At 61.5% G+C, this 123,359-nt stretch overlaps 2 protein-coding genes and 1 pseudogene across 4 annotated transcripts; 2 read left to right on the forward strand and 1 right to left on the reverse strand.

The window, feature by feature from the left end:
- Window positions 1–25,339: 25,339 nt before the first annotated feature.
- STK32C (serine/threonine kinase 32C) lies at window positions 25,340–95,092 on the forward strand (the record flags this gene model as incomplete). Of its 2 annotated transcripts, XM_080823537.1 has the most annotated exons (13): window positions 25,340–25,601; window positions 65,610–65,665; window positions 84,452–84,603; window positions 85,706–85,879; window positions 86,733–86,770; window positions 86,882–86,971; window positions 87,204–87,307; window positions 87,737–87,853; window positions 88,759–88,884; window positions 88,968–89,099; window positions 93,134–93,409; window positions 93,525–93,592; window positions 94,477–95,092. In XM_080823537.1, the coding sequence occupies 13 exons, from the start codon at window positions 25,340–25,342 to the stop codon at window positions 94,613–94,615; spliced, it is 1,734 nt and encodes a 577-aa protein (XP_080679663.1). In that variant the 3' UTR covers window positions 94,616–95,092. The 2 variants fall into 2 exon arrangements, with proteins under 2 accessions (XP_080679663.1, XP_080679664.1); XM_080823538.1 differs by lacking the exon at window positions 93,134–93,409.
- On the forward strand, window positions 56,343–56,714 carry LOC308355264 (large ribosomal subunit protein eL34-like; annotated as a pseudogene). The gene has a single exon. The product of its transcript is annotated as a large ribosomal subunit protein eL34-like (transcript).
- A 2,078-nt stretch (window positions 95,093–97,170) lies between the features above and the next one.
- Window positions 97,171–110,978, reverse strand: DPYSL4 (dihydropyrimidinase like 4; the record flags this gene model as incomplete). Its single annotated transcript, XM_080823666.1, has 14 exons — window positions 97,171–97,262; window positions 98,158–98,323; window positions 99,813–99,992; window positions 100,316–100,486; window positions 101,035–101,176; window positions 101,482–101,638; window positions 102,407–102,527; window positions 102,905–102,973; window positions 104,208–104,288; window positions 104,385–104,446; window positions 104,976–105,140; window positions 107,042–107,226; window positions 107,791–107,879; window positions 110,940–110,978. 14 exons carry the CDS (start codon window positions 110,976–110,978, stop codon window positions 97,171–97,173), a joined length of 1,719 nt encoding a protein of 572 aa, XP_080679792.1.
- Between the last annotated feature and the right edge of the window lie 12,381 nt (window positions 110,979–123,359).

A 123,359-nucleotide genomic window follows, 5' to 3' on the forward strand; every position in this document is an offset into this window, starting at 1 on the left:
AAGGTTCTGGCTGAACCTTACGCGTCTCCCTCTACCATGCACCACGGAGCCCCAAGATTGAGCTTCCAGCTCCTGGAAAACACTGGTGCAAAACAGGAAAGGCTCCTTCAGGGGGACGAACGAGCCTGGAGGCTTCCCACGCGGCCCCCGGGGATGCTCCTTCCCCGACACGGAGGGCGCCGCGGGTCCCGGAGCCGCAGCCGCTCCGCCACTCGGTCCGGGAGCGCCACGGGGTCAGGGGGGCACAAGGCCGGGCGCTGGGACAATCTGTCCAGATGGAATCCTGAACCCGGACGGACTCCGGGCGGCCAGCAGCGCTTCGGAAGCGGCTCCGCAGCCGGGGCGCGGGCGCTGGACCGCGGTGCGGGGGTGCAGGGACACCCTCCGCGGCGGGGCTGCCGCGGCCGGGGGCGACCGCGTCCTCGGGGGAGGGCGACGCACGCGGGGACGGGGCTAGGCGAGGGCCGGCCGGACAGCCAGGCCCGGCCCCCAGGGGCGACCCCAGGACGCGCGCGGGCCCTTCCCGGCGGGCTCCCCCCGGGACCGGCGGCCGCGGACGGCGCGAGGGTGCAGCGACCCCCGGCAGGCTCCCCGCGGCGGGGCGGGTCCCGAGACCCCGTGGGACCCGCGGCCCCCGACGTCGGGCGGAGCCGGCTCCTCGCGGGGGGCCGCGCCGGGGTCCCCATCGCCCCCGCGCCGGGCGGCTCGGACCCGGGCCTCGTTCCGGACTCAGATGCCTTCGCCAGGGCAGCGGGACAAGGCGGCGACCCCGCGGGGCGCGTCCTTCCTTCGGCCCGCGGCGCCCCCCGCCCGGCCCCGCCCGGCCCCGCCCGCGCCCCGCCCGCGCCCCGCCTCACCCGTGGCGCCGGCCCGGCTCCCGGCACAGCCCGCCCCGGAGAGCCGCAGCCCAATGGCCCGACGGTGCCGGCCGCCGGCCCACGCGGTCGCCATGGAGACGCCCCTACGGAGTCCCGCAGGCGCCAAGCCCCGCGGTGCGCGCGCAGCCGCGGACAGAGCGTGGCGCGCATGCGTACGCGGCCGCTGGGCCGGCCGGGGACTCCCTTCTCCGCCAGCCTTGGCGTCCTCTCCGGCCGCCTGGGCGAGCCAGGGCGTGACCCTCGCAGCGGACACGTGCGCCTTAGTCCGCAGCCACGAGGAGGGCGCTTTCGGGCCGCCCGAGCGAGCGGGGTCTGGGCGGGGCGCCCTCCAGGCTGACCCCGGCCTCGGGGGTCAGCGGGCCTGGGAGCTCGGAGGGGCCCCGGGATCGCTGCCATCCCACGGACACCCGTCCACCTCCACCCACCCCCCCCACCCACCCCCCCCACCCACCCCCACCCACCCCCACCCCCCCCACCCACCCCCACCTCCACCCACCCCCCCCACCCACCCCCACCTCCACCCACCCCCCCCACCCCCACCTCCACCCACCCCCCCCACCCCCACCTCCACCCACCCCCCCCACCCACCCCCACTCCCCCCACCCACCCCCACCCCCACCCCCACCCACCCCCACCGCACCCCCGGAGAGCAGGGGACCCGCCCCTCGCCCGAGGCGGCGTCCTCCCCAGGAGCCCGCCAGGCCCCCTTGGGGCTCTCCTCGGCCGGAGCTTCCGGTCACCAGCGGGGAGACGGCAGCCGCTCGGCGGGCCCAGGCCAAGCAGGACTCCCTCTGCGGCCGGCGCCTTGGCCGAGCGCGCCGGTGGCCGAAGGTGGACCCCAGGCAGAGGTCCGCCTCTGGGGAGGGCGTCCTTCAGGAGCTGGCGCGGGGAAGGAGGCGGCCGGCGGACTTCGGAAGGCTGTCCCTCGGGGCCCGCGCGGCCGCCGCCAGGAAGGGGGCCGGAGGGGAAGCGGGGAGGGAGGCAGTGGGCCCGGCGAGCACGGCCTGGGCCGCGGCCCTCCTGCGGGAGAAGTTGGCCGCGGCCGTCGGAGAGCCACATGCACGCCTGCCGGCGGCTGGAGAAGCTACCGGCCTCGGGGACGCGGAGCAGCTGCCCACCTGCCTCCCGCCACGAGCCGCCGCGGCAGCTGGGGCTCCGTGCTGACCTTCCAGGTGTGAGAGCGCCGCTCCGGCCATTTCACCCCGCACCCCCCAGCCCGTCCCACCCAGAACGCCTCTAGTGGCCCAGTCAGGGAGCCCGGTGGGAAGGGGAGATGGGGGGCGGCAGGCGGTCGCTGAGGCCAGCCAAGCTGGCGCGCACAAAACCACCAGGGCACCGGGAACTGGCCCCACGGCCAGGCGTCCCGGTCACTGGGCAGGCGGCCGAAAGGGGCCGCTACGAGGGCCACTGAAGAGCTTTGCACGGGTTCTAGGGTTAGGTCCGCCTTGTGAACGGTCACTCTCGGCTTCTGCTAGCGCGGTGGCTCGCTGGGTCATGAGGACCAGTGCTTCCACACACAAGGGACTGGAGAGTTCCTGAAGGCTGGACTCTTCCCCGAAGAGCTCCTTTCTGGGCGGGAGCTGAGAGCTCAGCCGCTGGGCAAAGCTCCCGGCGGACCGAAGACGAGGGGACGAGTCGTTCTTCTGAGATCACTACAGAGAGGGAGGGTCTAGTCAGCACCAAGACTTTGGGCGGGGAAGAGGGAACCCGAAAACACCAGGCCCCAGGGAGCCGGACCGCATTAGGGAGACCTGGGGTGCTTGGTGTGCCTGGCTCCTTGCCAGGAGCAGACGTCCGTCCTTTCGAGAGGGGAAGGAAACTCCACCCTCGGTCCCGAGTTACCAGCGTGTAACGCGCATCGCACAGAAGGCAACACGTACACAGAAGCAGATCCCAGGAGGAACGGGGGACGACAGAAGCCGGCCTGCGGGTGGGCCAGATAACGAGGTCGGCAAGCCTGCACCTTTGAAATAAAAATGGAGCTGGCGGGTCCCAGGTCTGTCCTCTCGGTCCTCCTCGGGTGTGGCTGTGGAAGGCGATCTTCCTTCTCACCTTCCTGCCGTCGCAGTGGGTGCCTTGTCCCGGCTCCGAGGCCAGCGGGTGCTCCGGGCCGTCCTGCCCCACTTCCTGTGGGCAACTGTAGACCCTTCACTCCTCGGAGACGACACGCACAGCCACTCGCCCCTTTCTGGGCGCGGACCCCGCAGGCCCGACGGCTCCGTCGCACACCCTGTCTCGCATCTCCCTCCCCTTTTGGTGTAGGGGATCGTTGCCGTTCTTAATAGTTTTCCTTTAAAAATGATCTGTTGTGGCTGTGGGTGGAGGGACTCAGGGAAGGGGCTCTGCGTGTGAACAACGGTGCCTTCTTATCCGGAGGACGTAAGTGTTTTTCGGACGAAGGACGTAAGCGAGTTCTGCCGTTTCATTTCCTCCCACTTAGTTCCTCCGTGTGAAACTGCTGTGATTACGTCTGGTAGGTTCCCAGGGACTGACGTGCTTCCTCATCAAAAGAAGAGAAAAAAATCGGTCTTTTTTTAAAAACTTGAAATCTGCTCTGCAGAAGGTCAGAAACGAAACCGGCGTTTCTGGGTAAGCCTCACAGGTGCCGCCGCGGCTGGCGTGACTCGGTGGACGACCTCCAGGGCCCTGCCGGCCGCTGTCTGCGTCTCTGCTCTGCCTACTGTGCCGTCATTCTGAAATGCAGCGGGTGAGACTCATCCTTCTTCCTTGGAAAGAAATAGGGTCGCAAAGGGAAGGTGACCTTGGTTTTCGGGTGCTGCCCGCCCCCTGAGAGCGCACGCGGTACGGGCCATGGGATTTTCTCAGGAAGGCAAGAGGACCGCGGTGGAAAGGCTGGTTCTCTGGCACCTCAGGAGGGACGTGAGACGACCCCTTGGTGAGGATTCCAGGTCAGCCTGGGTGGTAAGCTCGACCTTGAGATTTGGGTACAAGCTGTCTAGCTCCATAGAGCGGCTGTGCCAGCCCCATGGCCTGGGGCTACCGTCACCTTCCGTGGACCCCTGTGAGTTCAGGCTGTCGGGCTTGGGGGGAAGCATGGCAGGGAGAGAGGGCCGGCTCCGCACGGCCTCTGGCGTTCTGCGTCAACCCACCCTTGAAATCCAGGCGTCTGCAAGGTCCTCAAAGATCCCGTTCACCCAAAGCCCTGGAGAGAGCAGCAGGACTTTCTGCGTGGTTGGGGACAAGAGTTCAAAACCCGGCAAAGCAGCCGCTCCCCACCCCCAACCCGCTGTGGTGCGGGGGCAGTCCCGCCCTTCACCCCCCCCCCCCCCGCCGACAGAGAGGGTCCCTGCCCCTCGCACCCTCCCAGGTCCCAACCCTCCCTCCTGCCCTGTTCCTCTCTGGGGACAAAGCCGCCACCTCCAGACACACTGGGCTTTGAGTCACTTTCTTGTCCCCTGGTGACATCCTTCACTCCCTGCGAGCCCCTCAGTGCGTGAAGATGCGGGTCCGTGGGACCATGATGTTCTGTGGTTTGGGGCCCCCTTGGAGCACCCGCACGGAGGCCAGGCCCGGCAGTGCAGGAGCCCGGTCAGATTTGAGCAAACGAAGGTGTGTTCCTGTGTTTCCCCTCAGCGTGTTGTTCCCCTCCAGGCGCATGGTGTGCAGTCCCATTTCAGGGGTTCTGGTGAGCAGGGACAGCAGCAGCGGGACAGATGACGCGGTCCTGATGGAGGGGAGAGCACGGGCACAGAAGGGAAGCTTTGCTGTCGGCATTGGGCTGAAGGCTGTCGTCTGCACAGTGACATGAGTGACATGAGTATTCCTGGGTCCGCGTCTGCCGGGCTCTCAGCATTGGCTGTTCATACCCAAGAGGGGGAACGGGTGGTCTTAAACCTATTTCCTGCTGCTGCCCTGGCAAACGCCCGGAGCCTTCGTGTCCCGGAGCACGCCCACTGACTCTCTGCGGCTCCGGAGATCGGAGCTGTGGACGCGTTTCCCTGGGTGACGGTCAGGGTCTGCAGGGCTCTGGGAGGATCTGTTGCCCTCTCTTTCCAGCTTCTAGAGGTGCCCGCATCCCTCGGCGCACGCCCGGCCCCCATCAGAGTCCTCACTCCATGTTCGTCCCACCCCTACTCCCCCCGGACAGACCCTGGGACGATGTTGGTTGTCCAATGACTCAGAATGGCCTCCCCCTCTTGATATCTTTAGCTCATGCACGTGGACAACATCCCTTCTGTCCTGTGTGTACCGTGTTCACAGGTTTTAGGGGTTAGGATGTGGACATCTTTGGGGCCATCGTGCCGTCTGCACAGCGGGCACACTTCTTGGGAAGGAACGGTCCTCCCTGGAGGGAATGCAGTGACAAGCTGACATGGTGGCCCACAGCCTGTGGCCATGAGTACTGGCGGCGCTGAGGATGAAGCCCCGGGCTGGGCACACGGTGCACACAGTCAGGAGAAGTCTGGGACGGAGAAAGCAAGCAGCCACGACACTTGGCCCGTCCGCAGACCCGAGCCTGGTGTGGATGCACGACGTGTGGATTCATGAAGAAACCAGGCTCCGAGGAAGAGGGCTGCTCCTCCCCTCACCGACAGTGGCCCCCAGTGCTTCCCTAGGACACTGTGACCATGAGCACTGGGCCGTTGCGAGGACCGCTGGACACAGGCAGGGCCGGTAGTCCGACCTGAAGGTCTGAGGTGTCACCAGGGCCACCCGATTGAGCGAAGTATGTGGACATCCGGTAGTAAGTATGTCCTGGTCCAGGCGTGGCTTGTGGTGGGCATATGGGGTGCCCGGACCCCCGAGCCGGGGCTGCTCTCCCAGCTCCTGAGGAGGTCACTGGAGTGGACATGGGGCAGTCAGACTCACCCTCGTACTAACGACACCGTTTTCGTATCTTCACGCTGGGACCTCTGGGGTCTCGCGGACTGGGTGGCAAGAGCCAGTTCTCGGAGGCGGCAGAACACTAGCCTGGGAGTTGCTTTCCAAATGGCACTAAGCAATCTGGAGTCCTCCTCTGACCCCTCCTCCATCTGGCATGGACCCCCCAGCAGGCAGTGACCGGGCCCTGGATGACCAGGAGCCACCACCACTCTAGCCACCAAAATTGTTCCGTCCCCTCTGTCCTAAGCCCGTTCAGCGGCTTACCTGTTCCTTCCCCAGCAACCACAACACACATGCTTGTCCACCTGTCCCTCTGCCTCCTGACCGACCCTGATGCTCCTTGCATGGCCTGCGGGGTGTGCCCTGCCCCCCGCTTCTCCGGAACCCTGCCGCCACAGATAGTGTCCCCTCACAACGGCCATTTCCATGCCGGCACGTCTTACCGTGCCTTATCAAAACAAGTCCCGGCTACATTTTGGAATAACCCCCTTAGCTTCTTGGCCTGTGGGTTAAGGATGGTCACAGCGAGAACGTCCAGGGGGGTCTCTGAGGCTGCCCCCCACCAGCCAGGACCCCGTCCCAAGGGCATGGCAGAGACAGCCTGCCCTTAGACCTAAACAATGCAACAGTGGCCTCTGACCTCCCCTTCAGGGGACTCTCAGCGACAACAGGAGATGTTTTTGGTCATCAGAGCTTGCGGTGGGCAGATGAGGGAGGAGCCCCTATCTCTAGCGAGTGGAGGCTAGGGACCCTGCCAAACCCTTCTGATGCCCAGGTTGGCCCTTCTAAACAGAGGATTGTCTGGCACCAGAGGGTCAACCGTGGTGAGCTAGAGAAACTCTGGATTAGATGATGCATTTCAGGTAATCTCCCAGAAACCAGGGCAAACCAAATGATGGAAAATCAGAGAGAACACGTATGAAAACTACAGGGTCAGTGCAAGGGTTTCACAGTTCAAACTGGAAAGAGGAGAGAGAAATCAGAAGGGAAGGGATAAGCTATGCAGTAATTTTTAAATGTTTCCAGGAGTTGAAGGACATGTTTCTGGAGCAGGAGGCTCCTCGGGGATCTAGTGCCGAGAACGAAAAGGGACCCTCGGCACGGCTCACGTTGTGGTGTTTGAAAGCACTGCTTTCAAAGAGAAAAGCCTACAAGACCCCAGAGAGTCAAAGCAGGCCACACCAGCTCAGCTGCGAAGGATCCGGAGTCTTTGTTTTTCTCAACGGCAGGCAGGCCCTGGGGACGGCAGTGAAAGCAGTCGATGGGATCCCTGCTGTGCGCCCAGAATACGGGCCAGCGGTGTAGACACAGAGCGTAGTCCACCAAACTCGGGGGAGTCGCCAAGACAATCAGGGGGACACGGGGAAGTGTCTGAGATGGCAACAAAGGCGGCCTGGCCCAGCAGGAGAAAGTGTGGAGAAGGATGTCTCTGCCATGACCAGTTGGGGCTGAGAGATGCTTCTGGTGGCCCCGGTGGTTGAAATGACACCTCGGGAATGTCTCGAGGGGCTGGAAAATTCCCACAACGCTCAAAGAAAACCAAGCATCTGAAGAAATCGTGATTTACTTCGGGAAGGACAAAAGGTGGGGGAGGAAACAGGGCACATAGGGTGAGGGGGTGGTCAGCCTTGCTTGGGGCAACCCTTGGGTGTGACAAGAGGGTCCTGTCTTGTCCTGGGTGCTAGGCTGGGGAGGCTCTCAGTTCCAGAGACACAGACCCACACCAGGGGCCCGTGGGGTTCAGAGAAGGCTCTTTGAAAGCTAGTAACTGATGGAGTGTGTTCAGGAGAGGGACGCACTAGCTGGCCAGTCCCCAGGCCGAGGAGAGCAGGGCTGCAAGGCATGTGTGTTTGAGGGGAGAGGAGAGACCCCCGTCTCTCCCTGGGAGACTGCAGAAAGGCCAGAGCTGGCCGCCACGGGTAGCTCCAGTTCGTAAGCCGGGGCTTCCCCGGTCACTCCCTCCCCTGCTGGGGTGTCAGGATCCGTGGATGCTGGACTATTCTGTTTCCCAGGCTGACGGGTGGTTACGCAGGTGCCCACGCTTTGTGAAAGTCTGAGCTGCGCCCGGGCCCTGCTCCGGATTCTGGACGCCCGCTGCCTGTGGGTAGACGAGTTTGTCCTGCAGGCATTCTTAGAGGAAAATATGGATGAATTTTCTTTTTTTTTAGGCAAAGAAAGGGTTTCTTAAATGAAATATAGAAGCACTAACCACAAAAGTAAATGTTGGTAAACATACTACGTTGGAAGTACTTTTGCTTATCAAGAAGCCGCCACTAAGGAAAATTCAAAGCTGAACCGAAAGCAAGAGAAGATGCCGTAGTTCTCGTTTTCAGTAGATTCGTATGCAGAATACGCAAAGAACTGCTATAATTCAATTTGAAAAGATAAAACAATAGTTTATTGGGCTTAATAGGCAAAAGAGAGGCTCCCAGAGCTCACCGTGGAGGGAAAGCAGACGCCCCCGCTCGCCCCGACCAGCTTGCCGGGCAACAACCGTATCCTGAACGAGGTCGCGTTCAGGTGGTGGGAAGGAAGTCGGGAGCACCTGCGCTGGAAGGTCTCCCTGCTGTGGGCTGTGCGTCCGTCCGTCCGTTGGGAGCGTCGGGGAGAGCATTTGCACCCCAGGGGAGCTGAGCCCACCGGTGGCGGCCCCGCGGCTCCCCCGGAGGCTTCAGGGAAGCAAACGGAGAGGCAGCGGGACACCCGGGCAGAGTTGCTCATGACACCCCCTTCCTCCACACCCCTTCGCTTTCAGCAAAGCCTGGGAAGGACCCCGAGCCCGGGACAAGGCAAAGCCGTGGAAAGCAGGGACAGTCACTTCCTGCGACAACGCCGGGGATGAGTCCGCCCAGTAGCTTTTGACGGAAGAAAGCAAATGGCGGGAGGCCTCACGCCGCAGGAGCGTTTCTCTACGAGCAGCACTGGGCGGTGAGGTGCGGAGTGGGAATGAGGAGGTTCTGAGAAGGGGAGGTCAAGAGGTGGGCCGGCCCCCAGTCCAGGCTGGGGGCAGGCAGGACACGGGGGTGCACGCTGGGAGGTGTCACGGGCAGAGTCGTGGTGTCCCGAAATTCATACGTGGTCGCCCTCTCCCCAGTGCCTCAGGGGGTGATGGTACTTGGAGATGGAGCTTTGAAGAGGTGACGAAGGCCTCATGAGGTCACAGGGTGGGCCCTAATCCATTCTGACGGGTGTCCCGACGAGAAGGGGAGGTGAGGACACAGCCCCAGAGGCACGGCCCTGTGTGGACGCGGGGACGGGATGGCCGTCCGCACTCTGACGGCTGGGAGGGCAGCCCCCCCCCGAGGCGTCTGTTGCCGCAGCTCCAGGAAGCTGGTGGGGGCAGGTGCTGGGGCGTCGAGGGGTGGGGGGGGCGCTCACGGGACCTCGCGGTGGCCCTTCGGAGCGCTGGGATTTCCACACGTCACTCTGTGGCACAGCAAGGAAGAAGGGCAAGCACTTGTCCAGCCGCTGGGGGCGTGGGAGGCCCCATCCCCGCTCACGCCCGGGCCCGGCAGGTCCTTTCAAGTTGTCACTCCCGAGCCCCTGTCACCCACCTGTAAAGCAGGGTGGTCGTGGAAGGTGTTTTGTAGGGTGGCCGCGAGGTCTGCGTGGAGCTTGTAGTGAGACCCCAGCACGGTGCTTGTCTTGATGAAGCTGGGGGCGTCACCCCGATTTTACATGGGAGAAACTGAGGCACAGGGTGGTGCCAGAGGGCTGGAGATGGTCCGCGGAGAAGGGGAGGACCAGGATTCCTACCCAGCTCTGGATCAGCTCCCTCCTTCTGGGTGCATCTAAGGGGGGCATGAAAAGGTGGGACCCCCCCCACAAAGTCTTGCTGTGACTTCACCACGGGGGGCTTTCTGGGGCCCTAGAAGCCACACGCTCCCCCTCTGAGGGAGGCTCCACCAGTAACCATGGCACAGCTGGCCGGGCCTGGCTCTGATCCATGGAGCACGGAGGCGCTCTGCTCCCGCCCGCAGGAGGCTGGGCAATGTCACCGCGACCCTGGCCTCCATCCCCAGCAGGTGCCCAGGGCCTGGGCCAGAGCTGAGCTAAGCATGCACGCTGACCCAGCCTCTCTGCTGCCAGGCCTGGCACCTTCCCAGCAATGCTGGCAGCCCCCACAGAGGCTGACCCCCAACCTCGACCTGGGGAGCGCAGCAGTGTCCCCTCTCCTGGGGAGCTGATCATGGCAGACACCCCGGTGCGTATGAGCTGAGGCTCCTGTGCCGGCTTGTGCAGGGCGCCCCCCAGCCAGGGTACACAGCTGTTCCCGGACCAACCAGACGACATGTTCCCGACACGTGGAGAACTCTGATTTCGGCCCAAAGCTTGCATCAACTCCGTAGCTTCGAAACCAGATGCGGGAGCCACAGCGGTAACAAGGCCGCCTTGACCCAAATGAACAACACGTCTCAAACCTGTGAAGAGAGAGGAGTTTTATCAGAGCCCAGTGAGAACAGCTGCCCGGATGCGCGTCTTCACACGGAGGGCAGGCTCGGGGAAGGGGCCTTTGGGGCAGGGGTGCGTGTGCTTTTACAGGAAGACTTAGAGAGCATCATGATGGAGAACGTTCCAGAAGATTACAGACTTTTTCCTGTTGGTAGCATGTGCAAGGCTGTGTGACTTCAATCTTACGGAAACCAGGGAGGATTTCTGTCTCGTCTGTATGTTTGGAATGTTCCTTTTGGGGTATGTTTTCAACAAAGCAGATGTACACCGTGTCCTGGGGCAGAAATAGAGCCGTGCTTTGAGGTTGGCGAGTCATTCTGACCTCGGTAAACATCAGCCTGTAGCTTCCCTTGGAGCCCGGGACCAGGGCCACAAAAAGTTGAAACTCTCCTTTATTGTATCACCTGTTTTGAAGAGAGGATTGAGGATGGTGCCGAGAAGTGGCGCCTTTCCCTGAAGATTTCGGGAGCATTTGTATAGAACTGCATCGGAAGGTGGGTGAGGGTTGCCCCCCAGTGTGGTCGTCTTCCTCAGTGAGCCCCTGGGCCAGGTCCTAAGGTTGAGTTTTCCTTAGTGCCGGTGGGTACCTCCAAGGGGTCAGTGGCCACGGAGGATGGCATTTGTCATAGCATCTGGGTGGGGACAGACACTGGCCTGGCCCACTGGAGTCCAGCTGGCAGAAGCCACTAGCTCTGGGCTCAGAGGGAAGCACGGCCCGGTGACGGCCGCTCACCCACGTGCCCCGGAGTGACGGAACCCTGGAAAAGGTGAAAACTGGCGACTACAAAGATCGCGGAATCCTGCGCTCACCCCGGAAACAAGCTGCAGACGCGTGCGTTGGGACAGTGTGTGCCTGCGGGGGGCACCCCCCGATGGAGTGACGGGACGGGGGGACTCCTCACCCCCAGACAAGGCCGTGTGACGTTGTGTGGGGCGGGTTTGCGGGAATTCCCTGGAGGACACGGGGTCGGCCCTCCAGGAGACCCGCATTTGCCTGCCTCACTACATGTGTCTGGGACGCACCATGAGCTGGGCCTGGGGCCCGGGATGCTCCCATGGGAGGACCGGTGTGAGCCACGGGCGGACCACAGCAGCCAGGCAGAGGGGGAGCGAGGCCACGGCCGGAAGCTACCTCTGAGCTCTCGTGTTACTAGCAGGGGCTGAGTAGCTCAGAGTAAACGAGACAGATCTAATTTAGGGCGAGAGGAATTTTCAAAGGGGATTTTTAAAAAGCAGAAACAGAAAATATCAGACAAATAGGGTGCCCACTGGCCTCATAATGAGGCAGTTTGAAGCCATTTCTGCCACGTGGGGCTGCTGCCCTGCTGCACGCCCTGCTTGTTACAGGCGAGGAACCTCGAGGTCCGGGAGGGTAAGCCTAAGGGCCTGGTGAGCCAGAGGAACTTAGCTGCAAACCCCGTAGAGGGGCGGGCCAGGCCGGATGGAGACAGCCAATCAGTGGGGCGTGCATATATTACTGTGGTGAGCTGAAATCCCATTGGCCACCTGTGTGTGGGCGGGGCTCAACCACCTCTGTAAAGGTTAGTCTGTGAGGCTGGTGGGGGGAGTAGGGGGAGGAGTTAGAACAGCCGTTAGAGTAGCTGTCGGGAGCCGTTAGGGTAGTGGTCTGAGCGTCGTGGTCGTCATGGTCGGGGGGAGCGTCCTGGTCCTCCTGGTGGTCATAGTCGTCGGCAGCGGCGCTGCGGAGAACGGCCTCGCCGCCAGCAGCCTCACTTCTGCCTCGAGCGGCCTCACCGCCCCAAGCCGCGGCCCTGCTGCGAGCGGCCTCTCGGAGCGGCCTCATTCCGGGGAGTGGCCCTGTCCGGGGAGCCGCCTCGTCCACGAGCGGCCTCGTCCCAGGAGGGGCCTCGTTGGAGTGGCATCATGGGGAGCAGAGTCTGCATCGTTGGGGTCGTCCTCGTGGCCTCTTCGTCGTTGAGAGCGGGCTCGTCCGGCGCGGCCTTGTCTGGTGAGCGGCCTCTTCGGGGTCATGGTCGTCGCCTCTTCGTAAGAGATGACCCCTACTGGTCGGTTTGGTTTTTGATGCTTGGCGCGAAATAAAGCTTTGCTTGACTTTGGCTTTGCATCAGTCTCGTTCCTTTGATCACGGACCCTTTGTCGGGGTCCGTTCCTTTGATCACGGACCCTTTGTCGGGGTCCGTTCCTTTGATCACGGACCCTTTGTCGGGGTCCGTTCCTTTGATCAAGGACCCTTTGTCGGGGTCCGTGATCAAAGGAACGAGACTGATGCAAAGCCAAAGTCAAGCAAAGCTTTATTTCGCGCCAAGCATCAAAAACCAAACCGACCGGTAGGGGCCGTCTCTTACGAGGATTCGACGACGACGACCCCGACGAGGCCGCTCCCCAGACAAGGCCGCGCCAGACAAGGCCGCTCTCGACAACGAAGAGGCGACGACGACGAGGACGACAACCCCGACGACACAGACTCTGCTCCCCATGATGCCACTCCGACGAGGCCGCTCCCCGGACGAGGCCGCTCCCCGGAATGAGGCCGCTCGAGGCAGAAGTGAGGCTGCTGGCGGCGAGGCCGTTCTCCGCAGCGCCGCTGCCGACGACTATGACCACCAGGAGGACCAGGACGCTCCCCCCGACCATGACGCTCAGACCACTACCCTAACGGCTCCCGACAGCTACCCTAACGCTACCCTAACGGCTGTTCTAACTCCTCCCCCTACTCCCCCCACCAGCCTCACAGACTAACCTTTATAGAGGTGGTTGAGCCCCGCCCACACACAGGTGGCCAATGAGAATTCAACTAATCACAGTAATACATGCGCGCCCCACCGATTGGCTGTCTCCATCCGGCCTGGCCCGCCCCTCTACCGGGGTTTGCAGCTAAGTTCCTCCGGCTCACCAGGCCCTCACAGTAAGGACTTGCCGGGCCGTGGAGCTCCCAGTGAGGGAGCTGGGCTGTCTCTCGATCGTCAGCCACCAAGGTACTGAGGTCCTGACAATGCAGGCGATTTTTCAAGTATGGAAAAGAAAAGAAGAAAGGACGAGAAATTCACCCAGTCACGGAGGACGAGAGCAGGAATTCAACAGCAAGTGAGATGGCCCATGGCCACTGGCCACGGACCACGGCCACAGGGAGCCTGTGTGGTGTGCAGTTGGAGAGTGTCATGTTGTGGCTCTGACTCGGGCAGCCCAGCCAACCCTCAGCAGCTGTGACACAAGCTTGAGAGTGTGTGGCTCTGAGACGGCCGTGGACCAGGGCTGTCATGTGCTGTGGTGATCCGCTGCCCCCAACCTGCCCTGTGGGGCCGCAGCTGCCTGTGACGATCGAGCCCTCCTCTCGTGCCCCACGTTTCCAGCTGGCCAGCACCCCCAGGCCTTCCGGCCTGACACTGTGCCTCTGCTGTTCCTTGTCGGGGACGCCGCTGTTCCCGACCTCCCCCACTACGAGCAGAGGGGTCTGGGCAGAATCCCAAAGGCCCTTGCAGAGTTGGCCTCTTGCTCCCTCGTGTTCGTGTGGGGAACACACGAGGGGCCTGCTGGTCCCAGAAGAACAGAGGCCTGCAGGTCAGACCTGCCTGAATCCGTGGCCCAGAGCCAAGCCCGGTGAGAGCTGCCAAACTGCGGCCAGCCAGAGACGCCGGGTCAGATGCACATTCCCGTGGCGAAGCGAAGTTTGGGGGGTTCTGATGCAGAATTATCACGGGACTAGCCAGCTGGTCTAGGGTCATTTCATCCCTCTATGTAGCCCTCAGGGACGATGTCCAAGATGGCCCTAGGCCAGCTCTGTCTGGGGGGCAGGTCCGTCCAGCGTGGACCTCTGTCCTTCCCAAGGAGCCATGTCCCCCACCCCCTTTCTGCAGTCTCTTAACACAGGCCTGCCGAGGTGCTGTGGGCTCGTTTGGGCACGTGTTATTATACGTTCATAAAAACGGCAAGATAACACACGGAAGGACCCCGACCACAGCCCACTGCGGACACAACTCAGTGATTTCTAGAAGGTGTGTGGGGTCGCGGGGCCTGCGCCACAATCTGGTTTCGGAACACATCCGTGCAGGCTTCCGAAAGCCCTGCTGGGCCTCCGGCTGCATAACCGGTCTCTTCCGGTCGGTCCGCAGAATCGGAGCCGCACCCCGAGCAGTCGTCCCTCCGGCCTCCCAGCCGCCCCTGCCGCAGGATCGCGCGCCAGTGTGTGACCCTTCCCGCGGCTGAGCGGTCTCCTGCCGCGGGGACAGCCTGCTGTGGGGACATTGGGAACAACACTGTCACGGAACGGGAGCGCGCTGGAGCCGCCGCAGGTTGCGTGTCCCCGGGCGGGAGCGGCTCGCTGGGTCGTCGGTGCGCGACCCGTCACGGAATTGCAGCTCCAAGGCGGCAGTGCCACTGTGGCTTGTGCCAGCACAGCGCGGGGGCCCGCCGCACCCTTGAAAACACAAGGAATCCGAAGGGGATAAGAGCCCCGCGGAGCGGGAAGCCCTGGCGTGAGCTCTGTCTTTGGGGAGCACTGCTGAGACACGGTGCGAACCCCGAGTCAGGGCGCCGAGTCCCTCCCCAAGGGCGCGCTCCGCTTCCCCGTGGGCTCTCGGCTCTGCGCTTTCTGGCCTCCGTGAAAACGGTGCCTAAATCCCCGGCCGGACGGCTCTCGGGGTTTCTCGACCTCTCTTCGGTGACGCCTCCTTTGTGCACAGGAAATAAACACCTCGGGCGGTCACTGCGCCTCCTGCGGTCACTCCATCCAATGTCTGAGAACAGGAAAATGTGGACAGCCTAGCTCCAGAAGAGAGAGAATTCAGGTCCCCAACAGATCAGGTGATGCCCGCCCACTTTGGGGAAGGTAGTCTGCTTCATTCGGTCTCCCAATTCAAATATTAATCTCTTCCAGAGACGTCCACACAGACACACCAAGAAATAATGTTTTGCCAGCTGTCTGGGCTTCCCATAGCCCAGTCAGGTGGACACATAGAACAGGCCATCACACGAGTCTACGCCCGGTCCACTTGACACCATACACACCTCCTTAAACTCTACTTAACCTGCAAACAAAGACATAACGAGGTCATAATTGCACCTAACATGGCTATCTCACATGCACCCCAAAATGCGCTGAGCCCTTCCCCCGTGGGCAATAACAGCGGTGCACGCAGCCCCCATGAGCAAGGTGGCTGTGCTGACCAGGATGGAGGACAGAGGCAAAGCAGCCCTCAGAGTCGTCTGACCTGAGAAGCCCTGTGGCGCTGGCTGGCTGACAGCGTCCTCAGTGGAACAGGTAGGAGTCAACCGAGTTCTTCCTTGATCTGTGCTAGCAGAGAAGCTCCAGGCCAAGTGACACAGGTCTAGCCTGAGTCACAATAAGAGCCATGGGTGCTCAACAGTTGACAGAGTAGAGCCAGTGTAGATGCCCAGAGCCCCTTGAGTGGAGAGGCCCCTCGAGGAAGGGCTCCAGGACATTCCAGGTCACTCCAAGATGTGTATGTTACTCTGTCTCCCAGATTTCCCCCAAAGGACTGGTGGCCTTTGACCAGGGGAACTGAGCGCTGGGGGGAAGGAAGTCATCAGACATTTTGGGACTCTTGGACACCTGCTCTGAATGGACATCAATCCTAGGAGACCCAGAACCTCAACTGGACGCCCCTCTCCAGCCAGTTGTCATCACTCTGCCGAGATTTTGAGCACCTTTCCCTTCCACACGATCCCACACTGACCCATTACACTGCTGAGGTGATGCTGCTTGGACCCAGGGAACAGGAAGCACAAATACTCTACACTTGTTGATAGTCACATGTCACAGGGTGGGAAGTAAATCTGACCAAAATTCAAGGGCCTTCTGGGGAATTTCTAGGGGCAGTGGTATGGGGCATGCCAAGATATCCCATCTAAGGTGAAGGTGCATTGCTCCATCTGCCCCCCCCCAAAAGAGGCATGGCACCTAGTTTTGCTTAATTTTGCTTTATGAACTTTGACATTTTCTTACTAGATGCATACACAGGATTGTGATGTCTTCTTAAGAATTGGTCCTTTTATTGTTATGAAATGTTTCTCTGTATTTCTGGTAATATTTTTGTCTTGAGGTCTACTTTGCCAACTATGAATAAAGTTGCATCACCTTTCTTTTTTTTTTAATATTTTTATTTATTTATTTGACTGACAAAGATCAAAAGTAGGCAGAGAGGCAGACAGAAACAGAGGGGGAAGCAGGCTCCCTGCCGAGCAGAGAGCCCGATGCTGGGCCCGATCCCAGGACCCTGGGATCATGACCTGAGCCAAAGGCAGAAGCTTAACCCACTGAGCCACCCAGGCGCCCCTGCATCACCTTTCTTATGATTGTATTCTTACAATGTATTTTTTCCATCTTTTTAGTCTCTTCTTCTGTAAACTTGATACCATTTTTATATTTAAGATACATCTTTTAAAAATATTTTATTTATGTGAAAGAGAGAGAGAACGTGCGTGTGAGCAGGAGGAGGGGCAGAGGGCGAAACAGACTCCCCACTGAGCAGCAAGCCCTCTGTGTGGTTCAATCCCAGGACCCTGAGATCATGACCTGAGCTGAAAGCTGACTGAGCCCCCCAGGCACCCGAAGATGCATCTTTTAAAAACTATAAATTTGGGTCTTGCTTTGGTTTCAGTCTGACACTCTCCACCTGTTAATTGAAGTTATTAGTCCATTTACATTTGTTGTAATTGTTGAAATGGTTAGGTGTTAGTACACCACCTTTGTTATCAGTTCCTTTTTATCTCCTCTGTTATTCTTTCGGATTAATTGAGTATTTTTATTTATTTATTTATTTTTAAAGATTTTATTTATTTATTTGACAGACAGAGATCACAAGTAGGCAGAGAGGCAGCAGAGAGAGAGGAGGAAGCAGGCTCCCTGCCGAGCAGAGAGCCCGATATGGGGCTCGATCCCAGGACCCTGAGATCATGACCTGAGCCGAAGGCAGAGGCTTAACCCTCTGAGCCACCCAGGCGCCCCTAATTGAGTATTTTTAGTATCCAATTCTCTCTCTCTCTCTCTCTCTCTAGCTACACTACTTTTAAAAGTGATTGCTCTGGATTATAACATACATCCTTAATTTATCAGTAGTCCTTCAATTGTTATAATTATACAACTTCCAATACATAAGAAACTTTCAGGGGTATAATCACTTTGCCTTCCCTTATTTGTGCTATTGTCATATATTTTACTTCTATACATTACAGGCTCTGTCTATAGTGATGATGGTTTTTGGTTCGATTAATCTGTTTTCTCATTTTATTGAAGTGTAACTGACAGACAATATCTTAGTTAGTTCCCGGAGTGCGTCACAGTGATCTGATACTTTTAAACATGCCGAAATGATCCCCATGATGGGTCTAGTTACTCTCTGTCCTCTCATGAAGTTATCACAGTATTACTGACTGCATTTGCTATGTTGTATGTTACATCCCATGACCAATTTGTTCTATAACTGGGAATTTGTACTTCTTAATCCCCCTCTGCCTTCTGGTAACCAAGTCTGTTTCCTGTATCTGTGTGCTTCTGTTTTGTTTGTTCACTTGTTTTGTTTTTTAGATTCCACATGTGAGTGACATCATAATCTTTCTCGTACTGACTTGCTTCTCTTAATGCTATACTCTCTAGGTCAACCCACGTTGTTGCAAATGGCCTGTTTTCTTTTTTTCTTTTTCGATGGCTGAATAATATTCCGTTGTATGTATATACCCACACCTTTATCCATTCATCCGTCGATGGCCACTTGGGCGGCCTCCACGTCTTGGCTGCTGCAGATCATGCTGCAGTGAACACGGGGGCGCACGTATCTCTTCGAACTGGTGTTTTCCTTTTCTGCCAATACCCGAAGCAGAATGGATGGAAGGCGCGCTGGCTCTACTTTTCGTTTTGTGAGGAACCTCTGTAGTGTTTTCACTGTGGCTGCACCAATCAATTTTAAAGAAAAAGTTTCCAAGTAGCAGGATTTTTGTTTGTCTTGAACACTTCCTTTTTCATTTCTCACAGTGCTCTCCTGCTGGTGACAAATTCTTTCTGTTGTTTCTTTCTCTCAAAATGTCTTTTTTAGCCTTTATTTTTGAAGAATATCCTCCTTTGATGCAGAATTCTATGTTGGAGTTTCCTCCTCTCCGCACAGTTAAGGCGCGGCCCCGTCGTCTCCGGCTGGGGCGCTGGCTGCCGTTTTCCACTTTACAAGGACCATCTCATGCCAGTTTTTCCACATGCATCATCGATAATTTCTATCGATGTGTCTACGTATTACATGTTTACTGCTTCTTTTAATTTTTCCAGTAGAATATTATGGCTGTTGAAAACAATTTAAATCTCAGATACGGCACCTTTTAGTTCTAGACTTTCCCTTTCCCAGCTGCCCATGAGACTACCCGCGTCCTCACCCATCATGTCCTTCTTTCGCTGTGAATTCTCCTAACATCCTTTTCCTCCAGCAGACGACAATGTCCAGCTGCGGTGTCAAGCCCAGTTCTAGGGACACTGTGGTCAACCAAGAGTGTCGCCGTCGATCCGTGTGGGTCAGATATCTGATTGCATCTCTGTCCTGGGGTGATCATGGTGGTCTCACCGCTGGAGCTAGCAGCTGACCCCACCCCTGTCCTCACTGTTACTGCTGACACCCGGGAGCCCCAGTCCACTGCGGCACCACCACAGCCATCTCCAGTCCCCAGAGGACAGACACATGGAGCTCCCTGGGGTCTGGGGAACATCTCACCACAACATTAGGGAAGGCAGGGAGTGGGCAGGAGTCCTTATGGCGGGGCGGGGCGATTTGGGGTCAGTCCACTGTACCTGCCCGTCTTCCCGAGCTGTCAGCCTCCTCCTTTAGGCCATGCTTCTCAAACTTTAATGTGAAGACATTCACACTTAAAATGCAGATTTTTAAAGTGTATACTCTGACTCAGCAGGCTTGGGGTGGGGCCTGAGAGTCTCCACTTTTGGAACCCTCCAGGGGCCACTGCTGTTGTCCTCGCTGCACCCTGAGGGCGGAGGACCTGCAGAAGGCCTGCCGCGCGGGGACCAGCCCTGCCTCACCCAGCCTTGGCGGTGATCAAAGCTGCCTCCAGGTGCCCAGATCAACACGTTAAACCCCGGCGGGTGCAGCCGGGTCAGTGGGTTTGGCCCTCCTGAGCCTTACTTCCTCCTCCCTGGGCCCACGCCTCTAGACTCCGCTCTGACGGCTGCTCCTGGCTGCAGAGAGGGGAGCTTTTCTCTCTCTCTCTGCATGAAGGGTCTGTCTCCCAGGAGCAGTCTCTGTACTTGTCTGTCGGTGCTCTGGGGTCTCCTGACTATCTGACCGTCTGACTCTTAGGGGCCTTTGGGCAATGGGCGGTGTGAAGGGGGGTACCTGAGAACCATTGGTGTCAGCTTGAAACACACCTGTCTCAGCTGCAACCGCCCAGTAGCCTCTGTGCACGGGGGAGGGAAGGGTTGCTCCTGACAGTAAGGGAGGCTCCGGGACATTTCAGGGTTCAGCGTTCTCCACCTCAGCTATGTCTGCCCAGATGTCCCCATCTGACTCTCACGGTCCCTCTTCCTCCCACCGCACTCTGACACAGCTGTCATGGTTCATTTTAGGTGTCAACTAGGCTTGGAGCTATTTAACCGGGTGCTAAGCCAGGTGCTACTGTGAAGATGCGCGGCGACCTGTGCTACGGAGAGGTGGCCGGCATCTGCCATCAGTTGAGTTTAAACCAAGCGGGTCCCCCTGCGTGATCTGGTGGGTCTCAGCAACCAGCCGGAATGCGTGGACAGACAGTGGAAACATGGCTCCTTGAGGTCGGCTGGGGGGAGCTCAGAAGGAAGTAAGGGCTGTTATCTTAGGGGACACACACTTCACCACGACCACGGTGTGGGCGGACGTGTGCGTGTTAAAGGGAGTGAGGTGGCGAGGTCTTGGATGAAAACCAGGAACATGCTATGGAAACCAGAGGAAAAGCGAACCTGGTTATAAAGTGGAAGAAATCTTGACTGAACCGCGTCCTGACGTTGGGCGATGATGAACTTGGATGCCGGCTGAGGACACCGACAAGCAAATTGTTAGAGATGCAGGCTGCTTTCCTCTTGCTGCCCAGAGTAAAATGTGAGAGAAACGAGGTAAATTGAGGACGTTCTCTCTCTTTTTCCTTAAAGATTTGATTTATTTATTTGAGAGAGAGAATGAGCACGAGTAGGGGGAGGGGCAGAGAGAGAAGCAGGCTCCCCACTGAGCAAGGAACCGGATGTGGGGCTCGATCCCAGGACCCCGGGATCATGACAGGATCAAGGCAGGTGCTTGACCCACTGAGCCACCCAGGTGTCCCTGAGGAATGTCTCTTAAGCAAAAATGAACCAGCCCCTAATGATCTGGGAGGTTCTTGGCCTATCCAGATTGCAAAGAATACTAGAATTGGGAAATGGACTGTCAGAAAAGTGTATTCTGAAAAGAGTCTCAGTGGAACCCAGGGGTACAGGTGGGGTCGTGGAGGAGAAGGTCCACGGAGGGCCCTCCTGTGCGGTGGGACACACACCAGGCCCTTGAGAACACTGGGTCAGCAGAAGCCCGCCAGCTGGGGCTGGGAGGAAGAGATCCAGGACGCGGGAGGATTGCTACAGGACACGCACAGCTCTAGAGCCGGACAGGGGCTGGTGGCGCCCCGGAGTGGCAAGGACGTGTGTGCGGCCTGTCAGGAGGAAGGAAGATGGCCCCAGGGGTGGTGTGTCTGGTGACAGAGGATTCTCCTTGGGCCTTGGAACTTAACTGAAGCTTCCCTGCAGGATCTTGAATGCGGGGTGGGACGCGATGGGTTGTTCTGCCCACGGCATGGACATAGATGTTGGGGGACCAAAGGGTGGGCTCTGGCAGGCTTAACGGTGGGCCCCCAAAAGGTCCACCCAGAACCTATGAACGGGACCTTGTTTGGAAAGAGGGCTTTTGCAGTGAAGAACTGTAATCAAGGTTAGGATCTCTCGCTGCTATCATTGTGCATCAAGGTGGGCCCTGAATCCTACGGCAAATGTCCTTTTAAGGGAAGAAAGGACAAGGACACACCGATGTGATGCGGCGTCTCGAGGGAGGCGAGACTGGAGGGACACCTCTGCACGCCGAGGGACACCAGGATCGCCAGGAGCTCCGAGAAGCCCGGATGTGGGACGGACTGGCCCTCAGGACGTCCAGAAGGAAGCGGCCGGGTTACGACCTCCATCTCCGACTTCCCGCCTCCAGAGCCGCGGGGGAATCCATCTCCGGCCCCACTTTGTGCTGCTCTGGTCAGGCAGCCCTGGGAATTGATGTGCAGACCGACGCCTTACACTCGGAGTCTCTGCTTCGGACCTAGGACCGCAGTGGAGGGGCCCGTCTGGGACGTGGTGCGGCTCCTCCTCCGTCTCATTATTCTCCGGAGTCTTCAGGAGCCGGGCGGCCCCAGGACCTCCAGAACCAGCCCTGTCACCAGCAGCCCGTGGTCCCAGCACGCGAATTCCCAAGGCCTTGCCCTCCTCCCCAGGCAGCCCCAGGGCTGATGGCCCCTGGTTTCCACTTCCTGCCAGGGGGGCGGCCAGCTGCGGCCCCGCACACCGGTGAGCGCCAGGACCGGAATCCCATCGAGCTTCTGCCACCTGTTTCCCGGGGCCGCTCCGGTATCGCCCCCCAGCCGGAAACCGCATACGCGAGTCAGGCAGTCTGAGCGGAGTTTGATCAAGGGGCTGTTCCCGAAGATGCGGCCAAGTGTCAACGTCACAACGGTGACCTCAGACGAAACCTACCTGAGAACCGGAGGCAGTGCTGGGTCCCAGCTATGTGACCGCTCTAGACTCAGTGCTTTTTTGGACAAATTAGAGACCAAGGCACGTGTGTGCTTGGGCTTCAGGGACTGAGCCTCGAATACAAAATCGAGCCCCAGCTGTTCTGCGTCCCCTGTCTCAGGGGCACTCACTGTCCCCCAGCGACCCAGGCCCTTCCTTTGCTTGCACGCCGGCTTGTTCCCGCCTCGGGGCCAGCGTCCTCGGCTCCGGGCCACAGGCCTTCAGAGGGCTGCTGGTGTGTGCTGGAGTCGCAGAACCCTGCCCAGCCACCCCACGAAGTGGCCCCGTTATCGTTTGCCACCCACGATCCTGGATGCGCTCCCGCATGCTTGATGTGGTAGGCATGTTTATCTGGTACGGAGTCCTTGGCGGCACCCCGTCGCTGGGATGGGACATCTAGCCCTGAGCTAGCTTCTGTTCTTGACCAGTGTAAGCAGCGATGGTGCCCAGGGACACACTGTCGGCCTCACCGCCCCCTTCCCACTCACGAGTAGGCCCCGTGCCAGCCTCCCCTGAACTCCACGGTCACCTTTGCGGCTGCAGTGACCTGGTCTGCCCGCAGGTGAGGCGGCGCCTAAGCTTTCTGTCTCCTGTCCCCTCTGTGCACCTGCTCCGGCTTGCATATCCAATCCTTGGGCTTCCTGGGACCCTGTGCATGGCCAGGCACAGGGGATCTCCCGAACAGAGCCGTGGCCTGAGCCCCAAGGCCAGCTACAGGCCCCTGGTAAGAGCTGGTTCCTGCTCGTTTCTGCTGGGGCCGATGAGGGACGCACCACCCTGGGGCACAGGGGTCTCCTGAGAGGCGCTCAGTGTCTCTGAGGGGATTCTTCCCGTGTCCTGACCCTAGAGCGAGGGCCTGGTTGGGCATTTGGGGCTCCTAGTTCCGTGTGCAGATGTCCCCACTCATCTCTGCTGGTCCCCTCACTGTCTTGTGTTGAGCCTGGTGCCTGTGAGACAAGAGTCCCGGTCACTTCCTGAGAAGGACTATCCATGCCCAACTGCCCGATGCTGGAGGTCGCCCTGTGGCTCCACTGCTCCTCTGCCCGCCCCCCCGCCCCTCAGTGGCCCTGCCCCTTGTGCTCCCTGTTACCTACAAGCCCTCAGGCTCTCCAATGGCCCCTGTAAATTTTCCAGCCGCTATCTGAACCCATAAATATTTTTTTTCTTTCTAAAGTCTTGTCTTAGAGCGCCTGGGTGGTGAGGTTGGTTGGGCATCTGACTTAGGCTCAGGTCATGGTCTCTAAGTCCTGCTCAGCAGGGAATGTGCTTCTCTCTCTCCCCCTTGCCACCCCCTACGGCTCGCTCGCGCTCTCTCTCTCAAATAACATCTTTTTAAAAAATAAAATCATGCCTTTTGTTTCCTCTAGGGGGCCAGAGGGCTGGTTATGCCTTTTTATTTTGTTTCTGCCCATCTAGACGGTCTGGGAAGGAGAGGACATGAAGCGTGGTCAGTCCGCACTGGACAAGCCGAGGCTGCTGTGGGTTTGGGGGAATTTTGATGTGCAGCCCTGGGTGACAGCGGCTCCAAGCATAGCCCCCGCCTCACAGCCCGCACCCCCGCAAACACATTTCTGCTTTTGCTCCCGCAGGATGAATTCCTGCACGGCACCTGCTCCGTCAGCAGCCTCGACTGGCAAATCGCAACCGTGCGGGGAAGCCCTGGACCAGAGCTGCTGGCTGGAGCTCCCGGGAGGGAGGCTGAGCTCAATCTGGGAGGCCTTCGTGTCCAGACAGGGTATGCGTAGGTGTCGGGCCGGGCAGTGGGTAGATGGTCAGTGGCACTAACCTAGGTTCTGCTCCCATCAAAGTCACTGCTCCCCTCGGGATGGCTCACCTCGCATGTCTGAGGCTGGTCTGCAGGTGGTCCCAAGCGATGCGGGCTCCCTCTTAGCCAGGCCAACACTGGCCCAGAAATAACAGATCACCTCTGCTCACATCTCATAGGTCAAGCAGGTCAAGGAGCCTCACGGAATTTCGAAGGTGGGGTGAGCATAGCTTTCCATGAAAAGAGACCATCGTGGGGACCAGCGGGCCTGAGTACCCTGAGCCGGGGTGAGGGCTCGAGCCAGGAGAGGGACTGTGAGGTCAGGGCAGAGCCCAGGGTGGCTGAAGGGTGTGCACGGAAGGGGGGGTCCGCGGCGTGGGAGATCCGCAGGGACGGGGAGCCACTGTCGCCGTGGGGAAGCAGGAGGCCCTTCCAGGATTTCAGCGGGCGGGGGCGGGGGCGGGCGGAATTTAAGGCGTCCACAAGTGAACCCACCACAGAGGAGATTCGTCAGTGACGAGGTCTAGTACGCAGGGAGCCAGGCCACGCGGAAGGCGTCTCCTGGGGCCTCGGCTGTGCTGCGCGCTTTGCTCCCGCGGTTTTCGTGGCCTTGCGAGCAGGGTTGGGGGAGGCTCGCAGAGGTCAGACCGCACCTCGCGGCCCCCCAAACACGCCGCGAAGGCCGTGCAGGACCCAGCGGTCCGCGCCGAGGCCCCTGTCGGACCCGGGCCTGGCCAGCGGACTCTGGTCAACGCGGACGCACGGCTCCTGGGAGGGCCGGCGGCGTGTACCGGGACCGGGGGCTCCTGTTCCGGCTCGGTGGGTGTCCGGCGCCCTCACTGGCAGGACCCGGGGGACCCGGCCAAGGAGACCCCGGGAGCGCGGGTGCACGAGAGCGTGAGTGTGCGCGCGCCCGCAGCCGGGCTCCCCGCGGAGGGCCCGCCCCGCCCGGTCCCTCCCCCGGCGCAGCCGCAGGGCGCGCTGGGCATCCGGCCGGGACTACCCGCCCGCACGCGCCGACCCCGGCCCAGCCTGGGCCTCCGCGCGGCCGTTTCCCCGCGCCCCTTCCCCGGCCCGGCGCGCGGCCTCGCGAAGCGCAGAGCCGCAGGATAAAGTTGAAGGCCGCCCCGCATCCGGCTTTGCTCGCGAAGGCCGCGGGCGCGGGGAGACCCAAGGGGGGGCCCTGAGTCTCCAACGCCCGTCCCATCCCTTGGGGTCCCCAGGACGCCCGGAGGGAATCGCGCCCTCCCCTCGCTCGCTCTTGTCTCCGCCTCCGAGTCGGTGTTGCGGCCCCAGTGTCGGTGCGGACCAGCCCCCTCCAGGTGGGCGGTGGGACCCCCGCGCGGCGCGCCACCCCCCGCGCCTTCCCGCCGGGTCTGCCCCGCCCCGCCCCGCCCCCGGCGCTCGGCCCCGCCCCGACTCCGCCCGCGGCCCCGCCCCGGCCCCACCCCCGCGCGCCGGCGGTCGGCGGCACCGGCCCCGCAGCCAGGACCGGCCAGCGCCGAGGCCGGGGCGCACGGCGAGCGCTGCCCGCCGCTCCCGCTCCCGCTCCCGCTCCCGCTCCCGCTCCCGCTCCCGCTCCGCGCACGGCGGGCGGGCCATGTCCCCGGCTCCGGCCGCGGCGCGCACCCAGGCCCGGCCATGAGGAGCGGCGCGGAGCGCAGAGGCAGCAGCGCGGCGGCGTCCCCCGGCTCGCCGCCCCCCAGCCGCGCGCGCCCCTCCGGCCCCGACGCGACCCCCGCCCCGCCGCCGCCCGCCGCCGGCCAGCCCCGGGCCCGGGACGCGGGCGATGCCCGCGCGCAGCCGCGCCCCCTGTTCCCGTGGAGCAAGTGGAGGAAGCGGATGGGCGCGTCCATGTCGGCGGCCGCGGCGCGGAGGCCGGTGTTTGACGACAAGGAGGACGGTGAGTGCGGCCGCACGCGGGGGCCCGGGCCGCTCCGGGGACAGCGCGGGGCCCGCGGCGCTCTCGCAGGGGCGCCGCGGCCGCGGGATTTCCTCGCGTCCGGACACCGCGACCCGCCGGGGTGGGGGTGGGGGGGGCGTCCCGGGGCGTCTCGGTTTCCGAGGAAACTCGCGGGCGGTGCGTGCGGTGCCCACGCGCGCCGGGGCTCCCGCCTGCGTCCTCCGTGTCCGGCGGCGGCGCAGCGTGCGGGAGTAGGCGGCGGCCCGCCCTGCGGGGTGAGGGTCCGTGGCCGCCGCGGTCCGGCCTTAGCTGCCCACCGCGGCCACGGCCGCCTGCGTTCGGGCTCCTGTCGGGGCGCGCGCGGCGGGTCTGCTCTGCTCCGCAGCGCGCCCGCTTCGGAAGAGAGATGCGTGCCCACAGGTGGCCCGGCCCCCGCCCTGGGAGCTCTGGGTCTGCGGAACGGTGTGTCGTGGTCCCCGCACGGGCTCCGATGTGCGGTGTGCGGTGTGCGGTGTGCGGTGGAGATGGCTTTGCTTTGGTGCGGAGACCTGCCCTTTGGGAACTCCCTTTGAGAACTTCCTCTCGGGTCCTCTGGCAGGGAGAGCACCTGACCCAGACCACCCACCCGCACCTCTGGAGTGGCCTGGAGGAGGCAGGCGCCTGCAGAAGACAGTGACAGGCCACCTTCGACGTGGCAACGACCGGCAGGGAGGGTCCGCCTCTGGGGCCCTGGCGTATATCCACACGCAAACATACAGCTCTTTTCTACAGATGTCGTGGGGATAATTTAAATGGTACAAGGATGACACATTTGATGTTTTTTGGCATTTTCTTAAAATAGTTGAAATATGCATTTTTCATCTGCAGGCAGCCTGCAAAGGTATGATGGGTCCTTTATAATTTTAGAGCACAGCTCCACACAGGGGGCCAAGTTATTTATTCTGATAAATAATTTAAACCTGATAGGAAATCACAGTCGTACGACCGCAGGCCAGTGGTGGTGAATGTGCAGGCCGTGCCCGGGTGGTCACTGGAGCGACGGAGAGGCTGCCTTGGGCTGCCCAGGGGGTGCCGGGCTGCTGAGCCTGGCCACGGTCAGTGGGGAGGGGCATCTGCGACCCACCACATCAGTCCAGGGTGTCCTGGCTCTGCCTGTCATTGTGTTCTGAGCTCTGGGGCAGCAGAACTCAGCGCTGTGACTGTTTCCTATGTCATGCATTTTTGTTTGAACATAAATATTCCGAGTGAAGAAAGCCCAGGGTGCATTAGGAACTGGTCGGAAAGCAGACTGATGTCTAGCTTCTCTGGTGGCGCGATGGGAAAATGTCCGAGAGACGCCTCTGAGTTCAGCGCTTGCTGGCGTCAGCCAAGAGCTGGCCAGTCTTTCCATGTCTTAGCCTTGTGCTCTCCGAGGCGGAGAACGTGGAGATAGAGAAATCGATGTCACACGCGGCTGCCTTCAGCTTTTTAATGTGGGATTTTTCTATTTGCTCACGGCGTGTTATGGCTCAGGTTTCAATGATGATTAAAAAGGCAAAAAGAGCACAGACTCTGTTGATACTGCTCACAGTCTGATTTGGGGATTCTTCAGCACATCCCCCCGCCCCTGTATGGGCCTGGAGTAGGACGGCCGAGGCAGCTGCCGCTCCGGGCGTGGGGAAGTGGGGGCTGACTCTGGCTACAGGTGCTCGCTGTCTGGCACACGTGACCATCCGTTACTTGCTCATCCCTTGGCACGGCGGCCACATCCCCAAACTGAACGCCCCGTTGGGACTCCTCCAGGCTTTGCGTGGTGAGATTGGGCTCGGCAGCCGTGGGCGTTGTCGGTCTAGACGGCGCTTTGTCCCACGTGTGCATGTCATGTTGGGGCGCTATGGCTCAAGCATCCCGGCACAGGCTTGCGGAGGGCCGTGGGTTTATTCAGAGGAAAGGAATGAGGTTTGGGGCGGAGGAGGGAGAGTCAGGGAGGCAGCGGCGTTCCCTGAGCCCCAGGTCCCTTCCAGGCCGGGTGTGAAGTCCCCTGCCCAGCCCCTCCAGGCAGGGGTCGCATTTCTCCTGCCACTGTCACTGTCAAGCCGGCTTGAAGAGGCCGCAGCGCGGTGCCTGTGCCGGAGAGGAGCATTTACTGGGACTGCACAGTTGCTATGGCGACGGAAGACCTTCTGATGAATTTTTTGGATTGAAACTCCCAATTAATATATCAAGTTTGGTCTACAGAGAAAAGGGTCGAAGAGGGGCAGTTTCTCAGAGCACCAGGTAAATCCCAGCCGAAAAGTGTGGTTGTGATAGACAAGTGACGTCATCCCTGTCAGTCCCGTGGGGTCTAGAGCCCCGTGCTTGCTTGGCGGGGCCCGGGCGTGGTGGGGTCTCTGCGTCTCTGTCTCACGCTGGAACCAGGGGCACCCTTCCCCGCTCCCCCTGACGCCATGCCTCCTCCGCTCCCGTCCCTCGCCGAGTTCTGGGAGCTGTGGATCCGAGCCTGCCTGGGGACCTGCCCTGCCTCGGCGGCCCTGCCCTGGAGCCGCCCCTTCGTGTCTCACGGTCTCGGCGTCCCCGTGTGGCATGAGGCTGGGGCGCCCGCCCTTCTCCGTAGTCATGATCAGCACTCAAACCCAAGTGATGTTAGCTTCCTAGTTGGGGGGCGACTAATCTCCACGAGGTTTGCTCCCCGAGAAAGGACTGGGAATAAGGGAGCCCTTGAAGGCCACATACGCCTGGTCTGGGTCTGTCCGGTGGGTGGACAGCACGCCAGGATGGGAGGCCATCAGATTCTCAAGTCCCCTTTCTTAAAATGTAAAAATCAATCAATCAGTCAATCATTTGTTTATTCCTAATTGCAGAAGCATGGAGATGTGTACATGTGTATGCTTACCTGTTTTTCCTAAAATTGTCCTAAATAGGAAAGTCCAGACGCATAGGGTTAGCACTGAGACTCTCTGCAGTGAACGTATCAGTGAGCGTCTTCTGCGGCTTTGCTCTAGGAATGTTCTCACACTTCCAGCCGTGGAGAAACACACTTTTTTCCTTTGATGCAGAAATGGATCGCGTTCCGTTCGTGGTTTGGTCGTAACCTGCTTTCTTACTTCGTGGGATGCTACCGGCATCTGCTGCATCCGTAGCATTTGCTGCATCCGTAGCATTTGCTGGCTGGGTTCACACGAGAAGCCCTCAGACCTGGCTGGGAGCTCCACTCCATGGCGCCCCTAAAACTGTGGCTGCCTGGTCCCCGCCCCCCCAGGAATTCCCGCTAGGGGTGGAGCTCCGCACCCCTCTCTTGTCAGGCTGGTGGTTCTGACCGGTGGCCAGGGCTGAGTCCCTGCCCCTCAGCCTTCCTTGGTGTAGACATGACATTCTCTGCTTCCTTCCTTTGCTGCCGTGGGGTACTGGGGTGTTTCTACTTTCCTGAATATCACAACCAAGCAATAAGCATCTCTGGGCGTTCGGGGTCCTACAGGCGTGGATGACCTTGCCACCCCCGAGCTGTGTCCACGGAAGGCATCTTGACACAGCGGACCTGCTGGCGTCCTTAGGAACGGCCCCTCTGTGCGCCGGGGGCCGTCCTGGGCGTGCCTTCCATGACGGCCCCCGAGGATGTGGCTGCTGCGTGCAGGGTCCCCAGACCCAGGGGGATGTGGGGGGACTGGCAGCAGAAAGGGAGGGCCCAGGTGAGGGGCACAGAGGGCAGAGCGCGGAGTGGTGGGGACGCAGAGCCAGCCATCGCTCGTTCCGGGCATGTTCAGGCTTCCCTGAACCCCCACCAGCTCTGGCTGCTAGTGATATTTTAAATTTCGAATGGTCTGGAAGGTAAAAGGATTATACGAATACTTTGAGTTTCTTTGGCTACTGGGGGGACCTAGGGTCTCTTGCTTCTCACGTTGGGCGTCTGTCTCTGTGGATTACTGGCACCCACCCGAGCCCCTGATTCCTGTGGGGACCGTGGTGCCCCGTGTCTTTGCCCTGTTCTGGGTCTACAAAGCCGTACCCCGGATGGCCCTCCCCACCCCCGTGCACGTGTGCCGTCTGTCTTGCAGTGCTGCTAGGGTTTTGGGTACGGATGTGTTTAATTTTCGCGTGGTCAGATTCATCAATAGCTTCCTTTCCGGCAGTTTCCGGCCGTGGTGTCCTGTTACTACTGTGCCGTTCCCCGTTGACAAGCCTGGGCGTGCCCCTCCTGCTGCTGCGTACGTGGAAACTTCCAGTGCATCTGCAATGCCGTCTGGCCCGGCGGCCGGGGGTCTTCTTGCCGGGGCTCCGCTTTCCGAGGTTGAGCACATTAGGCTGTTTCCACGTTGGAAATGCCCTGTGCTGCGCGTCGGTTGCTGGTTCTGTTGGACCATGAGCAGGATCTCCTCGTGCACCGCACGTCACGCCGGCCAGTGCTGGGATGAAGGCGCACCTTCTTTCTGAAACTCCCGTCCGGGAAAGGCCACCGTGCTGTGACCCTTGCTGGTTCCCCGGGGGTCTCGAGCAGCTTCACTCGACCTTGCTCGGCACTCGGTTGTCGACCCGCAAGGAGGGATGGCCGGTGCCTGCGTGGTGACATGCCCCCCTCTTGGCGTTCCCGAGAGCTCGCAGGCCCGAGCAGAGCGTCTGGGCGCACGTGTGGCCGGCCCCACAGTGCTGCCAGGGCCCTCGTTTCTGGGCCAGTCTGGCCCCTGGTTATTAGGAGGCTGTTTCCTTCCCTCCCGACGCGGTGGCTGTTTTCTGTGGGGCCCAGACTCGGGCTAACGGTGGTTCCCACCCCCTCCCCACACCGCAGGTCTCCCTCGTTGGTCAGAAGCCTGGTGGCTGCAGACTGTGGGGTCCGTTACCAGCCGGCAGGAATGGTGCCGAGGCCCTTGGTGTGGTGGTGGGGATTCGGGCTCTGGCTGGGTAGGAGGGCACGCGGTCCCTTAGGAAAGCCCCCTTGCGTGTCTGTCCCTGGGTTTCTGGGTCCCGGAGGCACTCAAGGTGTTCCTCTCCCCACAGCTGACGAGGCTCGTCCTAGAACGGACTTGGGACCTACTGTCATGTCAGCTCTGCACGCATGTCCATCTGGTCGTGTGTTTTAAAGTGCTAAAAATAAGCTGGTTTTCTTTCAAAAATTTAACCACCCAGCTTTCCAGTCGAGAAGTAATGTCAGAATGCAATGGGGGTCATTTTTGCTCAGGGCTTCTCTCCGGGGCTGCTGGTCTGAGGGAAGCAAAGCCGCGGAGAAGCGCTTGTTCTGCACAGGGTCAGGGCCGCCCAAGCAGGGTCTCTGGCCATCACGGGTCCCCAGGGAACCGGGAGATTCTGATTCAGCAGTCCGGGTGCGGTCTGGGAGTCTGCACGTCCCACCAGCCCCTGGCCGGTGTCCCTACTGCCCGTCCTCCGAGTCGGGAGGGCTGAGCAGATGCGCAGCGGCTGCGGCTGTGGAGGGCGGGACCCCTGGGGCTTGGCGTGCCGGGCGACGGGCGTTGGATGGGAGACCCCACGCGCCCTGGGGGTCCTCTGCGGACGTGCTGGCTCTCGGTGTGAAGCCGCCGGGCAGGGCACGGCGCCCTGTCTCTGGTTTGTACACAAAACCACCGCACGTTCCATGGTCTCCCTTCATTGCCAGTGAGGACCTGGCATCTGTCCTCCGACCCCCTGCCCCGGGGCTGCGGGTGTGAGTGCGGCCAGCGGCGGGTTGCTGAGGGCTGTGCGGACGCTTGTCCCAGAGCTGGCCGCTTGGAGGGCGCTCAGGCACGGTGGGTCCGGCCCCAGCCCCAGCCCCAGCCCAGGGGCCTCCTGAGGGGCTGATGGGGACAGTCTGTCCTCCTGGGGGGCCCCGGCAGCCGCTCGGGCCCTCCTGAGAACACGTCGGTTCTTATTTCAAGGGCCTGTGCTCCGTTCCCTGACCATAGGAAGCTCAGTCCAGTTCGACACTTACCTTCGTGAAAGACCGGACCGCCCGCCTGGTGTCGTTCCTCCTTCCTGTCCATGCTGCCCTGCCCCCCTTGGAGCTACGTCCCACCATGTGTCTCTCCATGCCTGCCCCGCCACCGTCCGTGTGTGACCACAGATAAATGTAAGGCTTTTGTGGCCGCGCTCGCTCCTGGCCGGTGCGCCAAGCAATGTCTAGACCTTGCTGTCCTCAGCAGGCAGGTCTTCTCCATCCCGCTCCCCATCCGTTAGGGGGGATCGAATGTCTTCCCCCGAAGGCATTGCCGTGCCGAGCTCATCTTGGGGTGTGCGCTCCCCCCGGCGGCGAGCTGGCCGGGCGCCCCGCAGGACGTGCTGGGCTCCCTCCCCTTCCCCAGACACCGGCTGGATCCAAATGCTGAATGATTTTAATGACCAGAGTTTGAGATGATTTGGGAGAAGCTGTAATTAATAAAATTATTGTTATTTTTAAAATCTGGGATGCCTGCTTCACTAAAAAATGTTCCATCATTGACCTAAAATCTATTATTTTAAAAAACGAGGCGGCCGGCCGCTGTCGGTGTGGCCGAGGGCAGAGGGCAGCCGGGGCGCTTGCCCGACTCGTCCCACTCAGCTGAGAGAAGGGCCGCCCCTGCCGGCCCACGTTTCCCCCGAGGTGACACGGAGCCCACGGACGGCCCCCAGCGCGGCAGCTCAGGCGCAGGCCCGTGTCGCTCCTGTGAAAACCCTGGGGATGTTATTTAGGTTCCAAAGCCAGGAGAGGGTGTGGGTAGGAGTCACTGTCGCCCCCCATTTATTAAAAATAGGAGCTGAGTACATTCACTTTCTCACAGTGATTTAGAAAGTTGACTTTAGAAAGGTCTCTGCTTTCAGAATTCACATCATGACTCCTCATGCTTTGTATGCACAAGGCAGAACTTGTGGCAAAAGCAAGAAATAGACGAGTTTGTCATTTCTTTCTGTCAGTGCAGCAGGCTCGGCACGGACGCTCGTGCCCGTCCCAGCGTGGGTTTCCCTTGTCCTCGCCGGTGACCCTGTGCAGGCCAGGAGGGGTCTGCTGTGCGCTCGGGGCTCCGCGTCCAGGCCCCTCGCCTCCCCCGGCACCCGGCTGGCCCGTGTCCTTCCCTCCAGCTTCCCTCGGGGGGTTGGGGGGGCAGGGTCTCCGCACCCTTAGATTTTCCTGGTGATGAACCGCCCTGAAACCTAGTGACACAGCAACCCCTGTTCTTGTCTCTCAGGACGGGTGGGGGCGCGGGGTGGGTCTCCCTGCTGCTTGTGATGCCTGCAGAGCCAGGACCCCGTGCGGCATCCTCGGTCCCCAACGTGGGTCCTCACTCCCGGCGCCCCCGGGTCACATCCCTGGGGCTCTCGTTCTCGCTGTCCGTTCTGTCGTCTCTTCTTGTTCTCTGTCACTTACACCTCGTGGCTCCCGTCCCGTCCCCTCCGTCTCTGTGAGCCGTTAGGCCGGGAGCGGCTCTCCCGGTGCCTGTGGCTCAGGGTCCCCTCGCGGCCCCCGTGCGGCTGGCAGCTCTGGCTGCACCGTCTGCAGCTCGGGAGGGGGCCCTGCTCCCACGCCGGGTCCCCGCCACGGGGACCCGCTCGCGTGGAGCTGCTTGCGTGGCCTCACGCCGTGCTGGCCGGCCTCTCCACGCGCCGGGAGACAAAGGAGGAAGCCCGGTGCCTTCTTGGACCCAGACTCCCTGGTCCCGTGCAGTCACCCCCACCCTAGGCCGTGTGTCCCCAGCCAGCCGCCGTGCCCGGCCCACGCTCAAGGGGGTCAGGTTCCACCCTTCGAAGTGAGTGTCAAAGACTGTGTGGGCTTATTTTAAACCAGCAGCTGTCCGTGGTCTTGGGGCTTCTCCGTGTCCACTGGGCTCCTCAGTTGGGCAGTGGGACTTCCTCCCGCCACACCAGGTGTGCCGAGGCCGAGGCACAGGAGAGGCGTGGATGGGCACCGGGTCACTTCCACCACACTCCGCGGGCTGGAGCAGGTTCCTGGCTCAGCTCGGGTTCGGGAGAGGGAACGCACAGCACCAAGACTCTGCCCCTGGGGGTGGCTGGCCGGGGCTGGCTGGCAGACGGAGTGGGACAGGGCAGGGGCGGGCCAGGATGGACTAGAAGCCCCCGGTACCCGGCCGGCCTCTCAGGGCATCAGGACCATTGCCTCACACCTGCCCTCACACTGGTGCGTGAGTTGCCTCTGGGCCACCTCAAACCTGGGGCCACATGGGATGCCAGTGTGGCCAAGAGGAGGACCCAGCAGCACCTGGTGCCGTGGTTGCTGTTTGCGAGTCCCTGAAAACCCTGGGACGCACACAGTTGGGTTCAGGCCTCCGAGGGGAAACAGGGGGCCCAAGAAGCTGGGAGGCTGTGAACCTCTGTCCCCACCTGGTTACGGACACTCTGCCGGCAAGTCACCAGCATCCTGGCTTCCAAGGCCCCTGTGCTGCCGGGGGCCCCACCCGCGGCTGTCCTCGGCCATGTCTGTTTGTGTTGGCCCAATTCCTGTTTTTTTTCTTTTTCTTCAAGAATCAAGGTCATCTTGTGTTTCTGAAGTTGCATTTTAGCTTCTCGAGCAGAAAGGATGATTTGCAAAGTGAGCACATGACTGAGAGAGTGGGGTACAGGGACGTGGGAAGGACAGACATCACGAAGACAGGAAGCCCCGTCCCCGCATGGGACCCGCGCGCTGGCGCTAGGGGGTCCTGTGGTGGTGTCTGGCAGTTGGGAAACCCAGGGCGGGCCTGCCCGTCCTGTAGGTGCTCGGGGCAGCAGGCGGGCGCTGGTACGGGGCGGGCGGGCTGCGGCCGGGAGGCCGGCTGTGGAGCTCACAGGGCGACCGCGGCTGAGAGCGGAGACTCCAGGCCTGGGGGCCGGGGGGCGTCTCTGTGGTTCTTTCCGAGGGTGTGTTGTCGAACTGGGAGTTGGACTGTGGAGTCCCCAGTGATTTGGATCCTGGTGCCCTTTACCCAGAGCCCATGACAATCAGTAAGCGGCTGAAGCCTCCCCGGAGGTCGACGGTACAGACGCCAAGGCAGGGGCCGTGGGGACGGAGCCTGCAGGATGCACTCCGTGGCGGGGCCCCCTCCCGGCCCACGCGGGCCCTCGCTGCCACTCCCGGCCTGCCTCCCTGCTGACCCAGCTCCTCTCCAGGCCCACCCGTGCTTAGGGACTTAGGGAGGGCGTGACCAGCGGTCCTGCCTCCCTGTGCCGACTGCGCGCCCCTGGCCCCCGCGAGCTGAGTGGGACCCTGTGGCCCCCGTGAGCTGACCGCGCCCCCGTGGCTGCCAACTGGGCATGGTGATTAACGACCTCCCTGTTACCCTCAGACGTGTCCCGCTTCAGGTGATGAATTATGCGCGGCTCATCCAGCCACCAGGCACTGTTGCCAGGATGATCCTTTTTTTTCGTTTTTCTTTCTTTCTTTTTTTTTTTTTTTACTTTATACCTTTTTATTATATAATGAAAAGTGACAAGAAAAAATAGGAGGAAATTCTGTGTCTTATGTAATCTCAGCACTGAGACCACAGCCCCATGTGTCTGTCCGCCACCTCCCAGCCACGCTCCCATACCCGGGGCGTGTGCAGCTCTCTGAAAACTTTCTCCTTATGAACTTATTCTAGAATCTCGTAGGCCTAGAGCCAAGTCGGGAAGGCAGAGCAGCGAGTCCCGGTGCTGTTTCCGCGGAGTGCCCGGCGCTCCTGTGCCGCGTCAGGTGGCCCTGCCGGCCGAGCCTGCAGTGACAGGTCGCATCCCAGCCGGGGCTCGCTGGGGGCGCAGACCTGCAGAGCAGGTGCACAGGCGCACGTGTGCGTGTGTGTCGGGCATTTATTGCGAGGAGTCGGCTGCTCCCACAGCCAGGGAGGCCTACAGGCGTCCGGTCAGCTGTCCGCAGGCCTCGGGTCCAGCAAGGCAAGGGCAGCTCTCCATTGGCGGGCTGCACGGAGCCATCCCCAAGGGGAGGTAGGAATGAAGGGAGAAGCCTCTGTCCTCCTCCATCGGGGCCTCGGTGGACGGCCTGATGCCCACCCTCACCGGAACGAAGGGAGAAGCCTCTGATCCTCCTCTGTTGGGGCCTCGGTGGTCGGCCTGATGCCCACCCTCACCGGAACGAAGGGAGAAGCCTCTGATCCTCCTCTGTTGGGGCCTCGGTGGTCGGCCTGATGCCCACCCTCACCGGAACGAAGGGAGAAGCCTCTGATCCTCCTCTGTTGGGGCCTCGGTGGTCGGCCTGATGCCCACCCTCGCCAGGCTGTGGTTTTGCTTGACTGAAACCACGGATTCCAGTGCTCACTTCACCTGGTAACACCCCGGATGCACACAGGATAGTGTGCGATCCAGGCGCCGTGGCCAGTCAAGTTCCCACATAGAATTAACAGCCACAACTGAGTGAAGCTCACAGTTCATTCATAGCGTTTACTTACTGTCCCTCTCCTGTTCCAGGCCCCACGTGACACCCCGTGGTCTCTCCTGACATTCCTTGGGCCACGATGGTGTCTCAGCCTGTCCCTGTTTGTGATGACCTTGACGGTTTTGAGGATGACTGGTCAGGTGCTTTGTAGGGTTTGTCTGCAGTTTTCCCGGTGGTTACGCCGGGGTCTCAGAAAAAGCACCTGGGGTCCCACTGCAGTGGGTCCGTCTGGTCCGTGCATGTGTTGACCTTGACCCCCCCGTGGCTGAGGCTGCTTTTCAGGAGTCTCCCCTGTCGGGGGTCTGTCCTGTCCCCTGCACGCTGACCTTTGGGAAGGACGTCACCGTGCACACCCACCATGGGTGGGTGTCACACTCCACTCTGTGACAGGAGGCCTCTATGTAAGTGATCTGGAATTCGTCTGCAAAGACCTGTCTTCTCCCACTCACACACCGCTGCATTGCCGTTCGGGTCGTCATCCAGTGCGGCTCTGTTCCTTTCTCCTCTCTTGTTCCGGCGTGGGCCCCTGGGAGCTCTTCACTGGGCCCCCGTCCTTGGCACAGCCCCGTGGCTGCAGCCTTCAGAGCACTTCCTTCCTTCTGGCACAATAGGTAGGTCCCCGGCCCAGCCCTTCGCTCGGCTCTCTGGGAGCCCCGGTCCTTCTGTCAGGGAAGGACCTATTGGGATCCAGGGCCTGGGCCCCTGGGAAAGCACAGTCGGAGCCCCTCACGCACCTGTCGGCCCGTCACGAGCTGTGTTCAGAGCGCACCGTTCTGACGGCCGCAGGCAGAGGGAGCGTGAGTTCACACAACTGCTCTGGAAACTGCTCGCAGGCCCTGTGGGAGCCGCACACTCACACGTGCCCCACGGCAGACAGAGGGCAGCCCTCAGTCCAGAGCCAGTGTGGACCTGCTGCCCCAGCCCCTGCGGGTGCCCCCGCCCCCAGCCCAAACCTATGACCTGTTCTTCCAAGCACCCTCGTGCCGAGATGCCCCGGGCCCCCAGCGGTACGAGAAACAGGGACCCCAGCCTGGTCAGCCTTAGACCGTGTCCACCGTCTTTGACTGGGGGGCAGCACTGAACCTACAACCCGGCATTGTATTCCTAGGAACAGACCCAACAGAAGGCGTGCGTCCCTGCCCTCCCCGGGCGGCTCGAGGCGCTGGCAGGAGGAGCTGTCCATGGTGCCGGCGCTGACGGGAGGCCGTGGGGCCTGCGGGTCCGGCTCGGGGGCGCCAGGGCTGAGCCCGAGTGCGTGCTGTGCTCAGTCCATGCTTCATAGCTGTTGGCTGCGTGTGCCACAGGCTCCTGAGGTGGGCCGGGCTGAGCCCTGTGTCCTTATGTCCCTGGGGGTCCCGTGGGGCCAGGCGTCCTGAGGGCTTTCCACATGTGTCTGTGGAGTGAACAAACGGCGTGCAGCCTTTCTCCCGAGCAGAGAATGCTCTGCTTCATGCCGCGTCTCTGTTGCTCTCGTTTCTAGCAAGGCCGCTCAGGCAGGACTGGTTTGTCCTTGCAGCGTCCAGCCCTCCCGCGAGCCCGCAGCCCCACACTCTAGGGAAGGTCCCCTCCACGTGGCTGAGCATAATATCCAGTCTTCAGCCTTCCTCGTCCCTGGCCCATGGCAGCCCCTGGCACGCTGGACCCCTCCTAGGTCCCTCCTAGACCCCTCCCTTCGTGTGGTTTCCCGGACACCATCCTCCAGGCTTCTTCCCGGCCCCTCGGCCGGTCCTTCTTCTCGACTCCGTCTCGCTACACTCACGCATTGGCCGCCTCAAATGTCGTCCATATGCCGACTCCCAAATTTATATCTCCAGCCGGACCTGCCTCCCACGTTCCAGACTTTTCTGTCCAGTCTCTGACTCGACACCACCACTTGTGTTTCTCATACTCTCACTTTCAGCCCCTTGAAACCCAAACTCTGTTGCCCCAAGGGTTTGACCCCTCCCTTGGGCCACGCGTCCTCCCCGGGCTCCCCATGTTCCCAACCCACGAGTCTGACCACAGCCCCTGCTGCGCGGCACCCTGCCCAGGCCCTCCATGCCCACTGCCCCGCCCCTGCTCCCTGTGGCCGCCAGCCCTTCGAACGGCGTTTCTGTCTCTGGCTTGCGTGCATCTGAGCCGGCAGTACGGCTCATCTGTTGCTCCTGGAAAGCCTTCCTCCTTAGCTTTGTGTCCGATGAGAAGGTCCTGGCCCTGGGGGACCAGGCACAGGGTGGCCCTGGTTCCCCAGCCGGCAGCAGCAGGACCCTTGTGGCGGCCAGACCCTGGCTTCTGCTCTTGACCACTGTGTTCCATCTTCTCTGGTGCTGTGCTTTCTGTTCCGGGCTGCCAGAGCCACTAGGTCAAGTCGCCTGGTCCCTCAGAATGGCAGGCCCGGGAAGCCAGGCTTTAGGAGGCATCCCAGCAGGGGCTGCGGTGGGCTGGGAGGGGGCGGCTGCCCCGGCTGCTGGAAGGAGACGTAGGGGACTGACCGCACTTGCCTTTGGGCCACGTGTGATGGATGAATTTCGGCAGAGGCAGGTGCAAGTGTCCCCAGAGCACTTTCCCTGAATTAGGCTGGAAGCACTGCGTGTGGGCGGGTTATGAAACGCCCATCTGACAGGAGCCCGGAACCCGGCTGATGAGCAGGTGTGAGCCTCATGTCCAGGCCCACGGCCGCCGCCCTCCGTGGAGGGTCCTGGCACCTCCTGGGGCCGTCCATGGCACATAGAAGGCTTCAGGGCCTTGGCAAGGCGTGGTTCAGCCCACAGGGTCCCCCGGACGTCCTCAGGCTGAGCCGGGGGGGCTGCCCTGCACTGGGTGGGGCATGGGGGCCTCTTGAAGCCAGGCCGGCTCCGCAGCGTGGACGTCAGGACCCGGACCGTTCTGTGTGGTGGGGGTGGTCCCCTGCCCACAGGGCATTAGTGGCATCTGGGCCTCGACCCATGGGGGGCCAGCAGCAGACCCCCATCCTCCTCTGTGGCTGTCAGTCAGGCATCCAGGCACTGCCGCCTGTGTCCCAGGGTAACACTGCCCCGAGCTGAGAACCACTGCACTCACCGGTGGGTGCACCGAGCCATGATTTTTCTGAGTCCACCGGCTGGGAAGTGTCATCGAGGCACGGCTGAGGGTCTGGTGTTCCTCCCAGAGCATCTCTAGGTGTCCCTGGCGCTGGGGCTGGCAGGACGTACTTTTGCATGTGCGAGCACGTGTGAGCCTCGCAAGTCTGGAAGAGGCCCTGCTTGCCGCGTGAGGTTCAGGGCTGTGCCTGCCCCGGTCGTCCACTCCACGGGGACATCTCCCTGTGGAGGTAGGAGGCGCTGTGCCTAGCGTGCCGGACTTCGCCGTGGCGGCCTTCGGAGGCAGCTGTCCGGGATGTTCTTGCTCCTTATGTCTTTAAGAAGCAGCTGGAGAGGCTGAGGGCCTGGAGGAGTTTCGTCTCCGCAGGATCCCAAGGGCCTCCGCAGAGGGAGCCTTGGAAAGGCCCAGCGCTGAAGGAGCTGGGACTCTGGGGAGGGCGAGACCTGCCTGCCTGCCGCAGCCGGCGTCTATCTGGGGCGGGAGGTTAGGATAGGCTGTCTCGTGCACACAGGTGGACGTGGAGGCCATGCTGACCACGTCCAGCAGCTCCGCTGGCCTGGAGTCTCTGGGGCCGAGCCTGGGGGCTGTGCCAGGGGGCTGGGAGGCAAGGTTTGGGCGGCATGCCTCACTTCATGGGACACAGGGCCCGCAGTCCTTGGGAAGCTGAGCCCCACCCTCTTGCGGTGATGACACACGTCTTCGGGCCTGAGTGTGCAGTCTTCGAGTGAGAACACTGCAGGCCTAGACAGCTGAGGGGACCCCGGAAACCAGGGGCTAGGCGGGGCCACTTGGCTTTGGACCTGCGTGGGCGTGTCAAATGGAATCCAAAAGACCTTTACAAAATGATCTCAAATTCCTTTTAATTAAAGAAATGCAGTACTCCGGAGAGCAAGAGTTGGCTCATCTGCAGACTGAATTAATTGCAAGGTCCCGAGAGGCTCCGTTAATTACATGATCTCGCAGTATCTTCGCTCCTGATGCGGTTGCCACTGCTGTCACCTTAGTGAGCAGATAACGCCCCACAGCAGGCAGAGCCGCCCTCTGTGAAGGAGAGGCGTGGGAGGAGTTAGGTGGGAGCCGGTGGTCCAGCACTCACGGACAGTGGTGCCCCTGTCCCTGGGCACTGGGGGCACTGCCAGCAGCCCGGGCCTCTGACCCTTGGGGCACCGCACGTGGGATGTGGGCATGGTCGTGGGTTCAGGACTCAAGGGGCTCTTGGTTTCCGGGGAGCTCGTGGAAGCCAACCTCCCGGATGGCAGCACCAGCAACCTGGCCAAGAAGACTGGCTTTCTATTTAGAGATGATGCCCTTGCACATGAGTGTGGGTCTGTGTGTGTGCACACGTGTGTGTCTGTGCATGTGCACGAGTGCACACACGAGCACCGCAGACAGAGACTCTCTGTAGGAGTTTCCTGTCATGGGAGTGTGCATCTTTCTCCAGCTCTCAGAATGCCACGAGGGCAGGGCCACGTTGTCTTCACCCTGGACTCCCCAGGACCTTGCACATAGTAGGTGCTCAATAAAGGCTCTTTGCATTTAACTAAGTTGGGTGGAAAGAGGAAATGAGTTGATGTAGAAATGGTTAGACCAGCCCCAGCCAGGATCTTTCTGACCAGACGGGTGTCACACATGCCAGGTCTCCTTTCAGGGAACGTTCTGAAATAGGCAGGGGCAGTCAGGGCCCAGACCCGTTCTCTCTGGCTGGGCCCTGGAGTGCTCGTGAGGTCTGGGCTGAAGGTGTTTGCTGACCCTCAGGGTGGCTGGCCGGTATCTTAAAGGCCCTGCAGGAACTCTCCAGCAGGCACGGCCAGATCTAATTGTCATGGAGAACTGTACAATTATCAAGAAAATTATGCTTCTTACATTGGCAGATGATGGGTGTTCCGAAAGTGATGAACAAAGAGAGATTTTGGTGTGAGGAACATTTGCATCCCTCTGATGACTAATGATATGGATGACTTCTTATTTGCTGATTGGCCACTTGTGAACTTAGTGTGCAAAGTGTCTGTTCGAGCCCTTGCCTTCTCCGGATTGTGTGCGTGTGCATGCGTGTGCACGTGTGTGCACACTACTCACATGGAATTCTGCGTGAACGCTGAGCTCTTTAGAAGGAATTCTGTAGATGTTCTGGGTTCCAGGCCTCTGATGGGCGTGTTGACGTACTTTCTCCCAGTCTGTGCTCAGCCTGTTCTTTCTCTCGGTGTTCTGTTTTGATGAGCAGCCCCTTTCTTGATTGGTGATTTCTACGTCTGCTCTGAAATCTTTGTCTACTTTAAAGTCAAGTGGAGGTCTAGGACCAATTCCACGTTCATTTTTGTGCAGAGCATGAGGTAGGATGTTTGATTTTCCCATGTGGATGCCCAGTTATTCCAGTGCCGTCCCTTGAAAGACTTTATTTTCCTCACTGGGTCACTTTGGTGCCTTGGTCAAAAGTCCGTTGATCTCTGTGTGTGAGTCTGTTTCTAGGGTCTCATTTTGTCTTTCCTTATACCAATGATATGCTGTCTTTATTATGATGATGTTACAGTAAATCTTGCAGAGATAGTGTACGTCTTCCAGTTTTGTTCATTTCCCAAAGTCATTTTGACGATTCTGTGTCCTTTGTGTATCCATATAAATTTTAAATCAGCTTGCCACTTGTTACAAAAAAAGTCTGCTGAGATTTTGTTGGGGTTATGTTAAATCTGTGTACCAATTATAGGGAAAATGGGCATCTTACCAATACCATGTCCCCCGATCCATGAACATGGTATATCTGATCTTGTGTAGTTGCTCTCCGCGATGGGTCACAGTTCGCAGTACACACAGTACACGGTGTGCAGGTCTTGTATATCTTTCATTAATTTTATTTCCAAGCATTTTATGTTTATTTGATGTTATCATAAGTGGCATTATTTTTTATAGTTTTTAGGTTTTCTTTTTATTACTGGCACTTAGAAATACAGTTTATTTTTAAGTTTAGTTTTCTGAATTTACATAAAGGAAAATTTATCTTTTTAAGGATGTTGTTCAATGACTTTTGATAAATACATACAGTCACGTAACCACCACTCAGTCCAGTGGGGGAATATTTCTGTCGTCCCAGAGTTCCTCATTCCTGCGGTTAATCCAGGTATGTGAGCGGCTGGTGTGTGGGAGCCAGGGCTGTGCATCTGATTCCTTTCCAGTTCTTAAAGGACGTTTTGGAAAATAAGAAGTTTTTAATTTTGGTGAAGTCAAAATTTCTTCCTCTATAGTTTGCTCCTCTTTTTTTAAAAATGTATTATCTTGTACTTTCTTTTCTTTTCTTTTCTTTTTTTTTTTTAGATTTTATCCATTTATTTTGACAGAGAGGGACTTAGTGAGAGAGGGAACACAAGGAGGGGGAGTGGGAGAGGGGGAAGCAGGCTCCTCGCTGGGCAGGGAGCCCGACGTGGGTCTCGATCCCAGGACCCTGCGATCATGACCTGAGCCGAAGGCAGATGGTTAATGACTGAGCCACCCAGGCGCCCTAGTTTGTTCTTCTTTTGTCTTTTCTAGGAAATATCTGCCCAATTCCTGGTCATAGAGATTTTTTTCCTTTGTTTTTTTTCTAGAATTTGTACAGCTTTATCTGCTAATTTTCATTCAAGTTCCATTTCATGTTGATTTTTGTATTGATAGGAAGTAAGGGTCGAGGTCCCTCCCCTCCCCTCCCCTCCCTCCACCCCTCCTATTTCCCCCCTTCCTCCTCCTCCCCTGCTCCCTCTGCAGTGGGGATGTGTCTTTGGTCTTCTCACTGATGCCAACCGTACCGGTCACTGCGGCATCTGGGAAGCAGGTGTGTTTGCCCTCCAGCTTTGTTCTTCTTTCTCCAAATTGTTCTGACTATTCTGGATTCTTTGCCTTCCCACATGTACATTAGAATCTGTTTGTCAGTTCCTGAAATGTGCCGGCCGGGACGCTGGCTGGGATTGCACTGAAACCATCCACCGGCTCAGAGGGAATGGACCTCTTAGACTTCTGCATCTTCCAAACCATGAACACGGTGACTCGCACTGCCCGTCCCGGTCCTGGCTCTCTGCTGTGTTTCGTACGTTCCATGCAGAACCTCACACGTTGTGCTGAATGTGTCCCTACACATTCACCATGTAAAACAATGAGGTGTTAGAGGCAGACGCAGCACGGAGGCGTCGGCACTGACCTGGGAGGGCAGCCGCTACCACCGTGAGCCCCCGCAACAAGCCCACGCGTCAGGGGCCCCCGGGGAGCCAGAGAAGTGGGAGGAGGATGCGGGGAGCACAGGTCCACTCTCTGTGCTCACGCAGTCAAGTCAAGAACAACACTGTAGTGCTCATCCACTGCCGCGACGGTAAGAAGCCTCCGGGTCGTGTGCAGGCCTCTGACAGCCCCCGTAGCCTGGTGCTAGGGGATGGGGACCGAGTCCCTGAGAGCAGCAGGCCCCGTCAGCGAGGACCGCCACATCTCCACGGTGTCCTGCGTGGGGACTCGGCTGTCGTGGTCCTGCAGAACTCGCTCACTGCTGAGTAGGACCCTCCTTCTCCCCAGAACCCCCTCCCTCATCCTGCAAAGACCCGCCTTTGTGACGGGAATGGAAAAATCCTGCTTTTTTCTAATAACAACAATAATAATGATGATAAACTTAAAAAATTGTTGAATATCGACTCTACCCTAAAACCTTGTCGACCTCACCATTCTAGTATTTCATCTGTGGATTTCCTCAGATTTTGCGCGTCAGGATCATGTCATCTGTGAACATCTCTTCTATTCCTCCCTTTCTAGAACTTTCTGCCTTAGCGCAGGCTCTGGGATCGCAGGCTCTGGGATCTCAGCGGAGTCGAGCGGAAGTGGGAGAGCAGACGCCCGGCTCCTGGCCTTGGGGAGGGCGCTCCGTACCGTGCCAGCAAGGGCCTGTCTGCTGAGCTTCTAAGATGCCCTTAACAGGCTGAGGAAGTCTCTCTTCCTCGTGTGGTGGGATTTTTGTTTTAAATCATTAATGATGTTGAATTTTGTCAAGTGCTTTCCCTCTACCTGCGCGGGTGACCCCATGATTTTTCTCCTTTATTTGCCGCTGTGCTGACTTACGCTGTGTTTGAACAGAATCCCAGTCTTGGGTCACTAAGTTGGGCTTTAATTATTACCGAATTCAGTTTGCTAATATGTCTTCAATGATCCCTATGTCCATATTGGTCCAGATTTTATTTTCCTGAGATGCCATCGTCTGGTTTTGGGACCGTGTTTACATGGGTTTCAGAAAACGGTGGGAGGGACTCCTTCCTCCTCTTTTTTCCGAGGGAGTTTGCGTGAGTTTCTCCAGTGTTTGCTCAAGTTCACCAGCGAGGCCGTCTGAGCCCAGCACTTTCTTTGTGGGAAGATCCTAATGACAAACTCCGTTTCTTTAATAGACATGGGGTGTGTGGATTTTCCATTTCTTCCCATGTGAGGTTTGGTGATTTTTGTCTTTCAAGGACTGACATTTGCCCACTTGGGCTGAGTTGTTGACTTTATTGGCATAAAGTCGTCGTCTCCTGCAGACGTCTGCAGTGACACCTCCTCTGTTCCTGGTGCTGGAGTTTCATGTTTTCTGTGTGGCCGGGAGAGGAGTGGGAAACCCCCAACCCTGTCCGCCGGCCTCTTCGTGTCGTTCTGTCTGGTTTGGCCTCACGGCTTTCGCTCTGCTGCCGGGCGCGGGTGCGTCTGCCTGCTCGACGGCTGGACCGTGGCCGTTATGAAACGTCTCTCTCCATCCCCGGTGATACTCCGTGGCCTGAAGTCTACTTTGATATTAGCTTTCCTTTGGTTGCTATGTGCAGGAGACGTCCTTTTCTGCCTGTTTACTCTCGCCTCATCTAGGAAGTAGTTCTCTCATAAGTCACATGTCATCCAGTTTTGCTTTTCAAAAATCCAGTCAGAAAATGTCTGCTTTTTTTTTTTTAAAGATTTTATTTATTTGGCACAGAGAGAGCGAGTGAGCACAAGCAGAGGGAGCAACAGGCAGATGGAGAGGGAGAAGCAGGCTCCCCGCTGAGCAAGGATTCCCATGCGGGGCTCGATCCCAGGACGCCGGGATCACCCCTGAGCCCGAGGCAGAGGCTCAACCCACTGAGCCACCCAGGTGCCCCGAATGTCAGCTTTTCAACTGGACTGTTAGTCCATTTACTTTCATGTAAGTGTTGGTATGTTTGGGTTTAAGCCTACAATTGCACTGTGTTTTCTGTTTTTCCTCCCCCCCGCCCCCGTCTGTTAGTTGTTTACACTGCTTCGCAATTCCCACGTGTCAGAGGTAAGGGGGACGTCTTGTTCGCTGCACACCCCAGCACCTCGGGTCTCGGACTGTGCCCTGAAGGCAGCCCCGGTCTCAGGGACGCGGGCCCCGGGCGGCAGCCCTCTAGGACTATTTGTCTGGATGGCAGAGGCCCACGCGGTCAGTGCGGTGTCTGCCGGCGACGGCTCTGAGCCTGCCTCCGCCCGTGCTCTCCGCCGTGAGCTGCCCCGGGCTACCCCTGCAGCCTGCAAACCCCACGTGCGGTCTGGTTGGTCTCGGGCCTTGTTGGATCCTCGTCTCCTCTTGGAGGCTGCGGGCCTCTGTCGGGGGGACGCCTCCCTTCAGCGAGCCTGCGGAGGCCTCGGCAGCACGTCCCAGGATGCAGAGAATCTGTGACCAGAGGGGCACGGTCTGCACCCAGCGGGCCCTGCTGTGTGCCGTGCGCACGTTCACCTGTCCCGGCCCGTTTCCTCTGGCGCTCGGGAGATGGCCATGCCCCTCCTCTCCCTTGGGACCCCTGGATGGGGTGGCGCTGGGCAGAGCCTGCTAGGACAGCCTTGGAGTGTGCAGGGAGCAGTGGGAGCCATCTGGGCCCGTAGGGCGAAGGGGTGGGAGGTGACAGCTGGCGGTTTCCACGCAGCCTACAGGCGTCATGGGCTTTACCCCACTCCCTGTGGCACTGGGTCATCTCCATGGCAGCCTCTGTCTACACCCCGCTCCCTGCTCCAGGCCGCCGGCTCTGCAGCAGATGCTGGGGCCACGAAAGCCAGCCAGATGCTCCCAGCTCCTGCAGCTGCTGGGGAGACTGTCGTCCCCCAGACACCACCCGGATCCGCTCACGTAGCAAACTGCGCCCTTGCCCGCTCCCTCCATGTCCGGCCTCGGCCCCCCGCCAGGACGTGGGTATGTGGGCCTTGCGGCAAGGACGGGCCGCCGGTGCTGCAGGTTCGCATGCGGGGTTGGATTCTCACACCTCTGGGCCCCAGTAACACACTGGTTTCCTGGGAACACGCCCACCAGAGTCTGCCCGGCTCCTGCCTCTCCGCAGGGTCTGCCCCTCGGAGCCCCTGTTGCATTGGTTCCGGGAGCCACCACAGGCCGACAGCCACTCTGTGCTGAGCACAGGGAGGGAAGGCCTTTCCGGGGTGGCCTCAGACGGTTTACAGAGCCCAGCTCCAGCGGGAGGACAGGTGCAGCCCCTGGTCCCGGAGGCCTCAGCTGAGCCCGGGTCCTGCCTGCCCTGCACCTGCCCTGTCGCCACTGTGCCTCCCTGTCCCCTGGGCACCTGCACCTGGGGGCTACACGGCGGGCTCTCTGTGTTGGTGGTGGACCTTTGTGGGGGAGCAGGGGACTCAGGGCAGGGCCTCCCCCTCAGACCCTCAGGCCTCAGCCTCTGAGAGGCTGGGAACAGCCAGCCCTCCTCTCCTGGACCAGCTGAGTTGTCACCTGACCAGTTCCATGTGACCCCCGGGTACCATGCCCTCCCTTCCCTCGGCTGACAAACAGGGTGCACAGAATCGTCTCCGCTGGCTCAGCTCTGTGGAGGGGTCGCAGCTGGTGGCCAAGACATTTAACTGATGGCCCCAGGCTCAGGAGCACAGCTGAGAGATTAGCATGCCCTTTGCTGTGTCTTCCTAACTGTCGCTGATGTCTTTCCTTACGTGGGGGCTTCCCCGATGAAGCCGAGGGCCAGCGTGGCCATGAGAGGAGCAGCCTGGGTTCACGGTCAGGGGGCACCCAGCACCAGAAGGAAACCACAGTGGCCACTGCAGGGAGGACGCTGTGCGGCACCTGGGGCCACTCTTGCTGGTGCTCCGGGAGCCTCCAGGAGTCCCCGGTGCTCGGGCTGTGCCCGGGACGCATGGCCCGGGAGCGGGCAGCGTGAGGCTGCTGCTTTCTTGAGAACGGTGGCGCGTGGTTCTGCCAAGCCTGTGGGTCCGCGGTCATCGGTGGCTCTCCAGCTCCGCACCGTTTTCGGTGCGGCCTGGGCTCTTCCCAGGCACAGTGTGGCTGGCCTGTGGCGCGGTTCAGGGCCCGAGCCTGCTCATGTGGGGCGGGCTGCAGGTGCCGGGGTGCAGAGCCCAGCGCCCCCTTCTCGGTGTGATGCACAGACACACGGACGCAGGACTGTGCTCCTGCTGGCGGCTGCCGTCTCAGCACCAAGGGCCCGACCCGCCGGGCTGCTGACTCGAGTCGGGGGAGCCCCGCCTGACACCTGCTTCCTGCCCTGGGTCTGTGGGCTCCCGAGCCTCCTGCGCCGGGTCTCGGTTCCAGCTGCCCCCGAGCTCGTCCCCGACCTCGACCCGACTCGGGGCCCGTTCAGCTGTGCTCTGCCCTGTGGGGAGGGCCGGCAGCACAGTTGGGAATGGCTGGGCCTATTTTCATGTCACATTTAACAGGTTTTTGGTTTTTTTTTTACATAAACAGAGAAGCACAGAGAAGAAAAGAAACCCATAATCTCAGATAATCCTTATTGGCGCAAAAACGGACTTGGTGAGCAGGGTGTAGACGTGAAAGCCGTGCAGGGAAGTAGGAAGGGCGCGGCCTCCGTCGTGGGCTCTGCGTCTACACCCGCGTGCCTCTGAGGCGAGGGGCGGGGGGGGGCCGTGTTCACACGGCAGGAGCCGCCAACACAGGGCTCTCACACCGTCATAGAAAGCGGGCGCCGTCCTTCGGGCTAGCGCCACCTTGCACGGGGGTCTACCCGGTTTTCACATCCACACGACCGTCCGCTCTGCGGCTTGGGCACCTGGGCTGTTGGGACCGTTGGGTGTTGAACATCTCTGAGACCTCGATGGGCCTCTGTGGGCTTCATGGCCATGGGACCTGACGGCGGTGGCGTCGTCGCCTGGAGGGGTGGGAGCACCCCGGGTCTGGGTCTGTGCTGACGGTCCCCGAAGGTCTGGGCCTCTCCCCTGCCGCCGGGAGCACGAGGGCCCCCAGCCCCGCCGCACCGTCTCCAGCCCATGAGGAACCCAGACCCTCCCTTGGGCGAGTCACGTGCCATCCCCTTGTCTTGTTGACGGACACTTGTACCTGAGAACAGGTGGGCACGGCCTCAGTCGGACCTGCCCGTCCGGCCTCCTCCTGGCCAGCTGGGTTTCTCACTAACCTGTAAAGGAAATTCTCACTAAACTGTAGAGGTTCGTTGTGCTGCAGGGAGATTCGCCCTGATTTGTCATACTCGTTGCAAATGCCCTTTCCCAGCCTGCAGTCGACTTACACGGTACTCACGTGTCGTGCACTGAGCCTTTAACATTCTGCATGTGATTAAACCAACGGTAGACCGTTTCCTGTGTGGTTTCTGAAGTTGGCCTCTTGTGCAGCAGAATTACAGATAAATTCACTGTCACCATCATGGAGTTCTCCTGGGTTCTGTGTGTGCGTGTGTGTGCATACATGCATGTGTGTGTGCGTGTGCGTGTGCCTGTCCGCGTGAGCATGCACATGTGTGCATGCCTGTGTGTGCCTATATGCGTGCATACATGTGTGCATGCGCGTGTGTGCACACGTGTGTGCCTGTCCATGCGAGCACACACGTGTGTGCCTGTATGCACGTGTACGTGTGTGCGTGTGTGCGCGCCTCTCCGTGTGCGTGCATGCACCCACATACATGCACACTGCTGCCCACCATGTTGTGTTTGGATTTCGTTTGGTCAGAAGGTCTGAGGGAGGCTCAGACATGCTGTCTCTCCTCCTCGCGTGCTGACCGGATGGCCTTTGTCCCGCTGGAGCTCCCGATGCTGGTGTCTCTCCACTCGCCATGTGCAGTCGTCTGACTCTGTCTGGTTCTGTTGCAAACCATGCCTCTCACAGGGCCCCTTTTAAAACACAGTAGGAAGTCGTATCAGAGGGTAAGTTACCTGTGGAAGGGGTCTGCCCCCCGGGGACCCTGCCGCCGTCTCTCACTGGAGGGGTCTGGGACGTGACCAAGCACCTGCAGCCTCCCGCCTTCTGCACCATCAACGTGCATGATTCCGTGGTGAGGAGGAGAAGGACACTCATCCCCGCTGGCCCGAGCACGGGTGGCCCCGCTGACAGGGCTGAGGGCAGATGGGGCAGACGGCCAGGCAGGTGTGTGTTGAGGCCCAGGTAAGAAGCCAGCTGAGAGGAGTGTGTGTGTGCGCAAACGTGTGCAAGGGACAGGGAGGAGAAACCTCTTCTGTCTGAAGCGCAGCCCCTCCAGGTCAGGACCGGTGTCTGTGGGGTCATCCCAGGGGTCCCAGGCCAGCAAGGAACTCGGGGTCTCGGGTCCCCATTTGGCGTCTGGCAGAGGCTCTGGGCACAGAGCCGAGGCCAGGTCTCCGACACCTGCTCGCAGGGAGAAGCCCACTCAGCTGGTGGGGAGGCAGGAGGCCGACGTTTCTGATGGACCGGGCACAGCCGCCGGCCACCTCGCTGCTCCAGGAACCGCAGGAGGCTGACACTGCGCCCAGGCCCCCGGACACGGGCAGCCAGGCTCTTTCCCTAGAGGCTCTGGAGAGCGCAGCCCAGGCCCGGCCACCCTCATCCCACCTTCGCACGGTTTCGGATCCCGGCCAAGACTCCCATCCTGGAAACTGCAAGCTGGGGCTCCCACGAGGAGGCAGACTCCCGGCGCCACTCAGTTCTTCTGGGTCTTATTTTTAGAAACGTGAAGGAGAACACAAGTCTTGTGCTGTGTCTCGAAATAATGCCTTTCTTTAATTCTACTCAATCGAGCCAGAAATAGACCCGCCCTTTCCCAGGATGACCGTCCGAGCTCTTGAGCCAGAGTGGGGAGCAGCGTCTCAGGCACGGGGGTGCGGCGTGGCTGGCTGGGTAGATCAGGCCGGTCGTCCAGACCAGCCCAGAGCAGGAGTCGGGGATGCCCCTGCCTGTGGCCGCACTCCAGGATTTCAACACACAGGCCCCAGCTAAGGGCCCCGGGACCAGCCCAGGGTGGCGGCAGTCCTGACCTCGTCCCCAGCCAGGGGTCCACAGACGGCTGTCGTGGGACTGGCCCCAGGCTGCTCGGCCATGTGACTCTCCTCACGGTTCACCATTTTGTGTCTTTCCATGAACGCCTTCCCTGCTGGGACTTGTACTCCGCCCTCTGGTTTCCTTGGACTGAAAGTGGGGGCCCACACTTGGGGCAGGGTAGGGGAGACCCCAGGACAGGGCCTGCTGCCTGCCCAGTGCATGTTGGTTCCCTCCTGGCATCTCCTAGCTTCTTCCCACACTCGTGGGGTCTCTGTCTTCCTGGCTCCCCCCCGTGCAAGGAGGCCCCCAAGAGGGGCTGGGACTTGGATTTTCCAGACAGATGGGACTTCCTGTAACCTCCCCATTCCCCACGAATTAGCGCATCTTTGCTTCTTCCCAGAGGAACTGGGCTGGGGGGAGGCAACGGTGCCTCTAACGGAGACGGGTCGTGTGAGGGGACGTCTGTGCCGGAGGAAGACAAGTTGGGTGAGCTCCAGAGGGCAGGTGTGGTAGTCCAGTGGCCCCGAAACCTCTAGTTGTCCAATTTAAAATCAGGGATGCAGGGGGACGTGTCTCAGTCATTTGAGCATCTGACTCTTGATTTCAGCTCAGGTCATGATCTCAGGGTTGTGAGATCGAGCCCCGCGTTGGGCTCTGCGCTCAGTGCAAAGTCTGTTTGTGATTCCCTCTCCCTCTGCCCCCCCAATTAATAAATACATCTTTAAAATCACGGATGTGGACGATTAGCTCTGGGGTGCAGGCCTGGCCGCACAGGGTCTACTGGAGAGTGCACTCTCATTGCTGGAGGAAGTGTGTTAGGGGAAGCAGGTTGAGCTACAAGGAGGGTCACTGAACTCTGAGGTGGGGCTCACAGGCCACGGCGGGCTCTCCTCGGTGTGCGGGCCAGTGCCCACGGCGCCAGGTTGACTTCTCCAGCAGGGATGGGTCTCCTTCACTGTTGCTCACCTCCCTCTTGGCCGTGGGCAGCGGTGCTGGCTCTGATGCCGGAGAGGACATCACTGTGGGGAGGTCCAAGGGCCCCTCCTGCTCTGGGCCCATGACGCTCTGGCTGGCATGTGCTCAGGTTCCCTCTGTGGACAGGCTGGTGCCTGGGGATTGAAGCGGCCTGAGGACCTGGTGAGCGTTCGCCTGGGCAAAGGGCAGGGGACGGCTCCATGGCCAGGCTCCGTCAGGTTCCCAAGCCCTGGGTAAATGTCAGCCTGGCCTATGAGCACCTAGAGCCTGCTAAAAGGCTTTGTCAACACTCATTTCCTGCACAACAAACAACCATGTGGCTTATTAATCTTTAAATCTCAACTTTCCATCAAAACCATGTGCAAATTTCTTTTCAAAGAAAAGGTCTGACATAAAACTGTGCACTTACCGGGAGATAGAATTTAAAATAGCAGCTTTTCCTCGATGATGTTGCATTGCTTCTGTTTATGTGAACGCAGCGTGGGCTCCGCTTGGCTGAGAGGCCGGGCAGCCCTCTGCTGAGCGCTGGGCCGGGGCTGGCTGTCAGCCACTCCCTGGGCCGGTGGAGCCCCCAGACCGGTCCCTCCGCCTCGGACCCTGGGAGGCGTCCAGGTCCCAGCATGGCCACACTCGGGGGCGGACTGGCTGGTGGTGGCCGGACGGGCCGTGCTGGGGAAGCCGGCCCCGGGACCCCAGGCAGAAACGTGCCTCCCAATACTCACTCACTCCCTGGTTCCTTCAGTCATTCACTCAACAGGCTCTCGGGTGCACCGGGCCGCGCTGGGCCCTGCAGGACAACTTGACAGGCGGCACCAGATTCACCCCCGACTGGATCCATCAGGGTCACGGAGCTGAACCTCAGAGCACCTCATGGGACAAGCAGCTCCTGTCTTGGTTGGCGGCCGCCCTCTGGGTGAGGCAAGGGGCTGGGGACACGGAAGGCGCCATCCGAACCCCATCCGTTTGGGAGCCGTTAGAAGGCTGGGAGGATGGTCATGGATTCTTAGCGACACTTAAGCGACTATGTAGGATATTAACTGACGGTTGATGCTGGGGCCGTGGGAGCTGGAGGGGACCCGGGGCAGCCCCACCTCTGCTTGGGGACGGCTCAGGCACCCTGGGTGGGTGGGGCCCCATGGCAGCCCGGGGCCTGGCAGCTCTTGCTGTGTGAGCCGAGCCGTGGGAGTGCGGCTCTTGTCAGCTCGGCGAGGGGCCGTCTTGCCGGTGGGGATAAACCGGTCCTGCCGCCAGCCCAGCCCGAGGCCCAGCAGCAGCTCTAGCGGGCGGGCGCGGGGGTGATAAACGGCTGTGAGGCCTCACGCTCCCTCAACAGCTTTCCCCGGCTCCCCCGCCCCCAGCGGCTCCCCGGGGGCAGGTCTGGCTCCGCCGGCCTCTGCATCCTGCCTCTCCTTCCCACAGCAGACATGTTGCCGGGACCCCAGAGCAGCTGCCTGTGTCTGAGACCGGGGCCAGCTGCTCAGTGAAGCCACAGTCTGAGAGCTTGTGGGGCCCCCATGCACACACAGCACGCAGACACATGTACCACGCACACCCATGCACGGCGCATGCACGCACAGACACGTACACGTGCACACAGACGCATGCACGTGAACGTGCACGAGCACAAGACACACATGCATAGACACATGCACACACATGCACACACGCTTGCACACCCGGACACAAGCACACACCACACACGTGCATGGAGCCGCACCTGCAGGCACACACAAGCACATGTATGCATGCACACACAGACACCTGTACACATGCACATGCTTGCACAGGCACGGAGCTGCACCCACAGGCACGTGTACACACAGGTGTGATCGGAGGTGTATCACTGCGCTCCAGAATAATAATGGCTCGTGTGCTGGGCAAACTTCTCCCATTCTGGCCGGGTTTCAGAGGACCTCAGGAGACAGCACCCAGCACCCTGCTTCTGCAGAGGGATGGCCCCGGGTGAGGCTGCTGAGTTTTGTCCACGCTGAGCCCGGGGCACACAGCGTGGGCACAGCCCCTGGGGTGGAGTGGGGAAGGCCCAGGGTTCTGTGCGTGCCCAGGCTGGTCCTGAGGTTGAGCGCCGGGCTGTGTGGGTTACCCCAGCCGCGCTGACGGAGCCGTCTCAGAGCGGAGCTGCTCCCACCAGGGGTCTGCCGCCGGCTGGTATAGCGGCAGGGCTTCTCCTGGCCCACCCCTCCGCTCCAGCCCCAGGACTGGCAGCCAGGCCTGCTGGTTCCGCCTCTGAGTGCCCCCCCCACCAGCCCTGCCCCCATGACATGGGCTTCATGTGGGCCCTCTCCTTGGAGCCCCTTCCCCGCAGCTGAGCCCAAATACCCGTGTCCTCCAAGAAAGCCTTTCTGACCAACTCCCCACCCCCACCGTGAATGAGCCGCTCTGTACACCACCCTGCCCCCCAGTTCCATGCCCTGGGTTTGGCCCGTCCCGTAGGCCCCTGGGCACAGGTGCGCATGGATCCTGGGACTGGATTCTGACCCACTGCTCTGTCTGCGCGTGGCCGTGGCCAGTCACTGAGCGGCTCTGAACCCCCATTTCCTGCACTCATGCGGGGAGTAGCTCTGTCCTCCAGTGTCACTGTCTGGATACGTAAAACACCCCCTCTGCACACCAGCCGTCATCTCTTTTCGATGTATTTGTACGGGGGGGGGGGGGTGATTACGGTAAGATCCAGAGACCCGAAGTCTGGAGACGCATGGGTGCCCCTGGGACCAGGACCGCACAGAACAGGCCCCGCTGCGCTTTCCCGGGAAGCTGCCTCTGGCTCTGCTCTGGGCAGCCCCTCGGCCCGGGGGGCTGAGCTGCCTCCGTCGGCCTGGACTAGTTTTGCCCGTCCTCGGACCTGTGTGGTGCAGCCGTACGGTGCGTGCGCCTTTAAAGCCGGCTTTTGTTGAACGCCGTGTTCTGGGGTTCGTCTGCGTCCGTATGGGTCAGTAGTTGACTCTGTACAAGAACACTGCTGGGGAGCCTCGGGTGGTGATGTCACAGAGTCCCCATCCGCTCTCCTGTGGGGGACTTCGGTTGGCTCCGGTATGTGGCAGTTATGGATAAGGCTGCTGAGAATGGCGCTGAGGACACGTCTGTTTGGTTTCTCCTGGGCAATGGCCGGGAAGGCAGCGTCCAGCGGTGCGTGGGAGGTGCACCTGCGCGTCTGTGGGAGGCGGCCGACAGGACCGGCGGGTTCCGTCCGCACCAGCAGCAGGGGGCTGAGCTGCTCACGTGCGTGCCAACACTTGGGGTTGTCAGTCTAGTGCACGGGCTGTGCTTTGGGCTGTGATGGACCCTGTCGGGTTGGAGGTGCAGACCCCGGTGAATGCTGACGCTGGGCTCTCCTGTGCTCGCTGGCCTCTCCTCCCTCCCCCCTCTGAACATCCGTCCAAGGCTTCTCATTTTCGCACTGGCAGTCATTCTCCTGTTGGTTGGCAGGAGTTGTTTACACAACCTGGCTGCAAGCCCTTGCTTGGACGTGTGTATCTGCACACATGGCTCCTGTGTTCCTGTGTTTGACTTATGCCTTCGCAGTATCTTTTGAGGAGCAGACATTTTTAATTTGGATGAAGCACAGTTTATTCATTTCTTTGCAGTCAGTGTTTCTGGTGTCACATCTGAGGAATCTTTGCCTTCCTTCAGGTTGCAAAAATGTTTTCTCTTCCAGGACCCGTTTTATGTGTATGTTTGCAGTCCGCCTACAATGGGTTGCTAGGCACGGCATGGGGGGCGCAGTTCGGAGCTGTCCTCACGGACACTCACGGTGGAAACCCCCGTCGCTGCACAGACTTCGTCGGCGCCTTTGGGAAAACCAGTGTGTGGCGACCTGTCTCTCGCATTGCCCTGCACCTGTCCCCATACTGCACCCCACTGTCCTGATTACTGTTCCTTTACATTAAGACTTAAAACCAGGGGTGTCTGGGTGGCTCAGTGGGTTAAAGCCTCTGCCTTTAGCTCAGGTCGCGATCTCAGGGTCCTGGGATTGAGCCCCGCATTGGGCTCTTTGCTTAGCAGGGACCCTGCTTCCCCCTCTCTCTCTGCCTGCCTCTCTGCCTACTAGTGATCTCTGTCTGTCAAATAGATAAATAGGATCTTCAAAAAAAAAAAAAAAAGAAAGAAAGAAAAAAAGACTTAAAATCAGGTAGTGCAAATCCTCCAACTTTGCTCTTTTTTTTTTTTTTTAAGGATTTTTTTAAACTATTCTAGGTCATTTCCGTTTCCATCTAAATTTTCGTGTCTGCCCACCCACTTCTAACAAAGAAAACCTAACTAGGGCTTTGACTGGAATCCCACTGACTCTATAGATACCTTTGGAAAGAAGGAGCCACCTCCTGTCCACTGTTCCAACCCGGGACCTGGGGTGCCTCTCCTCTTACTTGGGTCCTCCGTAATCCCTGTGTTTCAGGGTTTCATGTGTGAGTCTTGTACATCCTTCTTAGTCATATTCCTGCATATGTGATGACTTTGGTACAAGTGCAATTTGGAAAATCTAATTTTCAGTAGTTTGTTGATATATTAGAAATTCAAAAAACCTTAGGTATAGACCATGTATTGGACGCGGCCCGTACAGTCCTCAGGACCTTCTCCATGGACCGCTACGCAGTCTTTTCCATTCTTTATTTTTAGCTGCTTCTCCTGTGTCTTTGGCCAGGGCAGCCCAGCACTAGACAAGATGATGGGTATGGACAGCCTCACCCTGTTCCCCGCTTGGAGGAAGTGTTCTCTTGCCACAGTTAAACGTGGTCTCAGCTGCGGACAGTCGGGTGTCCCGTCTGACCATTGGAAGGTTCTGTTCTTGTTTGCAGAGAGCCCTTATCACAAACACACGTGTGTTTTGTCAAATGCCTCTCCCACATCTACTGAGGGGTTCCTGGGTTCCTTCTTCATCCTCTTAGTGCAAGGACTGTGAGCCACTGGTTTCTAGAGTTGAACCAACCTTGCATTCCTGGCACGGACCTCATCAGTCGCAATGTGTTATATTTTGCATACTGCTGCTAATTTGCTAATATTTTGCTAAGGGATTTTGCATGCATGCTCTGAGGAAATATTGGTCTGTAACTTTCTTCTGTAATAGCCTTATCAGGCCTTGCTGTCAGAAAAACATTGATCTCATAAAACAAGTCAGAAGGTGCTTAATTTCTCTGTTTTCTAAATGAGTTTGTGTGAGATCGGTATTGTTTCTTCCTTAAAAAGTTGATAGAATTGCTTCCGGGGACGGCTTCCATAGGCATTCAGAATGGTCCAGTGTTTGACCCACCATCGTAGGCTGTCCTACAATACAGCCTCTAATAAAACTAGGCTGTCCCGAACCCCAGGTAATAGAATCGTTTACCTTTATACCAAGAAGGTTGGGAAAGCACCAAAATCTGCATGCGGCGTGTGTCCAGGCCAACTTTGAGGAGTTCATGCCGTGAGACCTAAAGTGCTTATGAGGTTGTCTAAAACGAAAAAACATGTCAGCAGCGCCTGCGGTGGTTCCGTGTGTGCCAAGTGTGTTCGTGACAGGATCAAGCATGCTTTCCTTATCGAGGAGCAGAAAATCGTTGTGAAGGTATTGAAGGCATAAGCACAGAGTCAGAAAGCTAAATAAAAAAAATGAAGCTGTTTTGAGTAATAAAAAAATCAAAAGGCTTGATCTGTTAAAAGAAAAAAAAGTTGAAGCCATCTGGGCTGGAGATCTTTTCTGGAGGGTGGATTTTGATTATGAATACATTATTTCAGAAAAAACAGACCTGAGACTGTTCAGGTGGTGTGTTCTGTCTGTATCAGTTTCATAAATTGTGTATTTTAAGGAATCTCTCCATTTTGTCCACATAATCTGTTGACATAAAGTTAATTGTTCATGATCTTTCTAAATTATCCTTTAGATGCACGTGGGATCCATAATGACATGATCTTTGTAAAATTCTTAATGTTTGTGTTTTCTCTCTTTTTAAAAAAAAAAACTGGTCTTGGGGCAGCTGGGTGCTGCAGTTGGTTAAGCAACTGACTATTGGTTTTGGGTCAGGTCATGATGTCAGGGTCGTGGGCTCGAGCCCCACATCGGGCTTGCAGCTTAGTGTGGGGTCTGCTTGTGGTTCTGTCTCTCCCTGTGCCTCTCCCCACTTTGCTTTCTCTCTCTCTCTTTTTTAAAATAATAGATAAACGAATCTTAAAAAAATCAGTCTTCCAAAGGTTTGTCAATGTTATAAATCACAAAAATAACTTTCAGTTTTGTTGATATTCCTATTGTCTGTCTCTATAATTTCCTTTTCCTACTCTAGATACACTTTGTTCTCTTCCACCGTCGTCTCTTGACACAGGCACGTCGAGCTGAAAACTGTTGTGACGCTGTGGCTTCTTCACCCTTGGTATGTCTTGTTTTCAGATGTGAATGTGCACACCAGCATGGCCCTGGGGCCATGGAGGACCGCAGAGAGCAGTAGGTAAACCCAGCACTGTAACAGATTTCAGTCTGTCTGTCCCTGTTGGGCCAGGTGGGCCCAGCCCCACCAGGGAAGAGAACAAATGGACGTGACAATGAGCAGTGGACATGTACTCAGTTCTGCTGCCAGTAACTGGGAAATGCATGTTTTTCTACAACAAGGAATGTTTATTAGAATTGAGCTTTCCAAAGGGAAATCAGAGAGCCTCCGTGGTTGGTCTGTGTGGTGGGAACCCTCTCATCATCTTCGTGCCTGGGGTTCTTTTGTGGACAGATCACCCTGTTACCCATTCTGCAGGGTCGAGCATATAGGGAATTTCCTGTTCGTGACTGTTTCGCATTTCCTGAGCATGCTGGCTGGTGGGCGTGTGTCTGGATTTGTGGGTGTGTCCCAGCCGGGCCCTGGGGTGCCCAGAGCTCGGCTTTACTCCCTTAGCAGCGTAGCTGAACTCCGGCGGCTCACGTCTTGCCAGCTTGCATGGCCGGCTTCCCTGGCTTAGGTTGGTCTCTTGGACGTGGGGCGGTCCCGCTCTCTGAGCCTCTTCTGGTCCCCGAGACGTTGCGCTTGCATCCGTGTTGAGCCGGTACGTGGGCATCTTTTGCGAGGTGCCTGTTCGTGAACGTGACTGTTTTCTGTTGTTTTGTGTCTTTTTCTTCCCGCCCTGTGGAGTCGTTAAGATGATCTGGGGTTTGGTCGGAGACCTGCTGGCTCTTGGGCTTTTCCACCTCTGGCTGCCTCGTGGGTCACCTTGACCGTGGTGCATCTCTCACGGTGGACGCCTCCCCGGGCCGCCTCCTCCTTTCTCTCCCTCCTTCTTAGCTTGCTCCCTCGGGCCCTGCCCAATGCCACCCTGTCCAGTAGGGTCCTGGCCCGCATGCATTTCCTCGGGCGAGGCCAACGTCCTGAACCGCATCTCCTGATTCTCCCACATGCAGTTCTCATCCGCGCCACGGACCCAGCCCCCGCCCGAGCTGCAACGCTGCCGATAGCCTCATCCTCCTGCTCCCTGCAGGGCCTCCGCCAGCTGCATTTTGGGGCCATCCGTCCCCTCCCTTTTGAACACCCTTCTCCATAAGCAAGCCAGAACAGAGTAATACTTGGCCTCGCTGTGCTTAAACTTCATAGCAAGACCACGGGCACTGCCTCCTGGGGCTTGCTGCGGGGTTCTGCGTGTCCTCCGACTCGTCCGGTGTGTCTGGCCATCTGGCCCACGGCTCAGGGAGTGTGAGCGGGGCCGGGTCCGACCGGCCTCCTGGTGCTCCCCTCCAGGGCCCACACGCGAGCCCTTCCTCCTGTAGGCCCAGCGGCCGGCCTCAGGGTCACGGGCTGTGGGGCAGGGAGGGATGCGCCAGGCCAGAGATTTCTGGGGGGCAAACGGGGCTTCGCAGCTCAGGCCTCTGTGGCCGGGAGTTCCACGTGGGCTTCTCAGGCAAGGCTGGGGCCGCGTGGCCAGGTTTGCGTGGCAGGTGTTTGACTTGGCAGCTCCGCGTGCCGTCGGATGCCACAGGGTCAGCAGCAGCGAGCGGCAGAGCTCCCACCCTATGCCGGCAACCTGGGCTCCCAGATCCTCAGGGCAGCTGACAGATACCCCAGGGCCTGGGAGCCTTGACTCTGGGGCCTCTCCCGGAGCCAGGAGAGAGGCTGGGTTGGTGACAGGGTGGGTCTCCCTTCGGGGCACCGCTGCTTGGCGGCCTGGCGACCCTGGCGTTCACTCGCTCCAGTCTCTGAGGGCCCCCTCTTCCCGCGAGTCCCCTCTCTGTGGGGAAGGTGGCGGGGAGCACGACAGGGCCGTTATCCAAGCCCAGAGGCACAGACGGGCAGATGGAAAGACAAACAGAGGGCCTGGGCTTTCTTCGGCCCTTGGCCTAGCCAAGCATCTCCCACCAAGTGTTGGTCTCTAACTTCTCTCCATGAAATTCCTCTGCTCCCCTGGGGACTTGGGACCCCCGATTCCTCCACGGGCAGCCAGCCTCCTGGTGGGCTCCCAGTATGTGGCCGGAGGCCCTCTGGAGGGTAGCTGCGGCCACCGTCGTGGGGCCAGCTCTGACTGTCTGCCCCCGGGTCAGACCTCCCTGGGACTGTCTGCACTCTGCTCCCTGGGTGGGCTGAGATGCTGCTGACACAGGCCCGGGGGCTGCTGGTCCTGGCTTCACTCTGCCCCTTCCTTGGCCCGAGTCTCTGTCGGAGCCCCCGGGAGGCACGTGCGTGTCAACCCCGGGCACACACAGGCTGGGGTCTCCTGGCAGTGCCGCAGAGTGAGAGGACAGGGCTGGGTCCAGTGAGCAGCTGGGCCAGGGGCCGGTTTGCTTGGCTGGGTAGACCTGCCTCAGGGTTCAGGGCCCAGGTACCTGTTTGCCCCCTTCCTTGCCCACCCCCACCCTGAACCACGGCCGCCTCCAACCAGCTCCTGAGGCTGAACTGGGGGCCCCCAGGGTGTTATTGAGGGACTCAAGGCCCTCCCTGATGGTGGACCTGGGGCTGGGCACCTGGGACAGGGAGGGCCGGGGTGGGGGGCCTTGAACAGCAGGACCCCCCTGGGCGCGCCCGGGGAGGCGTGCCCCCGACAGCCACGGAAAGCGGCGGGAGCCTGTGCAGACAGCCTCCCCTGCGGGCCCTGGAGGGACGGGACCCCGGCTGGCAGAGATGCTCTGTTGATCCGGCTATCGCCGTCATCTCCCATTGGTAAAGGCCGAGGATGCCGTCGTCCAACGGCTCCAGACGCGGGAGCTGGCCCGACCCAGGATAAACCACGTGGGTCTGGGGAGCTGTCACTGGAGGTGGTACGGGCCGAGGGTTTCCTGTAGGCAGACGTGTGGGCGGTCTCCCCTGCGGTCCAGCCTGGGGGTGGGCCGGCACCAGGACCGCCTGGCTTCTGGTGTCCAGTCACTCAGGCCCCTGGGCACATTCCTGGGCATGAGCAGAGGGACTGTTCGGGAACATGAGCCCCCGAGGCCTCGGCACGGTGTCTGGGCTGGTGCCATGCCCTCACCGAGTCTGTTCCTGAAGAGACAGTGTGAGTGTGTTGCCCCCCACCCCCGACCTTGGGCTGGGCACTGAGCTGGTGGATGGGGACGAGCGGGCATGGGCTGGATGGCGAGTGCTCAGAGGGCCCGGTGCAGGCTTCCTGGAGAAGGGCCTGAGGGCTGAGCAGGTGCCCGGGAGGCCGTGGGGCACGGAGGTGTCCCAGGAGGGAGGAAGGGCAGGTTCTGAGGCCTGGGTCTTGGGGTTGGGGTGCCGGCCCCCCCACGGTCCCGTCTCCTGTGTCCCGAGGGGCCCGTGGTCCTTCCCCCGGAGTCGGCCGAGGCTCCCCAGCTCTTTCCTCGCCTGTAAGAAGAAGCGTCTCTTGCCGAGTGGCTCTGAGAACTGGCAGGGGTCGGGACACAGAGGGCTGGGCGCAGTGTCCAGCTCGTGGTGCGAGCCGCTTGTGGGGCGAGCCGGTGGCCGTGGAGGGCCCATGGTAGCCAGCAGGTTAGGGCCTCGGTGGCGTGTCGGAGGAGACCGTCTGGTGACCGCTCACACGGCGGCAGGCGCGTGTGTGCTACGGAGGCAGGGAGGGGACCGGTGTCAGCCTCAGCTGGACTGGATGATTTTCTTTGGGAGTTTTCTGGGTCATAGGTTGTTTGACAAAGTGTCCTCAACATCTGAATGAATTTCAGCTTCTTGTGACATTTGACTTATGATTGCAGCTTTCCAGATAAATCCTGACTTCCGGTATGGAATTCTCCAAGGATGCGGGGAGGGCTGGGCCTGTCCTGGGGGACGGGGAGGCGAGGGGGAAGGAACTTGTCCCGTGGCCATGGGCCGGTCACCTTCCCCACAGGGCCTACTGCCCAGGCCCTGATGGCATGAGGATGTGGGCCAGGGGTGTCAGGAGCAAGCTGGCCCCCGGGTGGGCGCGGGCACCGTGTTCCCCGTAACAGCAGCGGTGACTCACATAACAGCAGCTCTATTTTTACTCTCCCTGGGCTCACCTTCTGTCTTGTTTTCCGCGGTGGGGGCACCGGCTTTTGAAAGGGCTGAATTCCAAACTCGGAATCTCACGGGGACCCACGGTGCCCCTAAGACCTTGCTGTTGGGTGGCCCCTCTGCTCACTGAGGGCGAGCGCTGAGCTCGGGTCGGCAGTGCTCAGACATTACCTAAAGCTGGCTTTGGATTCTGGAGCATCTGCACAAGGGCCACCCCTTGGCTTTGTCCGCCGCCGTGTATGGTGTGCGGCCAGCTTCGCGCTCTGGGGGTGCCCTCCCCTCTCTCCCTCCAGCCACCCAGGTCCCAGCGGCCAGGCCAGAGGGTCAAGTCAGGTCGGGTCTTGGGGAAACCAGAATGATTTGCATGAGTCCCACTGGAGCGCGGCCGAGGGAGTGTCGGCGGCGCCCCCGGGCAAGCTCCTGGCCTTCTCCCCGGGTGCTCTGTCCCTCACGAAGCCCGGCGGCGGCAAAGAACCTCGGGAATCGTGTGAGAGTCCCCGTGGGAGTTCGGTGTGGGCGCCGGACCTCACAGCAGCACGTGGAGAGGTGGTGCCAGGATCGCTGGGCTTGGAGGTGATCCTGGGGCACGCCGGCCGTCCTCGCGAAGGACCCAGCGGCCGCTCCTCTACCTGGTCAGAGAGATCAGGACCTCCCTCCGCTCCCCATCATTCGGCATCAAGATGACCTATTTTCTTTTTCTTAAAAAACCAATTGTTTAAGGATTTTATTTACTTATTTGAGACAGGCACACAGAGAGAGAGAGAGAGCACGAGCAGGGAGAGAGGCAGAGGGAGAGGGAGAAGCAGGCCTCCCGCTGAGCCAGAACTCGCTGTGGGGCTGGATCCCAGGACGCCGGGACCATGACCCAGGCTGAAGGCAGACGCTTCACCCTCTGAGCCCCCAGGCGCCCCAAGGTGACCTATTTTCATAGCAACGCCATGCCTTCTGATTGCCAACTAGGCAACATAAAAGCCTTCCTTGAAGAATAAATATTCTTAGACCTTTGTGTTTTAAATATTCGTCTGTATCCAGGAGAGCCAGCGCCCGCACGGCAGGAGGGCTCTGGTGGGTGCTGAGCGCACAGCTGGCTGCCTCCTGGCAGGCAGGGCTCCCTCCTGCGGCGCTTGGGTTCCTGACAAGGAGGCATAGAAGCCACAGGACTGTGGGGGCCACATTCCCTTCTCCTTCCGCCAGTGACGTCAGAGGTGTCTCGCGGCAGCGGGGGGAGGGGAGTGTGTCCACAGCTCGCAGGGCAACATGGATCCACGCAGGAGCGCACAGACTCTCCGCCGGCCACAGTCTGGGCGCCCCCGCTCACCACCTCGTCTCTGGGCCCAGACCTCATGGGAAATAGCACCCACACTGCTTTATTTCCTCCTGGGCACCGTGTTTGTTTGCTGGTTCCCCACAATAGAGGGCCCACTCCAGGAGGACCCCTCGCTGCCCTCTCCTGGGTCAGGCCCGGCCTGTGGTTGTCACAGCGGCCTCTGACCTTGGCGCACACAGCGGGGCCCCGCGTCCCATGCAGACCTATGGCCAGAGCCCTCAGTCAGACGGCGCCGAGGCCTGGGCCGGAAGGGCCCAAGAGAAGCAGAGCCTCGTCTGTAAGATGGGGTGCCCAGGGACCCCCAGGAGCCATGTGCAGGGCAGCAGGGCCCCATGAACCTGCAGGTCTGCCTGGGACGGACGGATGGTCGGTGGACAGGAGGGTGGATGTGCACAGGACCCCGGGGTGCTGACCTCCGTCTGTGAGGAGCACTGGGTGTGCAAGCCTGACGGCGGCTCGACCCCCAGGACTTGGGCTCAAGGTCATAGAGAGCTGGACCCGAGGCGTTGCACCCAACTTGTGTCCACAGGCCCCCGGACGCACGCCCTCCGGCCTCAGAGGAGGGTCGCTGTGTGTGTCCGGGACAGCCTTGCTCACACCTTCCGGTCGCCGTGGGACTCACACCCTGCCCAGTCCTGGGCCTGCCCGGGGCTCCTCCCGGCTCACTGGTCTCCCGGGGCCCAGCAGCTACGTGGGGGATTTCTGTCCCGCCCAGGTCTCCCCTGTAAAGCTTCCGGGCGGCCGACACAGTGCCCTGACAGCCGTCCGGGAGTCCCGTTGTGTGCCCTCTCCCGCCCTGGGGTCTCAGGAAGTGGGGATGGTTGCGCCCCAAGCCACAGGCTCCATGCTGCGGGGTGCACGCTCTCCCTTCCCGTTCCTGGAAGCAGGCGCAGGAGAGGCCACGAGGTCGGCCGGTGGGGACCACTTCCGTGCCTGGCCAACCTCCGCCCGCCTCTTTCCCCCGATTCCCTGTGCTAACCTCACTCTCCAGGGAGTGAGAGTGGGGTGGGGGGCACGGTGTGGATTTCCTCTGCTCCTGACCTACTGTTTAACACACGCTCTGCTCCCATCCTCCGCATCCGCTGGGAAGTCCGGAGTCCCACGTCTGCCTTTCTCTGAGCTCCGTGATTGCCGTGGCTGAGCCCCTGCTGACCTCAGCCCTGGGGTGTGTGGCCGGCCCAGCGCTGTGCTGGCATCTGGGGGAGGGTGCCTGACCCTAACGCCCTCCCTTCCGCTCCCGGGCAGGCCCTCCCACGCCACGGGCTGGGCCACGCACACAGGTGCCCCCTGCAGGCTCCACGCGCCATTCTCCGTGTGGGCACGCCGGGGCCGTGCCCCCCCCCCCCCGGGAGCAGACTGCGCTGACTGCAGGGTCGGGTGTCCGGGGCCCGGGGCGTCTCACGAGTGCCCAGAGCCTGCATCTGGAAGTGGAGCCAGGCTCAACGGGTGCTGCAAAGCCTAAAGCGAGAGAACGAGAGCTGTGAGCCATGGAGCAGCCTGTCACTGGGGGGGCTCTGGCCTGGGGGGGCACAGGTGTGTGGGGGGGCTCTGGCCTGGGGGGGCACAGGCGTGGGGGGCTCTGACCTGGGGGGCACACGCCTAGAGATAACAGACCTGGAGCGGCACAGGCCTGGGGGACTCTGACCTGGGGGGGCACAGGCCTGGGGGGCTTTGACCTGGGGGGGCACAGGCCTGGGGGACTCTGACCTGGGGGGGCACAGGCCTGGGGGACTCTGACCTGGGGGGGCACAGGCCTGGGGGGCTCTGACCTGGGGGGGGCACAGGCCTGGGGGGCTCTGACCTGGGGCGGCACAGGCCCGGGGGGCTCTGACCTGGGGGGGCACAGGCCTGGAGGTAACAGACGTGGGGGGGCACAGACCTGAGGACAGGGACTTGGGGAGGGTTCAGACCTGGCACAGGTGGGGCCATCTGGCTGCGTGACAGTCAGCTGGGGGAGCCGTGTCCTGGGGGGCGGGCAGGTGCGGGAAGCAAGGCTGGTCTGAGCCGCCTGGGGCGCTGAGATGCCCATGGGAAGGAAACCAGTAGAGCGCGGCTTACACGTCAGGTCCAGAGTGAAGCGGGAGTCCTAGAGCCCGTCCGAACTGCTCTCACTCACAGATGACCACCCCCCGGGCACCGCGTGCGCGTGGCCCGTGTGTGTGGTGGGGAGCATCTTCCTTGAGGACCGTGACAGTTAGTAAAGCTGCAACTTCCAACGACCCCTTTCTCTAGGAGGGGCTTATGTCTGGGGGAAGTTAATAGAAGTCAGGATTCGGGTGGTTTCCCACAGGCCTGGGGACCGCCCTTCAGGAAGTGCCCATTATTCATCCCGGGACCGGGGCCGTGGCAGGCTCCCCCGTAGCTCACCCTGTGAACCCCACGGGAGACTCAGCGGGAGGGCGGGGGGCAGGCTCCGGGCTTCCTGCGTGGGGACCAGCTCAGGATGGGGGTGTCTAGGTGCCTGGGACTGAAGGGCACACCCTGTCCTCTGTGTGGTCTGTGGGCGGGGTGGCCTGGCCACGCAAGGAGCCCGGGAAGAGGGACGGCATGGCCCCCAGGACCCACCTCTCAGCCTTGGCTCAGGCAGTCCCTGCTTTACACACAAGCTTGAGCTGAGCCTCCCGCGGGCACCAGGACCCACTTCCGGGGTGCAGGAGGGGCTCCCTGCAGTGGTGGGGGGCAGCCCCTGGACGGCGGCCCCACTGGGGGCCGGCGGAAGGCCCTGGGCCTTTCCGCCACCTCACCGGTGTGTCTGTTTTTTCTGCAGTGAACTTCGACCACTTCCAGATCCTTCGGGCCATCGGAAAGGGCAGCTTCGGCAAGGTAAGGCAGAGCCAAAGGAGGCCATGGTAGGACCGTCCCTGCAGCCCACCAGCTCTGGGAGGCCAGGACCCCCCCGTCTGTCAGTGGGGGATGTGGACAGGCTGGCAATGAGGGGGGTCAGAGTGGGGTATCAGCCTCGCTCAGGAGCACTGGGGTCCTCCGTCCAGGTCTTTGTGGGTCTCTAACTTGGCTGGGAGCTGACGGTGCAGATGGCACAGCTGTGGGGCTTTGTGGGACCAAGACCCCGATGCCCCCTCACTTGAGACTCTGACGCCCGCTCCGCGGTGGGGCCACTTTCCTCAAAGGCGGGAGCCCACTCAAGGCCACAAAGGAAGTGCCTTAGAAGCCCCTGGGGGGGAGTGGCCACGGATATTCAGTGTGCGGGAGCCGCTGTGGCCCTCTGACGCCAGGCTGCTCCTGCGGGGGTGCGGGGGGCAGGGCGGACAGTGCCGCTGAGCCTGTGTCCTCATCCTGGCCGCTGCGCCGTCGGAGATGTCTCCCTGCTCCTTTCGCTCTCTCTTGTCCACATCTAACTTCCTGATTGCTGCCTTGTAACGTCTCGAGGCTGGGGTAATTATAACTCAAAGAGGCTTAACGAGCACTCTGAGAGGGTTAAAATTAGCTCTCGGGACTCGGCCTTGTGGGCCTGCTGTAGATGGGTCACTTCTGGGTGGAGAATTTCTTCGGAGCAGAGGAGGAGGCTTGGCAGATGAGGCCTTGGCTCCCCTCTCCATGCAGCTGCGTCCGGACGCCAAGCCTTGGGTCCCCCAGGCCTGGGAAATTATAAACCGAAGCAATGACCTCCTTTGCAGGAACCCATTCAAACACTCTTGTTAAGGAGAGTATTTTTAAGATCTGCCGGTTGGGTTGCTCCCTGCCCTCCCTGCTTCTCCCAACCGACTGTAAATTCTGTCTGCTGGGGTTCCAGAGGGCATGGGGAAGGTCGAGGGGAAGACAGGGTGGGGCTTAGGTTAAGGTCAGGCGTCGGAGGGCACCAGCCCTCGCCAGGTTCCGGGAGGAGTGGCATGTACGGGGAGACACGGAGGGCGAGCAGTGTTGGGGGCTGACCTGGGGCAGCCCCTTCTCTGTCCCCTGCCTCCTCCCATCCCTGTCATCCCCCTCAGGCTCCTTCTGCACTGCTGGGCGGCACACACACCCCCACCGCCGTGTCTTCAGAACCCCAGGATTCTGGATTCCCTGAGCAGTTGTAGCTTTGAAAAGCCGGCTGGCCACAGGGTCCCGGACACGGGCTCTGCCGAGCGGTGGCGTGCCGGCAAGGTCCTGCTGAGACTTCAGCCTGACGCGCGCTGCCTTGGAATGGCTCCCTAACGAGGCCGCCTAATGAGGCCTGCAGGGTCTCGGGGCTGTCGTCCCAGGGCGCCCTGCCCTCGGTGGCCTTCTGGAATGTGGAGAAGCCAACGGCCTGTCACTGACCGGGGCTCTGGGCCTTCCAGCTGCCCTCGGTGGCTAGAGCAGTGACCCCGATGCAGAAGCTCCCCAGGACTCAGAAGGCCAGCTCCAAGTGTGTGTGGCCGAGCCTGTAAGTGCCCGTTTGTGGCCTTACTTGAGATGTGCGTGCGCAGGCCATCCATGCCCGACAGCACAGTGAACCCTGGCTCTCTACGGACGACTGGGTCGAGCAGCTGCAAACACCCCGAGTTCACCGATGCCCCCACTTCAGGATGGGAGGCAAAGTGGCGCATGTGACAGGACCCGCTCTTCCCAGCAAGGGCTGCTCCCCTGGTGGCTGCCCCACCCTTTGGGAGGATGGCTCCCTGACAGCCACTCCCAAAGTCTGCTTAGTGTTTTTGGTTTTTCCGGGTTTTTGTTGTTGCTGTGAAGTCACACAGGGTTGTAATCACCTGGAGGTGCGCTGCTCCGGATGGCTGAGCGACCACCACGTCCTTGTGTCCAGCCTCCCTTGTCTTGTAAAACTGCTCCCATTAAGCGCCCCTCCCCTCCCTCCCCAGTCCCCCATGCCTGAGAAACCACGCCGGGTAGATGGCTTTGTTCTGCAGAGCAGAGTGGAAGCTGGTGCTGGAAGTTCACGGTGTGAGCCGACAACCCTGTCCCCACTGGCTTGCAGGTGGAGGGGCCTTGTGCCTGGTCCTTCTGACCAGGACAGGAGTGGCGGGGGGGTGGGGGGGGTCCCTCAGTGCAGGAAGCTCCTCCCCGCTCCCGTGACTGGGCTGGGGGTGGGGGGCGTTGTTCCCAAGACGCCTGAGCCCGTGTAAGCCCAGCAGTGGCCCTCACTCCTGAGGGGCAGGTGAGCGGGCGGGACAGGTGAGTGGGCACGGACAGGTGAGCGGGTTGGACAGGTGAGCGGGGGGGGGGGCGGGCGGAGCAGGTGAGCGGGCCGCGGGCAGGTGAGAGGGGCGCGGACAGGTCAGCGGGGCGCGCGGGCAGGTGAGCGGGCGGAGCAGGTGAGCCGGGCGCGGGCAGGTGAGCCGGGCGCGGGCAGGTGGAGGCCTCCGCGGTGACGACTGTGCCCGCCCTTGGCAGGCGCCGTACGCCTCTGCCTGGGGCCTCGGGTCGCAAGTGACACTCGACCCCAGTGGGCCGCGGAGGGTGCCAGGCGGATGTGCGCGAACAGCGCCGGGAGGGGAAGGGCTGGGGCCGCTCCTCCGCCGCGGGTCTCGGCCCCGCACGCCGCCGTCTGACTGGCCGGCGGCGACCGTGTGCTCCGGCCCCGCCCCGTCACGCGGGAAGCTGCGCTCGGATTGGCCCGAGCGGGTCATGTGACCAGGGTCGTGGCCGGCCGGGGGGGCGGTGCCCGGGCCGCTGCCGGCGCGGGTACCGGCGTCTTGGTCCTTCCGGGGTGGGGGCAGCGCCGTCCTCTGGTCCTGCGGGGCTCTGGGCCTCCGGGCAAGGGGAGGTCCTGCTTCCCCGCTGCCCTTTCCGGCGGCGGGCGCGGCGAAAGGCGGGGGCCGGGCACAGCGCCCTCCCCGGGGGAGCCTGCGGGGTGCGTCCCCGACCGTCCCCGGCTGCCCCCGGCCGTCCCCGGCCGCCCCCGACCGTCCTGTCCTCTTCGCTCCCGCCCCGGCCTCCCCCTTCCTGCCCCTCTCTGCCCCCAGCCTCCCCCTCTCTGTCCCCAGATGCCCCTTCCCTGCCCTCTCTGCCCCCAGCCTCCCCCTCTCTGTCCCCAGATGCCCCTTCCCTGCCCCCTCTTTCCCCAGTCGCCTCCTCTTTGTCCCCAGATGCCCCCTCCGTGTCCCCAGATGCCCCCTCCGTGTCCCCAGACGCCCCTTCCCTGCCCCCTCTTTCCCCAGCCTCCCCCTCTCTGTCCCTAGATGCCCCCTCCGTGTCCCCAGCCACCCTTTCCCTGCCCCTCTCTGTCCCCAGCCGCCCCCCTCTGCCCCCAGATGCCCCCACCGTGTCCCCAGCTGCCCCTTCCCTGCCCCCTCTGTCCCCAGCCATCTCCTCACCACCAGCCTCAGCTCTCCGTGCCCTTGTCTGACCTGTTACTAACTAGTACATTTACAGCCAGCACAGACGAACACTGTTCTGGAAAAGAACCTTTACCCACCTGGAACTTAACTCTGACTCACACGCCCCCTGCCCCTGGCCCGCCCCATCCAGCTGTACTCCTTCCTGCCCTCCAGCCCCTCACCCTCTTCCAAGATGACCACTGTCCTCATACTTGTTTTTCCATTTGAACTTTTACGTAAGTGTTGTCACGATCAAGATAAAATCATGAAATTTGGGTAGAAATTACGTTTAAAGATTAAGAGAAAGTTGCCACTTACCCAACTAGGGCTGTAGTGCTTCTTCATTGAAATGTTACATTTTTGGTCAGTCTTTGGCATTCTGTTATGTTTATTATCTTGTTCTTGGAGTTACTGCGTGTTAGGCTGTTGTGCACATTATCTTTGTTACTGTTAACAGGAGATTTTATTTTCTAGCATTCCAGTATATTGGAAAATGGTGATGTCTGTCACCCTGCCAACCCCCGAGGCCGCTGTGGCTGCTGTGAGCCAGGGACCTGGGTGGTCACTGGCTGTGGCTGATGCTACCAGCCTGGGCAGCCCTGTGGTAGGTGTGGCCAGTGGGTAGGGTTCTGGCTTTGCCAGCCTGACCGTCCTCCTTGCTGGAAGATACGGGCTCCCAGTGATGCTATCCACGGGGCAGAGTCTGGGTCTCCGTTCAGGACAGGGGTGTGCCGAGCCTCCTCACGGGGGCACCTGGTCGGGCTGGACCATCAGGAAGGGAAGATTTAGGCAGTAGAAGGACCCAGCCCTTTAGGAAGCAAAGGCTTGTCTCTTGGGGGTGGGTGTCCCCTTGTGAGTCCAGAGTCCCTGACCTGGATCCGTTTTCCAGAGATGTGACAGGCTTTTGCACAGTGGGCACAGTTGGGTGTTTGAGCGGGAAGGTCCTGGCCCTCATCATGCACCCCACCCCGTCTCTGCCCCATGGCCTGGTCCTGCCTCGGCAGGTCTCTGCCCTTCCTAGGCCAGGCCTCCTCCCGCTAGCTGCCCTGAGTGCCCTGTACCCCAGGGCACCGCCTTCCTCTCTGCACCTACAGAAAGTGGGCTGTTGCTCACACAGAGGCTTCTGGGAGCGCCTGCTACTGAGCATTTGCGGGTAGGTGGGCCTGGCCGCCTTCTGTTCCCCTGCCCAGCTCAGACCTGTCAGGAGGCTGTGGGTTCCGAGTTAGGGTGCTTACTGTGAGATCCGGCAGATATGGGGGCTCTTATCCAGCTGTGAGGCCTGGAGACCCTTTTCCCTTCCTGCAAGCCTGGCTCTTGTAGGAGCACTGGCTGAGCTGTTATTGGGGGGGCGGGGGCGCGGTTCGGACCAGCATGTCTTGTTTCTCTCCAGTTTATGGGGAAAAGCTAAGATAATTGGGGTACAGTGTGCCTTGGCCGCAGACCCCAAAACTGAGGAAACTCCTGAGCCCCTTGTGACCACCAGATCTCAGAAGGACCTTGGAGATGAGGTGGGAGGGGGTGGCGGGGGCCGGTGAGGCAAGTGCCGTCCTGGGGCTCAGGGCCTCGCTTCTTTCCTGGTGGACCCTGCTTGTTGAGGACGCCCAGCCGTTGCCGTGGAAACACCTCAGAGGCAGCCACGGGCGACCCCCCAGCCCCTGGCGGCAGCATCTGCAGCTAACGGGGCGCCCTCCTGGGGTTTGGCCCTCAGTAGTGGCAGGAACGCGGTGGGGGTGGGGGCGGCGCAGCTGTGGCCGAGGGCTCAGAGCTGTTGTGTCCTGCCGGCTCCCGGAGCAGGCTCACAGCCCCTACTGAGACGTCCGGACACCCGGTCTGCACTCTGGGCCTTACCGGCCCGTGCCTCCGTGCCCTTGTTCCCATCACGTGCTTGACTGTGGCCTGACCATGCCAGTCGCCTTGGGGAACCCTGGGAAGGAGCATTGCTGAAAGCCGGGCTAGCGACAGTCACCAGAATTCACAGTGTCCCGTCGTGTCGGCAGGGGCCCGCGGCTGGTGGCCTGGTGCCGGTCACCCTTAGGCAGGGCGGCCTGTGGACCCGCACACACCCAGGCGCTGGGTTTTCCCACAAGGCTCCATTCTTGTAGCCACACAAATGGTGCAAATGACCCTTGGCAGGGAAGAGCCTCCCCCCATCCCAGAGAAACGCACGAACATACACACACACACACACACACACACACACACACCTGCCCGAATCAGCAAAACCGCAAAAAAGCCAAGCAAAGTAGACAATTACTCAAACTGATGATAGAAGTTGGAATCTTGACTAGGCCAGTGCACAGAAGAGATTTAAAAAAAAATTAAAACTCTGCTGTTTAAGTATCACCAGGTCCGCCAGTGCCACCTGCGGGCGCGCACCCCCAAGGCCGAGAGCAGGGACTCCAAAAAGTGTCTGCACCCCCGTGTTCACAGGAGCATGGGTCACGGCATCACGGGGGGCAGGGACATGGGTGCCCAGCATGGATGAAGGGATGAGGGGATGCGTGTCCTGCAGCCTTGAGAGGAGGGACGGGCCGGCACCTGCTCCCGCATGGAGGGATCCTGAGGGTCCTGAGTGTCCCCAGGCAAGGCCGGCCCCGGTGTGCTCACACTCCAGGCTCAGAGCCCCCAACGCTGTCGGGGGGGCGGGGGGGCTTGGCCTCAAGCCCCGTCCGCAGAAGCCGGGCTGGCTCACAGGTTTCCCGCGGCCGCAGTGCCCGGGACTCCCCGTGCTGCCGCCCTTCCCTCTCCATCTGGCTCCACGGAGTCCGTGTTCAGACTTAAGTTTCGTACATGACCTTACAAGCAGCTCCTACTTGGGGCCCCTGATGGGAAGGGTTTGGCCCCGGAGCCAGCAGTCATTTGAGGGACCCTGCCCAGCTGACCTGTGTCCATCAGACCTCCCAGAAGGGGCCCTGCTGGGCAGGCTGGGGTACGGACTGAGGGCTCTCCAGGGGTGAGGGATGCTGAGACGCAAACAAGCCACACCCGAGGGAAGAGGAGTGTGGGGGCGGGCACAGGCGCTGGTCAGAGAGCCGGAGGAACACCGTGCGTGCGTGCCGTGGGAGGACTTGTGAGGGCCAGTGGAGGCCCGTGCCCAGCTAGAAGGGGCTGGACGGGGCAGCAGGGAGGGCAGGTGCTGAGGGCACGGGCTCCTTCCTCTCCCTGCCCCAGGGAGCTCACTTGGTAGGGGGTCCGCTCCGGACGCTGCCCAGGCCGAGGGCTGAAGCTGTCTGCGACCTGCAGGTGCCCAGCCCTCTCCCGGCGTCACCGTCTCTCTCAGACTTGCAGTCCCAAAGAGAGCCAGCGTGGTGGCCTCCCTGGGGGCAGCGTCTAACAGACTGCCCGTCACGTGCTCCAAAGTGGGCCAAAGCACAACGGGAACTTGCTGGCCTCTGGGTCACCCGGGCCTTGCTGTGCCTTAAAATAGCCGCCTCCCTAGAGACCGATTCCGGAGAAGGAGGACGCTCCCACCCACTTTCTCGGTCTTGTCCCTGGTCAGCGCGCAAGCGGTTGTTACCTTGGTTGGGCGCTGCTGGGGGCCGAGGCCAGAGAGGCGCCCCCGGTGGGTGGACGCCGAGGGTGAGCCCGCAGTCCCCCAGCAACCGAGGGAGAAGGAAGCTTCCTTTGCCAGGCCTGCTGGGCGCGCTGCTGATGGCTGGAGGCTGTTCTTCGGGACTGGGAGGTGGTGGGGCACCCTTGGCCCGGGCTGCTGACCGTGGGAGCCCAGACGGTCCATCTCTGGTGAGCGTGTCTGGACATCTGTCGCTTCTGCCACCTCCCGTGGCTCAGGCAGTGCCGTTTGTCAGGGCAGAGACCCCTGGGCCCCCAGAACCCCGAGTTCCAGGCCTCCCCATGCACCGTCACTGAGCTGGGCCCCACGTCTCTCGCCAGCCAGTCTGTCCTGTGGGCTCTGCCTCATGGGGAAGCAGGCCGGGCCCACGCTTGGGCTGCTGAGGCCCCGGCTCGGGACCCACAGCCACGCGGCGCGGCCTCACATCTTCTTTCGTTTTCCCTTTTGGGAAACCTCAAGCCTAAACACAATGGGGGGGAGGAGAAAAGCCACCAGCCCACTCTCCGCTACAGCTCGGGGTCATCTTGTTTCAGCCGCTTCCCGTCCCCCGCCCCTGCCCACGCTCAGGGTAGGTGAACCGGACCCCGAAAGGGTCCCACTGTATCTTTGAGCCTCTCAGCGGGCACCTCGGCTTGCATGGTCTCGGTCCCTCGGGCACCTGGGGTGACCCGTGCGGGTCGATCCCACCGATGCGTTGTGGCGGTTTATTTGGTGGCTCAGACCCACACGAGGCCCGTCCCCTGTCCCCCTTCTCGCCGCACTTTCTTCGTGGACACTCCAGGTCAGCGTGTGTGCTGGTCCCCGATGTGCTCCCAACCAGCCCCGCCCTCATGTGAGCGGTCACGTCTACACCGGCGGGGGGATCCGGTGTGACTTGCTTCCAGGCTTCGTCTGAGTTAGGCCGCCAGGGATCATCCCCCTCGCCCACGGCTTCCCGAGCAGAGCCGAGAAGTGGCGTCCCGGCTGCTACAACGTCGTCCCCAACTCGCTGCCGTGCTGACAAAGAAACGTTCTCTGTCCCTGAGGTGGTGGACAGCTCGTCCAGAAGGACACGTGCCTTCTTCCCCTCACCGGACAGCTGTCGGGGACAGAGCTGATCCCGGGTGTCCTCTGGCGGCCAGCAGAGCGGTGCTCTGTGGCCACGCTGACACTGTGGACAGGACGCCTTGCTGTCCCCGGTACACGCGCTGTGACGCTGTCGACACCCAGTGTGATGGTGTCGCCGCTTGCTGGGGGGACTGGACTCGCTGGGGGGACTGGACACTCTGGCCCCAAGGAGCAGAGCCTTGGTTTCCCTATGGGACCTGGGCCCTCCTGGCGGGGGGTGACACTCACCGACCACAGTCTGGGCACCGGGGCAGCTCATTGCTCCTGGACGTGGCCGCTTTTTATAGGCCTCTGTCGTGGCCAGAGCCGGGAGGTCCACGGGGGGCTGGGCACTCATGGTCCCTGGAAGTCATTCCTCTCTGATGACCTGCCTCCTGGACACACCCCATTTTAGTCTTATTTTGCTCTCAATTCTTCGGTTTCGCCCTTGGCGTTGAATGTGGTGTTTGTGTAGGACACGTGCGTGGTGCCGTGTGGAGATCTGTCCAGCCAGGTCGCTCAGGAATGCGCAGCCTGTCCCACCCTTCCATCCTGTTTCCTCCTCCCTCCTGGGAACATCCCTGGGAAGCCGTGCGGTTTACACGTCCATTCGTTTCTTTTTCATATTTTCCTATGAAATCCGTGGTGGCCTCCCATGCGGCGTTCCTCCAGGCGTGGCTTTTCGTGCTACAGGATTTCTGGACCTGACGCTCCACCCGCCAACGCTCTGTTCTGTGCTGGCATGACACGGGGCAGGCGTGCTGACGGGTGTCCCGTGGCTGCGACAAAGACCACAGATATAGTGGCTCCAGCCCCGCAGATGTATTCTGTGGCAGTGTTGGGGGTCGGAGGTCGGCTGTGGGCGAGCCGTGGGCTGACGTCAGGCTGCGGGCAGGCTGGCTCCTTCCAGAGGCTCCAGGGGCATCGTCTACTTCCTAGAGGAGCCTGTGGGTCCTGGTTTCCTGGCCCGTGGTCCCGCATCCCTCAGACCCTGCTTCCTTCTGTCCCTTCCGCCTCCCTCTTTGCCTTGTACGGAACCCCATGATGACCCCAGGCCCGCCCGCGTGCTAGGGGACGATCCCCATCTCAGGATCTTTCACACGATCACATCTGCAAAGCCCCCTGTGCCACATGTGGCGACAAGTCCACGGGTCGCTGGGATTCGAGCGTGGATGTGTGGGAGCCAGTGTCCACCGAGCGCAGCCCCTGGGGGGAGTGAGGGTCTGTCCCCAGCGGTGCACTCTCAGGCAGGGCCACAGTGACCTGCGTGAGCCTCCGCACAGCTTCGCCAGCGTCTCCGTGGGCTCATTCCTGGACGCGGACGCGTGGGCTGGGAGGTAAATGCGTACGTGAGTGTCCTCTCGCGCCGGCCACCATGCTGCTCTCCTGCCCAGCACCTGCCATGCCACATGTCACCGGTGCTTGGATGTTCGCCAGTCTGACGGGAGAGAAATGGCGTCTCTGAGTTTTTGCTCTGCCTTCTGTGACGGCCAGGCCGTGCCTCTCCCTCGCCGTGCGGAGGCCCTTCGTGTGTCTGTGCCGGTTCTCCGGTCGGGCTGACCCTTCTCTTTGACTTCTAGAGGCTCGTTAGGTCAGGGACACGCACGCTTTGTTTCTGGTGCAGATTACAAATCTTCCCCCCGAGTTGTGTTTCAGACGGACGTGTGTCCCCCACATGGAAGATGTCCGGTTTTCGGATCTTGTTTATTGGCCTTTCCGCTTGTGGCGGGGGCCCACGTCACAGGAGTGCTGTCCTGTCTCGGGTCACGGAGCTCCCGGGCACGCTTTCGTGGGTCACGTCTACGATTCAGCTGCACATTAACGCTCACGCAGCCGGAATCCATCCTGGCTATCGGGGTCACGAGCGGACCGCGTTGGATCCGTTCTAGACGGGTCTAGCCACTCCCGCCCCCGGCTCAGCCCACTCTTGAGTCTTCCCGGGGAGAGCACAGCCGCCCTCACCCCTGTGCTCACTTTGAGCCTGTCAAACCCGATGTAGAACCAAGTCATCTGCTAGCAGAGGTGGTTTTAAATCTTTCGTTAGTTTTTGGCCTTGACTCCAGGTGCTGCATTTGCTGGCTGGGGTGGGGGTCTCTTGGGAGCCACTGACTCTTGTCCCATTTCTCTGTCCACATTCCTCATCTGTAGCAGGGACAGTCTCAGGACCTGCCCCCTGGGGAGCCGTGGGGATGAGATGAGATGAACGTGCCCCCCCCCCAGGGTGCACGGGGTACCTGGTCGAGGGCCTGTGTGGACGACGGTCCTGTGTGGCCAGGTCCTGCCAGCGGTTGGCTCGCCGACCATTCTGCTGGGGGTCCTGGGGCAGGAACGTGGCCAGACCTGTCCCTTCTGCCTGGAAAGGGAGCTCCCTGGGTGGCACTGGGACCCTTTAGCTTAAGATGATTAATAAAATATTCTTTCCTGTACGCCAGGCCTGCTGGTGAAACATCTGGGAACAAGGAGGACAAGATCCCGGTCCGTGGGGCTGGAAGAGGTGGGCAGAGGCAGGTCAACAAAGCACATGCGGACGAGAGCGGGGAGGGGGGGTCTCAGAGCACACAGAGCCCGGCACACCTGCCCCTCCCACGCGCACCTGCCACATGGACTGCCCACCGTCCTGGCAGAGCCCGGCGCCGCCCCCCCCACCCTGGGCGAGGGGCCCGCCTGCCATGGGGCTGGACGTGGGTCCCCGGTTCAGGGAGGCCAGGCGTCCTCTGGGAGGTGGTGCCGTGTAGACCCGCGCTCCTGCTGTCTTTCCTCCAGCCCAGCCGGACTGCCCGCACCCCTCCCCGGCTCCAGAAGCTCCCCGGGTGGGATCAGGAGGGACGTTCCTCATAACGTTTGAGGCTTTAAGTACCTGTTGTCAGGCATTTGCTTTCTGGGGAACAAAAACTACTTGGAGAGGAAAAGAGCTTGGGTGAATCACTAAATCTGCAAAACATGCCGGCAGCACGGAATTAGAATGGCAGTTACCAAGCCATCAGCCGCCCCGGCTTCTGGCTGCTCCGGGCGCTGCCCACGGAACCCCAGCCCCCGGGGCCGGGCCGCGGAGCTCCTCGTGCATCAGGCGGATCCCATCCTGTTGTCCGCTTCGGTCCTCGACTGGAGGAAGCAGCTCAGAAAACCCAGACCAGGGCTGTGGAGGAGACGGTTGGACGGGGCAGCCTGCTGCCAGCCCCGGAGCCCCAAGCACTTCTACTCTCGTCCCGGGAGTGCACCCGAGCAGGACGGCAGGGGCCGCACGGACAGCTGGGGGGACGGCGCTCAACCCCGGCACCGCAGACCCTGCTCCTCTGAGCTCTCCTGTCAGAGAGCCCGCGGGGCCGCCAGACCTGGCCTTTCCAGCCCAGGGGGGCTTCAGCCCCTCTCTGGGGGCTTGACGTGACCGACTCCACAGGGGAATGCTGGCGCCCTCGGGACAGTGACCCTGTGGGCCCTGCAGCCCAGCAGCCTCCCAGAAGCGGTGTGGTCGGCCGGCCTGGGTTAGAAGAGGGGAGCCAGGAGGCTGGGCTCTCCGAGGAGAGGGCTGCACGGGAGGGCACCTGACAAGTGGCCAGGTGAGCCCGTAAAGCGTTCAGACCAGGGCTCAGGTTAGAGGTCAGTGTGGGGGGTCAGGTAGAGGTCAGAGAGGGGCTCAGGTTAGGGGTCAAATCGGGGGCTCAGATTAGAGGTCAGAGGTAGGACTCAGGTTAGAGGTCAGTGTGGGGGGTCGGGTAGAGGTCAGAGAGGGGCTCAGGTTAGGGGTCAAATTGGGGGCTCAGATTAGAGGTCAGAGGTAGGGCTCAGGTTAGAGGTCAGAGTGGGGGCTCGGGTTAGAGGTCAGAGCAGCGGCTCAGGTTAGAGGTCAAAACTGGGGCTTGGGGTCGAGGACAGAGCGGAGTTTCAGGGTAGAGTCAGAGCTGGGGCTTGGGTTAGAGGTCTGGGTGGGGGGTTGTTTTTTTTTTTTTTTTTCTTAAAGATTGTATTTATTTATTTGACAGAGAGAGAGATCACAAGTAGGCAGAGAGGCAGGCAGAGAGGAGGGGGAAGCAGGCTCCCCACTGTGCAGAGAGCCTGATGTGGGGCTTGATCCCAGGACCCTGAGATCATGACCTGAGCCGAAGGCAGAGGCTTTAACCCACTGAGCCACCCAGGCACCCCAGTGGGTGGGGGTTTGTGTTAGAAGTCAGAGCAGGGGCTCGGGTTAGAGGTCAGAGTGGGTGCTCGGGTTAAAGGTCAGAGCAGGGGCTCGGTTAGAGGTCAGAGCAGGGGCTCGGATTAGAGGTCAGAGCAGGGGCTGCTTGGAGGTCGTCAGGATGATGGACACCAGAGGGAAGCAGGGTATGTTCATAGATGGGCACCCTCGGAGGGTCTGGGGACTGTGTTGTGTCCTGAGGCCACGGTAACGCAGCACCGCCACTGGGGGCCTACGACAGCAGAGACACGGTCCCCCACAGCTCTGGACACCAGAACACCAAAGTCAAGGCGTGGCTGGGCCCGTCTGAGGCTTGGGGGAGGCGAATTTCCCACTGGACCGGAGTACTAGTGGACACAGGACAGGCAAAGAGAACAGCACGCGTGCGTTTAGGGTGAGTTTTATGTGACCCAGGAGCCCTCATAAGGAAACAGACACAAAGAGGCGGCCAGACCTACATGTTTCCATCTGGGTTTGGACAAAGAGGCCGGTGCAGAGGAGTGACTGGACTCGGAGAGCGGAAGGGGAGAGTCGCGTGAACATGGCCCGTCCAGAATTCTCTCGGCGTCGACGTCCCATCCTCGGCGCACACGGTTCTCCCGGGGCAGGGAGGACCCCGTCCACCGTTTTCCACATGGGGCTTCTTTCAGGAGGAAGACGGGACGGTCAGGGCGCCTCTCCTGCACCTGCTGGTGTTTAAAGGTCTTAGCTCATGATGTGTGAGCCCGGTGGCGCACTTTAGTGGCGGTCCTCCTCCTCTCCCCGCTCCCCTTTGAGACGCCCCCCAGAGCGTCCCCGTTCAGACGTGACGCCGGCAGCTTGCTTCTTCTCTCTCTGAGCCTGTCTCTTCGTCTGGAGCAGAGGTCAGGTTAGCGACACGGGTCTCCTTTGACGAGGTGGGGTTGCACATGGACCCCCCACCTCAAGGCCAGGTTCTGAGTCCGCAGAGGCCGCCGTTGAGAGGAGGTCGGGCGGTGGACGCCTCTGGTGGGTGGCAAGGAGGGCGGGGGCAGCTCCGGAGCGTCTCCTGGTTTGCGGCCCGCTTGTCCCGGGTGAGGGTCTGGGGAGCTCCGGGGAGCTTCCCGAGGGGCCCACGCCGCGGCCGGCACGAAGGCCGTGCACGCAAGGTCTCTGCGGCGCTTTCTCAGAAAGCGTCTGTCGAGTCGTCCGGCTGCCGTGGGGGGTGCCGGGGAAGGGCCGTTTTCATGTTTCATGTTTCAAGGCAGAAGGCTGTGGGGGGAAGGCCGGTTGTCCCCAGAAAGCACAGAACGGCGGGCCCCGGCTGACGCAGAGGACGCCCGGCGCGGGTCCCCAGGCCCTGTCGCTACCACCGAAACACAGGCTCTCGGGCAGGGACGCGAGACGCGACGGGGGTCACGCCGCGTGTTTGCAAAGAGGTCGCGTCTCATGGAACTCGGCCCGGCATTTCCGTGCGTCTGGCAAGAATAGTGGCTGACCACGTGGCTCTTCGAAGTCTGCTTTGCTGGAAATTTCCCACAGGGTCCCAGATCCGATGTCGCCTCTCGAGGCTGAGAAGCCAGGTCACCAGACTCTGCCTCCAGGCCCTCTAAATTTGGGTGAATTCCTGTCTTCCAGGTTCCCAAGATATCCCCAATTCCTGGGCCTGTCAAGAAGTGACCTTTACTCGCCTGTAGGGCCAGGAGCCCCGCGTGCACACCAGGCTGGCACGTCCCTTACCTCAGTCTGGTCCAGCGTCCCCTGTACCGCTTTTAAATACGACCTCCCCGTCAAAGTCTTGGTGACATCACCGTGAGTTTAATTACGTCCCGCGACAAGGAGAACAGACTCCTCCTGCATGTAGACACGCGGGCGTGAAAGTCGGCGTCTTTAATAACAGTCGCTGAGTTTCGGAGGAGTCGGGTGGGGGGAAGGGGCAACCGTCTCAGTCCTGCTCGTGAAGGTGGGATTTCCCGGATGGCCCATGAACCACGGAGAGCTTGAGAGAAAGGAGATGAGATTTCTTTTCTTTCTTTTCTTTCCGGGCAGGCGGGAAGTCTTGAGTAAGAGTGAGGGGAGTGACGGGGGCCTGGGGGACTCAGTCAAGGAGGCGTCTGCCTGCGGCTCAGGTCGTGATCCCAGGGTCCTGGGGTCGAGCCCCGTGTCAGGCTCCCTGCTCAACGGGGCATCCGAGAGAAACAGGATGTCTTAAGTCTGGAGACCCAAACATTGGAGAACCAGCAGGGCTTCAAACCAGAGGTCATAGAAGAGGTCACCATCCTCATGAGGTCAGCCAGGGCCGTGTGATTAAATCCAGTTTCCTGAAGCCACGAGCTTCTCCATTAGAGTTTTGGAAGGTCTCTGGCTCCACAGCGTGATTTCAGAGTTACCAGAAACTTCTCCTCCGGGGTCCCCGCGGAAGCCCTTCCCGGGGACTTTCTGAATGAAGACGGAGGGCACCAGTGTGCGCTCGACGGCAAGACGGCGACCATCTCCGAATGGGGAGACGCTGAAAGCAGCCCTGGTTCGAGATCTGACGAGAGCTTTTTGCAAAATGCTGCAGCTGACGAGGATATTTGGTTATTCTTGTGGCTGTGCCATTTACAACAACTAGAATTACCAGCGATTCCACAGACCCCGGGGGTGTCGGCGTCGGCCACTCCGCAGCATTTCTGAAACACGGGTGTTGGCAGCGCACGTGCGAACAGCATAAAGTAAGGGTTAGCGACGCTTCCCGTCGGACAGCTTCCCGGTAACCGAACATGTCATGTAAGCCCAACTGGGGAATGTCTGTATTTTTCTAAGGACAAATAACAAATCAATAACAAATCATAACAAATCAAAAAGACTGTTAGATTTGATTTGGGGAAGTTTGTGAAAATAGGCAGACGTTTTAAAATATTTGATTAAATAAGATCACAGATCACAAAGCTTACTTACCAATTTAACCAAAGTGACAAAGACTTTAAAAGCAAATACAGGAAGTAACATGCTTGGGGGGGAAAAGACCACTTTGTTCTTCCCTGGCCGTGGGAGGGCTGTGCTCGCGGTTGTGTGACAGGAGCCCGGGGAGCCAGGGCTGCCCGGCTGGACACAGGCAGTGGCCGTCCGAGCTCCCGGGCTCTCAGCTCGCTGGGAGCCGCCGAACGTGCCTCGTTGGGTGGAGGTGGAGACGTTTCGGAAGCTCCGGGCTTCTCCTCCCGTGACCTCGGTCGGGAGACCCCGGGGCTGGGGGTGGGGGGCATCCGTCTGCCGCTCCGGGTCCCTCGGGCGTGCAACGCGGGGAGAGCCCGCAGGCCGTCCCCTGTCCGCACAGTCTCAGAGATCCTGAGCAAGAGTGTGGGGAGCGGCGGGGACAAGCGGGTGACTGGGCTTTAATGGCTGCAGTCACAGCCGACCGAACACGTTCAGATGATCGCCGGGAGCCCCGGGGCCGCTCCTCTTTGTCCGTCTGTGTCTCCTGGGACGGCCCCAGATCGTTGGCCCGGCCAGTCGGGGATGCAGGACGGCCGGTTGGGAGAGCGCTTGGGCTGTCCCTCCTGCAGATGACTTTTGGGCTGTTTTGCTGAAATGAGAGGGTCGAATCCAGAAAGCACATGGTTCTCACACTAGTGGCCTCACACGTGGGAGGGGCTGGAAAGGCCTCGGTGGTGGCCTCACCTCCTCCCGGTCTCCGTCCACAGCCCCAACAGCTGGGAAAGCGAGCAGAGGTGGACCACGCTGTCCAGGGACACCGACTGCCCTGCTCGGTCCCCCACGGCTCCCAGGACAGTGGGTGGCCAGCCACGTCGGCTTCCTGGGGCCACTGTGACAAACGACCACACACCGAGGACCCTCCCTCTGGGCGTCACATTTCCTCTTGCCGGGGACCTGCGCCCCCCCAGCCCGTGTGGAAACCCGGCCCCAGTGAGCAGGGGTCGACGGGCGGGGTCTGTGGGAGGAGCTTGGGTTAGGGGAAGTAGCGAGGGCGGGGCCGGATTCACGTCTGCCTCTGAGGGCGGGGGGCAGAGACCAGACTGTCCCCCTGCGCGCCCTGAGGACCGGCTGCGGGAGGACCGTGCGAGCAGACGCCATCTGTGAGCCGTGGGGTCCTCCCCGACAGCGGGCTCTGCTGGCACCTTGCACTTTGCCTCCCGGCCTCCAGACTGGGAGAGAACCGTCTGCTACTTAAGCCACGGGGTCTGCGGTGTTTGGGCAGCGCCGCGGAGCCCGGACGCCTTCTTGGGGCTCTCACCTCCCACTGCCTCCCGCTCGTGAGGACCCTGCCGGGCAGTCTGGGACAACCTCCCGGGAAAGTCACACATCACAGGGCACGGGGACTAGGATGTGGGTGTCCCTGGGGCCATCGTTCTACTGAGCACGGTAGAGACACAGCCGTGGTCGGTGGACATGTGGGCACGACAAAGCCGTGGGGGACGTCGGACTGCCCACAGGCACCTGAGGCCTCCTGGACAGGGGTCTCTGTGCTGCGCGTGGCCACAGTGGGCAGAACCACCCCAGGGGGCTTTGGGGTGTGAGCTGTTCTCTGGCCTGTCCTCTCTGGTGGCCTCCTCAGCCCCGGCCGGCGTCCTGCTGCTCCGGGTCAGCAGGGGTCCGCACGGGTGTGATGTCCCCGCAGAGGAGCCACCGGCACAGGGGTCCCTGCCCCGTCCCCACCAGCAGAGTTCTGTCCATCCCGACGCCCCTTGGGGACCACGTTTTCAGGACTGTGCTCCTTTCAGAGAACAGACATCCTGTCCCCCTGTTCACTTTGGGGGAGAGTCAGGGAAGACGGGAACCGCTCCCAGCCTTTATCTGCATGGGAAGGCCTGGGCGGCACGGAGAGGGCAGGACTTGGGCTGTGGCCTCCCTTCCCACCCCCACTCTTCCCACCCTCAGGAACGGGGCTCCCGTGTGTCTGCCCCCGCCGCCAGTCTGGGAAGAGCGTCGAGGACGGGCTTAACTTGTGGCATCAAGACCATGTGGGGGGTATTTGGAAGTACGGAGCGACGCAGGTCTGAGGCCGGCCCGCGCGTCCCCCGGGCTGCGAGCTTCCTGGCAGTCAGCCCAGCTAGAGGACGTTGTAGGCCGGGCTTTGCGGGGGCCTGGGTGCCCTGCACGGGTTCCCGGGCAGCTTCGAGGTGGGAGCTGGCCAGGCTCAGAGCTCCACGTAGCTCAGCCTGGCAGAACGCCCCCTCCACGCCCGGGGACATCACGCCAGCGAGCTGTGCCTCCCTCGGGGCCGGCAGGGAGGTGTGTGGGTGTTGCCTTGGAAACCGCCTCTGCGGCTCACGAAGGTCCTGCACTGGGTGACGCGGGCGCTCGGCTGACGGCGCTTGGTGGTTGTGTCCTGCGCCCCACAGCCGATGGTCACCCACCGCCGGCCTGCCGGACACCCTCAGGGGAACAGAGCAGACGCCAGAGCGGCGGGGGCTGGGGGTGCCGCTTGCCCGAGCTCCAGTCCCGTCTCTGCCCGCCCCGGCCCTTCGTCTCCACGCTGTGCATTAAAGAGCACAGCCTTGTGGTTTCTGCTTGGCTCCGTAAGAACCACCACGAGTCATTAAAAACCTTTATAAACTCTGTTCCAGTGGCTGCGCGGCGTTTCACGGAGCTCACTTGCCCGTGTCCATGAGGTTGTTGGAAGATAAGGTTGCTCGAAAGTCTGCTCCAAGCAGTTTGCTCAACTGTGATGAACATTTCCTTTAAAAAGCACCTTCATTTCTTAGGATGCGTTCCCAGAGAGGGAACGTGGGCTTCCCCCAAGGGCGGATCCCGCGGGTGTGGCCCGAGACTCTGATGCTCACTGACACTTCTGGTCCAGGACACCAGCCTCTGGGTGCGGCGCCCGGGACAGTCTCCCACCCACCTGAAGTCCAGAATCTTCCATTTCCTCTCCTTCTTTCCCACCCCACCCCACCCCTGGTTCCTGCAGCTTGGAGACCTGAAGCCCGAAGGCGTGGGGCCCCTCGCAGGTGACTTCGGTCATCTGTCCATGAGCGGTCTCCCTACAACTTGGATGGGGGACGTGGCATTGCCCCTCCCCTCCCCCCAGCCTATGATTTTGTGCGTTAGCCCTGCTTCCTTTGGAGACCTTGGTCCCTGGTTCTGATGGATGCCCCTGGCCGCTCGGGCTTGCCCCAGCTGCGTCTGGGCTGCTTTTTGGGTCTCTGTCCCACACGTGTAAGCGCTGCCACCGATAGCACTAGTCGGCTGTATAGTCCAGTGCCCTGGGGGACTGGCATGTGAGAGCCGTGTGGGACCCTGTCGTCACAGGAGGGTCCCTGTCGCCATGGGGATGGTGGCCCAGGGTTGATGAGGACAGCAGCTCGCGCACACGGGGTCTTCCCGGTGTGGGTCTGTGGCTGAGGGGTCTTCCTCGACCTCCCTTGGCAGCCCTCCAAGTCAGCGGCTGCCCTGAGCGCCGGGAAGGGGTGCCGGTCACCCGTGGGGAGGGGCCCGGGCCCCGGGGCCGTGCTCCTGGCTGGGTCCTGCCCCACCAAAGACATCCCTTCATTTCTGGGTTGCGTCTGGCACGGGTGGGCAGGGGTAGGGGTGGCGGCTTGGACGCAGACGTCCCGTCCGTCCTCCAGGTGTGCATCGTGCAGAAGCGGGACACCGAGAAGATGTACGCCATGAAGTACATGAACAAGCAGCAGTGCATCGAGCGGGACGAGGTGCGCAATGTGTTCCGGGAGCTGGAGATCCTGCAGGAGGTCGAGCACGTCTTCCTGGTGAACCTGTGGTGGGTGACCCCGCTGCCACCCTCCCCTGCCCCCGGGGCCCTTCCCCGCGCTCTCTCCTCCCCTGCCCTGGGGACTCCCCATGCACTCCGCTTCCCTGTCCCGGGGCCAGAGCTGTCCAGGCGTGCGGGTCTCCCCACCCACAGGAAGGCCAGGCTTTCCCGCCAAGGGGCCTGTGGCCCATGGAGTCACTGGCGCTAGAGTCAGTGGGGAGAGTTCCGGGGGCCTGAGCTCCTCCATAAAATGGGCACCAAGACCAGCTCCTGGATGGGAAGGAGCCTGTAAGCGGCAGTGAGATCACCGTCCTCTTTCCCGCGTGGGAGTCCTGCTGCACAAGGGTGCCTCCCCACGCAGGGTCCTCCCTGAGTCCTCCCTGGCACCTTCCATCCTGGGTCCGGGCTCCCTGATGGGCTTACAGACCGGACCACGTTCTCGAGGGCCCCGTGGGCACAGGGGCTCAAGTGGCTGGGAGGGCGCGCACAAACGGAGTTCTGGTCCTGGTAGTGCCACCTCGGGACGATGGAGCTGAGGGTCCCTCAGCTGAACGTGGGGGAAGGGGTGGCCCCACCAGCCTCTGGGGACAGAAGTGTGGGACAGGGCATTGTTGAGAGTGATCTGGTGCTAGCTGCTCCAGGGGACACACTCAGGGCTGAAGACCCCCCAGGGGTCATTCCTCTGAGGCCTCCGCAGGGGCGAGAGGTTCTTCAGCATAGCCAGTAGCCCGAGTCGGATCCCGGGGTCCTGCCCGCTTGTAATCAGGATGCAGGAGCTGGCCATGCCGCAGGGAACGTAGCCTTGCCCGGGTACTAGTGGGGACAGACTGGGATGCCAGGATGGTAGGGCAGTGGAGCCCGGGGCTGCCCAGGCCTCCTCCAACTCCTCACCCCGGACGTGGGCCCGGCCTCACGCGCTGTGGCCGCAGGGCCCTGCGATCGTCTGGTCCCCATGCTAACAGAGGGGATGGCGGGGCCCCGCTCCTGGGGAGTGCCCGTGGGAGGTTGGGGGTGCCCAGACCCTTAGATGGGGGGGTCATCGAGTGCGGCGGGTGCTGTGACCCCAGCTCCTTTGCCACGCGTGTGCCACGCTCTCGCATGGTGCCCGCAGGTACTCCTTCCAGGACGAGGAGGACATGTTCATGGTCGTGGACCTGCTCCTGGGCGGGGACTTGCGCTACCACCTGCAGCAGAACGTCCAGTTCTCCGAGGACACGGTGAGGCTGTACATCTGCGAGATGGCACTGGCCCTCGACTACCTGCGTAGTCAGCACATCATCCACAGGTGTGTGCCCAGGGGGTCGCCTGCCTGCCCGCCCGCAGGGTGGCCGCGCTCCAGCGGGACCCGGAGAGGCTGCTGCACGGTCTCCCCGGCCCCGGGCCTCCAGACCTGCCCCCACGTGTGGCTCTCAAACCCGTCGGCTCCAAGCCGGCTCCACAGCTGTGCCCCTGCTGCCCCTGGGGGCGGCTTCTATGCAAGCAGCCCCAGGTGGGCCGGGATCGGGGTCCCCTTCAGCTGGTCTGTCCAGCTGCTGGGTCCTGGCCACCACCTAGCCGAGGCCGTTTGCTCATCGGCCATGCCCCCGGGGGATCGAACAGATTTTAGCAGAAAGCGGATGAGGAAGTTGAGATGGCGCGTTAGAAAGTCAGGTGGACAGGGTCTCTGTGCCTCTGCCCTGGAGGACTATTACCCCGTCTCGATCCAGGCGCAGACGCTGACTGAGCTCCTAGAGTCAGGCACGAGGAGGCCCGAGGCCAGCTGGCGGGAGGCTTAGACCCAAATCATCAATTCTGTGCAGCCCCAGGGCTCTGGGAGAGGGGCCGGCCCCGGGGTCTGGGTGAGGGGGCCCGGCATCTGTCCTCCGGGGGCTGCGGCACCCCTGCATCCGGTGCATTCGCCCCTGTCCATCGGGCCGCGGCAGGTGGCGGCTGGAGGTGCCCCCGGCCCCAGGCCCAGAATAGCCAGTGTCACCCGACTCCATAAGGATGGTGCCAGGTCCATCGTCTTAAGGCCCACTTTGGTCTCTGGGGCGTCTTCCTTGAGTGGGGAAGGGCCCGAGGGACCCCCCTGCCCCGCCGGGGTCTGCAAGGCACGAACAAGGCATGAACCGTCGCCCCGTTTCCTGCTCCCTCAACAGAGACGTCAAACCTGACAACATCCTGCTGGACGAGCAAGGTGAGCCGAGGCCGTGCGAGGTCGGCACGGGGCGGGGTGGGCGGCGCGCACCTCACCCACGGGATGCATCTCCCGTCCTGGGGACACTTGCATCGTTTTCTCTGCTCGCAGGGCATGCGCACCTGACCGACTTCAACATCGCCACGATCATAAAGGATGGGGAGCGGGCCACCGCACTAGCCGGGACCAAGCCGTACATGGGTGAGCCACGGCCGCTGGCCTGCTGGGTCCGGCCCGGGCTGGGGGGCAGGGTAGGGGTTGCTCGGGTCACTTCCCTGCAGGCACAGGGCTGTGTGGGACGGGTTGCTAAGAACACCTGGGTGGATCCCACCACCCACACCAGGGGGGAGGAGGGACCCCCAGGCGGTCAGTGGGGAGGGGGCCCCGGGGCCTGTGGGTTCGGGGCACTCAGCTGCTTCTCCCTCCTGGAAAGCTCCGGAAATCTTCCAGTCCTTCGTCAGCGGTGGGAGCGGCTACTCCTTCGAGGTGGACTGGTGGTCAGTGGGGGTGCTGGCCTACGAGCTGCTGCGTGGATGGGTACGGAGCAGGCTGTGTCCCCCAGGGGTGGCCCGAGCCCTCGGGGAAGGATGAGGCTGCCCCCCCATCCCCAAGGGTGCCCAGCGTCTGCGCGGAGAGACGCTGAGCAGGTGCAGGAGGGCAGAGACCTGTTAGCAGGGCAGTCGTCTTGGGACACTCCTGTGGGGGTCTCTGTGGGGTCCCTGTGCTCTCACCCTGGTGTCCCCTCCTGGGGACCTCCGGGACCCCCCACCCTGGAGGACGGCAGCCCGTCCTGGCTTCACGGCCGAGCCACCTGGGCCCAGACCCTCTCGGGGGTGACGTGCTTCCTCCCGGGCCCCGGGCTCCCCTGGGAGCTGCACCCGCGTGGGGGGGAGGGGGTGGGCAAGTGGCGGGTGCCTCTGGCTGTGGGCTGGGGCACTTGGTGCAGCGCTGCCTCCCCCGCCCCAGAGGCCCTACGACATCCACTCCAGCAGCGCCGTGGAGTCCCTGGTGCAGCTGTTCAGCACGGCGAGCGTGCAGTACGTCCCCAGCTGGTCCAAGGAGATGGTGGGCCTGCTGCGTAAGGTGAGCCCCCCCGCCCGAGGACGGCCACGAGCACGCTGGCCACAGGCCCCGGGAGCATCCTGAGAAGACCCGGCCCCCACCGCACCTCGACCGGCCTGAGCGCGCGGCTGTAGCAGCCCAGGGGGAGCAGCCCAGGGGACCGGGTCAGGGCTGCGGTCCGCGCCCATCTGGGGTCCAGGGCTGGGCTGGCCCCACTGCTCTCCACTCAGGGAGCCCCACTCGGAGCACACTGGTGCCTGTGGGGTCAGCACGGGGTGTGGACGAGCTCGCTCGACACACAAGGCCCAGCTGGCTCCTGGCCCACAGAGCTCTCCTCCGCATGCACTCACCCCTACTGGACACCTTCACCCCTGCAATGATCGCCAAACAGCCAGAGGCCTCTCCCGGTCCCTGTGGGGCTCTCCACCCAGTCTGCACTGACCGCTCTGCCCAGGGGCCTCCCATAGTGGGACCTTGGCCCCCAGGGACCCAAACAGGGAGTGGGACCCATCCATACGCCGGGCTTCACACCTTGGGGAAGCCTCGGGTAGGGTCTCCCGCATTTTCTTTAAAAGGAAGGACGGCATGTGGGGGGCACGTAGCCTCCGTGGCCTGGCCACACCGGGCGCCCTGGGGCTCCCTCGGGGCCCTGTCCAGGTCCTTACTGTGGCCCTCCTTGCCACTAGCCGGGCCGAGGCTGCCGCCTGCTGGTGAATTGTGGGAGACGGTCCCTGGGGACCCCACCTTGGCCAGGCCGTCCCATCGGCCGCATTACTGCACTGACCCGGGGTCGGTTCCTTCCTTGCCCGGCCTTGAGGTCCTTGCAGCGAGAGCTCCCTGGAGTTCCCTGGCCCGGGGCAGGCGGTCAGCCATGCGCACCGGGGTCATGGGGGCCTGGGCACCGTCTCACGTGGGCCCCGTTCCAGCTCCTCACGGTGGACCCCAAGCACCGAGCGTCCAGCCTGCAGGACATGCAGGCGGCCCCGTCCCTGGCCGGCGTGCTGTGGCAAGACCTGAGCGAGAAGAAGGTGGCGCCGGGCTTCGTGCCCAATGTAAGCCGGGGAGGCGGTGGGCGGTGGCTCTGGGAGGGCGTGGGCGCACCGCTGGCAGGGCTCAGCTCCCTGTCCCCCCACAGAAAGGCCGCCTTCACTGTGACCCCACCTTCGAGCTGGAGGAGATGATCCTGGAGTCCAGGCCCCTGCACAAGAAGAAGAAGCGGCTGGCCAAGAACCGGTCCCGGGACAGCAGCCGGGACAGCTCGCAGTCGGTGAGGGACGCGCCCCACCCCTCGAGGCCCGCTCGTCGTCCTCCTGTGCAGATGGGATCCCCGCCGCTCCGTCCTGCCCCTGGCTGTGGGGCTCCGGGGCTGGGGACCCATCATGCCCAGCTCTGCCCCCGGGGTCTCCCACACTCTCCCTGTGTGCGCCTCCTCTTACGGGGACACCTAACCCCAGATGACCCTGTCCTAACCTGACTCTGTCACATTCCGGGGAGCTGAAGGGTAGGATGTCACTCTCGGGGGGTGGGAAACAGAGTAACCCTCAGCAGCCCCTCTCCTGCCCCGGGAGTGTGGGGGCGCCCCTGGGGAGCTCGCGCTGTGGGCGTGGGACCAGCCCTGCCCCTGTCCCCCGGGTATAGCTGGTCCTCACAAGAGCACGTGGGGGTACAGGGGTGGGTGGCAGCGGTCACAGCGGTGACCCTGTACGCCACGGGTGCCGCCCCACTCCTGGACCCGTCTGAGCCGGCAGAGGCCCCCAGCCCCAGCGCCAGCCCCTGACACCTGCTCCCCCCACACAGGGGTGAGGCGGGGAGTGGGCGTGGGGCCCGGCTGCTGGTGGCGCCCCCAGCGAGCGGAGCTGGAATTGCGGGTGCGGCCCCGCCCATTTCTCCCCTCGGGACTGTTTTGCTCTGGGTGTGGGGGGAAGACGCGGAGCCCCTCACTCCTTCGTCCTGCTGGCATTGCTGGGAGCCGTGCTGTTCCGAGGCAAGGGGCCCACCAGGGAGGCCGCAGGCGTGCGCTGTGGGTTTTCTCTCTTTCTCGTGGGAGGTGTCGTTCTTGGACGCGCTGGACTCTGTGAACCGCGGCGTGTCCACTCCTCTCTCGCTCCCGCTTCTGGCGTCTCACCCGAGAAACCGCCGCCCGACGAAGGCCACTGAGGTCCGGTCCTGCGGCTTCTTCTGAGTGTTGGCCCGTCTCACCTCTGGGGTCTGCTTTCGGGGGGTTTCTGCGGAGAGCGTCAAGTCGGGGTCCGGGGTCGACCTTCGGCAGGTGGACGCACTCATCCGAGGGCTGTGTGTTGGACAGACCGTTCTTGTCTCATCGAATGGCTTGGCCTCGTTTTCAAACGTCAGTCCACCACAATAAGGGCTTATTCATGGACTCACGATCCTATCCCTTGATCTGTGGGTCTCCCTCGTCTGCCCGGTGCCCGCCCCAGCTGTCCTGACGAGCACAGCTTTGGCGTCCGCTTCGAGATCAGGGACCGTGAGTCCCGCTCTTTGTCCTCTTTCAAGATCGCTTGGCGGCTCTAGGTCTCTCGCATTTCCGGTGAATTCCCAGAGGTTTGGGAAGTATGTCTGCTCCGTGGGTCTGTTTTTGGCCGGAAGTGGAGCCGGTCTCACAAGCCCCTGTCATTCCGCACCGGGGTGACAGCTGTCGGTGTCAGCGTTGCCCACACACGCGCGCCTGCAGACGAGGATTCATGCGACGGGTTTACTCGGGAAATGCGCCCGGGCGGTTGGTGTCCGAGTCTCGAGGACAGTGACTTTCACCTCTGCAGCCCTCAGCTAAGGGTCGGGAGGGCTGCACGTTCCTGTGCTCTTGTGACTCGCGTGCGTGTGCGTGTGTTGGCCGAGAGCCGAATGGTGCAAGTGTGGGCGTCCTGCCCCAGAATAGGACGGGCACACGGACACGGCACAGGCCTTCCTGTGGACACGCGCCCCCCAGTGTGTCCCCCACAGGGGAATAGGGGTCCTCTGGGCACCCTGTGGTATGTGAGGCCCGCCTTGGCACCACCCGCTCCCACCGTGCCCTGGATTGTTCTGGAACCAGTGCTCAGGCTTCCTGGGAAAACCGAGAGGAGCACGGTTAGCTGGATGGACCACAAGTCCGGCCGCTGCACGTCCTCCGTGTCCCCTCATGTGCCTCCCACCTTCACTTGCCCCTCTTGGGGTCTGCGTGTTGGAGGCTCCCCTCCTGGTGTGACGCGGACCCTTGCCCGGAGAGCTCGGAGCCCCCAGCCACATCATTTCTCAGGCGGGAGCATAGGCTCTTGTCCGTTCATTATCAGCACGAAGTCAGGCAAGGCTAAGGTGCATTCTCGGCCCAGAAGCCCCGTCTCCTCCTGATGGTGGAGGCCGGTCACTCAGCCAGGGTGGCGACTCCTCTGGGAGGCCACGGTGGCACCGCAGTTACTGGCAAGGACAGAGCTGTACGCGCCGAGGGCCTTTTCTCCAGTGGGCACTGACCCGCTGCTGGGAGGAGCTTCTGGGCTTGGGGTGCCCAGAGCCCACGCGGGACCGGGCACAGTTCGGATCCCCCCACTGCAGACGGGTGTGGACAAGGACATCTGGAGGACGTGCCACTTCCTGCTCCTCTCGTCTCATTGTCGTCATGGTCAGTGTGGTGCAGGACTGCGAGTGTCAGACGAGCGAGGCTCTTTCTGGTTCTAAGCCCAGCCTTGGGCCAAGACCACGGAAGTGCCACCGGCCACCTCGGGCGACTGCAGAGCGGTCCTCGTCCTTCCTGTGGGGGGCATCGAGAGGATGCCTCTGTCAACCCAGAGGCTGCGTGCCACGCCCAGAGCTATGCATGACTGTGCCGCCGGCTCAGCCGCTGCGCCCAGAGCTGCCACAGGGTCGCGCGTGCTGCGGCCCCCCTGTCTGCCATGGCCCAGGCGCCAGGCTTGCCAAGGGAGCGGGAGGAGAATGGGAAGCAACATCCCTGTGCCCTGAATGTTCGAAGGCACAGGTACAGACTTAATGTCGCGGATGGGGACACTCGTCACTGCCCAAGCAGGCTGTGATTTATTTGGAACCCAGGCTGCTTTGTTGGGACGGGGGCAAGACCTTCTCCGGCTCCTCCACCGTGACCCGGGGACGGCCACGAGGGCTCTACCAGATGCCATAGGAGTGCGTCTTGTTCGTGCACTTGGTGGCTGGCAGTGGACGCGACAGCCACTGGGTGGGGCTGGGGTGGCTGCCCATGAGGTGGGCGTGGCCAGGTGTCCGCTCAGATCTCACCTCCAACAGACCGGCGAAGGCAGTCCCCCTTCCCCAGGTGTGCTCAGGAGAGCGGTCCCAGCTGTCCTTGGGAAATGATGGTGATTTCCCGTCAAGGTGGCTGATGACAGCTTGCTGCTCTTGTACCCTTGGTCTCCCTGCGCGCATGTGCACGTGTGTGTGAATGTGTGTGCACGTGTGTGTGCACGTGTGTGTGCACGAGTGCTGCTCTTGTACCCTTGGTCTCCCTGCGTGTGTGCACGTGTGTGCGTGTGTCTGAGTGCTCACTGTCTACCTCTTTGAGTGTTAGGAGCACTGTCTGTGGCACGTCAGATGTCACTAGACCCCGGGCCTCGAGGTGACCTGCTTGTCACCACAGCCTCACTACCTGTGACCATGGTCACTCCCACCTGGTTAGGTGCAGCTACATCACATCCAGGCTTCTGTCGTTCTGGCTTGCCGTCGTCACTGTGGACGTCACTGTGGAGGGCAGGGAGCGCCGTCGTAGACAACAGGCAGTGCAGAGCTGCTCCGTGATGCCCCGGCCCTCGCCAGCTCACTGCTTAGCTCCTTTCGGGCCTCCAGGAGAGCACGATCATCCAAAGGTCCTTGGTTCTTGACTCTTGAGCCTGTCGACCCCAGACGGACTCTAGCTGTCCGCTTCTCTCGAGACTGTCCCCCTCGACACTGGCCCTGTCTGTTCTGGAATCCTCACTGGGCTGTCATGTCTCCCATGATTCCGGGAGCCACCCTGCAGCGTACTAGACCCCGCTCCAGGGGTCTTGCCAGAGAACGAGCTCCCCGGGCATGGAAGGATGCCCCATGCGGCCGCATAGCCCACGCCCCGCCCTCCCACTGCCCTCCGGCGCTCACCCAGCCTGTCCTATCGCGGCAGGGAGCGCCTTTCTGACCTCAGCAGGTTCTGCACCGGCCGTGCTGCTGGCGACTGTGCCGTTCTGAGGCCGGGAGGGCAGGTGGAGGCAGATCTGGGGGGAGCTGCTATGTGCCACCTGCAGGAGCCCGAGTGGGGGTCCCTCTTGCAGGCTCGTGGTACTAATGTGCCCACCTGTATCCACTCAGAGGCCCCCCCAGGTTCCGGAGTCCAGCTCCTTTCTTCCCATGGCCTTGGCTTTGGCGCCAGGAGGGGAGGGAGCTAAGCCAGGTGTGGTTTCTGGCCAAGTTTCATGCTGCGGACTCTGCCTCCACGTCAGCATCCGCTCCGAGGCAGGATCTTCCATCCTGGGCATCCTCTGGGCCCTGGCTAAGGGCCACTCAGGAGACACACCCCCCCAGATGCTGTGGCTGCTGGGACAGAGTTTCTCCAGCAGCCCAGAAGATCTCCAAAGAAAGCCACAGGTGCAGGCCGCAGGAGGAGGGGGGGGGCGGGAGGCACGCTCCGGAGTCCACCTGCGGGGATGTGAGAGCCTCGGAGTGTCCACTGCACTCATCGGTATGTTTTTCTGACTAACAGGAGAATGACTACCTTCAGGACTGCCTTGATGCGATCCAGCAAGACTTTGTGATTTTTAACAGAGAAAAGTGAGTGTGTGGGGGGGGGGCGGGTGGCAGCAGGCCAAGAGGGGTTTGAGGCTCTCTGGGCCACACAAGTCCTGAGCCCCAGCAGCAATGAGGCACCAGGGGGCCTGGGAAGTGGACAGCCACTATCCTAAGGCATCTGGGTGCAGCCCTGGGGGCAGAGCGTCCCCCAGTTCGGGCTGGTGTGGGAGGGCTCCCTGGGAACTTTCAGTTCTAAACAGGGGCCTAACAGCCAGACTCTCCTGGGGAGACACTCGGTGCACTGCCCGGACAGGCCGACGGCTCACGGCCCTGTGGAGTCGCATGGACTGCTACCTGCTATGCATTCCGTAACCCTTACTGAGTGCCAGGGGCTGTGGGTCGGGGAGATATGACAAGCCACACACCGCTGACACACCTGCTGCAGGGGAGGGAGGAAGCCTGGCCCCGTGGGCTCAGGAGAGGAGGGACAAGGAGGGCATGGAGGGCATCCTGGAGGAGGCAGCTCTGAGCTCTGTCCTGCCTCAGTGAGCAGGACGATGTGTGGGCACTGGTTTAAGGCACTGGCTTCCATCCTGGAGGTCAGAGGCCTGAGTTAGAACAGACTCAGTCAAGCTCTCTGCAAAGCTTTGTTCCAAAACAGCTGACCCACCGAAATGCACATACACCGGGTGTCCTCAGCTCTGCTCACCAGCCCAGTGCACGAGCCTGAGGCCACCACGGTCACACAGGGCGCTGCTGGGCTGGGTGTCGCTCTCAGGTCTCCGCAGCGCCCGCAGGGGCACCGGGTCCAGCCATGCTCCCAAGGGACCCGTTCTGCCAGTCCTCGGACAAGTGGGGGCAGGCCACAAGTGCCCTGGGGCTGCTGGAGAGGCTGCAGAGAGCCCCTCGTTGTGTTTCCCCACCAGGCTGAAGAGGAGCCAGGACCCCACAAGCGAGCCCCCGCCCGCCCCCGAGGCTGGGGATGCTGAAGAGGACCGGGAGGCCGTGCACCCTGTGCTGCCCATGTGTGGCTCCCTCTGTCCCTCCCGCCTCAGCGAGAGTTAATGCCAGCTGCTCTGGATACTCAGTCTGCCGGGACGACAGGACAGGTGGCGGGCAGTGGCCCCACATGGACGTTCCCAACCAGGCAGCCCCGCTCCTCCCAGCACAGAGCCGGCTGGTGGCCCTGCTCCTCCCTGGTCCGGATTTCCCCGGAGCCTGCGTGCTGGCTCTCGGGGGCACAGGGCACGGGGAGGCTGTCAGTGTGGCCGAGGGCTGGGAGAGGAGGCCGAGTGCCCCCCTCCCCGGAGGCTCTATTCCCTGCAGTTGTGGCCTGTGGCCTCTCCTGGTGGCCCCGTGACCCGTTCCCCTGACCCACTCCCCCTGGTGGGCACCAGCCCTGCGGTGGGCGCTGGACACCATGCGCGGGCCACCAGGGCCCACTCAGGCTTGTGCGTCCGGGGGGAGGTGCAGAGTGTTTTTATAGATACTCCTGCGGTGTTTCTGTAATTTCTCACCTCTGAGCATCACGACATAAGAGCCATTCGGTGTCCGTGTGGTGTGTCACGTGCCCGTGGCTGTGGGTCTGTCCAAGACCTGTCCACAGGCTGGGCGGCTCCCCCAGTCCCACAGCTGCAATGGGGGCGCCCTGGGGGCACAGGGCCTGCCCCAGAACCAGCACCAGCACCGCAGGTCACACGAGGGGCTGGCAGGGCCAGGTGGAGGAGGCAGGCCCCCAGCCCTACTCGCCAAGGGCTGGGCAGTGAGACACATGACCTCACGTGTTCACACGGGGACACAGGGCTCTGGTCAGCAGCAGGAAGCCAGGGTCCAGAGGTGGCCAGCTGCAGGATGCCCTGTGGGGGGGTACCAAGCTCCCAGGAGGTTCTAGGGGGAGACCTGGTGACGTCGGAGACTCGAGCAGAAGAGGTTTAAGGTTTTGTAAAAATATGTGACTAGTGAGCACATAGGTGGCCCCCTTGGTTAAGATCAGGTCTTGATCTCAGGGTCTTGAGTTTAAGGTTGTTTCCTGCGTTGGCGGCAGGGAGGTGGGTGTGGCCTGGCTCCGTGATCATCTCTCTCACCCGTCCCTGAACACGGGCCCCAGCAGAGCCCCAGAAACCTGGCTGGGAGGCTGCACTGACCCAACAGATCTGGTCCGGCAGGAACATGGAGACCACCAGGTTGGACCTTCTCTAGAGGCCGGCCTGGACCAGGGCGGCTTCACCAGAAGCCCAGATTCAAGGGTGGGGCTGTTTGTGTCCCCCCAGAGGACACAACGGGTCAGCACGGGGCACGGACGCCAGCACGGATGCCGGAGCGTCCAGCAGTGTGTGTGTGTGTGTGGGGGGGGACCATCCCTGACCGTCAGGCTCCTGGCGATCACACACACCCCGATCCTAGGGGGAAGACACCCTTCTGGGAACATCCCACACTTGGAGCTAGAACTGGGACCATTTCTTTGAAGCAGGAGAGCCCGGCTCCGTCCAGCCGTTCCCCCTCCAGAGTCAGAACCTGGGGCGGGGGTGGGCGGCTGGGCATAGACCTCAGGCCAGGACTGCAGCCCCCTGGCCGTGTGGTCGGAATGTGGGTTCAGGTCTCCAGCCCAACGGTCTCCCTCGGAGCCCCTGGCCGTGGGTCATGCCAGCATCCCTCCGTCTGGCTGTGCTTGGATCCATCAGGCCTGGATCCGGGCATGGCTCCCAGGCCCCCTTCTCAAGGAAGAAGGGCCCCTGCCCGTTCCCTGCCCAGAGGCGGAACAGAGCTGTCCCCGGGGACGGGCAGCACGGCCAGCACGAATGTTCCCGAAGGGCCTGTGCGGAAACCCCAGTGGGAAGATGAAGTCAGGTCCCACACACCAGCAGCTTCTAGCCCAGACGCCTTTAATCGCCCCGGTTCTGGGGGTGCGGGGCACAGGCCGCCGTCTGGGCTGCACGTGGCATGCAGCTTTCTGGCTACAGTTGTCCTCGATGCACAAAACGGCTGCTCTAGTCGACTACTGTTGACGTACACTCAGTGGTGAAGGGACAGCATCTCAGCTAAAGGACCCTAAGAGTCCCCCGGAAACAGGCAACTACGCGGACGAGTTTGGTCCCTGGGAACGTGTACAAATGAGGCCGCCCTTCGCTAAGTGGCCAGTGCGTCCCTGAAGTCTCAGCAGCTCTGGGGCAGGGGGCCGGCTCGCCGGGTGCTCCCCCACGCCAGGGCCCGGACAGGGAGAGGAGCTGGCAGGAGGCCTGGGGCTTCGCAGGGCAGTGATCCCCAGTGAGGAGGGGGAGCCAACGGCCTGAACCTGTGGCCTGGCCCGCTGTCCGGGCATCTGTGAGACCCCGGGGGATCTTGTGGGCCTGGCCGGGCAGCCGCCCTGCCTCATGGAGCACCTGGCTCTCCCCCCGGGCCACCACCTCCAGCCTCCCCAACCTGGCAGTGAGACCCCTTCTCCTTGCGTGGGCTCCTCCTACAGGACCCGGGACCCCAGAAGGGGAGTTTCTGGGGCAGGGGAGGTGAGGCCAAGCACCTTTCAGGTAAATTCAGCAAAGGGACAGCTACGTGAGGTGAGCGGCCCCCACCAGCCGCTGCCCGGCGGGACACCAGCGACTCGCTGGGCCGCACGGGGACGCCTAGGACAGCGAGGTGATGTTGGAACGGCCGCCGGGAGGCGCCATGATCTTCTGGGCGGTGCGGCGGGCAATGTGGTCGTCAGCCTGAGAACCTGGAGGAGAGGCGGTGTGAGGACGGCCCGGCCGCACTGGCTGCACCTGGGACCTCGGCCGTGGCCACCGCGCCCCCGTGCCCCCACACCGCGGACAGCCCGGCGCGTGGACGAGGGGACCGGCCGGCGCCCCCACGCTGAGGCCGGGCTGCCCAGGAAGTGCGGCCGGGGGCCAGGCTGCTCATCCTGCCGTGGGTCTCAGTCCCATGGCTGGAGAAGGCCGCCCCCAGCTCTTAAGCTGTCCCCAGGCTTTCCAGGGGGACCTGCCCAGGCCCTGTGTGTCCAGGAGGCGAGCAGGGACTCTGTCACCCGAGGGCAGTCAGGCTGGGACATCGGGGGTGGGAAGGGGGAGGGTCAAGCTCTGGTTTGTGGGGAGAACCTTGGGCTCAGGGCCTTTGCGGGAACCCGCCACACAGCGCGTCTGCCCAGAGGCCCCGCCCAGAGGCCCAAGCAGCAGCCGGTGCGCCAGGCCACCTGAGCCTTCCAAAGTGTCCCGACATGTCCCCCGGGCTCACAGACCCCTTCCTTATGTGCCTCCCATATCACCCTGAGGTTGGAGGGGCCGGAACCCACGTGGCACTCAGGTCCCCACATTGGATCCCACGCTCACCCCTGGGCTCAGAGGGATAGTGGTCTCCTCAGCACGGCTAACGCAAGGAGGGGGTCACTGGGGCCATGCTGGGGTGGACGCTGGCGCAGGACGGGGTTTCCCCACAGGTCCACACTCTGGGACCCCGGAGGACAGGCGGAAGCATGTTCTGCCCCCAGGCCCCACACTGCCTGGTGTGCGACCTTGCTGAGCTCGCCTGCAGACAGGCTGGGCCCTGGTACCTGTAACCCCAGGGCTCCTCCCGCCCCGAGGATGCACCAGCACAGCACCCCCAGCTCCACTCACCAGACAGGCTGAACCCTGACCGGTGCAGGTTGCGCACGGGTGGGACAGAGATCTTCCCTGGGCAGGACGCTCGGGCCTGGGCACTGCCCCCCGGCTTGGCGGGCACCATCACCTCATGGACGGGCCCGTCGTAGAGGCCTCGGGGCACACCGTGGATCTCCGCCAGCTGCGGGGCCGGGGAGGGCGGGGGTGAGGGGGGCTGAGCCCGCTCCGCCCCACGGACGCCCCTCAGCCGGGCTCCAGACCCCCGGACCCCACCCGTGGAGGTGTTCCCCTCGCGTCCACCTCCACGCTTGCACACGCATGGCTCCCTACTCACACACGTGCACGCAGCCCCTCCTGGCCCTGGGGCTGGGCAGCCGGGCCCTGGGCTGCAGAACACTCCTCAGACAGGGTGGCCCTGAGCGGGCAGCCGCTTCTGACAACAGGACGCCGGCCCTGACAGCCTCCTCGGCTCCCACACTTCTGAGGCCCAGCCGAGCACCCCCTCCAGCCCGGAGGAGGCCCTGGGTCTCCCTGAAAACGGCCCAAGGCCAGAGACATTTCCCAGCGGCCGCAGCAATGGATGAAGCGGCCCGTGGAGCCGAGGAAAACCGCCCTGTGTGCTTGTGCCGCGTGCGCGGGTGGCCCTCGGGACTCGTGTTCAGACTCGTGATGGCGGCCGGCCTTGAGGGGTCACCACGGGGTGGTGGCTCAGGTCAAGTGGACCAGCATGAGGCTCTGAGTCCGCCCTCCCCCCATCACCCCAGGTGAGGGCCTGGGAGCCCCTCAGCTCTCCAAGCGCCGGCGCTGCCTGGGGCTGGGTCTGCGGCAGGCACCGGTCAGGGCGCCCGCGTGTGTCCTGGGCCCCCCACACCACGGAGCGGGAAGGGAATGGGGTGCCCAGCTCCTGGTCTGGACCCCACACCTCCACAGCTGCGGGGCGATCCCAAGGTCCTTCCTGGGGCGGGGGGACAGCTGCGCAGCCCTCACAGCCGGAGACCGCCAGGCAGGTGCGTCATCGCAAGTTAGAGCGGATTCCACTGTCCTTCCTCCCCTAAGACCACCGTCCCGGCCCCCAGCCCGCCCTGGAGGCTGGCCCTCCTCGCTGCGGGTTCAGACAACATCCCTCTACAAAACGGGGTAAAGCAGAAATGTGTGTACCGCGTGCACGCGCTTGTGCGTGTGAGCCACCAGCGCGTGCACGCGTGTGTGCATGGGAGCCGCCAGTTCGCGCCCTGGGGCCTAGACAGACGCGGGGGCACCCGACAGCGGCGGTGGCCAGCTCAGCCGGGGGTGTTGGAAAAGCGCTCACAGCTTCTAAGCTCATAAAGGCTGCTGCGGAACCTGCGCGTCCCCGCGTGTTTACTCACGCGCACGTCTGCGCACCGGGACGCGCTCGGGGACGCTCTCGGGGACGAGCACGGGGGCCAGGCTGCGTCTCCTGCGGTCTCAGCAGCTGTCCTGGGGCGGCGGCCCCTACAGACGCTGCAATGCAGCCGCTGCCCAGCCCCCGCCCACCGCGCGGCCGATGCCCCCCAGGCCCGGGGCACTGCCGCCCCCGCCCCCGAGGAAAAGCCTCGCGGAACGCCACGCCTCCCCGCCGGTCCGCCCTGACCCCCCAACCCGACCCCCCGCCCAGTCCTCACCCCGACCCGGCCCGGCGCGGGCCTTACCCGGTTGCGCGCCTTGATCCGCTTATAGACGAAGTCGGGGAACGTCTTGCGGGGGATGAAGCGGCCAGCCCCGGGGGTGACGAGCAGGTTCCCGTCCTCCAGCACCACCCTGCCCTGACTGACGACCACCGTGGGGGCTCCTCGGCACTCGAGGCCTTCAAAAATGTTGTACTCCACGTTCTGGGGGGACAGGGGGAGGGTCGGGCTCCCAGCGCTGTGGCCCCCTCACCCCTCAGCGCGCTGGGGGCGGGCAGCATCCTCGGAGGCTGGTGCACCTGCTCAGGGAGCTCTGACAAGGCCGGGCCACTTCGGCGGGGCCGGAGTTCAGAAGGAACTGACCACAGCCGGCTGTTCCGGCCCCTGAATCCCGTTCTCGGGACAGAGGGCACGCAGATGAGCCACTAACAGGGCTGAGTCAGGTGCGAGGTGCCCCTCCCCAGGGCTGCGGGGCCCGAGCCCTGACCTGGACCCTGACCCTGACCTAAGAGCCAGGCTTCTCTTACCAGGTTGTGGCTCTTGGCAGAAATGATTTTTGTGGCCCTGGGGTTCCAAATAACCAGGTCAGCATCAGAGCCCACCGCCACTCGCCCCTTCCTTGGGTACACGTTGAAGATTTTGGCTGCATTTGTACTGGTCACAGCCACAAACTCATTCTCGTCCATCTTCCCTGAGGCCTGGGAAGCAAGACAGCCAAGGTCGGGGGCGGGAGGGGAGTCCAGGCTCCAGGCTCCCCGTGGACAGCCCCCCCATCCCTCGGGCAGCAAGTGGTGTCAATAGAGTGTGGGCCCCGGGGTCGCTCTGGCTGTGCACGAACGCCGCGCTTGCTGTGAGTCAGTCAGGGAAGCTTTGGCAACGTCTGTGTCCCCTGAAGGACGGGTGACCGGGTGGCCTGGGAAGCAGGGCCTCTGCCCAGGGAGGGGTCGGGGCTAGAGTTTGGGGGTGCAGGCAGTCTGAGGTGTTTGGGGGAGACTACTAGCAGCACAGAGTGCCATCCCGTAGAACACAAGGACCCCCTCTCCCGGATGCTTTCTGCGGGTGACAGGAATCCGGGGGAGGACCTGGCTAGCCCACAGAGCTGGAGGTCTCCTCCAGGGGGGCCGGAACCAAATGCCCGGCGAGCCCACAAGCCCTGCCCCCCTTCCGTGTGGAGTGCTTAGTGGTCCGTGGCCTCCCTTCCGAGTGAACTGCGTGTGGCATGGCCCGTGGCCCCCGCTCCACTCACCACACATTTCTCCCAGACCACAGACATGCGCTCCTCGATGCCATTGGTGCCCTCGGGGATGAGTGTGAAGTTGTCTTTGCCGACAGCCTTCTGGGCAGTGCTGAAGGCGCAGTGGGCGCTGCCGGTCACCTGGAGGTCCCCACTGAGAAAAGGTGGGGTCAAGGGAGCCCACAGAGGCCCAATTTTTGTGAGCCAGAGAAGGCCACCATCAGCTCTGTCCCCCTCCCCAGCCAGCACAGCCACGGGGGCTGGAGGGTATCCGGGAGAGCTGAGCAGCACTGCTGTCCCCATGTAGGGCACAGGAGGGCTGGGGTAGACCAGTGTGGGGACTTGGCCTGGGACGTCCGGCCCAGTGTTTGTGCAGAAGCTGGAGGTGCCCGCGGGCTGAGGTCGTGGGGGTTCTGGAGCTTGTGGGCAGGGCTGGGCCACCCCGGAGCAGCTCCCTACCTGGCCAGCAGGGAGGTGAGGTGGTCCGCAGTGCTGGGGTCTGGGTTGATGGGGGGCGATGTGACAAAGGCTGCGGCCTTTGCCCAGTTCTTGCTCCAGTAGTGCGAGCCACAGGTGCCCAGGCTGGCAGTGATGGGCTCCCCGAACACGACCACCCCTGCCGTGAGACCCATGAGAGGCACCCCAGCCGGCCTGCATGCCCCCCAGGACCCAGGCAGGGTGGGGAGTCTGGTCCTGAGCTGCTGATTTCCCCTGACTGCCCCTCAATTTCCCAATGCTGGACAGCTTCCCACACCGGGGGTGGGGGCCTTGCTGGACCCGCTACCCCACACCGCCTGCTGGGGGTCAGGCCTGTTGGGGAAGCAGCCGGGCCACGGTCACGGTGAGACACGATCAGCTGTGCCTGCCCCCGCCTGAGGCCTCTCCCCATGGACCTTAGTTCTTCTCTGTTACCCCGGCCTCCTCCAGCCACGGGGTGCTCTGGGGGCAGACCCCAACCCGCAGGCTGTGCACCCCGGCGAACAGCGATGTGGGGCTCCCGCGGGGCCAAGAGGGCCAAATTCCATCACACATAGAATCAAGAGCTCTGCGTCACCCACGCACATGCCACACGCCCGCACGCCACACACATACACACGTGTCCAGCTCTGTCATTTCTGGGCAAACGGCGCCAACAGGGAGCAGCTGCTGCCCCAAGAGGACAGGGCATGGGGCCCCACCTGAGGCGGGACTGGGCGCCTGCGTCTCCACGGGCCACAGACCTGAGACCCCCCGGCAAGACGCCAGGCAGGGCAGCCCCGGCTTCTCGGACCTGTGTGCTCTGAGCCTCTGGGTAGCCAGCTGAGTGCTCTGTCCTGAGGATGTGACCCCTGACCCCCAGAGAGCCCCCCGCACGAGTGTGTGGGGACCTGGGCCTGGCACTCACCCCTGAGCTTGGCTTGGGCGATCACATCGGCCGCACCCTTGCTCATCACTTTGGTGACATACAGGGGGCAGTTGGCCTGCTTGGCAATAGTGACGGCACGGTACACAGCCTCAGCCTCCACCTGGGGAAGACGGGGGGCGCTCAGGCCGGGCCAGGACCCTGAGGCCTCCTTCTGACCATCACCCAGGGATCCTGGGCCCACAGGGGGCACCGTGTGTGGCTGAGGACCCCGCCCGTGGCTCAGTGCCCAGGATCTGGGTTGACCCGTGCAGTACCAGAGCCTGTCCCCACCACCTTCTTGGCCTTTGGAAAAGACCTTAGGGCCACCAGTGGTCATGAGGGGACATGAGCCCAGTGGGGGAGGGCCCACTGACTCACACCCCCCAGAGGGGGACACGTGCGCCACCACCTTGCCCTGCCATGGGGTCAGGGTCCTCCACCGGGCAGAGGTGATCTGCGGTGCAGTCAGGCCTGGGGTAGCCCTTAGCAAACTCCTACCTCCTCGGGGCGGCTGAGCACGTGGCCCTCAGGGCCGGTGATGCCGAGCTCCAGCAGCCGCTTCTGCTCCTAGATAAACAGACAGGACGCCACACTCCAGCCCAGGGCTAGCCGGAGCCCTGCAGAACCCCCTCTGGGTGACACCCAGGAGACCCTGCCCCCAAGAGGAGCCCCGGCCCCCACAGCTCACGTGAGCCCCGTCCCCACATCTCACCAGCGCCTGCCCCCACATCTCCGGTGAACCCTGACCCCCCACATCTCACGTGAACCCTGACCCCCAACATCTCACATGAGCCCTGCTCCCCTAAACTGAGCCCTGGGCTGCCAGGCCCCCCAGAATCACAAGCTGCGGAGAACTCAGAATGGGGCAGGAGGGTGGGTCTGGAGAGGAGTGACCCCAGCTCCCTAAGTTACAGAGGAGGTACGGGGCTTGGAGAGCGCACTCCGCCTGCCGTACTGGTTTCGCTGGTGGGGGCGGGCCCACGGGCATGCTGGGGGCCCTGCCATTGGGGTGGACAGACCGCATCTCTCCCAAGCTTGCCCTTGAAGATCTGTGCCTGAGCAGCCTCTCGCGTAAACGGAGATGGGGATGCCAGGCTCACCATGGAGAATGCGGGAGAAGCAGAAGCCCGTGGACCCAATAATGAGACTCGCTAACATCGTGGGGTGTCTCCCAGGCAGGCTCTGCCCACCCACCTGTGCACTGAGCTGACCCACAATGTTCTCCTAACCACACCGCCGGGCCTGGCCTTGGACCAGAGGGGCACGCATAGCACGCGATGCCCTCATGGTGGGGCGGGTGGACCAGTTATCTGGGAACCCCATGTGCCCCTTCCCAGGGCTCACCACCTTTGAGCTTGGGATGGGCTGAGCCTGACCTGCCAGGAAATTTCTCTGCGGGTCTGGAATGCCAGGGGGGTGTGCTGCTGTGTATGGCCCTGTGAGGAGCCCCCAAACATCCCAGGGACCCCACAGTGCCTGCACCTGGGGGCACCCATCCCACAGCCCAGGGCTTGAGGGGCAAGCATGGGACCAGGCCCTGTACTCAGTGGTCAGATAAAAAGGTCCAGCTCCCGGGGGGTCCTCAATCCACAGGGGCAGAAAGCACCAGGAAACCCCATCTCAGTCCCCCCAAAAGTTCTGGGGAACTTCTGATAAGTGTGATAATAGAAAAATCTGTGCTACGGCCAAAAGCCCCCCAGGCTCCCCCAACTCCTTGCTTGCTTGTGGGATGACGTGCTCAGTGTGCGTGTCTAGGAGCCACCCCTGCCCCTCACCGCCCCACAGGCAGCCCGCTCCACACCTCCTGCACGATGTCCCCGTTCTCTGCGTGCACTTGAGCTAGCGCGCCCAGGTCCCGGATGATGCTGAAAATCTCGTACATCTGGGAAGAGAGCGGACAAGGTGTGTGGGTAGGGCTGTGCCATCCTGCCGGCCGCCTGAAACACCCGCTCTGCCCTCCTCCTGCCACCTGCCTCACCTGGCCGTCTGTGCACTGGCACCTGTCCTTGTACGCCATGAAGACCAGGAAGGAGTTCACACCTGCAGGAGAGGCAAGAGGAGATTGGACGCTCAGCCGCTGGCGGTCAGATGCCCTGGGGCGTCCACTGCTCCCTGATCTCCTCCCACGGGAGCCCCGTCCTAACTAACGCGTCAGCTCCGCCACGGAACTCTCGTGCGGTTTCAGCTGCAGAAATCTTGGTTAAAAGAGATTGAGCCTTGTTTACCGACTGGCTTGTTTGAGCACAGGCGGCGAGAACAGGGTTTGAAAGCGTTCTGCTCCTAGGAAGACCTCAGACGCTACGAAAATGTATAGCCCTTGTCCCAGGGCAGCAGACAAGGGGGTCAGACAGCTAAGGACAATTACAGACGCAGAGGCAGGTGACCTCCTCGTCTGGGTCCTCTGGAAGTAGAACAGACCTTCAATTTGCCCAGCTTCTCCCCAAATCCCAACTCCCCCATGCCCGGGGTCAGGCAAAAGCAGAGCCCAGCCTGGCTGGGGGAAGTGCCCCTTCCCAGCCAGAAGCAGGGAGGCCCAAACTCCCAGCCTCGCCTCGGGCGATGCCCTTACCTTTGTCCTTGACCAGGGCCTCCAGCTCCTCCCGGATGCTCTCGTGCCAGCGGGGGATGTCCACGTGCAGAGAGTAGTCACAGCAGGCCCTGCCGTCCGCACGCTCCCGCCACTGCTCATAGGCCGTCAGCAGGCTCACACCCGCGTCAGGGAACACGTGGTCCACTGAGGGGGGCAGTGCGGTCAGCCGAGCCCCCACTCTGGTCCCTGGGAGCCACCCTGGCCTCCAGGGGAGACTGGTTTCATGTTCCCAAGAGACCAGGGAGTGCATCTGGGCCACGGCCCCCTTCCGTGGGGCTGGAGCCACTGTGAGCCTGCCCATTGGTTCTGTCTGAAGAGGCATCCCCTGGCTTTTCTCTGAGTAGAGAGAGGCCAGATTCAAGCCTCCCTACTCCCTGATGGACACCCCAAGGAGCACCGGTGGCAGTTAAGGGGCTTAACCTCCCACACAGGTGTCTACCTGAGTGAGGCCCGGAGGAGAGCGAGGTGGGGAGGGGCAGGCGAGGGCGCTGTCCATGGTGCCGGACATGGCCGGCCGGCCCCGAGCAGTGGCAAGAGGCTGGTCTCCCTCCCTTGTTTGCATCTCACTGACTCTACACACCTCCAAGAGCGCCACCCCACCCCTGGCGAGACCAAGAGTGCAGGGCCACTGCGCTGCCACTTCCCCTACCCAGGCTCAGGTCCAAGGTCCAAGCACTGCTCACAGCCTCTCCTGAGTGCAGGGAAAGGGCTCAGAGGAGGGGTGGCCAGCAAGAAGGCATACCCATCCAAGGGTTACCGGCCAACGCTGTGCCTTCCTCTAGTGCACCCCTCACGGGCCCCCCACCCCAGAGTCCCTCTGCGGCTCCAGCCCGGGGCTGGCAGGCTGGCAGGTTGAGGAAGACACAGCTCGACAGAGGCCAGCCTCGTGCCTGTGGCATCTGTCCATCCTCACGGTGACACCTCATGGCTTGTCCGATGCCTCGGCACGGGCACGAAGCTATCCTGGCTGGCCATGGCCACCAGCGACAAGCGTGGGCCGTGGCCAAAAATGGCCAGCCTCCCCAGTCAAACTAAAATGTGGATCGTTGTTGGCCAGTTTTTTGTTTTGTTTTGTTTTGTTTTTTGCCTCGTGGTTGAGTAAACCAAACCAACCCATGATTCTGGCAAGGGCCAAACACTGCTTGTGCAGTAGCCCAGAGTCCTCAGAGCAGCCTTTCTGGTGACAGCAGTGACAGCAATGACAGCTGCGCCAGGCACAGCAGAGCTGCTCGAGGGCACAAGCCCACCCTCAGCCCCTTCTCAGGAGGGTCCTCCTCCTCCTCCCGCTCAGGTTCGCCGAGTGTGACTTCTAAAAGTTAGCGGAGTTCCCTGCAGCCAGACAACTGGGACGCAGGGCAGCCTGGCTTCAGCCAGCTGGGTTGGGCCAGGGTTAAACCTGGCAGAGACGTTGCACTCACACCAGGCAGCTGTCGGCGTTCAAGGCCACCAGAGGAGGGGCTGGGTCTCGTCCGGGCTCCGAGCTCCTCCCAGTCAAGTTCACCACAGGCAAGCCAATGCACCTTGCAAGCTCTTAGGTGGGGCTTGTCTGCCGAGCTCCCACGGGGTACGAGCTGCTGCCCGGCACAGAGCCGGCATGAAACAGAGGGCAAGGATCTCCGCCATTCTGTCCCTAGAAACACAGCCTCCTTCCTGACACAGGCAGGGATATCACTCAAACCAAGCTTAGGAGGCCTGGGCTTGTGTTGGTTTCAGACAACACGACCCCTCCATGTCCACAAGGCATTTCGGTTTTGAAAACCTAGTCCCTGGCCAGCTGCCAGCTTCCCAGGAAATAATCAATTCCTGGGCACACATCCATTTGCTCCTGTGGAAACCCCAGGGGCGTCCCAGAGCTGGCCAAGGCAAGATGACTCACGATGCAAATGGGGAAAACAAAAGAATTGCAAGGCTTTCCCAGACTGAACAGTAAATAAAGGGAAACAGACCCCAAGAAATGCCTATTGTAAGGCTCTTCCCGCAACACCCGAGCTTGGCCAGTGAAGCAAAGCGTGGGACGGGTCCCCCCCACACTGGGAGACACTCACAGATCATGGTGGTCCCTCCTGCTAGGGCGGCCTTGGTCCCCTGGCAGAAGTCGTCTGCTGGGGTCATGCCCAGGACGGGCATCTGCAGCCTCGTGTGGACGTCAACGCCACCGGGCAGGACCAGCAGGCCATGTGCATCGATGGTTTTGATGCCTCCGGGGACAATGAGGTTTTCTCCAATTTGTCTGAAAGCAACATAGATTTCACTGCTTACAAAGAGCCTAGCTCAGAACATGAACAGTGAAGCAGGGAAGCATCTGCTTGGGCTCCTGGAGGAAAAGGGCAACTTTTCCAGGACTTCCCTGGCCTGACCCCTGGAGACCATCAGAGAGCACCACACCCCTGCCAGGGGCTCGAGACAGTCACACACAGGATCCAGCCTGGCCCGCGTGACTGCCCTTGGACGTCCACGGGCCTCCCACATGCCACTGTACGGTTGGTGGCTGGAGCCGAGCACGACACCAGCAGAGAAGCTAACAGGTGCGGTCAGTAAGTACTTCCTGAGCACCTGCTGTGAGCCCCAAATCATCCTAAAGCTGTGATAACAGGAATGAACGAAGGTCCTGCTTCCTAAAACTTGCCACTAACTGGCGAGATTTCTGATCACTCAGAGCCTGGGCTAGAGCTGGGTTTTGGAAAAGGAAAAAAAAAGAAATTTAGGTGGCTTTCACCCAGAAGTAAACTTGTGGATAATCTGTGATCAGTGTGTACACATGTGATCTGTGAAGACATCGGAGGCACGAACTCACCTTATCACGCCGTCTTCCACATACAGATCCGCGTAGAAGGACTGGTCATCATTGACGACCTTCCCACCCTTGATCAAAAGGCGGTCGCTCTGTTGGAAACAAACAAAAGACGGATCAGATTTCTCCAAACCCAGTTCTTCAACGTTGTCCCGTAACTTCCTGCCCTGGGATTATGCTCGAACCCCTCGGGCGTGATGTGTGTGCCCCGAAGCAGACACAGACGGAGCAGAAATGGGCGGTTGCAGGACGGCTCGATGGCGGTTCCCACTGGCCCCAAGTAGGTCCCACACCCGCAGGGCAGCCGTGCGGCCTCGCCAAAGGCACAGCGACCTGCAGGGCCCAAGGGGGGGGTGAAGGCGTAGCAGTGAAATGCATTATATTTAAATGGCTACCACCTAATTCATAGCACTCAGGCTCAGATCAGAGGAGGTCAAAGTCACATGGTCCCACCCTGGCTGGAGGGTCGGCTCCCCCCAGGGCTCCTGGATGGCAGCTGGGTCCGGTTCATACCAGCACGGTGTGGCCTATTGTGGTGCCAAACATGGGGGTTAGAGCAGCGCCCCAGCAGGCAGGGTCCCCGCCCTGGCGGGGGACTGGCTCCCAGCGCAGGGAGAAAGACAAGGATGAGAAATGATGCAAAGCCGAAGCAAGAACACAGCGGCTGGTGTCACCGCGCGATAGGAGAGGCAGTAGGGCTGCTTCAGGGACAGAGGAGGGCCTACTGGAGGGGCTGGCTGCACGTGAAATGGCCGGGGCAGGGTTCCAGGCCAGGGGACAGCCCCTGCAAGGGCCCTCAGGCAGGAACAAGCTTGCGTTGATACCGGACACGAGATGCCAGCACGTTCTGCATGGAAGGGTGAGGGGCTGGGAGCCTGGTGCAGGTGGCACATGCTGGGCTTGGGGTGTCAGTGGGCCCCCCTGGGGGGGGCTTGAAGCAGGGGTTTGAGCATGGTCTGGTGAATCACACTGATTCTGTGTAAAAGTAAAACGTGCTGTTTGAGGAAGGAAACGGGGTCCCAGCCTGCAGCCATGCGAGCCTGCGCAGGTGAGATGGGGAGCCTCGGGCCAGAATCCTGGGGCCGAGCCGAGAGGGGGTCGAGAGGCTGGGAGACGGGCAGGCAGGAGCGGCTGATGGAGAGACCGTGGGGTTGAAGAGCCAGGTCAAGACCATAGGGTCGTGTGCTGCCAGGACGTATCCCATGCGGGGGAACAAAGTGCCGGCAAGCGAGGCTGGCGGTTGGTGGGTCACCGGCACGGCCTGGGGCTGGGGCATGGGGTGGGGGTGGATCCAGGGTGCGGCAGCAGTAAACCCACTTCAAAGAACCTGCTAAATGGTGGGGAAGGAGTGGAGAGGGGCAGAAAGCGGGGCTGTGCTTGGAACGTTGCACGGTTGTCAGGGGTGAGGGTCGGACCTCAGCAGAGCAGTGTGGGCAGCAACCCGGGAAGTGAGCGGAGGCCCGGAGTGCAGAGCGCTGCCGGTGAGAAGCTCCACAGCCCTTCCTCCGCCCCCAGTTGGCGCCTCTACGCTCCCTCTGACCTGACCGGGCAGGAGCAGCGGGTGGACCTCACAGGGAGGTGGGGCCCTCTGCCTGGGGCTTCCAAGTGTCCACGCCGAGACCAGGCCAGGGCGCCAGCCTGAGGTCGGTGGCTCTTCACATACCATCGGCCCGAAGCCACGGGAGCCAAGCTGTGCGGTGCCATCCGCGGGAACCCCACAGGACAGCTAAAGTGCCACAAAGCCCGCATCGTGGGAGCCTTACTGTGTTATCCTCCCATCTTCTTGATTTCCGTGCAGACCACGTTCTCAGGATTCTAGTCACTAGGAAAACCACCACCCGCCATCCACACAACAGCTGACACACTGCCACAGGCCACAGGCAGCCCCAAATAAGCCCAAGGAAACCCAGGAAGGGAAGGCTTTGGGCAGAAGAGACCTGTGGGCTGTGTCCCCCACTGTCCCCCAGTTAGGAAGAGACTTGTGGTCACTACACTTCAACACTCCTCTCCTTTCAGGCACCTGAACTCAGAGTTTGGAAACCATCCTGGGTCTGGAACCAAGAGGGAAGACAGCTGGGACACAGTGCGATGCCCATCGGGAGGAGGTTGGGAGTTACCCTAAACAAGATGCCTTACGTCTGTCCCACCCGATGCTAGCCCTGAGCCGGCCACTTGGCAGGCTTCCCCCATCAGCCGGATCCCGAGCCAGTCTGCAGACAGGACCCCCTCCTGCCAGGGAAGGTCAGGGGCTCCTTCCTCCTTGAGCATCTCAGGAAGTGAACCAGCGAACCCCTCCAACCTCAGCTGAGGTCAACTCCAGAGTCGGTCTCAGCCCCAGCAGAGACCCCTGCCCCCGTCCAGCTGGCGCAGGGGCGCCTCCCTCCCTCCCCCTCCTCCAGGCTCCTGGCCGCCTGGAAGGGGCGGCTTTGTTTCCTGGCAGCGCGGGGTGGACCGTCTGACCTCCCGCACCCCTGCATGTGGTTGTTGAGGGGGGGTCTCTCCTTCCGAGAGCTGGGGCTGCCAGGGTGCCCGCTCAGCCGCGACCCGTGAGCGCTGGTCTCCCCTGGAGTCTGCGAGCCTGGGCTCAGTGGAGGGGTCCGGGCCTCCAGGGGCTCCAGGCTGAGCCGCGGGGGCTGAGTCGCTTTGTCTCGGACAAAGAGCTCCCGGCGCGGCGGAGGCGCGGTCCGGAGCTAGCCAGCAGCGCCGCGCGGGGGACAGCGTCCTCGCCCCCAGGCCTGGCTGGCGGTGCCAACAAAAGGCCCCGTCCGCCCGCCGACCCCTGGGACAGAACCCCGAGATCGAGTTCGCCGGCTTCCGCGCCCGTCCAGCGCGGGGAGGGGGGACACCTCTGCGCTTCGGGAGCAGGCCTTTGCGGGCCCCGCGCCCTCCCCGGGCGCACAGGAGGTCCCGGGAAGCCGGCATGGCCCGGGACCTGTGCGTCTGGCTCTGGAAAGGGGCCCACGGAGGCGCTCGCGGAAACCCGGCCAATGGCGGCCGGCGCGGGAAGGAGCCCTGCGGGAAGGGCCAGCGCCGGGACAGGAGCGCGCAGCGGGGCTGGACCCGGAGCGCAGAGCGCTAGGCGCAGAGCCGGGACGGGCCCCCCGGGAGGTGGGCAGGGCGAGGGGTGAAGGGGGACCCGCTGCGGGGCTCACCGTGATCCGGGGGATGCTCTTCTTGCCCTGGAAGGACATCCTGTTCCTCCGGCCGGCGCGGCCGCCTCGCTCGGCCCGCGCGGCCTAGCTCAAGCGGGGCGGGCCTGGGGGTCCCGGGCGGGGGCGCGCAGAGTCCGGGCGTGTACGTGGGGGCGCGGGGCGTCCGAGTGCGAGCACGCCGGGCCGCGCGGCTCCGGTTCCGAGCCCCGCCCCCGGGCCCGCCCCGCCCCCCGCCCGCCGCTGCTCCTTTGCATTCGAGCCCCGCCCCAGCCGCTCAGTACCCACCGGCTCCCGCGCCCCAGCCGCTGCGGTGGCCGCCGGCCGGATCTCTGTGCCCCAGGCCCCGCACGGACACGCGGACGCCTGCTGCGTGGGGAGGGGGAGAGAACGGGTACAGGTCCTGGCCGCTGTGTGCGCGGGGTTTGCACCCCGGGAAGGAGGGTGGGGAGGTCCGCGCAAAGTCCTGCCAGGCCCCGCCCCCGCCCCTGCCCAGTCGGGGACCACCGCCAGCGCCCTGGTGACCCGAAGCACCCGAGGCCTCCGGGACTGAATGTAGTCTCAAGTCCAGGCCCAGGCGCTGCGGAAGCCGGGCTCCCTCCGGGACGGGGCCTCTGGCCCGAGCCTGGCTCCTTCTCATCTACGCCCCCGGCCTGGATCGGACGCGGGGCGGTGTACTGGCTCTGGGACCCGGCGGTGGACACACTTCTCCGCAAGGCTGCTCTCCCGCGGCCGCGCGGAGCTTAGGGACGAGGGGACAAGTTGGGGAGACACAGAGATAGAAAGGGATAGAGAGAGAAAGAGACAGCGGCCCAACGGCCCTGACGGACCAGAGAACCAGAACCGAGAGCAGAGGCTGACGGCGGGCGCGGGACGGGGCTGAGGGGCGGCGCAGGACAGCTCAGTCCGGGGCACAGACGCGGCCAGTCAGGTTGAGGGAGGCCTCGCCCTGATCCCTCACAGCGCCTTGGGGAGCCTGCGGATTTGGGAAGAGGACCAGCCCCCAGCCCACGCCCCTGCGGCCTCCGCCCTGCGGCTACTACCTGCGTGGGGCCGCGGCCCTGCGTCACACCGGGCGGCTCTCCCAGACTTTCCGGAGCCCCCGGGCCATCGCCGTGGGGCTCCCCGGTTCCCTCTGGGTCTCCACGTGGCCTGCTGTAAGGCTCTCCAGCCCGAAGGCTCCGACGGCCGGCGCCCGACGCGTCCAGCTGCAGCGTCTTGTTCTCAAAGGCGTCCTCCACGCAGTGGAAAACGCCGCCGAGCTTGGGCCGGGCCGGGGGGCTGCCTGTACCCAGCGTCCCCAGGCGGACGGGCAGAGGCTCCCCGGGCTCCCGCGGCTGGCGTGCAGCCATGGCGGGCGCCGGCGAGGGGCCACGCGAGCCCCCGCCTCCTGTGACAGGTGTGTGCGCTGCGTGTGGACCGGGCCAACCGGGGCCTGGCTCTCCACGCCCCCGCCCCCTTGCCCGCCCTCCTGCCCACCCCCTTGCCAACCGGCGCCCCTGAGGGGCTGGCGCTGTCCGCGCAGGGAGTGCTGAACGCGCTGGGCCGGACCAGGGGCGCGCATTTGGTCCTGGAGAAGTGCGCGGGTTCTCACCTCCCGCTGAAGCCTCAGGCCCCGGGCCAGAGGCACGCACTGAAGAAATCACTGTCTATGGGAACTCCAGCCACATTTCCCGGTCCCCTGGGAGGTCCCACACCCGGCAAGGAGGCTGACTCCAAACATTTGGCAAGTGGTGGTAGTGGGGCTGTGACGCACCCGGGAGAGCGCCTCCTGATTGCCCTTAAAGCCTTTGGGGTGAGACGTGGCAGAGCGACTCAGCCTGCCCAGGGCCATAGGACGATGCTGTCCGTCTGTCGAGCCCTGTACAGAATGACTTTTAAGGAAAAGACATCCCAGCCTCCGTTCTGTGAGGTCATCAGCATTTCAAAATGTCAGTTTCAGCAACGAGAAGACTCTTGTCCTGGGGTAGTAGGAGCCAAGTCAGCAACTGCCCCACCTCTGGTTTCCACTGCCCGAAGCGGATGGATAAAGTAGCCTCTACTTACCTGTGTGAAGTCAGTGCAAGCGAAATCTTGTGCCCAGGGGTCCTAGTCAGTCACAGAAATTCTTCTACTTTTCTAAACTTAAACTTTCTCTTCTGGTTCTCACTGATTAACAGCTACAGGAGGAAGCCTGCCTGGTGGCTGACCTCGGCCGGGGGCTGCCAGCACCTGGGACTTCAGAGCCTGCCTTGCAGGTGATTTTCCGTGAGGCAGGATGAGGCTCAGGAAAGAAGCCTGGCTCCCCTCCCCAGCACGCAGGAGGCCCAGTTCCCCTTCTGGGGTGGAACATGGCTCGCATGGCCACTGTGCCCAGACGTTTAATGCCCTGGGAAGAGGGGAATTTTGACCTTCTAAGATTTAAAACCTTTTTTATTAAAACTGTACCATAATTTACAAATGAGTAAAAATCCTCTGGTATATATCATAGGAATCACAATACAAAAATATGTGCAAAATTTTGTAGTTGACCACCATACAAACCTACTTTAGGCCTGTGAATACTGTTTAGCACTGAACAGAATATCACGTTTAGAATGTGGTTGGTAAGGACCTGCTTCAGGGAACAGAGACACTGGCTGGCGCACTGAAATGGTAAAACGAGTCCTAATTCATGGTTGCGCAAATTTACAATAAAGCTCTTTAAAATACAGTAAACAAATATATGATTTGATACATATATTTACAACTTGGTTTTCCTGAGCCTAAATGTAAATCCATTACTGTGTTAAAACACACAATCCATCTTAAGGTTTCAGGGATGGGGTGATGGTCCATGTGGATTGACGTCACACTGCCGCCAAACCCACTCCCGGCACACGCTCCTTCCCGACATCCGGTGCGGTGTTGCCAAGCCGTGTAAGGCACGCGGGGTGTCCTGAAGGCTACAGGTTCTGCAAGAGCGGAGCACTTTAAGGAAGAGCCACTGTCCTTCAGCAGCTGGGACTCCAGACCGTGGACACGTGGAAACGAGGTGCACACATGCGCACATCCGTGTCAGCCAGGGAGCCACAACTTACATGGATTTCTAGTGTAGACAAATGAAAACATCTGTGTTGTTCTGGGTATCGTGGGCACAGTGTGATTGTGTGGATAACTCAGGTCCGCATCTCGGCTCTGCAACAAGTATTTCTGGCAACTTCTGGTCCGTCCTCCTGTTCTATGAGAGAGTGTGGTACTGACACACAGGCGTCCCATTTGAGGAGTTTGCACTAACGAGCCCAGATACTTTCAGGAAATTCAGTGCAGCCCACTGGTTTATATACTCCAGAATTTAGAAGAACGCATCATGTAAAATACCTGAATTCTTCAGCTGCCCACTGGACTAGCAGGAGTCAGTGACAAATCCTCCTATCCTCTTTTTGCTTGCTTGCTTGCTCGCTTGCTTTTTTTTTTTTTTCTTCTTTTTTTCCAAAAGCCCAGTCCCAAATTGCTGGACTTTGTGATCAGATGAAGAGAAGGTGCTTGGGATACATGAACAGAAGCCATGATCTCTACAGACAAGAGCTGACATCACAGCCCCAGCGGCCTCCAGGAACATGGCAAGGGTACAGACGCGGTTTGGTACGTGGAATATTATTTAAAACATTCACTGAGCCATTTTCACTATGCACTTTTACATTTAAACCACAGCTTGGTAAGCACTGGTCCAGATCTCCATGCTTCTCTGTCCCGCAGAGTTTGCCCTTTTCCAAGTACAGAACCATGATGAGACTGTCTGGCATGTGTGTGGATGGCCTAGGACGTGCTCCGGACAGTTGTACAACGTGCGAAATCATGATGATCCAAATGAACACGGGCAATGTGGGTTTGGGTTTCGAGTGCACATCGTTAGCTCCTGAATGGCCAACCTGCTCGGCGGCTGATCGGGCGGTGGCATGAGCCTCCCCGCCCGGAGTTTCCGGACGCCTGCATCCCACTCTCCAGCCAGCCCCAGCCTGGGCGTTCCCCACAGCGGTGCGGCAGCTTTATGAGCGCGACTACCGTGTGCCATTCCGTTCTGAGCACAACGTGTGACGAGAGGGTGGAGTCACTGGAATGAGAGAGAGCCACGCACGGAGGACGAAGCAAGATTCCCGACTTGGTCTGCAAAGCCCAGCGGCAGGCACAGGAGCGATGGACGCACCGGTACCCCGCCCAGTGCGTGAGTGACCGTGGCTCTCATGACCACAGAAAGGACGGGTCCTTCCTGGGCGAGTGTGGGTTAACGACGCAGCAGCGCACTGGCCAGCAGAAATCCGGTGCCCGCTGAAGAGAAGCCTGTCTGTCCGAGCTCGTCAGCTTTCCCCGGTTTCAGCCTGGGGCAGCAGCCCGGCCTGGCGCCAGCCGTGTACACCAGAGTTGAGCGTGTCTTCCGATGCAAATAGAAAGTGAACCTGACACTTGCAGACGCGGTCACCCGTCCCTTCGGCCCCTCGGAAACGCGGTTTGCTTTCCTTTCATGCCCCGTCGCTACACGCTCACCTGGCTGCGGGCGTCACTACACAGCTCGTCAACCTCCAGGTGCCCCAAAGAGCTCAGATGCTGTCTCCCGCTTGAGCACGCACGACTGCATACACGGAGACTCCCGCACAGGCGCGCACACACGCACACACCTTGCAACCCCGAAAGTGTGGCATCATGGAGGAGCCACCTCTCCCCCGGAAGTCGGGCTGTGTCCGGAAGACGTTCCTGGGCTGTGGGCCAGGGCACGCGGCAGGAAGGGAAGTCGGGCTCCAAACGGGCTTCACGGATGGGCTGTGTCCTCCCTGCAAAAGAGGGAAGACGAAAGCTTTATTCTGGTGGGAGCCGCCGAGGCCCTGTGAGGCAAGGCTCGCAGCGGGGAAGGTCTGAAGAGACACCCCGGGCAAGGGCGCTGACGGAGCATGGGCTCTGCACGTGGCCGGATCAGAGGCTCCAGCAGCAGCTCCTGCTCCTCGGAGAGCCACAGAGATGAGTGTGGAGGTGCCTCGGGGCTCCCTTGCCGTGCCTGGCACAGCTGTCCGTCCAAATACCCAATGTCCACGTCCTCTCACTCCGCTGCCAGGCTCCCAATCTTACTACCTTTCAGACCTTTACAGTTTAGAATGAGTCATGAAGGAGCTGCTGGGGCTCCTCTGCCCAAAGATGGGGTGCCCTGCCTCAGCCGCGGGGCAGGGGCGCCCAGGGCAGGACCCCTGGGCTTGCACACACCTTCCTAATCTAGGAGTTGCTGCAGAGGAATTCTTCTGGTTTGGGGTTTCTAACCTACCTGCTAAGAAGGAAGAGCCCCCCCCCCACTCCTGCGGCAGGAAACTGGGTGGTCACATAAACCAACCCCCCCAGCACACATCACAGCGGAGTCTCTGGATGACTAGACGGACACATCGTCCTTTGTCTCTTCAATCGGATTCACGTCTAAGCGGATTTTCCTCCGGGCATCAATTTCCCGAACGTTAGAGATGAAGGCCCAGTCCTGCCATTTTGCAGACAGAAAAGCTGAAGCTCTAAGATATCTTATCTTATCTTGGGGCCCCACCCCCAACAACCAAGGTCACCCTTCCAGGGCAACCAGAGCCAGGGCCCCTGACCACCTGCTCGCCAGCCCTCCCCACCAGGGCCCTGCTTCTCTGAGCGAAGATGGTAACTGTCTTTGGCATGAACTTCACACATACAAACACAAAAAATATCTGATGGAAAAGAATGTTCAGAATCCTAAAAACCTCACTCTCTAAATGGAAGGAACAAGACAATGGCATCTGGTTGCCTGCGGTAGCTTGACGCCCTTGCCTGAGCGGGTCCTGCCCTACTGTGCTAACACGTGTCCTGCACTACCGCTGTCTCCAGAAGGGGTGACCTGCCCTCGTCCGGGAGCACAGCACCCTGCCCCCACACTCGCCTGCACGCGCTCAGAGGCATGGCTCTGCTTTCAGGATTCCCAGCTTCCCAAGCACCTTTTGCCTCCCAGCCCACCTCCTCTGGGGGACATGGTGTCCCCCACCCCTCCCTTTTCTGGCCAACTTCCTGACTGTCCCCATAGCCCAGGAGGAGCCATAAAAGCCCGAAGACAGGTGAGTGTGAGATCATCTCGTGGGCGTGACCTTGGTCTCATGGCTCCCCGTGGCATCCACGGGGCTCCCTCTGTGCCCCACCAAGCCCCTGGCCCAGAGCTAGGGCAGAGCCCCGAGTGCCTCCGTGAGCCGGAGCTGAGGCTGCTGTTCGTAGGAGGGCCCTACGGAGAGCCCGGTGCATGAACACTTGCCCTGCGATGGGGGTGACGTCCCCGCCAGGGCGGGCACCCACAGCCACAGCCTCACCCCTCCTTCTGAAGGGACCACTTAGGGCAGAATTCTCACAGCGGGCTGTGCTAAGGGACTGTGATAAAATACAGGAACAGGGAGATAACCAAAGCCATGACAAGCTCTCGCTGCCTAAATGCCGAGATGGGCAGAAGAGGGTGGGAGGACAAGAGGGTGGCTGGCTGGACCCCCGACCCGCGGGCAGCGGGCATTTTCACGCAGACACCCGACCCAACAGCCACGATGAGGGCAGAGCCTCAGGGAAGGCTCCCAATGGGACCCCATGGGTGACGCCATGGGTAACGCACAGAATCGTACATATGGGTGAGGAAACAGTATTCTGATTAATGTCAAAATAGAGCCCGCGTAACAGGCTCCCGCCATCTGTGTTTGTGCCGGGAATTCCCGCTGGGATCTCCACTGTTGGGAAACAGAAAGCTGTTGGCAAAGGAGACAACGTCTTCCTGGGGTCGGAGGAGCCCCCCGGGATGGGTGCCAGCTGCAGACGGTGAGCGCCAAGGGAAAGCCCGGACCCGCGCCTCGCCAGGGCTTCCAGAAACGCACACGAGACGAGGAAAGCCAGGCCCACGCGGGGTGGTGACAGCCACCTCCACGGACACCCTGCAGCCCTCCTTGCCCTCCGTCCCCAAGCCCCACCCCGACTTCCTGCACCACAGGCCGGGGAGAACCCGCACACGTGCACACAGCACCTGCTTTGAGGCGGAAAACAGAACCTTCCCACATAAGCTGCGTGTCTGGGGAAGTGTAGCCGAACGTTTCCAAACCAGAGACAAACAGCAACACTAACTGTGCTTGGAGCAAAGGTCTTTTCCCCCAAAGCTCTGACTTGGGGCAGTATCAGGAAATAGAGGGCCTCGCTCAGAACCAGCTGCGCTTCCCTGCTTCCAGGCCCCGGCAGCCTTCCAGCAGCCCCGAAGACGGTGGCCCAGCCCGGCGGGCGCCCGCGGGGCCGTGAGTCCCCGCCCGCCCTGGCGTCTGTGAGCCCCCTCGCCAGCCGCACAGAGCAGAGCACTCTCCAGCACTCCTGGGTCTTGTTTCCAGCTGAGGTTCCGGGCAGCCGCTCCCGCAGCCCTGGAGGGGGCCGTCGCACTGTCTTCTCCGACACCGCCCTCTCTAAGAAGGCGTCTGTCATTAATGGCTTCACGGCCATTCCAGTGAAGAGATCCGTTACTGCTGTCACTGAGATGGTGACGTTCCGGATGACCGGACCGCTGGCCGCCGGCCCCAAGCCTCGGGCTGGGGAGACGACGAATGCCCGAGACCACAGCGTGCCCGGCGGGGGCGGGGAGGACGCAGCTGCGGCCGCTCTTCCGTGGAGACCGCGAGCGAGTCTCGCAAGGTCAGAGCGAGCCTTCCACGACAAGGCGAAAACGAATTCTAAGCAAAGAGCAGAAATAAATTGCTCTGAACACAGCGTGAACCAGAAGAGACTTCGGGGGTGCGCCCTCGGGCTAGGCTTCAGGCTTCGATGCTGAGGTGGACGCACAGAGGCTCTCCACACCCACGAGCTTCCCGAGAGCAAGCCCCGGGCATCCGGCAGGAGGTCCCAGGGAGGTCGCGACTCGGCGAACGCCCCACAAGCTGTGGCTCTCGGCACAAGGGCAGCGGGCGCACAGGGCGTCCAAAAGCGCATAAAGGGTGACGCCTCCCGACATAGCGACTCGCGCAACCACAACACGATGCCTTCGACAAACAGGCGTCCGGCACAAAGCTCTGCACAGGGCCGCTGCGCCGGGACCCGGTCGGCAGCCACCGCAGGGGGAGGGGACAGGGGAGGAGCCGGGGGTCGGACCTAGAAGTCAGTGTGTCCACAGAGGTTACAAGGAACGGAGCGGTTGCTGGGACGTTCCGGGGCCTGTGGCAAGGCTGGGGCAGGAAGCAGTCCGGGAACCAGCCAATTCTGCGCACCAGCGGTGACCTCCTAGCGAGCTCATTCCGACACACAAGTGTGGCCGCACCGTGGCTTCACGTAAAAGGGAGTTCGCATGGGCTTCTCACCCACCATCGGACAGGCACACATCTGATGGTCCCTCTTCATGTCCACCTGGGGTAGAGGTCAACCTCGAACTCCACCACGCTCCCGGGCAGGGCTGGCTGCCCGGGGAGGGTCCCTCGGGAGCACAGCAGGTGCCGAGGTGTCTAGGGAGCTCTTCTACCTCGGCAGGGGCCCTGTCCCTGCTCCCGAGACGGACAGGCAGCCCCTGAGGGCAGCAATCCTCCAAACTCAGCCACCACTCCCAGGGACAAAAAAGGCCTCAAAGACCTGCCTGCTCACACTTGGATGAACCTTATCCTGCCTCTTGCTCTGTAGATGAACCAGTAAATGAGCCACTCCGAAGAAGAAAATGTCACCGGGTTATCCTGGAGAATCCACAGGTATAGACAGATATTTTCAAAATGCAGTTACTTGTTCTATACGCACACAACGCTCGTTCACTGTGGATGGACTGTGAGCGAGAGAGGCTTCTCCCTGCATTTCAAGGACAACGACATGGCCATGCTTTGTGGCCCGCCTGGGAGGCTGCACAGCACTAGCGATCTGCGCCAGGCTCGGGAAGTGAGCAGCTGCTCACCGGCCGCTGTAATTCTGGGTCTGCCGACAGTTAATGTCTCACATGTCTGGCCCGCAGACCCGGAGCAGGGCAGGCACGGTCCCTGGAGATTTGCCCTCCACCCAGGGAACCAGTGGGGACCAGGCACGGCCAGCACAGCGCGGGGGGATGGATGGATAGACGGCTGGATGATGAACAGACACATGGACAGATGGATAGCGGCCAGCAGCTCTGTCCCCCAGAGCTGGGGGGGACACTCCGGCCAGGACAGGACTCGGACCAGCCAAACAGACAGACCTGTGGAGAGCTCTTCATGAAGGGGTGGACAGAGCAAGGGACAGATGACTGCAGGAGAAACACGTGCTTTGACCCAGACCATGCCCCGTGTGCAAAAAAGGACTTGGAACCAGTCTTAGATGTAAGTGCCAGACATCAAGCCATGCGATTCTAGAAGCAAACGTGACAGAAAACACCAGTGATTTGAATCAGGCGAAGTTTTCTTAGGTCCAACACTAAGAGGTTAGGGTGGGGGTGGAGTGACTGCAGGGGACACAAGACGGAGTTGAGGCTGGTGGGACAGCCCTGCATCAGCACTGTGGGGGGCACACGCATGTGCCAAGGCCCAGAGAGCTGCACGGCCCCGATAGTGAACCTTACGGAGTGTAAACCAAACAAAAGTCAGTATGTGGGGAAGGGGGACGGGAACACAAGCGGAGACGAATGGGCGGCGCAGCCACACTGGGAGAGAAGGGGAAGAAGACAGCTGAGCCAAGTCCCATCGGAAAACAGTACCTGTCTGGATGCCACAGGCTGAAGAGTTAAAGGACTGTGCACAGGGTCACCCGAGTTGGCAGATGTTCCCCACAGGGTATGCGGTCAGCAGCTGTGAAGCGGCTCCACGTGACACTGGGGCTGAGCACGGGAGACATGCAATGTATACAGTGGGAGCCAAAGAAAGGAGTCACAGGTAATGGGGGGGGCTGGAATGGATCTGGACTTGTTAGGCTGGAATTGGACGTATCAATTATGAACTCACAGTTTTATAACAGATGAGTAATAGATGGTTGACAGATGGACAAATAGATGGACAGACAGGGATGGACGGATGATGGATGGAGGGATGGGTGGATGGATGGCTAGATGATGGACAGACAGATGGACAGATGGATGGATGGATGATGGACAGACCGACGGACAGGTGAATAGATGGATAGATGATTGATGGACGGATGGATGATGGATGGACAGATGGACGGATGGATGGATGATGGATGGATAGATGGTGGACGGATGTATGGACAGATGATGGACAGATGGACAGATGGATGGATGGATGATGGATGGATGGATGGATGATGGATAGATGGAGGGTAGACAGACAGATGGACACAGAAATATGCATAGGCGTGTGCGTGTTCATGAGTATGTCCATGCTCCTCCCCTAAGTCGGCCTAGAGATAATGCTGCAGCCCCTGCCCCAGGGCAAGGGGCACCCCCAGCACCCAGCGAAGTCAGTTCCTAAACACCATCCTACAACAGAAGGAAAGCGCTCCTTGGGGCAGGGACACTACAAGCCCAGGCTGGGATGGCAGAAATTAGGAACGTGCTCACTCAGCAGACGGGGGGTGTCAAGGGGACACAGGAGTCACACGAACACACGCTCCATGGCTCGGGCCAGGAAGGTAACTAGTGACGGTGTTGGGTTGTAGCCCGCAGAATAAAGTAAATGTCCCCGAGTCCGTACTGGCATGAATAACCAGACAAAGAAACGAACGATAGGACGGGGACGGGTTTTCTTCAGAGAACGGAAAAGCACAGCAGCGACGGGGGCCCAGGAAACCCGTGAGGGCCCCACGGTCACCACGGCCGCACAAAGGCTGCTGACGGGTGCCAAGCTCAGTGCCCAAAGCCTGCGGAGAAACCAGACATCTGCGGCCTCCGGGGCCTCTCCCCACGTGGTCACCGGCTGGGACACCGCAGTGTCAGAGCCCGGCAGGCGCTGCCGTCACCAGAGATCAAGCGTAGCGCCACCCGTGCTACAATGTATGGACGTGCTCGCTCTCGGCCGAGGCCCTGGGGCTGCCCCAGGCAGTCAGAGGAAGAGCTGGCCCCAGGGTCCCGCGCACGGCCTGGCAGGCGGTCAGAGCCCCTTGTCTCCACTGCTGCGACAGGCCAGACCGGTGCCCCATCTCAGACATTGGTCCCTACCTCGGTGAGTGTTCGAGAACGCTCCCCCTGAACCCCGGGCAGCTGGGCAGAGGGGAGGCGTGCTTCCCTCTGGGCCTGCACACCGTTAGAGGTTTCTGACACCCACGAGGGGGCAGCCCTGGGGTGTGTCTGCTGCTGCCGCTGCGCCGCGCCAGCCTCAGTGTGTGCTCCCTGGGAGCCCCGTCCAGGCCCTGAGGCCACCGGGGGCCAGCCTGAAGGGCCTGTTCCCTGGGGCAGCTGCATCGGCCCAGCACCTGCTCCCAGAGTCTCTGCTCTCCTGGTTCTAGATCCCCCCGCAGGAAGGACCTGCTCACAGCTCTGGGGCATCCGCAGCCCCGCGTGGGGCCACTATGGCCGACCTGCAGTCAAGGACACATGGACAGTTCGGCCTCCAGCAGCACCTCACTCAGGAAACTCTGCTGGAAACGGAGGCCTCAGCCCTGGAGTCCCCCTCCTGTGGCCTCCTAGCCTGGGGGGCAGGGTGGGGGACAGGCAGGGAGAGGAGTGAGGGGCCAGGAGGCCAAACGCATGACTGTGCCTGAAGGGGAGGGGCCTGGGGGCCACAGCTCAGGAGAAGGGGACGTCCCTTTGCTGGAGTTTCGGGGGCTCAGGGTGGGCAGGGCTGGCCAGCAGACTCCACAGGGGCCGGAGCTCATTGGGACAGTTCTTCCCTGCTGGGAGATGAGGCCGCCCTCGAACCTTGAAGCTCAGGGATGCTCAGAGGCCTGGGGGAAGTGTCCTGGATCTGGGCGAGGAGGCCCACAGAGGTTCAGCACATGAGGACCCCTAAGGAGCCCACAGAGGGACTCCCCCGATCAGGGAGCAGATTCTGGTCCAGGTGGTGGTGAGAAGTGGGCCTGCACAGTCACAGCAGGTGACAGTCACACAGGTCCCAGCAGACTGACAAGGACCCCAAACAGCGGGGAGGGAAAATGGGTCTCCCAGATGGACCAGGGCTCTCACCTGCTCCCCACCTGGATGTCGGGCTCCCTTGTCATATCCGCAGGACTGCAGGTGCGTGGCTGCCCTCGCGTGGGCGTGGCCCTCGAGCCCCATTCAGCTCGCCTGCAGCTCACGGCCTCCGGGTAGTCGTGGGGGGGCAGTGTGCCAGGTGCCCGGGGCCCACAGGGCCTGGGGCTCTGCATTCCAGGAAAGCCAGGCCGCTCTCCAGTGGGTTGGGGTGCTCGCTCGTCCCACCTCCCACCGTCATGCTCCTCAGTCTCTGGTCAGTCCCGCTGCGTTCCTCCATGCGGCTCAGGGCAGGCTAGAAGCCGGTGATGGCAGGTGCGTGCAGGAATCACGCCAGCTCCCGAGGCAACAGCATCTTCAAACCAGGCAGGGACGTG

The sequence above is a fragment of the Martes martes genome (assembly GCF_963455335.1).
Source record: "Martes martes genome assembly, chromosome: 14".
NCBI lineage: Eukaryota > Metazoa > Chordata > Mammalia > Carnivora > Mustelidae > Martes > Martes martes.